We start from the raw sequence: 125,687 nt of genomic DNA on the forward strand, positions 1-125,687 counted from the left end.
TCGCCTCCCCTCGCCCCCTGCGGGCCCGCGGGCGGAGCCCCTCCCCCGTCTCCCCGGGGGCCGGGGCGGCGTCTCCCCGCGGGCCGTCGGTTCCGGACGGCGTCGCCCCCCGCTCGGGCCGGCGGGGTCGGACCCAGCTGGATCCCCGTTCGCCCGGGGGGGGGGGGGGGGGGACCGAGACCCGGGGCCGCACGTCCCCCGCCGGCGCCGCCCGTAGCCGGGGGGCTTCCCCGCCCGCGTGCCCGCCTCCGGTTGCGGCGGCCGTTAGAGCGCTCGCCACGTGCCGGGCGCCGTACCGAGCGCCGGGGTCGGGAGGAGCCCGTCGGGTGGGACGCGGTCCCCGTCCCCCGTTTTCCAGGCGAGGGCCCCGGGGAGGCCGCGCGGCCGGCCCGAGGCCACCCGGCGGACGGGCCGCGATCAGAACCCGGGACCTACCGACGCCCGGGCCCGGGGCCTCGCCCCCGTCGGCTCGCCCGCCCGCGCCCCCCCCCCCCCCGCCGCGAGGACGCACGGACCCGGAAACGCGAGGCGAGCACGTTACCGTGGAAGGACCAGCCCCGTCACGCCACGGCTTCTACCATCAACGTTTATTTCTGTTAAAGCAGATTATAAATCATCAGTACAAATATATATATATATATATATATATGCACGTATATATATATATGTATACGACTCGCATCCGACCGTAAGGCCGACGTTTAAAAGTGAAATGAGACGGGAGTCCCCGTCACCGGCTCCGGTCAGGCGGAGGGGGTTCGCTCGCGCGCCCGATCGGGGGATCGAGCGTGAGGAGCCGGGGGGGATCGCCCCCCCCGGCCCCGCCCGCCCCCTCCCGCCTCCCCGCCACCCCCCCCCCAGCGTCCCCGGAAAACAGAAAGGCAAAAGATAAAGACCTCGGTGACAAGGTGCTAGGAGGAGAGGCTCCCGGCCCTCGCGGCGGAAGACCCCCGCCCCGCTGGCCGTCGCGTTAAAGACAGCCGGGGAGCCGGAGCCGGGGAGCCGGCGGCCCGGACGGGGAGGGCGGAGAGAGAGAGGAGGAGAGACGCGCCGTCCACGGACCCCGGGCCCCCGGCGGTTCCGCGGAAAGGCCGTCGAGGCCCCGTCCTTTCGAACCGCCGTCCGGCCCGCCGACCCGGTCGCCGTCGCCGCCTGCTACTTCCGACGGATGCCCTGGGGGGCGGCTGGGGGGACCCCCCCCCCCGCCCCCCGCCCCGCCGACGCATCCGTCTCACGTACGGTCTCTTACGGCCGCACGAGCCCCTTGAACTTTGGCAAGATCACTTACAACTCAAACATCCGCTCGTTACGGAGGATGATTTAAAATAGTCTAAATGCATAAAAATAAAGATTTGGGCATTATTAATATATAATATATATATAATATACACGCACGCGTACACCCGTCCGGCCCTAGCCGTCCGCGGATCGTCGACGGAGAGGGACAGACGGACGCACGCCGTCCGTCGAAGCGGGAGGTCCGCCCCGTCTCCCCGTCCCCCACCCCCCGAGCTCGGCCCTCCTCCCGGCCGGCGTCGCGGGGGGCCGGCTCCCGTCGCCGCTCCCGTCCCCGGCCCCGTCCCCCCCCCCCCCCCCGGCCCCCCGCCCTCCCCGCCGCCCCCCGCCCGGCCCGGGTCCTCCTCAGAGTTCGATCTCGAACGTCTTCTGCAGGTCGCCGGAGAAAGGGTTGGTGGGCGAGGGGTTGGCGAGCTGCTTGGCCTGGCTCTCCAAGGCGGCCCACTGGGCCTCGAACGGATCGACGGGCGGGTCCCCGGGGGTCCGCGGCCACCGCCGCCCGCCGTCCGCCCCGTCGCGGGGGGCCGCCGGGCCGTTGGGCCGCCGGGCCGGGGCGAGGGGGGCCGGCCGCGGGGGGCCGGCCGGGCCGAGGACGTCGCCCGCCGCCGCGGCGGGGCCCCCCGGGGCCGGGCGGCCCGGCCCGTTGGCTGCCGGGGGGGGCCGGGCGGGGCCGAAGGCCGGCGGCGGCGGGCGGGCCCGCGCCGTCTTGGACACCTCCTCCAGCCAGCGGTCCGCTTCCGAGGGGGTCCGCCGGTGAGCCCACTGCGGGACGCCGCCGGGGGCCGCCGCCGGGGGCCCCCACTCCGGGCCTGGAGCAACGACAACGCCGCGGGGAGGACTCGCGGGATTCCCGAGGCGCCCGCCCCGCGCGGGACCCGAACCCCCCGCCCCCCCGGCGGGACGGAGGAGGGGACCGAGGCCCGGACCGGGGATCACGACCCGGCTCCCCCCCGACTCCCCGGCCGCGCCGCCTCGCCGCTCGCTTCCCCTCCCCTCCCCTCCCCTCCCTCGTCCCGGAGGCGGTCCGCGGCACACGGCGAGCGCTCCGTGAATGCCGGCCACACACACCCCCCCCCGCCCCCGCCGGCCTCTGCTGTGCTGACGATGGCATCTGTCGAGCGCCCGCCGCGGGCGAGGCGCCGTCCTAAGCGCCGGGGGGGGGGGGGGGGGATACGGGGCCGTCGGGCGGTCCCGCGTGGGGCTCGCGAGGTCGCCGGGGCCCGGAGGAGCCGGGCCGCCGGCCCCGAGTCGCCCGGCTGACGGGCGGCGGAGCCGGGATGGGGACCCGCGACCTCCGACCCCGGGCTCCCGCCACCGAGCCGCGCCGCTTCTCTGCGAAGCGGGGGAGGAAGGATCGGGCCGGGGGGGGGGGGGGGCCGAGGAGCGGAGGTCTCCGGCCGCCTCTCGGGTCCGGGTGCCTTCCGGGGGCGGCGGGGCCCGGCGGGCTGGGGCCCGGGCCCGGGAGGCGGGGGGTCCAGGCTTCTCTCCCCCGCTCCGTCCGCCGCTCGTCTGCCGCGCGGCCTCGGGCGGGTCACCCTTCCACCCGGGCGCTCGGTTCAGAGACGCGGCCTGGCCCAGCGGGCGACGGCGCCGACGGCGCCTGTCGGGCGCTTACTGCGCGACTGTGGGCAGGTCACTCCACTTCTCTGTGCCTCGGTGGCCTCGTCCGTAAAACGGGGATTGAACGGGGCGCCTCACGCGGGACCGCCCGACGACCCCCGCATCCCCCCCCGGCGCTTACAACGGTGCCCCGCACGGAGCGGGCGCTTAACGGATACCGACATCGTCGTCGTCGTCGTTATTACGCGCCAAACCCCGGGTGGAGCCCGGTCTCGGGAACCCGAGGGTCACGGGTCCCGATCCGTCGCCAGATCGTTATCCTCCCATCTTCGCTCTTATCGTTGGACGGTTCCGAGACCGTCTCCGTCATCACCGATCCCAGCTCGGGCGGCCGCCGGAGGCGGCGGGGCCCGGGGACCTCGCCTCTACGGCGGGGACGAGGGCCGCGGGCCCCACGTGGGACGGGGACCGCGCCCCGCCCGACTGGCTCGCGTCCGACCCCCGGCGCTTGGGACGGCGGCCGGCGCGGGGGCGCGGAGGCCGGGAGGCGTCGACGGGGACCCCCGGCCCTCCGGGCCGAGGGGGGGCGACCCACCTCGGAACGCGGCGGCGGACGGCGGGAGGCCCCCCGCTGGCAGGGCTTTGGTCATGGGGGCCGAGGCGAAGGGGTCTTCGGGCGGGAGGCTGAAGGCGCTGGTGATCTGGGAGCACAGCGAGCTGATGCTCTCCCCTTCCCCTTCCGCTTCCGGCACTGCGGGGGCGGAGAGACCCGGCCGTCGGGAACCGCCATCGGCCGCTCGCGCGCGGGGCGCCGACGGGGAGCCCGGACGGACGAGCGCCCGCCCGACATTTGGGGTTCTCCCCCCTTCGGGGTGTCCGTTGAGCGCTCGCTACGGGCCGGGGACCGTGCCGGGCGCGCCGGAGCCGATCTGGGCGGACACGGTCCGTGGCCCCCCCCGCCCCGCCGCGACCGTGGGGCGCGCGGTCTCGATCCCCCGTTCCACGGATGCGGTGACCGAGGCCCAGGGGAGCGGGGTGGGGCGGAGCCGGGATTAGAACCCGGGCCCGGGCTCCTTCCGCCGGGCCGCGCTGCTTCCCGACCGAAACCGATCCCCTCTTCCGGGAAGGGACCCCGGGGGGGCGGGGGGGGGGGGGCGGCCTCCGGATCCTCACCGTCCACCTCGACGACAGGGATCGATCGACCGATCGACCGCTGGTGTTTACGGAGCGCTCACTAGGCGCAAGGCGCAGAAGAAGAATGCCGACGACCCCGCCCCCCGCCGCCCCCCCGGGGCGTCTATCCGCCGCTCTCCAGGGGGTCGAGCTTGGATCCATTCAGTGGGTCGTATTTACTGAGCGCCAGGAACACAGAGAAGCAGCGGGGTCCGAGCAGCCAGGGCCCGGGAACCAGAAGGGCCCGGGTTCCGATCCCGCCTCCGCCGCCGGTCTCCCGGGCGACCCCGGGGGAGCCGCTCCACTTCTCCGGGCCTCGCCTCCCTCGTCTAGGAAACGGGGATCGGGACCGGGAGGCTCGCGCGGGGCGACCTGCTCGGCCTGTACCTCCCCCGGGGCTCAGAACGGCGCCTGGCACGCAGCGAGCGCCGAAGAGATACCGTTCGAAAGAAGAGGCACGGGTCCGTCCCGCTGGACGCGGAGCCCGGCTCCCGCGGGGCTCCCGGGCTCCGTCCCCGTTTTCCAGGGGAGGGAACTGAGGCCCGGAGAAGCCGAGTGACTCGGCCAAGGTCGCCCGGCGGACGTGGGGGGCGGATCCCCCGGCCCGGGCGACCAGTCCATCGACGGTGAGCGCCATCTGGGACGGGGACCGCGCCCGTCTCCGCCCCGGCGCGCGGCAAGCGCCGGACCAACTGCGGAACCGTTAGCGTCCTTATCATTTGCGCCAGGCAACGGAGCCTTCCCCCGGCCCGCGGCGAGTTCATTCATCCGATGGTATTCCGTGAGCACCTCCCGCGCGCGGAGCACTGGACCGAGCCCTTGGAAGAGTCCAACGGAACAACGGACAGACAGAGCCGTTCCCCGCCTCCGATACATCTGTCGGTTCCTCCGATCGGATTCCTCTGCCGGACCGGGTCCTACCTATCGTGCCCTCCCCGGCCCCGAGCTCCGGCGGTCGCTCCTCCGCGTCCGTCGGAGACCCTTCGATGGCATTTACCGAGCGCTTACCGCGCGCGGGGCACCGCGCCTCAAAGCGGTCCGTCCCCTCGCCCCCTCCCGCCTCGCCTCGCCCCTCTCCTGCGCCGACCCAGCCCGCGCGGCGCTTGCCCTACCGACGCCGCCCTGCTCACGGTGCCTCCGTCTCGTCCGTCCCGCCCCCCCGACCTCTCGCCCGGGACGCCCTCCCTCCTCAGATCCGACAGGTCGGCGCGGCGCGGGACGCATCCGGCCATCGGCGCGCCGGCCTCTCCCGAGCGCCCCGCGGACGCGACCCGGGCGCCGCGGAGGGCCGGAAAGCCGGGAGGGACCCGTTCCCGGGCGCGCTTACCGGCGTTCTTCGGGGGGAAGTCGGTCTTCCTCTGCATGGTGGACGGCAGCTCGTTGATGCGGAGGGACAGCTGGCGCTTGAAGGGGGACATCTTCTGGCTGAGGGCCGGGAAGCCGCGGAAGGAGCCCTGGCGGGCCAGCTGCTCGATGGGGGCGTGGCGCCGGGGGATGGCGTGCGGGTTGGGCGCCTCCCTCTCTCCGCCGGGCGACGTGGGCGAGGACGGGGCGGGGGCCGCGCCCCCCAGGGTCTTCGCCTCCGCCTCGGCTGCGGGGGGTGGGGGGGAGGGGGAGAGATCGGACACGGTCGGCCCGGGCCCCCCCCCCGCCCCCGGCGGTCCGTCGCCGCGTCCCGTCGCCGCGACGTCTGCTCGAATCCGCCCTCTCCTCTGCGCCCGCGTCCCCCCGAGCGCCCCTCCCCTCCCGCCCGGACGACCGCGTCGGCCTCCTCGCCGGCCTCCCGGCTCTCCCCGCTCCGGCCCGTGCCCTCACTCTGCCGCCCGGGTCGCTCCTCTGCAGAAACGCTCGGTCTCCGTCTCCCCACGCCACGCCTCGCCGTCGGCCCGGAGGCCGCCCGTCCCCTCGCCTCACGGTTCATCCCCCCCGTTTCACGGAGGAGGGACCCGAGGCCCAGAGGAGCCAAGTGACTCGCCCGGGGTCGCGCGGCCGCCGAGCGGCGGGGCCGGGATTCGGACCCCCGACCCCTGACTCCCGAGCCCGGGCCGCTTCTCGCCGCGCCGCTTCTAAGCACCCGGGCGTCCGCTCCGGCGGAATGGGCCGGCGGGCTCCCCGCCCGCCACGCCTCTACGGTCTAGAGGGGGATCCGTCGGCGCGCGGAGCACTGTGTCGAGCGCCCGGGAGGGTCCGACCCAGCAGATTCAGCGGAGCCATCTCCCGCCCCGTTAACGGGCTTCGGGTCGAGCGGAGGTGCCGCCCGAACCGCGGCATTTACGGGACGCCCCTCCGCGCTGTCCTAAGCGCCGGGGAGCGTCCGCTCACTCCGCCCGCGGCGGGCGCCCGGTAAGCACGGCCCAACGCGCCGACGGGTCCCCTCCCGCCGGAGCGGCTCCCCCCCCCCCCCGGTCCCCGGTCCCCGGCCCCCGCCGGGTCGAGAGTCCGGCGGCGGGCTTCGCGGAGCGCCTCCCGCGCGCCGGCCCCCGCCGGGTACCTCCGTGGTCGTCCCGGGCCCGGCGGAGGGCCTCCTCCCCGGCGCCCCGCTCCGTGGCCGTGCCGACGCGGAAGGAGCCCTCCCTGGTGAAGGTGGTCCGGCTGGCGTCGTAGGTGGCCGTCACCCCGCACTCCTTCTCCCGCTTCTGCTTCCGCTCCAGGCAGGCGGCGAAGGCACAGCCCACCGCGTGGCTCAGCCGCTCGCCCTGACGGGGAACACACGGCACGCCGGTCGCCTCCGGCCCGCCCCCGCCGCCGGGCCCGGGTCCCCGCGGCGCGCCGTCCCGGGAGCGGTCGGGGACGGGGCGGGGCGGGTGGGTCACCTCGCTTCCCCGGGCCTCGGTTCCCTCATCCGGAAAACGGGGGAGGATGGGCGTGAGCCCCCCCCCGGGAGGGGCGGGGACCGGATCCAACCGGCCGTCTACCCCGGCTCCCGGCAGGCGCTGACCGGTCGTAGCGGGGGCCCGGGAGTCGGGAGGAGCCGGGGGTTCTCATCCCGGCCCCGCCGCTCGGCGGCCGCCGCGTGACCCCGGGCGCGTCGCCTCGCCTCCCGGGGCCTCGCCGCCCTCGTCCGGGGAAACCGGGGGTCGGGCGAGGACGGCGGGCCGGGGACCGGGTCCGACCCGATCGACCCGCGTCCGGCGCGGGCCTCCGAACGGCGCCGGTACCCGCTCGGCGCTTACCGGGTGCCAGGCGCTGTTCTGAGGCCATCGGGTCGTCCCACGCGGGGCTCGCCCGTTTTAACGGACGAGGTCGCCGGGGCACGGAGGAGTCGAGCGACCTGCCCCAGGTCACGCGGCCGGCGGGGCCGGGATCGGGACCCGTGGCCTCCGACGCCCGGGCCCGTCCCGCCGCGCCGGCGGATTCCATCCGCCCGCCTCGAATCGGATCCCCGCGTTCGGCGCCTCGCCTGACGACGCGAGGGCTCCTCCCTGCGAATCCCTACACGGGGGCCGCCGGGAGCTCGCCGCGCACCGAAACGGACGGCCGTGACGCTACTCGGCAGGCGCTCCCCACGTGCCGGGACCGTTGCGAGCGCCGGGGCGGATCCGGGTTAACGAGGCGGGAGCCGGCCCCCGGCCCCCGCGGGGCTCACCGTCTTCGTCCCCGTCTCCCAGACGGGGGAACGAGGGTCCGGAGAGGGGAGGCGACCCGCCCCGGGTCACGGAGCGGACGGGGGCGCGGAGCCGGGACGAGAACCCGGCCCCCTCCCGACGGCCGGGCCCCGCCGCCGAGCCGCGCGACCTCCCCGAGGGAGACCCTAACTTCCGTCTCCCGACTAGATCGGGAGGGCGCCGAGGGCAGGGGTCACGCCCGCCGACTCCCTCGCGCTCGCCCGAGCGTTGGGCTCGGGCGCTCGGCGCCCGGCGGACGGCACCGACCGACCCGATTCTCCGTCACGTTCGCGCGATGAAAATTTCCCCGGCCCCGTTTTCGAAAAAGGCTACCCCGCTCGCATCTGCCCCAGGGGCGCGTCGGCGGGTTCACACCGGCTCGGCCGCTCGGCCCCAGGAGGACGTTAAATCCTTCGCGCGCCGCCGTTTGTCCTCGGTGGCGCTCCGGGGGGCTTCCCGTGCGCGGGGGACCGTGGCGGGCGCCCGGGGGGGGTCCGACACGAGACCCGGGCGGCCGACCGGATCCCGTCTCCGCCCCCGCCGACTTCCCCGACTTCCCCGACGGGCCGCCGAGCTTCGCGGATGTAAGGAGGTCGAAGGGCGGCAGATCCCACCCGGAACGGTTTGGGGACACGACCACGGGGAGGACGCCCCCCCCCCCCCCCGAGGTGCGTTCGGAGCCGAGGTTCAGGGGTCCCCGGAGAGTAAATTCTCCGAACGTGCCCACGTGCCGTGGGGCCGGAGGAGGGTGAAGAAAGGAGCGAAGGGGACGCGGCGGGCGGGGGGAGAGGAGGGAACGGGGGCCCGGTCGGGGAGAGGTTAGGCTCGGTCCGAGTTCCCCCTACCCCCGACGCTCGCGGCCTAAACTAGAGACAGATCCTTCTCCGTCACCTTTCCCCCGCAAATCTGGGATGCAGCGTGGCCCGGCGGAGCGAGCCCGGGACTCAGGAGGACCCGGGTTCGAATCCCGGCTCCGCCCCCCCCCCCCCCGTCCGTCCGTCCGCCGGGCGACCTCAGGCGGGCCGCTTCGCTTCTCCTTCGCCTGTACGGTGGCGGGGGGGGGCGGGGGGGGCGGGACGGGCCGGCCGGCCCCGGCGGGACCGCGTCCGGCCCCTCTCGTATCTTCCCCGGCCCTCGGTCGGCGCCTCCCGAGCACCGTGAGAGATTTTTTAAAATCTCCCGGAGGGGTTTTCGGAAGCGAACCCGGCGCCGGGGTGGAGTGACCCGCTCGAGGTCACCCCGGCAGGGGAGCGGCGGAGCCGGGATCGGGACGGGGTCGGAGGGCGGGGGACCCTCCCCCCCCCCCCCGCCCCCACTCACCGTGTCCTTGACGGCCATGAAGCAGTGACAGATCCAGCGGCGCGTGGTGCCGTCGCGGCAGATGTACGAGAAGGCCCTGTCGAAGTTCCGGTCTGGGGCGCAGAAAGAAACCTTCTCTATCGTCTGATCGACTATGAGGTCCTAGGAGGAGAAAGCCACGGGAGGCAGGGATCAGCGGACAGCCGCGGCCGCACCCGCGGACGTTCCGACCGCCCTCTAGACCGCGAGCTCGGTCGGCTGCATCTCGGGAGCATCTACCGGGTCCGGGGCTCTGCGCTAAGCGCTTGGGAGGGGACGACCCGATCCCCCTCGCCCCCTCCCACCTCGCCGCGCTACTCTCCGACTGTAAGCCGCGCGCGCCGGCCTTCTCACGTGCCTCCGTCTCGGTCGCCGCGCCGCCAACCCCCTCGCCCTGGTCCCGCCTGTGGCCCGGAAGGCCCCCCCCCCCCCCCCCACATCCGACGGACGACGACTCCCCGCCGCCGGGAGCCTTACCGGAGGCCCGTCCCCTCCCGGAGGCCTCCCCTTTCCTCTTCTCCCGCTCCCTTCCGCGTCGCTCCCTCTCTCTCATCCCCCCTCCCGGCCCCGCGCCGCTCCGATCCCTGTCCGTCGCGGATGTTTCTTTCTGCCGGCTCCGCCGAGTTCCGGTCTCCCAAGCGCACGGTCTGTCTGGTGCCCTGCGCGGAGTAGGCGCTCGCTAAATCCGGTCGACCGGCTGGACCGTCCTCCCCCGAGCCCTCGGTACGGGCTCCGTACGCAGAGGGTGCTGGCGAAACTGCCGCTGGCTGGTCGCGATGGGTCTCCGTTAAACATCTCGCAGCGACGCGTTACAGGGGAGATGGGTTGTCCGGTCGATGACGACGACGAGACCGATAACCGAGGCACCCGTCGAGCGCTCACTACGTGCCGAGCACCGGGGCGGGTTCGAGGTAACCAGTCCCCGTCCCACCTGGGGCTCCCGGCCCTCAACCGCCCGCCTCCGGCGGAGGGAACCGAGGCCCGGAGAAGCCGGGTGACCCGCCCCGAGCCACGCAGCGGCCGGGCGGCGGGGCCGGGATCGGACGCCGGGTCCTTCTGACGTCCCGGGCGCCGGGCTCCGCCCGCCGGGCCGCGCTGCTTCTTCCAGAAATTCCCACCCAGTGAGCGCTCAAGCAATACCACCGAACGAATGAAGCCCCCCCCCCCGCCGCCGCCGAAGCCCGCGCCCCTCTCGGCCCGTCCGCCACGGAAAGGGAGGCGCCGACTGCATCGTGGCCGACCCTTCCTGCCCCCCCCCCCCGCCTCCTCTAACTCGGCTTCCGCCGTCAACCTACCGAGTGCGCTCCCGGCGCCGCCTGCCCGTCGGCGCTATTTACGGAGCGCTCGCTGGGGGCTGGGGACGCCACGACGGGGCTGAGAGACACGTTCCCCGCCCACGCCGCCCGGAGGGGAGACGCCGACGGCGGCGGCGACCACGGCGGTACCTGTCGAGCGCTTACTCCGTGCAGGGCACCGTTCGAGGCGCCGGGGGAGATACGGGGTCGTCGGGCCGTCCCGCGCGAGGCTCAGTTAATCCCCATTTTCCGGATGGGGTCGCCGAGGCACCGAGGAGCGAGGTGACTCGCCCACGGTCACCCGGCTGACGGGCGGCAGAGCCGGGCTTCAAACCCCCGACTCCCAAGCCCGGGCTCTTGCCCGCTGAGCCGCGCCGCAAGCGTTTACTGGGCGCAGGGCACTGTGCCGAGCGGTCCGGACAGTCCAACACAGCACTGCGCGGACCCGTTCCCTGCCCACGAGCGGCCTGCGGTCCCGCGGGACCGTAGGCTCCTTGGGGGCGGCCGGGGCAACGGAGCGGGGAAACACGTCCACTGCCCGCCGTGAGCTCGGCGACCCGTCGACGGACGCTACGTACTGAGCGCCTACCGCGGGCACGGCACCTAAGGCGTCCCCTGCCCGCCGAGAGCTAACCCCGCAGAGGGGATCTGGCATCTCCGTTGGGGAATTAAGCGCAATTCGGGGGAAATCCCTCCGGGTTTCTACTCCGTGAACGCCCCCGGCTTCACGACGGGCCCGCTCGCCCGAGAGGGCGCTCGCCGCGGCCTCTACGGTCCCGAGCGCGCGGCGCGGCACGGGCTCGGGAGCGGGGCGCGGCGGCCGGAGCCCGGGCCTGGGAGGCGGGAGGTCACGGGCTCCAACCCCGGCCGCTTCACTTCTCCGGGCCTCGGTCGCCCCGTCTGGAAAACGGGGCCCGGGAGCTCCGCGTGGGGCAGGGACCGCGGACCGACCCGGCCCGCTTGCGTCCGGTGAGGTGCCGGGCGCGGAGTGAGCGCTTAAGCGGCACCACAGTTGCTATCGCTAATTACCGTGGGCCAGAGATTCTCATCCGGTTCTTCCCCCTCGCTCTCCCAGAAACAAATTAATAAGGGACCTGCTCCCACGTGCTCTCTCCGTGGCCGGATCGGTAGCCTATCAGTACGAACTCCTGTTAATATATCCACGATAACGTCAATCGAGATCATCACGGGTTCGAATCCCCGCTCTGCCGCCTGTCAGCCGTGTGACCGCGGGCGAGTCGCTTGACTTCCCCGTGCCTCGGCCACCTCGTCTGTAAAATGGGGATCGCCCGGGAGCCTCACGTGGGCCGACCCGCTGACCCCGCCGCGTCCCCCCCCCCCCCCCCGGCGCTCAGAACGGCGCTCGGCGCATAGCAAGCGCTTAACCGATACCGACGTCATTAGCGTTATTCTTCTCATCGCGGATTCCCGCCGACTGATGACGGGGTCGTCCGGTCTCGTCCCCGACCGGGTATCGAAGCACAAACGATCCGCCCCCCTTTCTTCTGCTGTGAAATCGTCGCGTTTTAGCCGCTGAGAATTTCGTTCTCCTTCTGGGATCCGTCCCGCGCTCCCCGGGTGTCAGAGACCGTTCCGAGCGCCGCGGTGAATACGGGTTGATTAGGTGGGACTCGGTCCCCCGTCCCACGCGGGGCTCCGAGTCTGAGGGGGAGGGAGAGCAGGTATCGAGTCCCCCGTTGTACGGCCGGGGAAGCTGAGGCCCCGAGAGGTGAGGTGACTGGCCCGAGGTCACCCAGCAGGCCGACGGCAGAGCCCGCGTCCTTCTGCCTCCCAGGCCCGGGCCCTTTCCGCCCGGCCCCGCCGCGTCTTTTAACCGCCTTCCTTCCCTTCGCTCTTCGGACCCCGTCCCCCTACACCGTCACGGGACGCGGTCGATTTCCGTCACCCTGGGTGCTGGGGACGGTTCCGGTCTTCAGCAGGTCTCACTTCCTGCTCGGGGCGGCTTCCTAACTGGTCCGCGGGCTCCAAAACCGTCTCTCGGACGCGTGTCCGAGTCGCTCGCCCCCCCCCCGGTACCCTCGACCTGCGGAGATCTGCTCTCCTCCGGCTCATCTCCTTATCTCCTTGGGCTTGTTGAGTTCCCCTCTGTATCCTCCTAGGATCCTCTCTCGATCGTGAGCTCCTCGCGGGCAGGGAGCGCGTCCACCCGCCCACCAGACTCAAGGAGACTCTGGCTTGGGAAAGGCCAGGACGGCAGAATTAGCCGACACGTCCCCCGCCCGCCACGGGCTCGGCCCAGGCGCTCCGCGCACGGTAAGCGCTCGATCGAGACCGCCGACTGCCGGGCCGTGGCCGCTCTTAACCTGGGTCTCTTCGCCTCTAAATCCTCCACTAGGGTTTAGGAGCGGTGTCTCGGCCCCGTGACGGAAGATTCTGCGTCGCCTTTTTCATTCGATTCCGCGAGGAGTCCCGAGAAACCCCCGCCCGACCCGGGCCCGGGAGTCTCGGCGACCCGGGGTCCGATCTCTGCCCCCGCCTCTCGTCCGTCGGCTGACCCGGGGCGGGCCATTTGGCCTTCTGCGCCGCCGTTCCCTCGTCTGGTAAATGGGGACGGAGGCGGGGAGCCCCACGTGGGCCGGGGGCCGGGGCCGGCCTGCTCGGCTTCCGTCCACCCCGGCGCTCGGCACGTGAGAAGCGTCGAGCGGCCGCCTCGAAAGGGGAGGCTTCGAAGAGGATCCGGAGGAGTCGCCGGCGGAAAGAGGCCGGGCGTGGGAGTCGGAGGTCACGGGTTCGAATCCCGGCTCGGCTGCGTGACCGCGGGCAGGTGGCTCCCCTTCTCTGGGCCCCGGCTCCCTCCTCCGTACGACGGGGATGAAGACCGCGAGCCCCCCGGGGGGCCAACCCCATGACCCCGCACCTCCCCCGGCGCTCAGCACAGCGCTCGGCGCTTGACGAATACCGACGTTATTCAGTTCTGAGGGGCAGCCCGCGACCGACCGGCCGGGGGCGGCCCCGCACCCCCCAGTTCTTCCCTCTAGAAATGCATTCGTTCGATCGCCTTCCTCGCGCGCCTACTAGGCGCAGGGCGCCGTGCTGAGCGCCTGGAACGGCCGACGGTCGGCTGACGGAGGCCGGACCTGGTGCGAGGAGCACGGAGAGCTCGGGACGTGCGCCCGGACCCACGACTGGCCGTTCCCCCGGCATCTTCGGTGGGGCGACCGCCGCGCCCTGGCGGCTTGCCCTCGAGGTCGCCTTTCGACGAGAGGCAGCACGGCCTCCGGGCCGGAGCCTGGGCCCGGGGAGACCGGAGGAGCCGGGTTCTAATCCCGCTTGCCCGCCGGGCCGGACCTCGGGCGAGTCCCTCCGCTCCCCCGGGGCCTCGGCTCCCTCGCCCGGAAAATGGGGATTCGGGCCGTGAGCCCCACGGGGGACGGGGCCCGGATCTCCCCCGACGCACAGCAGGCGCCCAACCCACGCCGTGAAACGAGGGGAGCGGCGTTCTTGTGGACGGCAGCCCGGCCGAAAGCGGCTGGAGCCCAGCCTCGGCTTGGAATTCCAGCCGGGCAGCTTGCAGCCCTGAAACGTCGCCCTCCACCCGAGGGACGATCTGGGTTCTAAGGCGCCGAGAACGGCCAAAGGCTCCCAGCTATTTCTTCCTTCTTTCAGGGGGACGGCAAAGCCTCGGTTCCGCCGAGGAGATCGGCCTCGTCGACAGACGCTTCCTGGCTTTCGGGCATTTTTTCTTTCCCCCCCCTCAAAGGGCGAGCCGCAAAGATCCGAACGCATTTTAGGCCCGAGGGGAGGGAACGTGACTTGTTTCTGGCCTCGGTACGACATCCCGGGTCGGGGAGTCCGAGGACCTGGGTTCCGATCCCGGGCGCCGCCACCTGCCGTCTCCCGAGCGCTCAGAGCGGCGCTCGGCACCCGGGGAGCCCTCGACAGATACGACCGAATGAACGACTCCGCTGCGTGACCTCGGACGGGCCGCTCGTCCGGGCACGATACCGACGCCGACGGCGGCGACGGCGTCCGTCAGGCACCCTCTACGTGTCAGGCGCCGCGCTAAGCGCCGGGGCAGTCGCGAGGTGCCCCGGCAAGTCTCCCGACCGCTCGGTCCCTCCGTCCCCTCGCCCGTAAAACGGGGAGAAAATACCCATTCGGGCCTGCCGTTTAGACCTCCTGGGGTCAGGGACCGGGCCCGGCCTACCCCGGTGCTTAGCGGAGCGCCCGGCCCGTAGTGAGCACCTAATTAGCACGTTCCACGACGGCGATCACGACCGCGTGCTTGCACCTCCGACCTCTGGCCATCCGCTAAGTTCCCGCGCCCCCACGGCACTCGTGGACGTGTCGGCAGATCACTTACTATAAACGATCTCTTCCTATCAGCCTCCCCCTCTCCGGACCCCCGGCTCATCGCGTACCCTCCCGAGCGCTCAGAACAGGGTGAGCGCTCCAGCCGAACCGTGGCCCGGTCCGACCGACGCTAGTCATCCGATCCGATCGCGGTGGGGGGGGGGGGGGTGGGGGGAGAAACCCCTCGGGCCACCCCCACAGCGCGGCCGAGCGGAAAGAGCCCGGGCTCGGGAGTCGGAGGTCGTGGGTTCTGATCCCCCTCGGCGGCCGCGTGACCTCGGGCGGGTCGCTTCGCTTCTCTGGGCCTCAGCCGTCGAGACCGCGAGCCCCACGTGGGGCAGCCCGAACACCCCGGGGGCCGCCCCGGCGCTTGGAACGGCGCCCGACAGATCCGTCGTCACCGCTGACCAGCCCGTCCGAACGCCGACCCGCCTGACCTTGGTCTTCTCGTCCACGACGCGGAGTCCATCTGCCGAGACCCACAGGACGGCTCTCACGGCCTTCTTTCCGGTCTTCGAAGAGGAGACAAGAGAGACACACAAAGGCGCGTCACGTCGGCGAAGGTTCCGCCGCCTCCCGGGGAAAAGACACCCCCCTCTGCCTTGCGAGGATCAGGACGCCGCGGGCCAGGTGCGGGAGGGGGGGACCCGGAGCCAGGTACTCGAACCGAACCGCGGGAGACGGTCGAGGGGAACCGAGCCGAGGATCCCGGAAACGCGACGCGCGGCGACGAGGCGGAGCTAAGGGGGAAGGGACGGGGAGGGGATCGCGACCGGGCGTTTTACGCGGCCTGAGAAGGCAGAGGATTCGGCCCCGCACCCTTCGCCCGGTTCCAGACACCCGGCGGGGAAACCGAGAGTCGGGGCCGCCCGGTTGAACGCGTAAGGAGTTACACCACGAGGAGCTCCCGGAGGGTCTCTAGCGGCGTGTCGGAGCCCGAGCCGGGGCTCCGCCCGATCCCCGGCCCCTAGACCTCCGCCCTTGACGCCCCGACGGGAGGTGGACCGATCAGAGCCACGGGCCTGGGGGTGGGGGGGGTGGGGAGGAGGACCCGGGTTCGAATCCCAGCTCCGCCGCTCGTCCTCTAGACTCTCGGCTCGAGGCGGGCGGGGATACCGTGCCCCTTTTTTTTTGCTCTACGGGACCCTCCCAAGCGCCTGGGGCAGTGCGCTGCACACGGTAAGCGCTCAATAAGTGGGACTGAATGTGCGACCTCGGGCAAGTCGCTTTACTTCCTCCAGGACTCGGGTCCCCCCTCTGTGAAGTGGGGATTCGTGACGCCGCCGGCGCCGGCATCCGTCAGGCACTCGCTGTGTGTCAGGCACCGTTCTAAGCGCTGGGGCGGATACGAGGCGATCGGGTTGGGCCCGGTCCCCGTCCCACGCGGGGCTGGCGGTCTTCGTCCCCGTCTTCCAGACGAGGGAACCGAGGCCCCGAGAGGGGAGGCGACCCGCCCGAGGAGCCGCGGTTAGAACCCGGGTCCCCCTGGTTCCCGGGCCCGAGCTCCACCCGCCTTCCCGTTCTGGGATCCTCTGCCGGTCGAGCCCGTTCGGGTGGCGCCGTGCGGATCGACCCCCCCCCGGAGCGTTCTCCGGCTCCCTCGCGACCCGGGATCGGGGAGGGAGAGGATTGACCGGAGAGGCGGCGGTTAAGAGTCCGAAGACGCCGGCGGGAGGGGAGCCGGAAGACACGGCCGGAGGTTTGGGCCAGACGGACCCCGAGAAAGAAGAACGGGGTCGAGGCCGGTACGTCAACCGTTCGTCCGGGGGCCTCTGGGGGCGACGGGAGGGGGGCCGGCTCGGGGAGGGGGTTCTCCCGTCACGACGGGAGGCTCGGGGTGGGCAGGAGATGTGCCCTGGGACGGCGTCCTCTCCCCGGCAGCTGGTACGGTGCTCCGCGCCTAGGAGCGCTCGCCGGGCGCCACCGACCCTCCGCTCCCTTCCGCCATCTCGGCCGGCGCTCACGCCGCGCCTCTCGCTCACGCCGCGGAGAGGCAACGCGGCCCGGCGGCTAGGGCACGGGCCGGGGAGTCGGAGGGTCGTGGGTCCCGACCCTCCGCTCTGCCGCCTGTCTGCCCCCGGGCAAGTCCCTGCGCTTCTCTGGGCCTCAGACACCCCACCTGGAAAATGGGGATGGAGAGCGTGAGCCCCACGCGGGGCGGGGACCGCGCCCAAACCTGGTCTGCTCTGTCTACCCCAGCGCCCGGTCCGGCGCCTGGCACCTAGGAAGCGCTTAGCAGATCCCCTCCGTCCGTTCATTCGTTCGCACTCGTCTCCTCCTGTCGAGCTCCACCTTCCTTTCCCACCCCCCCCGCCCCAGCTCACGCTCCGCCTTCAGAGCCGTCGGGGAAACGACGCCTCCGTCAGGGAGGCCTTCCCCAGTTTCTCGCCTCCCCGGATCTCCCAGGCGGGGGACGGGGTCATCGGAGCGGCACCGATCCGAGACCAGTTTCGACGGCGCCCGGAGGAGGCGGGCGGGGGCGCACCGCCTCGGCAACTCCACGGAGAGAAGTCCGCGGAGACGCACGGCGCGACGGCCCCGCGACAAGAGGATGCCGCGGTCCGGAGAGCCGCCGTGGGTCGGAAACGACGCGGCGGCGTTTCGAGGGATTACCGTCCGCGGAGCACCGTCCTAAGCGCCTGGGAAAGCACCACACTCCCGCTGATCCTGGAGGGCCGAGTGATTGATTTTTTTTTTTAACGGTATCTGTTAGGCGCTTACTCGGTGTCCGTGGAACGCCGGGGTAGATGGAGGTGGATGGGGCCGGACCCGGTCCCCGGCCCACGGGGGGGGGGGGGGGGGGGGCCTGGTGGCCAAAGTAGGAGGTAGAAGAGTGGAACGGGGAGACCGGCGGCAGAGCCAGTGATTTCTTTAAATCGGGAATTGGGACGCTGGTAATGATTACGGTACTCGTCGAGCGCTCACTAAGCGCTGGGGTTGACACGAGTCAATCCCGCCGGACACGCCGTGCCCCCGGGGGCTCGCGCTCAACCCCCGTTGTGCAGATGAGGCCACCGAGGCCCCGAGGGGTAAAGCGACCTGTCCAGGGTCGCACGGCAGACCCCGGGTGCCAGGTCCTTCTGACGGCCAGGTCCGGGCTCTCCCTACTGAGCCGGGCTGCTTCGCAATTCTCCCACTGAGAGGGAGGTGCCCACCTCACTCCGCCCCGGATCACGGGAGCGACGGCCCTTACCGCGCTCTCATTCTGGGCAGAGCTCCGTGCTGAGCCCAGAGTCGGCTGTGAAATGGCTACTCGGAGGGTCTCCCCCGACTAGCGAAGCGGGGAGGCAGCGTGGCCTGACGCCTAGAGCCCGGGCCCGGGCGTCGGGAGGGACCGGGGTTCTAATCCCGCCTCCGCCCCTCGTCCGCCGCGTCGCCTCGGGCGAGCGGCTTCGCTTCTCCGGGCCTCCGCTCCCCCGCCGGTCGTATTTATCGAGCGCCTGGCGCGCGCGGGGCCCCGCGCCGGGCGCTCGGAAAGTACGGTGAGGCGAGAGACGGTCCCCGCCCGCGATCGAGACCGCGGGTCCGACGTGGGACACGGACCGCGTCGCGCCCGACTGGCTCGGATCCACGCCGGGGCTCGGCGCAGAGACGCGGGAGGCGTTTAAGCGACACCATCCAAGGGAAAAGCGACGGGAGCATCGGAACTATCTTTAACTCGTTCCCTTCTCCGGGGGCCGACGTCGGTGACGCCCGCTCCGTTGACCCGCCGCGTTTTTGAAGCCGAGGCCGGCGCCCGGCGTTTCATTCGCGGGGGATTACGACGCAGGACGGGCAAAAGCCCGGAGACCGTTCACACGTCAGTCCCCCGGGACGGGCCCCCGCCTCACCCCTGACGGACTCGGACGAGACCGGCCGACCCCGCCGAGCCCGGGAACGTTCAGCTCAACGGTAAACTGTCAAACCTCTCGCGAGGAGGCGGGGGTGGGGAGGGGAGCGCGACACGCGGACCAGCGCACCGCCGGCTCCCGGTGGGCCCCGGATATCGGAACGGCTCGGGGGTCCTTAGGCTCTCTTCCCGGCCGGATGCGAGGGGCAGGGGGTAGACCGCCGGGCGCTCGCAGCTCTCCCATTTCGAGATTTTCCGAGTCCCCAAGAGACCCGAACGGCGAGCCCGCTGGGGACAGGGAATGCGTCTGTCTGGTGTCGCCTTCTACTCGCCCCGCCCCCAGTGAGCGCTCGATGCCGTACGATCGAACGCGTGGACAAAAATCACCTCCCTCCCAACCCTCCGCCTCCCCGCGAGGGAAAGCCCTCTCGGGCCTAGGGCGGATAACGGAGACCCGACGGCGCCATTCCCCCTTCTACCGGGGAACCGCGAATTCCGGTCTGAAGCCGCCGGGAGAGCGGCGGTGGGACACGCCGGACCTCAACTGCCGGAGTAGCGATTTCCCGGCGATGAGCATGTCGGAGCAACGGATCAAAGGACCTCGCTATCTTCAAGGGGTGGACGGAACAGTTCGGGAGAGCGGCGCGGCCCGGCGGCTAGAGCCCGGGCGGCCGGAGGACCTGGGTTCCGACCCCGGCTCCGCCGCTTGCCTGTTGGGTGACCCGGGGCAAATCGCTTCGCTTCCCGGGCCCCGGTTCCCTCGGCTGGAAGACGGGGACTGAGACCGTGGGCCTGTGTGGGACAGGGACCGCGCCCGACCTGATGAGCGGGCATGCGCCCCGGCGTCTAGTACGGGGCCCGTCCCATCGTAGGCGCTTAACGAATACCACCGCAGATAGTTCAGAGGAGCCCATTCCCTCAGGGTCCCGGGGATCGGGGCCCGGGTCCTGTTTGGTATATAGATCTCACCTCCTCCAGGAGGCCTTCCCAGACTGAGCCCCCCTTTCCCTCTGCTCCCCCCGCCCCTCTGCTCTTCCCCCTTCCCCTCAGCACTGTGCTCGTCTGTACCGCTTTCTTTCGTTAATGAGTCGTCTATCTCCTTGCTTCTATTTATCTTCAATGCGACGACGACACTAATAATAACGCTGGTGTTCGTTAAGCGCTTCCTACGCGCGGAGCACCGTTCTAAGCGCCGGGGTAGATAACAGGGTCGTCAGGTTGGCCCACGTGAGGCTCGCGGTCTCGATCCCCATTTTACAGACGAGGGAGCTGAGGGCCAGAGAAGTGAAGCGACTCGCCCAGCTGACAAGGGGCAGAGGCGGGATTCGAACTCATGACCTCCGAGACCCCCAAGCCCGGGCTCTGCCCGCCGAGCCACGCCGCTTCCCCTACGGCGCCTCGTTTCCGTTTCGCTCTGCCCTCCGCCTGCCCCGTTTAGACCGTGAGCCCGTCACCGGGCAGGGAGGGTCCCCGATCTGTTGCCGAGCCGTCCGTTCCGGGCGCTCAGTACGGCGCTCCGCACCCCGTGAGCGCTCGACAAATACCGCTGAAAGATTCCCGTTTCCCGTTTCCTAATCCAGCCTCCTCGCCACAGAAGGCGGCTGGGTGTGGGAAGCCAAAAACCGACGGACCCCTGCAGTCAGCATCCGTTTCCTCGTCTCTTCCGGGGCTGTTTCGACCTAACTGCCGAGAGTCGCCGGTGGCTCTCTTAGGAGGGAGTTCCAGTCGGACGAACTGCTCCGAGTCACGCCGTCGCAGATAAATTCCGGAGCCAAGACGGACGTGGGAAAAAACTTGCACGGGTACGAACCGGGGCATCCCCGCGGAATGTGGATGCCGTAGACTGAGGGCCGGTTGATGCGACGGATTCTCGAGCCGCTCGCTGAACGTTATCTTGAGCTGATGCTGCCAGAGCACTTCAACCCTTCGCTTCAACACTGACACCCGCGCTAGCGCGAGGCCACGAGAGGCAACGTGGCCCAGCGGCTAGAGCCCGGGCCCGGGACTCAGGAGGACCTGGGTCGTGATCCCGGCCGGGTGACCTCGGCTAAGTCATTTCGCTTCTCCGGGCCGCAGTTCCCTCATCTGTAAAATGGGGACTGGGACCGCGAGCCCCCGCGGGACGCGGACTGGGTCCGGCCCGATTAATCCGTATCCACCCCAGCGCTCGGTACTGTGCCTGGCGCACGGTGAGCGGCGAACGGACACCAGAGGAAAATACACCAGGAGCGACCGAACGGTACAGCTGGCTTTAAATTCCTTTAAATCCACTTACGTTTAAACTACCGTAGTGCAAAAATGGCTAACTAGGTGAAGGAATTTTAAAAACAGGGACCCGACTAGAATGTAACAACCGGTAAGGAGAAAAGAAACCCGATGTCATAATCACCAGAGCGCTTGAACCGTGCTGGGACGAGGTTCGAAATACGTCCGGGGATTTGTAATTACGAATCAAGTGACATCTTCGTCCCCCCCGGTATGCTTCGGCGTCTGAATCCCTGAGTTACGGTCTGACTACACTCAGTCGAGTCTTCGAAACATCCTCCCCCTAAAATAAGAACGAAAATCGATCGCCGCTGTCCGCTCCTTTTTTTTTTTTTTTACCCTCTCTGTTGAGCACTCACCAGGCACCGCGCTAAGCGCTGGGGTAGAGACAAGCTCATCGGGTCGGACTCGGTCCCCGTCCCGCGGGGGGCTCCCCGTCTCAATCTTACAGATAAGGAAACCGAGGCCCAGAGAGGTGAAGCGACTTGCCCGAGGTCACACGGCACTCGCCGGGCAACGCTCCTCCTCCCGCTCCTCCTTTCTGACCCACTGGAAAGAGCCCGGCCCCGCGAAGCGGGATACCGGTCCCGGCTCGGCCCGCCGCGTGACCCCGGGTAAGTCGCCTAACCCCTCCGAGTCTCGGAAGAACGAGGGGGAGAGAGACCGTGGGCACCGTGCGCGGCAGAGCTCACCGCTCCGCATCCGCCCCAGCGCGCGGCGCAGGGTAAGCGCTCAGCGGCCGGCCGAATTCATTAGGAGCGCGGTCACGTCCCCGGACACGGTCGTCGCCCCGGGGGGAATGCGCGTAGAGGGCACCGTGTTCGCGACGCGCGTTCTCATCAGAGTGATTAAACACGTTTTCTTCGGCAACGGCACGCCGATGACACGGAAGACATCGTCCGGGTCCCCGGACACCGGTCACGGAGGGACAGTCAAACCCAAACGGTTGAAAGGATCTCGAGAAACTGCCGTCGAATTCATCTCCCGGACCCATTTACTTTCCGGGACTCGACCGTTTCTCGCCCTCTCCCGCTGCCGAACACGCTCAACTCGACACGAGACCCGTCGTCCGGGTTCACCTCCCCTCGCCTATCTGGAATCCGACGCGGTCGCGGTTCTGCGGAGGGATTTCTTTTCAGCTGACCCCTGGGCCGGAGAATTCCCTTTTGACGCGGTGACCGTTTCCGGTTCTCTCACGAAAGGGGCGCGGGAGATTTTCCGCGCGGCCCAGGGACGGTTCCCCCCGACCTTCCCCGGACCCCTCGGCCGCCCCGCGCGTCCCCGCCCCCCCCCCCCCCCACTCCCGCCCGACTCGACTCCCGCCGTCCGTTCAACGGAGAGTCAAGTACCGGGCAGCCCAAACCACCGTGGATTTCTAGAACGCCCTGCGATGGGGGCGTCGTAACTCCTTATCAAGCAAGCACGAGGGTGGCGGGAAAACTTACTTTTCCAAAGAAGCCTTTGAAGAACTTCCTTTCCTGGAGAACGGGGGACAAGTCGGAGGCGCTATTACTGATCGTGGCTAGAAATGGCGCGGGGGGGGGGGGGGGAGGGGGGGAGGGGGTCGAACCAAACAAGCACACACAAAACCTGTGGGACCGGGGGTGAGGGAGGAGAAGGCAAAGAGGGGAGGGGGAGCGAGAGGCTTCGGGTTTTTTAAAAAGAGAGTTATCCGGTCAAGGGCGTGACGGGAAACAGGAGAGACCCCCACGGCAATGCCGAAGATATGGCGGTGAAGGAGAGTCCGGTCCCGGTGGCGGGGGGGGTGGGGGGGGGTGGGGGGGGGGTGGGGGGGGGGGGTCGATTCCATGCGGGGCGCTTTTGCCTCTCCCAATCTTGGCAGCAGAGAAACATTCGACCTCAAAACCTCAGCTTCAGGGTGGTCGAACGCCTCGTCCCGCGTGGCTACGGAAGACGTCCTCGGGACGTGATCCCATCTGCGGGGACCATCTGATCGGGCAGTCAAGCACCCCTAAGGTTCGAGTTTCAATTCGGAGCCGATCTGAAGTCTTAGCTTCCTTCATCTTTCTTTCGGGGGCCGGGGGTGGGGGGTGGGGGGGCGGTTCAAGAAATAAGCTACGGGAGGTTGTTTTTCTTTTAATTAAAGCCGCGGGGAGTTTAAGCCACGTCACGTCGGTTAAGGGACTGGGCCGAGGCCACGGTTCCGACAGACTAATTTAGGCATCCCGTTTCCAGGGCCGTACGCCTGTCACCCAGGCTCTTGGGCCTCCATCCGTCTGTCCTCCGAGGCGACTCTCCTCAACTACTAAAGCACAGACGTTCCCTCACCCAAACAGAAAACGAGCCATCTGCTTCCAGCCCGCCGTCCGCCTGGAAGCGGGGAGGACGGTCTGGGGTTGGGTTGGGTTTTTTAAACCGGAAGGAACCCGTGACAGTCGCCGACGCCCAGTTCTGGGAAGGGAGAGGCGAAGGGAAGTTTGTCTCGACCGGGAGGTGGCAATTTCCAAGAACGTTTTTAAACCGAATAGAGATAAGCCGCCCGCCGGTATACGTCCGCGACTCGCGAGGGGCTCGGCGAAACGGGGACATTTGGATTCAGTGAGACATCCTCTTCAGAGGACAAAGTGCGGTGATTTCACTTGGGTCGCTAATTCCAAAGTAGTCGGGTCAGACCAAGGTCGGGCCGGGCGCCAATCCGTATTCTTTTAGTTCCGGAGGCGCCGTCCCGAACCATCTTTGACCGCCGGCCTCCGGAGAGGTGGGGGGGGGGGGGGTTTCGGTCGCTTTTTTTGAAACTTGCGAAAACAGAAAGGGACAGCAGATATCCCAAAAGGATATTGCGAACTTGAGTCAGAAAGATGGCAGGGTCAATTTCGGGGCTGCGTGTCATGAGAGAGGGCTGATTCCCGCTGCCAAGTTCAGTGACCTTGGTCCCGTTAAACCGTGAGTAGCCGTCGGCCCTTAAAAGATGCAGCGAAGGCTAAGAGGTTCATCGGTGTCGGTTAATTTTTTTAGTCTGTGCTCCCCCTCGTCCCCAGAAGCCCCCCAGCCAAGCTTTTGTTAAGTGTGAGGGATATCTCCTCCTCTACTGAAGAGAGAGCCCAGGGTTTTAGTGGAAAAAAGGCGACATGCAAAATGGATTTTCAAAACCGGGTGAGTTAATAAGGTAGCGGGTGCTACTGATGCTTATTTTGTTTACGCAATTAAAGTTGCCTTTACCTGCTAAAACAAGAACATACATTAAACAAATGCATCGTGTAGGGGAACAAAAAAAAACAACAGCAAATTAGAAACTCGGCACCGCGATGGAGCTGATCTAAAACCGACACAGAGAGGGAGGGGCGGGTGGGAGAGAGGAGGAGGAGGAGGAGGAGGAGGGGAAAAATCCCTCTCCCGTCGAAGGCCTCCTGCGCCAGAGACGAGGCGCGCGGCGGCGCCCGGAATGAAACCGACTTAGGGTTTGCATCCGCCTCCTCCGCGCCGTCTGCCCGTGAGATCGATTTACAGAAATCCTCACGGGGGCAACCTGCCTCCGTCCGGGAACCCCGGAGCGAGGGCCCCGGGGGCGATACGGACGTGTTTCGACGGGATTTGACCGTGCCGGGACGGCGGGGAGCGTCGGAACCCGAAAGCCGACGCGTCGGGGCTTGGCCCGGAGTTCAGCCAAGTCGTTAATCGGGTCGGTGAGGGGCGGGCGTGGCTCAGCGGAGAGAGGACGGGCCTGGCGGTTCCAAGGAGCCGGGTTCTAATCCCGCCCCCGCCCCACGTCTGCCGCGTGACCTCTGGCAGGCCGCTTCACCTCTCCGGGCCTCGGTTCCCTCGGCCGCGAAACGGGGACCGGGAGCGCGAGCCCCCCCGGGGGAGAGGGACGGCGTCCGACCCGATCGCCTTCTGTCTACGCCAGCGCTCACAACAGCGCTTGGCACCCGGTGAGCGCTCACCGAGCGCCATTACTATTAGCACAGTGACGACGGTAAACACTCTCCTTTAGCTGGGGACCCGTTTAGCGCCATTTGACCCTGAAAAGCTTTTCCTCCTCTTCGACTCGGGCACAGAGTGCTAGCCACCTCCGACCTCGGGGGGACGGACGGACGGACGGACGGACTTCTACTAGTCGACCCTTGACACGTTTCCTCCCGGCCTCGGTTCTCCTGAAAATTCAAAAAGCATCAGAACCCCGAGAGGCGGCGTGGCCTGGTGGCCGGAGCCCGGGGCCGGGAGGCGGAAGGATCCGGGTTCTGATCCCGGCTCCCGGGTGACCGGGGCCGAGCCGCGACCTCTCCGGGCCTCGGTCGCCTCACCTGTAGAATGGGGGATCGAATCCCCCTCCCTCCGGCTCCTACGCGGGACAGGGACGGCGCCCAGCCCGATCATCTCGTCTCTACCGCGGAGCTCAGGACAGGGCTCGATACGCAGCGAGCGCGTGCTGCAAGCTCCCCGGGGGCGGGGAACGCGTCTGTCTCTCGCTACGGCGTCCAGTACGGAGCTCTGCACTCAGGAAGCGCCCGGTTAATGCGACTGAACCAGTGAACCGCAGAAGACCGGCTAAGTTTTAGCCGCTTTGACAGCAGGTATCGGAGCTTGTTATATTCAGACCATCCGGTGAGGCAGAGAAACGAGCTTTCCATTCTGGAATGAAAACGCCGCTCTGCTGCTTTACCTAACTGAACGAACTCCGCTAGGTGGTTTGTCCTCTCTGCCTCTACTCATCCGGAGGAGAAACCTCCTATTTACGCCACCTCTTCGGGCTTTACCGCCGAACACGACGCGAGTGCTTGCGGCTCCCTGCTCGCTTTCGCTTTTCTTTCAGAGAGGGCATCAAGCCGTTACCGATCTGCCTCCACGTCGTCATCGGTCGCGTTTTCGGAGCGCTTTAACTGCGTGCGGAGCGGCGTACTGGGCGCTTGGGACGAGTCCAGTGCAACACGGTTTATAATACCGTCGGTATCTGTTAAGCGCTTACTACGCGCAGAGCGCCGTTCTAAGCGCCGGCGTAGACACGGGGGAATCGGGTCGGCCCACGTGGGGCTCACGGTCCTCATCCCCGTTTTACGGATGAGGTCACTGAGGCCCAGAGAAGTGAAGCGACTCGCCCACAGGCACCCAGCTGACGCGGGGCCGCGCTGGGACTCGAACCCCTGACCCCGGGCTCCCAGGCCCGGGCTCTCTTTCCACTGAGCCACGCCGCGTCTCTCGGAGTTGGGAGACGTGCTTCCTGCCCTCGGCCGGCTTACGGTCAGTCGTATCTACCGCGCGCGTACGACGCGCGGAGCGCCGCCCTAGGCGCCTGGGAGAGTCCGATGCGTTAGAGTCGGTAGACCCGTTCCCTGCCCGCAACGAGCTCCTCTAAACTCTGTCCGCCGGCGGCTGGACGGGAGAAAAAACACGGAGGTTATTTCATCCCTTTCGCCGGCTGGAGAGAAGCCACGACGACGTCACGCGGGTCCCCGGTGGGCAGGGAGGGCGTCCGCCAAGCGCTTGGTACAGCGCTCTGCACGTAGTAAGCGCCCAATCAGTACGACCGAATGAAGGAGTGAACTCCCGCCCGCGGGCCGGACGTCCGATGAGGCACGGAGGGCGTTTGATCCATTTCGCTGGCTGAGTGTAAACTGTCGGCAAGTCACCAGGGCTAAATTGTGAAATAAATCCACTGCGGACAGAGCTGTCACCTCTTCCGCTCTCTCCCTCCCTCGCCAGACTCTAGGTTCCCTGTGGAAGGGGAACGTGTCTGCCACTCTGCTACACTGTGGTCTCCCAAGCGCTCACTACGGGATCTCACACGGGAAGCGCTCAATGAACAGGACCGGCCGCCTGGGGCCTCGGGCGCGCTCCGCGGGAATTCAGCCTTTGACCTGTCCGACTTGCTCCCGGGTGAGGGCTCGAGTCCGCCGCAAAGATGCCGTGGGGGGAAAGGTTCCGTTCGGTTTAAGGCGCTCTTTGGAACCAAACGAATTAACCTATCATTTTGGAAGCGGCCAGAGCCCGGGCTTGGGAGTCAGAGGACCTGGGTTCTGATGCCGGCTCCGCCACGCGTCCGCCGCGTGACCTCGGGCGAGCCGCTTCACTTCTCTGGGCCTCAGTTACCTCAACGGGAAAACGGGGATGGAGACGTGGGACAACCCGATGGCCTCGTAGCCACCCCAGCGCTCGGAACAGAACGGTATTCCGCTCCACCAACACCGGAGCGATAATCACGGTCACCGGGTAGATGGGCCGCAGAACAGAACCGCGACAGGGCACGGAGAACCGGCGCGGCCTAGCAGGAGGAGCCCGGGCCCGGGGGACCTGGGTTCTAATCACGGCTCCGTCACCAGTCCGCCGCGTGACCCTGGCCAAGTCACTTCATTTCGCCGGGCCTCGGCTCCCCCGTCGGCAGGACGGGGATTAAGACCGTGGGCTCCACGCGCCGGCCAGGGACTGTGCTCGACCCGTAAGGTTTATCCACTCCGGTCGCCGAATGCACACGGGCGCTTCCGAACCGGCCAGATTCCCGTGGATCTTCCCGCGCCGCTGGCCTCTCTAGGTGACCGACAGCCATATTTAATTGAGGCGAGGAGATGGAAAATCTGTAAGGCTCGGCTGCCCGGGCCAGAACGCGGACCGGGTCGGCCTTAAGAGGAACTACAGAAGCGGAGCCCCTAAAATTCTGAACGGTTACCTACGTTAGCGCCTGCTTGGCTTCTGGCTTCATTTCAGGGTACTCCGCTTCACGAAAGAAGGGAGTCGGTCGGGCCAGGACATTCCCGAGACCGTATTCCTTTTAACGGCCGTCTCACCCCCCTCTAGACGGTAAGCTCGCCGTGGGCGGGGAACGTGTCCGTTCGCTGCGGCACCGGACCCTCCCAGGCCCTCAGTGATGATGATGGTAATTCTCACGGTATCTGTTAAGCGCTTACTACGTGCCAGGCACCCTTCGAAGCGCTGGGGCGGACACAAGGCCATCGGGTTGGACCCGGTCCCCGTCCCCCGTGGGGCTCGCGGTGCTCATCTCCGTTTTACGGATGAGGGAGCCGAGGCCCGGAGGACTGAGGCGACTCGCTCCAGGTCGCCCGGCAGACAGGCGGCGGGGCCGGGACCGGAACCCGGGGCCTCCTGACTCCCGGGCCCGGGCCCCGTCCGCGGGGCCACGCCGCCTCCGCCGGGTACGGGGCCCCGCGCCCGGTAAGCGCTCCGTGAGTCTGACCCAACGCGCGGGGAACCACCGATGAGAGAGCAGATGCAGCGAGGCCCTGCCACGACGTGGTCCGTTCCCCTGGCCCTCTGGGCCTCGGTCTGCTCATCCGTCAAATGGGGATGGAGACCGTGAGCCCCACGCGGGACGGGGTCCGCGACCGACCTGACAACCTCGCGTTCGCCCCGGCGTTTAGTGCCGTGCCGGGCACCCAGTGAGCGCCTGACCGACGCCACAGAACAAAGAAGCCCCGCTCATAGGCGGGGTGAGGCGGGATCGCAGCGAGGTGCCACGCCTGAACCCCTCGCACTTTCGGGGAGGCCCCCGGCTCCCCACCGGTTTGGGGGAGAGTCGACAACGGGGAGTCCACGCGGATCTTTTTCTCCGTGGTATTTAAGCGACTCCTACGCACCGGGCTCTCTACTGAGCGCTGGGGTAGATACAGGCCCAACAGGCTGGACACGGTCCCTGTCCCACGTGAGGCCGAGGCCCAGAGAGGTGAAGCGACTCGCCTCGGGTCACCCGGCGGGGGGGGCCGGGGCCGGGATCAGAACCCAAGTCCTCCCGACCCCCGGGCCCGGGTTCTAACCGCTGGGTCGCCGCCGCGGGGAGGGAGTCCCCGGAACCGCAGATCGGGGAGCCGGAGAGACCCGGGGCCCCAGGTCGGACCCGTTCATCCATTCGATCGTATGGACTGAGCGCTTACCGTGTGCAGAGCGCCGAAACAAGCGCTCGGGAGAGGACAACGGAAGAACGAGCAGACGCGCTCCCCGCCCCCGTACTGTGGGATCCTCAACCGCGGAGAAGGGATTTCGGGGAACCCGTCGCCCCGTTTCCTAAATCGGCGGCCTCCCGACGACGGTTCGCCGCGATGCGGCGGAGAGCGACGCCCGGGTCATCCCGAGGCCACGGCCGAAGCGGAAAGCGGTCTGAATTACGAGCCCGGGTCCGGGAAGCGAGGTGGTTAGCAGCGCAAACGGGGGGAGCCCCGTGCCGGAAACCGAGCCGTCGAGCCGGGCGGGCGGCAGGGAGGCTACCGGGGGGGGGGGGGGGGCTCGGCCAAGGGGAGGGAAGCGGCAGACCGACGCGGCGGCAGGGAGAAAGGAGGTCTGGCCTCCCCCGAGACGGAGGTGGAGGAGACGGGCAGTGGCTCGACAGTCCGCACCTCAAGCCACGAGGACCGAAGGGCCACAACGTTTATCTAGACCCTCGGTCGATTCTCTACCTGGGATTTCCCTGAATGATATTCATTCTCTCCCTCTCTGTACTGTTTCTCTCCCTTGTCTCTCCCTCTCCACTCCCTCTCCTCTGTCTCTGTCTTCTCTCGCCTCTCCCTCTATGTCTTCTCTCTCTCATCGCTCTCCTGTCTCTCTCTCCTCTGTCTCTCGGCTGTCTTCTCTCTCTCCTCTCATTTTCTTCTCTCCCTCTCCTTTGTCTTCTTCTCCCCTGTCTCCTCCCTCTCCTCTCCCTCTCCCGTCTTCTCTCTGTTCTCTCATCTCTCTCTTCTCTTCCTCTCTGTCTTCTCTCTCCCGTGTCTCTCCTCCCCCCTCCGGTCTCTCCTCTGTCTTCTCTCTGTTCTCTCATCTCTCTCTTCTCTTCCTCTCCTTTGTCTTCTCTCCCTCCTCTCCCTCTCCTCTGTCTCTCCTGTCTTCTCTCTGTTCTCTCATCTCTCTCTTCTCTTCCTCTCTGTCTTCTCTCTCTCCTCCCCCTCTCCCGTCTCTCCTCTGTCTTCTCTCTGTTCTCTCACCTCTCTGTTCTCTTCCTCTCCTCTGTCTTCTCTCCCGTCTTCTTTCTTTCATCTCTCTCTCCTCACCCTCTCCTTGGTTTCTCCCGTCTTCTCTCTGTTCTCTCATCCCCGTCTCTCCCCCACCTCTCCTCTGTTCTCTCATCTCTCTCTCTCTTCTCTTCCTCTCCTTTGTCTTCTCTCTGTCCTGTCTCTCTCCTCCCCCTCTCCTTTCTCTCCTGTCTTCTCTGTTCTCTCATCTCTCTTTCTTCTCTCCCCCTCCTTTGTCTTCTCTCCCACCTCTCTCCCGTCTCCCTCTCCTTTGTCCCTCCTCTATCTTCTGTCTTCTCTCAATCTTTCATCTCTTCCTCTCCTTTGTCTTCTCTCTCGCCTGTCTTTCTCTCCTCCCCGTCTCCTTCCTCTCCTGTCTTCTCCGTTCTCTCATCTCTCTTCTCTTCCCCTCCTCTGGCTTCCCCCCCCCCCCCATGTCTTCTCTCTCATCTCCCTCCTGTCTCCCTCTCCTCCGTCTTCTCTCAATCTTTCATCTCTTCCTCTCCTTTGTCTTCTCTCCCATCTCTCTCTTCTCTCCCTCTCCTTTCTCTTCTCGCCCCTCTATCTTCTCTCTCTCCAGTCTCTCCGTCCTCTCTTCTCTCTCGCTTCTTTCTCTTCTCTCCCCTGTATCTTCTCTCTCTCTCCAGTCTCTCCGGCCTCTCTTCTCTCCCGCTTCTTTCTCTTCTCTCCCTCTCCCCCGTCTTTTCCCTCTCTCTCTCTCTCACATCTCTCTTATTTCTCCCCTCTCCCTCTCCACCGTCTCCCTCCCGCCCCCGCCCCCCCGCTCCCCCTCCCTCTCCAGCCTGGGATCCCCCATGCCTCACGGGAAAAATGAGCAACTGTGATTCCCCGGGAAAAAAGTCATCTTCCTTCTGACCCAGAGCTCTGTGCGAGAGGCGGAGGGGATGTCGGTGCTGACGAGGAACGTTTCGCCGAGAGGGCCGGAGCAAGGGATAGGTGGTGGGGGTAAACCCGGGGGGCGGCGTGGCTCAGTGGAAAGAGCCCGGGCTTGGGAGTCATGGGTTCCAATCCCGGCTCCGCCGCTTGTCGGCCGGGTGACTTTAGGCAAGTCGCTTCACTTCTCTGGGCCTCAGTTACCTCATCTGGAAAATGGGGATTAAGGCTGTGAGCCCCAGGAGGGACAACCTGATCACTTTCCCCCCGACCCCCGGCGCTTAGAACGGTGCTTTGCACATGGTAAGCGCCGAGTAAATGCCGCCGCCGCCATCATCATCATCATCAATAAACGCAAGCAGGCCAGGGAATGTTCAACTGCGACAAGACTTGGGCAGTTGTCGTGGACAGAGGCTGGGACTCACGTTTAACCCTCTCCTCTGCTCTTCCCTCGAAGCTCCCCCGGCCCTGCATTTTGTAAACCGACTAGAGAACGGCTTGGAGGAAAGAGCTGGGGGCTGGGAGGCAGAGGACCTGGGTTCTAATCCCGGCTCGCGAGTCACTTCACTTCTCCGTGCCTCAGGGACCTCATCTGTAAAATGGGGATTCAATCCCCGTCCTCCCTCCTCTACTCGGACCGCGAGCCCCACGCGGGACGGGGGCTGCGCCTGAACTGACGAACCGGCACCTACCCCAGCGCTTAGAACGGTGCCGGACGCACAGTGAGCCTTAACAGATCCCGCAGAACAAATAAATAACCGCCACAAGGGACTGGATCTGGGGGGGGTCGAAAGACACACGATTCAGGACACGATTCCTGTGGTTCTAAAAACAATTTCGTCTAAAGAAATCGTATTCAGAAATCCGAAACAGTCCGGGGCCGACGACCTTGGCCGTCACCTCTCCGCTTCCCATTCGCCGCGGGCACGGCAGGTGTCTCCGCCGTGCTTTCCTGATGCCCGCAGACGGCCAAACGTCGGATCGAGACCACGGCTGCGCTCTGACGCGCACGGGGCCTGCCCGATACGCCCGGTCTCGGGCTCCGGTGTCACGGCGAAATCGAACCAGAGCCCCAGTCCTGGCTCTGGGGCCGCGAGGTAGAAAGAAACGGCCGCGGCGTTCAAGGAAACGCTCTGAGAGAGTGTGGCTCCAAGAAACTGACGTACGCTAATACGACCAATCCTTCCGGATGGCACATTTCAAAATGGGGAGGGATTCTACGGCTGCCGGGGGCAGTAGCGATTACTAAAGCACAAATAAAACGCTGTGCCGATTCATTTGATGTCTTCCTCCCCCTTCAGACGAGAAGCTCCTCGGGGGCGGGGAACGTGGCGACGCCTGCTCTTACCGTGGACTCTCCCAAGCGCCTGACACAGCGCTCCGCACGCAGTAAACGCTCAAGTAAATACCACCGACGGACAGCACCGACCCGACGAGCGGGCGGAACTACGGATCGGCTCACGTCCGGCGGGCACCGTTAAGGTTAAAAAGTGAGATGAAATTTGCTTGGCCTTTACACCCCGGTTTTCTTTTTAAACAAGGTGTTGGGAGGGGAGTAGAAACTGGATTCAAACGGGGGGGGGAAAATACCCGAGAAGTTCCCGTCGTCCTTAGAGCTACTTCTAACTCCGGCTTGCCTGACCGGGAAGAGATTCTCACTGGGTGGGGCTCATTCCTGTTTCGATAAGCCTCGCTTTGGCAAGTCACTTCGCTTCTCTGCGCCTCGGCGACCTCGTCTGTAAAATGGGGATTAAGACGTGGGGCAGGGCCTGTGTCCACACCACTGATCCCGTGTCCAAACCACAGTGCCTGGCACCCAGCGAGTGCTGCGATACCGTAAAAAAGAGAGAGGATACACCGATTCGGAGGATTTTTCAGACAGACAGAGCCCGACCTCCGCAGCCCAGGGGTCGGAGCCCCGGGCCGGGCCTCGGAAGGACCCGGGTCCCGATTCCGGCTCCCCGGCTCGTCCGCTGGGTGACCTCGGCCGGGTCACTTCACTCCCTCCGTGCCTCAGGTCCCCCGTCTGCGAAACGGGCGTCAGGGCTGGGGGGGGGGGGGGGGCGCCACCCGGGACGGGGACCGCGCCCGACCCGATTCGCTGGCAGCCGCCCTAGCCCGACGCTACAGTGCCTCCCGCGGACTACCCGCTCCCAGATACCGCTGCTATTATTAGCGAGGAGCTCTGCCCGGCGTCTTTCAGCGACCCGAAAAGGTAACCGATGTGCTTGAATCTACGTGGCCCGGCTGGATCGGAACGAGTCGACCTGGGCCGCGGCATCTCGCGGGCAGTCCGCGGCCCGGCAGTCGGACAGAAGGAGACGATGATACCTACAGATTTCAGTCTCTTCACGGCCTCTTCGCATACGTGCATTCCCCGGGATTCATCAACCTCCACGTGGCCGAGGTACTGTGGAGAGAGGAAGAAGGGGTTGGAAAAGGGTTACTCTGGGAGGAGACGAAACCTTCCGGAGAGCGACGTCTTGGGGGCGACGATACCCGTCAGGCGCCGGCGGCGTGTCGGGCCCCGCGCCGAGCACCGGGGGTAGGGTCTGGCGGAGGCCGACGCAAGAACGGAAGAGCCACGTCCCCTGCCCACCGCGAGCTCACCCCAGAGCACTCTTAACCGAAGCGCCGGGCCGTTTCCCCCAGAGCCTCCCCCGCTGGGCGGGCAGGAGGCCCCGTCGGGTCCAGCTGTTCCCGAAAGGCTCAATTCGCCGATCCCGCCGAGACCCCCGGCGAGCACCGTAGCTGCTAATTAAAAGGATCGCCTGGCGGTGCCCCTCTGCTAAAAAGGAAGATTAAACGCGGAGCAGGTGGGCCGGCTGCTTTCTATTTACCCCCTTTCCGTCTCAGTGCGGTTTTAGAGGACAGGGATTCTTCTGGAGCCCGGGTAAAAGGTCGGCGGTGGAGAGGATTTCTTTCCGTTATTATTAGCGTCACTACTGACGATATTTAGTAGTGCTAACGATAAACTACTGAGGTATTCGTTAAGCCTTACTAAGCGCAGGGGTAGCCGCAAGGGAACCGGTTTGGACCCAGCTCCCGCCCCACCGGGGGCTCCCACGCTTCATCCCCATTTTCCGGAGGGGGGGGGACCGAGGCACAGACCAGTGACTTGCCTAAGGTCACGGGGCAGACAGGTGGCGGAGCCGGGGTTAGAACCCGAGTCCTTCCGACTCCCGGGGCCTGGGCTCTTGCCACTAAGGCGTGTCATCAGGCACCTATTATCTTCCCTCAGAGACGGCATGAACTCAAGGAAGGAAAAAAAAAAATAAACAAATGACTCAAGCGACTCTTCTTGAGAACAGGACAATGAACGCAACTCAGCATTTCCTAACCAGTCGGTACAGAATGCGAAAGCACAACCGGAAACGGGGGGGGGGGGGGGGAGGAGGGAAAAAAGACTTTAATTCATACAGCGCGCTCGGATTTTTTTTTTTTTTTTTGGGGGGGGGGGGGGGTAAAGCCAAGCGCGTCGATATCCATCTGAGGTGGAGCCCAGATTGGGCCGACCGTACAGATGGGGAAGCCAGAATGGAAGGAAATCACTCAAATAGTTACATCATAAATCAGAGGAGGAACTAGGACGAGAGCCAAGAGTTTCCGACCCAAGGCGGCGTACTCTCTCCGACTCGACGATACTCCTTCCAGGCAATGTGAGGTTTGAAAACCCTGACCCCGAAACGATTCACCTATCTTTTATTCTCCCCCTTCCGCCTCTCCCCTCCTCCCCCTCCTCCTCCTCCCGCACGGCCGCTGCAAAGATTGGGGGGGGGGGGGGGGGCGCGCACCCGTCCGCTTGGGCGGTAATTTCAGGAGAAATATCTGGGGAGACAAAAAGAGGAAGAAAACAACCTGTCGAGGAACCGGCCTAACGCATCGACGGGGGGAACCGGCTACATTTTTCCGGAGGGGAACTGAAAACGCACAGCGACGGCAAAATCCGCCTCCCTAAACGTCCGGAAGGTTCTCGTCTCGCTGGTTTGACGGGTTCCTTTCGAAAGAAAGGTTAACAACCACCTCTGGGGCGGCGTGGCCTCACGTAGAGAGGCCGGGCCTGAGAGTCGGAGGACCTGGGTTCGAATCCCAGCTCCGCCGCCTGTCCGCGGGGTGACCTTGGGCAAGGCCCTCCGCTTCCCGGGGCCTCGATTACCTCACCCGTCGAGACGAAGGCCGCGCGGGGCAGGGGCTGTGTCCGGCCCGACGAGCGTGTAAATAACGCCGGTATTTGCGAAGCGCTTACTATGTGCCGAGCACCGTTCTAAGCGCCGGGGGAGATACGGGGTCATCGGGTCGTCCCACGTGAGGCTCGCGGTTGATCCCCGTTTTGCAGACGAGGGAACTGAGGCACACGGAAGTGAAGCGACTCGCCCACGGTCACACAGCCGACGAGTGGCAGAGCCGGCAGTCGAACTCATGCCCTCTGACTCCGAAGCCCAGGCTCTTTTCCCACCGAGCCACGGGCGTCAACTACGCCAGGGTTCAGTACGGTGCCTGGCGACATAGTAGATGTTTGGCGAGTACCGGTAAAAATAAAACAAACAAACAGAAAAATCCTCAGCGTTTCTCGGAGGAGAAAAACGTTCGGAGGCAGGAGGGAATGATGGAGCTATCCGTCCAGTTTGCAAATCCCTGGCCTTCATCCCAGAAAGAAGAAAAAAAAAAGACCGGGTAGTAACAATTCAAGTCGAGAGCGCCCGCCTGACATTCAAGGAAGCGGAGGAGGAAAATCAACCTTCCCGACGGCGAGTCAGCGAAAGAAGGAGAAATCCAGGCTCGAGCGAAACGGAACTGGAGTAGCCGGGCGGGAACGCCGCGGAGCCAAAGGCTCGGCTTTTCAAACTGTCCTGGAGAACCTAGCACGTTCCCGGGCCGACGCCCCGGCGATGGGCGAGCCGCGCACCTCGGCGCTGGGGTCGAAAGCGCACCGTGCAGGGGGCGGAGGGAGAACCGACGCACGCTTTTCTCAGCCGGCGAACACCGCTGCCTTTTTCGACGGATCGTCAGGAGGCAGGAGATCAAATATCACAGGATCACAACGGAGGGGCGACGACCGAACTCCTCGGCGACCGCTGTTTCCCCTCCTACGCCGCCTCGCCGCTGTAGCCATCGCGGTTCCGGCAATCTCCTTTCTTGCGCTCAACGATCTGTAACCGTTCTCTTGTTTCTCTCCAATGAAATCCCAAGGTGAGTCCCTGATTCTCGGACTGCGCTCCGACTTCCGGAGCAAAGGGAGAGAGCGGCTCCGTCGGAGGTCGTACAGACCGCGGCACAAGGGCAGAGCAAGTCTGAACGTTCGCTTCTCCTCACGACGTCCGGTCGGGAGGCCGGTTTGGGGGGGTTTTGTTTTTCAGTTATTGTATCGTTCCGGGGGGCGGTTTCTTAAGGGCTCGCTACGTGTCAGGCACCGTAACCAAGCGCCGGGGTACAGACGAGCTAATCGGGTTGGACGAAGCCCGTGTCCCACGTGGGGCCCTCGGTCTCCGTCTCCACGTTCCAGACGAGGGAACCGAGGCCCGGGCGACAAACGGAATTTTATTCAACTCTGCCAGCCCTCTCCGGGGTGGGGGGCCTGAAAGAAGTCCCTCCGAAGGCCGTGAAAATCCTTTAGCTTAACCCAACCCCACGGTCTTCGCGATCTCACCGGGGGGGGGGGGGGGGGTTTCGCCAGGACGGACCGAGCACCTCGCCCGAAATGTTCCTCTAAAGGAACATCACCATCGCGGCTCCCTAAAGCGGAAGCTCGCCTGTGGGCACCCGGCAGACGCTCACGTAAACAGTCATCCATTCCATCGCATTTCTTGAACGCTGTGCGCGGCGCACTGTACTAAGCGCTTGGAAGAAGACGACGATATCACATAAACAACGGTGGTACTGGTTAAGCGCTTACTACGTGCCCGGCACCGTGTTGAGCGCCGGGAGAGACAACCCCCGCCCACCACGGGCTCACGGTCTAGGGTAGACGGAGACAGACGACGCGAGGAAATAAAATCACCGACAGGGACGGGAGCGCCGTGGGGCCGGGAAGGAGGGGAAGAGGTAACGCGTTTCAAAATACGGAGGCATTCTAGGGTTAGTAGCGATAGCGATCATTTATCACGGCTGCGATGAATTTACTTGAATGTCTTTCTCCCCCCGCTTTAAGCTCCCTGCGGGCGGGGAACGTGTCACCCGATCCTCCCCGGCGCCCAGTACGGCGCCCCGCGCAGAGTTTACGCTCAAGCAACACCGCTGTTCGATATTACCGACTTGACGAGCTGGCGGAACTACAGGTCGACTCAAGTCCGGCGGGCAACGCCGAGGTCGTCTTTTCCCATTACTGCCAGCCCGCCGCGGGCAGGGAACGTGTCCGTCCCACCGGTGCGTTTTACTCTCCCCAAGCGTTTACCGCGGTGCCCTGCACACGGGAGGTGCTCGCTAAATACGACTCAATGAACGAATGACCGCAGGGCGCGCAACAGACCCTCTCGGTCTCCGAAGCGAGGGGGACGCGGCACGGTATTGTTGTCGTCGTCATTATTATTATTATTACGGTTGCGATCAAGTGGGGAACGGGGACTGGAGCCAGACGTCGGCGACGGTAAAACATGAAAGCACAAGGCAAATCCTCCCCGTCGGTCGGCCGCACCTGGGCACCGTACCGGCCGTCCGGGAACGGACGACACGACGGAGTTGGTAGACGCGTTCCCCGCCCGCAACGGTGTGTGCCGAGCGCTTCCTGAGGGCGAAACCCCTGTACCGGGCGCCTGGGAGAGGACGGGAGAGCGACAGAACAGAGATATGCCCCGTCTGACGGTCCGGAGGGGGAGACGGGTGCTCCGACAGATCAGCGATGGGGGGAACGACCGAGTACGAGATGCCCGGAAGGGCCGTCGGGCCGGGCGGGCGGTCCATTTCACGTACCCCGAGGGGTTCGGGCTGAGCCGCCGTAGTAGGCGTTTCCGAGGAGCGCGGCCGAGCGGATCGAGGCCCGGGGGTCGGGGGGGGGCCCGGGTTCTCGTCCCGGCTCCGCCGCCTGTCCGCCGTGTGACCTCGGCCCAGTCGCTTCACCGCTCGGGGCCCCGGTCCCCCGGCCCGGAGAACGGGGATGGAGATCGGGAGCCCCCCCCCCCCCCGTGGGCCGGGGGCCGTGGCCGCCCCGTTTACCCGCCATCTACCCCAGCGCTCAGAACAGCGCCCGGCCCGTAGGAAGCGCCTCGCGAGCGCCGTAGAAATACAAAGAGGGGAAGCGAAGGAGGTTTCAGTCGGGGGAGGCCTCCGAACCCATCAGGCTTTGAAGGCATCGCGGTGGGACGTTAAGCGTTCCGGCCCCACGGCAGGGGTTCGGATGAACGGCGATTCCGGGGAAGCCGTAGCGACGGGACCGGCCGGAGGCGCCGGGAGGTCTAAAAGGCGGGTTGAACGAGAGAGATGAGGGAGGGGCAACGCCGAGGTCAGGGGCCGGTGGGGCGGGGAGGACGGCGGCGGCGGCGCCTACGCCGAAGGGAAAGTCGGAGGGAGGCAGGGTTCGGGAGGGGAGACGAGGGGCGGGTGGCGTCTGGGACACGTTGGGTCTGAGGCGTCGGCAGGGTGTCCCAGTACAGACGTCCCGAAGGCGGGAGGGGACGGAAGGGGGAGGCGGATTTCCGGGCGGCGGCTGAACGGCAGAACAGCGATGACCGCGGGCGGCATCTGCCAAGCGCTCGGCACGTGCCGAGCGCCGGGGCAGACGCGGGACAATCAGGTCCAAGTAGGAGGCGGAACGGGTATCGGGTTCCCATTTCGCGGCCGAGGGAACCGAGGCCCAGAGAAGCGAAGTGACCGGCCCGAGGTCGCGCGGCGGACCGGGGGCGGGATCGGAACCCGGGTCCACGGACTCCCGGGCCCGCGTCTCCGTCGTTACCGAGCCGCTTTCCCAACGATCCGTTCGACCGCGTCTCTTGAGCGCTTACCGCGGGCGGAGCGCTGCGCTGAGCGCTTGGGAGAGGGCGGGTCGGCAACGGAGACGATTCGAGCTCGGGTTCTTTCCACGGCGCGCCGAAGGAGGCAGACCTCGAGAACGGGACGGACGAGAGAGAGGGAGAACTCGCTCCGGCAGGGCCGTCTATCCGCCGAGCGGGCCTGGGCGACGCCGGGCGGTTCATCCAACCGGATTTATTCCTCCCCGATTTTTAAAATGAAAGTCACGAAGCCAAGCGAGATAAGCGCGTTGCGGGGGGGGGGGGGGGGGGGGGGGCCGGGAGAGAGAAATAAAAATCACGTTCTTCCTCTTCCAGACGCTACCTCACTGCGAATCCGCGGGCGGCTCACGTCTCGGCGGCTGAAACGTTCGACATCGTGGGCTTCTTTCGACTGTTTCGCCTTTTGTGACGCCCCTCCGGGGCAGAAGGATTTTTTATTCAGAAAAATGCGCTTTCACGAGAACCGGCCCCGTGGAGGGCCTCTCAGGAAAGCGGTATCGCGTCCTCCCCTGGCCGGCGACGGCGCTCGGGAAAGCTCCGACTCGTCGCCTCCCTCGGGGGCCAGAACGCGTTCTCCACCCGCACCTCTAGAACCAGGTTCCGTCCGGATGGAGCGGAGGCCGGACCCGTCGGGGTCGCCGCTTGGCTCCGGCGCCCGGCCGACTCCGGGACCGCCAGGTTGGCGACCTCCCGCCTGCGCCCTGCCCGTTCGTCGTTCTGCACTCCACCCCTTCCTCCGTTCGTTCCCTCGTGTTTGCCGGGCGCCTCCCGCGTGCAGGGCGCCGTACCGGGCGCTCGGAAAGTCCCATCCGGCGACAGAGAGAGACGATCCCCACGCGGCGACGGGCGCGCGGCAGACGAGAGGCCGGGCCGGGATCGGAACCCAGGTCCTCCGCCTCCCCAGCCCGGGCGCCACCCACCGAGCGTGGGCTGCTGGCGCTTACTGCCGGAGGAAGGGCGCCCCTCGCCGCCCCGTCCTATTCATCATCCACGGCGCTCGACGCCGGCTTTGTCCGTCCCTCCCGGCGGCCCCCGGGGGCGAGGGCACGGGGCTGCGGGAGCCCGAGGACGTGGGTTCCAATCCCGCCGCCGCTACCCGGTAATAATAACCGTTAAGCCCTCGCTACGGGCCGAGCCCCGTCCGAAGCGCGGGACGCCGTCCCCGTCCCCCAGGTCGATGGGCGGGGCTCGCCTCTCCCTGTCGCCAAACTGTACGTTCCGAGCGACCGGCACAGTGCTCCGCACACGGTAAGCGCTCAGTAGATGCCGTTGAATGAATGGGACGCCCAGCCTTGACCCGCATTTTACGGACGGAGGGACCGAGGCCCACAGAAGGGGAGCGGCCTGCTCGAGGTCGCTTAGCACACGAGGGGCGGAGCCGGGATCGGAGCCCACGTCCCCTAACTCCACCGGGCCCCGGCCGCTTCTCAATACAAATAGACACGCGTAAATCCACTCACGTGGATCTTTCGGCGCATACGTCCCGGGGGGGGGGGGACGGGGACGGGGACGGGCGCCGAGGAGAGGGTGCGAATCGCGAGGGAAGGGGACGCCGAAGGAAGTGGGAATGAGGGCTTAGACGGGGGGACGTAAACTCCGTTGCACTGGACTCTCCCCGAAGCGCTCGGCGCAGGGTTCCGCACGCACCCAGGGCCCAATAAACACCCCTGACGTACTGAGCGGAAGGCCTCTCGGAGGAGGGGCGCTCTTAAAGCACCTCCGGGGGGGGGGGGGGGGAGCGACGGTCCGTCGGATACGGGGCGGTAAGCGGCGCGGCTCGGTGGCGAGAGCCCGGGCCTGGGGGTCGGAGGTCAGGGGTTCGGGTCCCGGCCCCGCCGCCTGCCCGCCGCGTGACCGCGGGCGGGTCGCTGAGGTCCCCTCGTCTGTAAAATGGGGGCGAAGACTGTGAGCCTCACGAGGGGCGACGGCTCCCCGGCGCTTACAACGGTGCCCCGCGCACAGTGAAGCGCTTACCGGATACCGCCGTCGTTATCACTCTAGGCCAGAGGCGGGACGTCGGCGGCCGCGACGGAGGTACGGCGAGGGGGGCGGGCGTCGGGGGGACGGGGCGCGCGGGCTGGGTCGGGGGAGGCGAGGTCGGAGGGGGCGAGGGGGCGGACGGCTTCAAAGGCGACGCGCGAGGACCTCCGGACGCCCGACATCCCCCCCCCGCCCCGCGCCCCGCCCCGCAAACCCGTACGAACGTATCTTTAAATTAGTTATTATAGAGGACCTTCATTCACACTGCTCTCTGTCTCCCCCTGCTCATCACGGGCGGGGCCCACGTCTGCAAATCTCTCTTGCACTAAACCCTCCCCAAGCCCTTAGGAGAGTGTTCTGCCCGGAGTGAGCGCTCAATAAACACCAGCCAGCGACTGACCGCACCCTCTGAAGTCTCCCAGACGACACGGCAGCCCTCCCGGATCGGCCGCCTGCTCCTCCTCCCTCGCCGCGTCACCTGCCTTGTCCGCTCCCCGGATGCGGAGATCCGACGGCCAGGGTGGCCCGGCGGAAAGGGCCCGGGCCCGGGAGCGGGCGCGTTTGCCGGGTGGCCCCGGTCGAGTCGCGTCGCCGGGCCTCGGTTCCCTCATCCGTAAAACGGGGACGGGGGACCGTCGGCCCCACGTGGGGCAGAGACCGCGTCCAACCCGATTAGCTTGCGTCCGCCCCGGCGCTTGGAACGGTGCCCGGCGGGTCACGGGTGCTCGACGAGCGCGACGACGATAATCGTCCCCATCGCGACGGCGACGCTTCGGACGATCTCTTCGGCCCCGGCGCTTCGCCGGCTCCGAGACGTCTCGGGGGTTCCCGGAACGGCTTTCTCCCGAGCGGGCTTCTAGAACGCGGCTGCGATCGGAGCTCCCGTGGGAGGGATTCGAAGGCTCGTTCTCTCTCGGGCGCTCGGCACGGCGCCCTGCACGGGGTCGGCGCTCGACGGATACCGCCGACCGCCGGATCTCGACGCCGGGCTCGTCGGTTTCCCGGACGACGGGGGTGGGGCGGACATCCCGGGCCGATCCCGGGCGGCGCCGGGCGGGAAGCCATCTCGGAAGGAGGAAGGCCTTCTCTGCCGGAGCGCTCCGCTCCGGTCGACCCGCGCCGGAGAAGGCCGCGTCTTGGGAGGTTCCAACCTCCCGGAGAGAACGATCCGGCCTCGGATTCGCCGCTGAGATCCTCTCCCGGTTCCCCTCCGTTCTCTCCGGCCGCTCGTCCTCCACCTGCTCCGCGGGCCCCTCCTCCGCCTCCCGCCCCCCCCCCCCCGACTCGACTCAATTCCGGGTCCCCTTCCGTGTCCGCGCCCGCTCCCTTGGAGAACTCATTCGCTCCCACGGCTTCCGCCGCCGCCGCTAATAACCGGGGCATCTGTCGAAGGGCTTGGGGGATGGGGTAGCCGCGAGGGAATCGGGTCGGACCCAGTCCCCGTCCCACCGAGAAGCTAAGAGACCCGTCGCCCGGGCGGCGGGGTCGGGTCCTCCCGACGCCCGGGCCCCGGGATCCGCCCGCCGGGCGACCCCCTCCCGCTCCTCTCCCCGGGTTAGTTTACTCGAGAGATCGGTTCGGATCGGGTTCGTCGCACCTGCCTTAGGACGGGAGAGGTAAAAGGCAGGAGACGGAACCGGGTCACTCCGCTAAGTTCTCCGTTTCCGAAACTGCGCTCCGGGGGGGGGGGGGGGGCCTTCGCCGGCAAGGTCCGTTTTCGGATCGACCGACAGGGTTTTACGGTCCTTCGGCTCTGAGAAATGGAACAACGCTGACTTCTTTCGGTCCCCAAAAGGAAAGAAAATGACGGCGCCCCTTCGCAAGTCCCCCTTCCGAAGAGCTCCACCGTACGCTGTGACGCGGGGCGGCCGCAGCCTCGCTTCTCTGCCCCGGGACCTCGGGCGGGTCGCGCTTCGCCCCCCTGGGCCTCCGTGACCTCATCTGGGAGACGAACGGGGACGGAGGCCGGGAGCCCCACGCGGGACAGGGACCGTGTCCACCAACCTGATTTGCCTGTACCCGCCCCGGCGCTCGGTACAGTGCCTGGCACGGAGTACGCGCCTAACGGAGGACACCGACGTCATTATTACTATTTCAACCGACTTCTCTTCTGAGGGCGGATGAGACTTCGGTTCTGTTGCACGGAGAGCTTCCGCTGAGGCGACGTGTTTCATTCTCAAGGGGAAGCGTCTCGTTCGCATTTGGGAATGAAACGCAGAGACAGGTCATCGAACGGGCCTCCGACCGGAGGAGGCGTCAAGAGAAAAATCCCTCACCGAGACGGAACGCTCTGGGGAGAAGATGAATTCTGGACACGTGAAAACGTTTAGAAGCACGCGATCCCGCGCCAAGTCCTCCCCGGGGCGGGGGGGCTCCCGACAGATCTTCTCCGAAGCCCGCGTTGAGTTTTTCGCCGAAAGACACGACCGCCATAACCGGCCGGACACCTTGAGCCGTTAGGTCTTTCTGCGCGCCAGCGGTGACGCGCTTAACCGCGTGCCGGGCGCTGCGCTGAGCGCCGGGGTGGGTGGAAAGGCCGATCGGGGCGGGCGCGGCCCCCGCCCCACCCGGGGCTCACGATTCAATAACAACGACGATAATAATGACGACGTCGGTATCCGTTAAGCGCCCGCTGTTCTTCCTGCGCCGAGCGCTGGGGTAGATACGGGGTCAGCGGGTTGTCCCACGTGAGGCTCCCACTCTCTCGAGCGCTCAGCGCTCTGCACACGGCAAGTACCGGCGAACCCACGAGCGAGCCCCGCTGCGTCCTCCCGAACGCTCCGCTCCCAGCAGGGGCTCGATCGACCCCAGTGATCGATCGGAACGCGACCGGCGGAAGGGCAGTTCGGCCAGCCGAGTGCCAGGGAGATCGCCGACGACAGGGACGGCTGTACCGTCCCCTCCTCTGCAGGCGGGGGGGGCAGGTAGGAGCGAGCGGGGGATTAACCTTCACCCCAGCGGCGTCGCCGAGGGTCGGGAGACGACTCGAAGGCGTCAGACGGGACAGACGCTTTCGGGTGGGCCGCGCTGAGGGGAGACCGCGGGGGGGGGGGGGGGGGCGGGGGGAGAAGGCGACGCGGGCGCGGTCCCGCCGGAAGGTCCTCCCCGAAAGGCGGGTCTCGGGGCGCGGGCCGCCGCGGTCGGGCCACGGCGTCCGACCCGGGGTCGGCCCTCAGGCGGACGCCGGCAAGCGGAACCCAAACCCACCGCCGCGAGGCCGCCCCGGGAACCACGGGCCGGAGTTGCCCCTCCCCTCCCGGGGCCGCTCCGTGAAGGAGATCTCGCCGCTCCGAGGCCGCGGGGGTTCGGATCCCCTCGTTCACGCACCTCCCCCGCGGCCGGGGGGAGCGGGGGTGGAGGCGGCGCTCACCTTCACGGGGAAGCTGCATTTCCCAGTTCGGACCCCCTCTTCGTCCGTCTGCCACTGGTGGGGGCGGCTGGCCTCGGGGACGTGCACGTCTTTCTTCCTCCGGAAGCTCTGCCGTAACTTGTTCATCTTAGCTCGCTCCGCCTGGCCGGGGAAGAAGAGACAGGCGGTTCCTGGCACCGGTCGAGAGGCGGCGGGGGCCGAGCGGCAGGAGAACCCCGGGGTCTGGGAGTCGGGAGGACGCGCGTCGGCCCGTCGGCCGGCTGGCTCCCCTCCCTAGACCGGAAGCTCCCCGGGGGCGGGGGGAGGTGTCCGCTGTCCTCTCCCGAGCGCTCGGCACGGTAAGCGCTCCCGAAACGCGAGCGACCGAACACCCGAAGGGTCGCGCCGCTCCTCGGGGATCTCCGTTCCCACCTCCGGAAAACGGGGATCGAGGCCGCCGGCCCCGGACCGGGTCCGACCCGATCAGCTCGGATCCACCCCGGCGCCCGGGCCCGCGGCGAGCCCTCGACCGAGACCGCTCCGGGCCAACGGGAGGATTAAAACCCGCGAGAGAACGAGAGCCTTCCGGCTCGTTTCCGCCGGGCGGCGGACGGGGGGGGGGGGGGGGGCGCGCGCGCGCTTCTCGGCGTGATTCGAACAGTACGGGGGGGCAACGCGAGCTGTCCCGTGAAATCTACACCGGGGCTCATTTTCGCTCGCTCCACCTGGAAGGAGAACAAGAGCTGCGTGTCCCTCGCTCGAATCCACCCCCGGCAGGAGGTCGCCGGCTTTCGGCTCGCTTCGCCCGGTCGGCGTCGGTCCCATCTACCGTGCGCGGAGCGCCGTCCGGAGCGCTGGGGAGGGGACGGGAGAACGCTCCCGGTCTCGCGGGGGAGACGGACGTCGAGAGGACTGGATCGTAGGTACGTAGGGAGGCGCGGCGGGGAAAGCCGGGGCGACGCAGAAGGGGGTGGGAGGAGAGAGGGCTTAGTCGGGGAAGGCCTCTCGGAGGAGGCGGGCCCCCGACGAGGCGCGGAAGCGGGGGAGAGTCGCTGGCGGGGGGGGGGGGCGGGGGGGGAGCGGGCGACGGGACGGAGGCCCGGGGAGGAGGTGGCCATTCGAGGAGCCGGGCGCGCGGGTCGGAGGAGGAGGAGGGCGGCGAGGTCGGGGGGCGGGGGGCCGGCCGCCGTACTGCGCTCTCCCAGCGCTCAGCACGGCGCTCCGCGCCCGGGACGCGCCCGGTAGACGCCACTCACTGACCCAGAGCTTTAAACGCCCCTGAATTCAGAGACGTCGGGCCTCTCGGTTCACCGCTAGGCGACGCGGAGCGCCGGACGGAGGATGGAGGGAGTTCCCGTTTTTACGACGTCGGCTACCTGAGCATCCCCCGGGGACGGTCGGCGCGCTGCACGGCGTGAAGCAGCCGGGCACGGTGGGTAGGGCGCGGGCCCGGGAGTCAGGCGGTCGGGGGTTCCGGTCCCGCCCCAGCCACCTGTCCGCCGGGTGACCTGGGGCACGTCACTCTCCTTCCCCGGGCCCCAGCAACCTCATCCGGACAACGGGGATCGAGGCGGCGGGCCCCGGGTGGGGCGGGGACGGCCCGGTACGGCGCCCGGCGCGTAGTGAGCGCCCAACGGGCGCGCCGGCGATCACTACCGTTAGCCGAGGGAGATCGAGAAGAGGTACGCCGTCCCCCCCGATCCCGGCGGGCCGCGGGGACGACGGAACGTCACCGCAACAGACCCCTTTCCCGTCGGCCGTCGCTGCGCCGAGCCGACCTCCTCCCCCTCCGCGGAGGCCCGGCGGGTGACGGCTCCGGGCTCGCGTCGGTCCCTCCTTCCGTTCGGAGGGCGACGGGGCCCGCGCAGAGGGCGTTGCCCTACTGTCTTGGAGGAGACGCGGCGACGCGACCGAGCCTCGAAAAGGAAGGAAGACCCCGACTGGCGGGACGTGACGAGACACTCGGGCACGACGGGGGAGGACGACGGGCAGGCTCGCCCCGTCCCCGGGGCGGGGACCGAAAACCGGCCGGCGACTCTTCCGTCGAGTGACGGGACCCCGCAGAGTCCCCCGAGCCTACCCGACGCCCCCAGAGAAACCCGTCCCCGACGGCCGATTCCGCGAAACCGGGTTTCTTCCGACCGTCGCCGCGGGCGCCGCCGCACGGACTCGCCCCGACCCTCTCTTTCCGCCCCCTCGCCGGATCCTCGTCTGCCTCCCCTCTCTCTTCTCGTTTCCCAGTGATTTCCGGGGGCGGGGCGGACCTCGGGGCCGGAAGGAGCAAGCGAGAGGTCAGGCTGGCCCGGCGACACGGAAGGCTACGGCTCGCGCGCTCCGCACCGGGCTCTTTCTCACGGTCTCCGGTCACCGCTTCTCCGGTACCGGGCGCCGGGGCGGAGGCGAGGTTGGCCGCAATCCGCATCCCCCGTGGGGCTCACCGTCCTCGTCCCCATCTTACGGACGAGGTGGCGGAGGCGCGGAAGTAGAGTGACCGGCCCGAGGTCGCCGCGGCCAAGCGGTGGAGCTGAGATGCCTCCCCTCCCCTCGTCCTCCGGCTTTCCCCTCTATCCATCCGCTCCTCCCTCTGCCAACTTCCCTTCTCGCCCTCCCGCTCTTCTCTCCGCCAGTCAAGTGCTCCGCGGATACGATTCAGCTCCCCTCCCGCCCTCCGAGCTCTCCTCCACACCCTCCCCTTCTCCTCCCCTCCGGCTCCCTCCGGACCGTCGGCCGCGTCGCGGGCCGGAGACGTGGCGCGCGGTCACGGAGCAGCACTCTCCCGGGTGCTCATCGCAGCGCTCTGCCTACGGCGAGCGCTCGACAAATCCGTCGGAGACGCCTCACCGTGGGGGTCGAGGGTCATCCTTCACCTCGCCCCCTCCTACCTCACCTCCCTTCCCTCCTCCTCCGGCCCAGCCCGCACGCCCCGCCGCCGCCTCTCAACCCCTCGCCGGGTCCCGTCCCCGCCGGGCCCGCGTCCCACCTCTGGCCAGGAACGCCCCTCCCTCCTCCCGGACACCAGACCAACTCCCTTCCCCCCTTCCAGGCCCTTCCGAGGGCTCGCCTCCTCCAGGAGGCCCTCCCGGACCGAGCCCCCCTTCTCCTCCCCTCCCCGTCGCCCCGACGCCCTCCCTCCGCTCTTCCCCCGTCCCCGCCCCACGGCGCTTGCGTACACCCGCGCAGATCGCGACGTCGATTTATTCATGTCGACGCCCGTTTACTCGTTTCGATCTCCGTCTCCCCCTCCTCTCGTCGCCCCGCTTCGCTGCCGAAGCGGGCTTTCCGAGCGCCGAGAGCGGTGGTCCGCACGCAGCGAGCGCTCGATTAGATGCGACCGACCGAAGGCATAAATGCGACCCATCGCCCGCCCGTCCTCCCGCTCTTCCAATTTCCCCTCCCGTCCTCCCTCTCCTCTCTCCTTCGGTTTCCTCTTCCATCCTCCCCCTCTTCCTTCACTCCGTAGGAAGCGCTTAGCAAACACCACTCTTATCAGCGTTATCGTCGCTATTAGATAGAAGTAGAGGCCTACCCAGAAGTGACCTCGGGGGAGGCCCACCGTTAGTACGGAGGAGGAGTGTAACGAGTAGACCGTAGGCTCGCGGAGGCCAGGGACGGAAGCGAACCCTCGTCCAGAGAAGCGGCGCGGTCCAGCGGAGAGAGCCCGGGCTTGGGTTCGAATGCCGGCTCCGCCACCTGGCGGCCGTGTGACTGTGGGCAAGTCACTTCACCTCTCTGGGCCCCGGCGACCCCATCTGACAGACGGGGATCAACCGTGAGGCTCACGGGGGACCACCCGATCGCCCCGCATCTCCCCCGGCGCTTAGAACGGCGCTCCGCGCCTAGGAAGCGCCTGACGAACAGCAACGCCGTCATTCTTATCCGAAGGTAGGGCCAGAATCCGATCCGCGCCCCGTGTCCCGGGACGCACCCGTTCCCAGACTCCCACGTCGGAGGTGACGTGCCTCTGACCAAACACCCCGCGGGTCCCGCGGGGCGGATCGCCCGTCTGATTCCGGCTCCGCCACCTGTCCGCTGCGCGACCTTGGGCCGGCCGCTTGGCTTCCCCGGGCCTCAGCGGCCTCGCCCGGAAAACGGGGACCGGGACCGGGAGCCCCGCGTCCTCACCCCGACGCTGCCGACCGCTTGCTGGGGGACCTCGGGCAGGTCACTTCTCCGTGCCTCCGTTCCCCCACCTGGAAGATCAGGTTCAGGACCGTGAGCCCCGTGGGGACGGGGACTGCGTCCGACCCGCTTAGCTGGGATCTGCCCCCGTCCCTAGTTCCGTGCGAGGCGAAAGCCACCACGCGAGCCCCCCGCCGTGAGCCGAGTCCTCCCGGCCCGGCTTACGCGGCCCAGCGTGACTGACCGCGGAACACGCCACGCTGCTCTCCGCGCCGTTCCCGCTTTCATCCCCCACTTCAAACGGCGCAAGGAGCCGGAGTCGGGAAGAGCCGGGTTCTAATGCCGGCTCCGTCCCGCGTCCGCCGTGTGACCTCGGGCGAGTCGCTTCACCGCTCCGGGCCTCGGTCCCGTCATCTGGAAGACGGGGGTCAAGACCGCGGCGCGGGACGGGGACTGGGTCCAACCCGCTTCGCCTGGATCTATCCCGGCGCCCGGCCCGGCGCCTGGCACTCGGCGGGCGCTCCACAAGTGCCATTTGAAAATACGAAACAGAGGCTTCGCCGGAGGCTGACGGAGGTGATTCCGCGCATCTCCCCGAGACCGTAAACCCGTGCACGAGGGACCCGGACTGGGAATGAGAGGCGGCGCGGCTCGGTGGGAAGGGCTCGGGCTCGGGAGTCAGAGGTCATGGGTTCTGATCCCGGCTCTGCCGCTTGTCGGCCGCGTCGCCTTGGGCAAGCCACTTCACTGGGCCTCGGTCACCTCTTCTGTGAAACGGGGGTGAAGGCTGCGAGCCCTAAGTGGGACGGGCTCGACGGCCTCGCGACTCCCCCAGCGCTCAGAACGGCGCTTGGCGCGTAGTGAGCGCTTAACGCATACCAACGTTATTGCCGCCATTATTAAAGAAGAGGGAACTTCCCGAGAAAAGAGGCCGTGAAAACGTCGAACGGATTAGCCAAGGGAGGTCGTGGGGATTTTAGAAAAGAGGCCAGATCATCCTGCAGGGAGGGGGAACTGCATACGCCCCTGACTCAAGGCGGAGGACAAGAGGGAAAACTTTCTAGGGAAAACGAACCCAGGTCTCCTCCTCTCTTGCGGAGAGTGCGCGTCTCCTGATGTCCGACTGCGGCCCGGCCCGCGCGCTTCGCTCCTCTCGCGCCAGCCTTCTCCCCCTCCCTCCGTGCCGGCTCTCCCGCCGCCGCCCCTGGCCCGCGACCCCCTCCCTCCTCAGCTCCGACAATTACTTCGGGCCCGTCTCCTGACTCAGCCCCCCTCTCCTCTTCTCCCTTCCGCGTCGCCCGGGCTCGCTCCCTTCCTTCATCCCCCCCGCCCTCGGCGGCCCCGGCGCCGCTTCCGTCCAGATCCGTCATTTCTCCCTCTCGTGTCCGTCTCCCCCTCTAGACCGTGAACTCGTGGGGGGCGGGGAATGCGTCCGTTTACCGCTAGGACGTGCTCGCCCGAGCGCCTGGCGCCGCGCTCCGCACACAGTAAAGCGCTCAGTGAAGACGACCGGCCGACACCCGGGGGGGGGGGGGGGTTCGGGAAGAGCTGGGGGAAAGGAAGGTCTTTTTCCCTTGGCTGTGAATCCCCCCCCCCCCCCCTTCGTTCATCCCTTCACCCCCTCGCTCGGCCTGGAGGTTTCTGGGGTCGATAAAGGAAAGTGGAAAGGGGAGATGGGATTATTTCCACCCCGGCCCTTCTCCGATAAAAACGGCAAAAATACCGAGGGCGACAGGGAAGCGGTGGGGTCCGGCGGATAGGGCCCCGGGGGGGGACCCGGGTTCTGATCCCACCCGTCCGGCCGGGGGCCTCGGGCAAGTCGCTTCGCCTCTCGGGGCCTCAGGTGAGCCCGCCTGCAAAATGGGGACTCGGAGGCCGAGCCCCGCGCGGGACGGGGACGGCGGCCCCGACGGTCCCGTCTCCACCCTGGCACGTAGCAGGGAACGGGACTGTGACCCCCCGGGTGGGATACGGACCGCGTCCGACCCGAGCGCTCCGACTGGCGTTCTGCGCACGGTGAGCGCCCAACAGATCCGAGCGAACGGCCGGACCCGATCGGCCCGCCCGGCGCCCGCTTAAATACCGTGAGAGGGACCCGAAAACACAGCTATCTCCTCCGCGCGTATCGTGAACATCTCGAGCGGCTGCGGCGCGCGGAGCCCCGTACGGAGCGGCGGGGCTCAGTGGAGAGAGCCCGGGCTCGGGAGTCCGAGGTCACCGGCCCCCGGCCCCGCCGGCCGCGCGACCGCGGGCGAGTCGCTTCGCTTCTCTGGGCCTCGTCTGGAAAACGGGGATTAACCGTGAGCCTCGCGGGGGACGGCCCGATGGCCCCGCATCTCCCCCAGCGCTCGGAACGGTGCCCCGTGGTAGGCGCTTAACGGGCACCGACGTCGTCGTCACCATTACGAAGCGCTCGGGAGGGGACAACGCGACGGTCAACAGACACGTTCCCCGCCCGCGAGGAGCTTCATAATAACGCCGGTATCTGCTCGGCGCCTAGCGGGCGCAGGGCGCCGTCCTAGGCGCCGGGGGAGACGCGGGCTCACCGGGCCGGCCCCCGTGAGGCTCACGGTTCGTCCCCGTTTTCCAGACGAGGTGACTGAGGCACAGAGAAGCCAAGCGACTCGCCCACGGTCACGCGGCCGACGGGTGGCGGGGCCGGGAGTCGAACCCACGACCTCTGACTCCCCAGCCCGGGCTCCTTCCGCCGAGCCACGCTAAGTCCTCCCTACGTCGAGGCGGGGCACCGCCACGAGGCACCGGGGGAGTTGGGAAGACCAAAGCGGCACGTTCCGACCCCGGGGGGGGGGGGGGGGGCCGCCGCTTACCTCCTAACGGGGGACAGCAACCCGACAAGTACAGGGGGAGAAAGACGCGCCGAGCGGTACCCGCGCTCGCGGGAGAAGAGCTGCAGGTGTCACCTGCTTCCCCTCTTAGTTATTCAAAAACATCGCGGGGCCAGAATAGATCCGCTTCCGTAGAGCCCGGCCAGCCGGGGGCTCGGCGCTCTCACGGCCTCCCCCCTCTTGGGCGGCGCGGCCTTCGTACCCGATTCTCAAACCCACCCGCCGGCGCCCGGGTCCCCCGCGGGACGGCTCGGCGGCCGGGGCCCGGGGCGCAAGGACCCGGGTTCCAATCGCCCGTCTGCCGCGGGACCCCGCCTCCCCGGGCCCCGGGGACCTCATCCGTAAAGCGGGGGATCGAGGCCGGGAGCCCCCCGTGGGACGCCCTCATCGGCCCCGCCCTACCCCGGCGCCCGGCCCGGCGCCGGGCGCTCAGCGTGACCTTGGGCGAGTCACTCAACAGGGATAACGTCGCTATTCGTCAAGCGCTCACTGCGTGCGGGGCACCGTGCTGAGCGCTGGGGCGATACGGGGTGACGGGGTCGCCCCGCGCGAGGCTCGCCGGCTCAATCCCCGTTTTACGGATGAGGCACAGGGGAGGGAAGTGACGGCCGGGCGGGGATTCGAACCCATGACCTCTGACTCCAAGGCCCGGGCTCCTCCCGCCGAGCCGCGCGCCGCTTAACTTCCCCGGGCCTCGGTTACCTCGTCCGTAAAGGGGGGGGATTCAACGACGTGAGCCCCACGTGGGACGACCCGATTCCCCTGCGTCTACCCCAGCGCTCAGGACGGCGCCAACGTCGTTGTCATTTATTGAGCGCTCACACTGTGCAGAGCACCGGGATCCGTGACCTCTGGGCACCCGACGGCCGCCCGGCCCCCGTGCACGTATCCGCAAATCACACGTTATGAACGACTTCATTCTTGGTACCGCCGGCCCCTCCCGTCTAGCCCGGAAGCTCGCGACGGGCAGGGACCGCGACTGCTGACTCGGCGGCGCCGTCCTCTCCCGAGCACTCAGGACGGCGCCCCGCACCCAGTAAGCGCTCGATCGACAGCACCGATCGCTCCGTCGGCGGCCGCTCGGCCCATCGGGGGAAGTCGTCGGCCGGATCTCCGTCTGCTAACGGTCTCGGGAAAGGAACCCGTCGAGGGCCCGCCTCCTCCGAGAGGCCTTCCCGGACCGGGCCCCGCTCTCCCTCATCTCCCGCTCCCTTCGGCGTCGCCCCGACCCGCTCCCTTTGCTCTTCCCCCTCCTCCCGGCCCCGCCGCCGCTCACGTGCACGCCGGCCGTGTCGTCTGTGACTCCGGGCTCCCTGTGGGCGGGGCCCGCGGCCGCTCACTGTCCCAAGCGCTCGGTCCAGCGCTCCGCACGCGGTGGGCGCCCGATAAATACGGTCCAACGGATTTGCTGAGATCCAGCCCGGCGCCTTTCATTCGCTAAGTGCTTCACAAATCCCCCAGCTGTTGTTATAATTATAATTTCCCGTTTTACAGATGAGGGAACGGAGGCCCAGAGAACTGAAGTGCCCGGCCCAGGCCGAGGGGCCGGGCGGGCGTTAGAACCCGGGTCCTCGGCTCCCGGCGTCCAACCCGATCCCCGGCGTTTGGCGCGGTCGCCGGCACGTAGTGAGCGCTCACCAGATACGGTCGTCGTCATCGGTCGAAAGAAGCGGTGGATGCGATCCCCGCCCCGAAGGACCTTCCAACTTCCCGGGGGTGACGGGAAATCCAAACCGAGGAAAACGGTTGAGGAGTTGAGGGTAAGAGGCCAAGGGGGGCACGGACGGAGCCCGGCCCTGGGAGTCGGAAGGTCACGGGTCCCAACCCCGGCTCCGCCACTTGCCTGCCGCGTGACCCCGGGCGAGTCGCCTCGCTGCTCTGGGCCTCGGTTCCCTCTTCCGTCAGACGGGGCTCGCGACCGTGAGCCCCGGGCGGGAGGACAGGGACCGCGTCCAACCCCATCTGCCCGTCTCCACCCCGGCCGCCAGTACGGTGCCCGGCACGCTGTAGGCGCTTAACAGATCCCACAGTTCTTCCCACGATGTCGACGGCAGACGCGGGGGTCAGGGTGCAGCGGCAGATTCTGCCCGGGAGAGGCAAGGGGCGTCACCCGGGGCGGGGCGGAGGAGAGTCGACGGGCGGGTGGGATCCGGCCGACGGCGAGGGGTTTCCGTTTGTCGGAAAAGTCGAGGGGGTGGGGCACGTGAGATATTTTCGGTGCTCGTCCCTTCGTTCGGTCGTATCTACTGAGCGCCTGCTGCGCGCAGAGCGCTTGGGAGAGGACGACCTAACAGCAGACGGACCCGCCCGCGGCCCAGCTGACGGCCTAGAGGGTTTAACCGACGAGGGAGGGACGGAAGAGGCGGGGAGACGGCCGGTGAGTCCGGGCCCGTGATCCGGCTGGAAAAGCCACGGGGACGGGTGTGGCGAGGGCGGCCGGGGAGGGAAGGGCCCTCTCCGGGGAATACCGGACGGGAAGAGCCGACGGGACGTGGGCGATGAATAAGGCGGGGGGGCGTCGGCTATCAAACCGCGGCGGGGAACCTGTTGGACAGAGGGGGTGCCTTTCACCCTCTCGTGCCGCGCTGACGATGCTTCTGGCACCAAAAAAACCCCCAAAAGACAAGTCCCGGGTCCCCGGGGAAGCTTAATTAGAAAGAACGCCCACCCCTGCCCAGATCCAAATAACATCCGCGGTGTTGGGTGAGCGCTTATTTTGTGCCGGGCACGGTAGGCAGACGCCGGGATACGGGCAAATCGGTTCAGACGCCGTCCCCCGCGGGGCTCACGGTCTTCGGCCCCGTTCGACAGACGAGGGAACTGAGGCCCCGGGGCGGTGAAGTGACTTCCCCAAGGCCGACCGGCAGACAGGCGGCGGGCAAACGGGACGTGACGGAAGCCCGCCGTGGGCGTGGAAGGAGTCTGTTATACCGTTACACTGTAACGATCGTGACAGCGACGGTGCCCGTTGGGCGCTCGCTACGTGCCGGGCGCCGTTCCGAGCGCCGGGGCAGATACGAGGTAATCGGGTCGTCCCGCGTGGGGCCCACGGTCTTCACCCCCATTTTCCAGATGAAGTGACGTGCCCCGGGGGTCACCCGGCAGACGGGTGGATTGGATTCGGACCCAGGCTCCCTCCACTAGGCCTTGCTGCCTCTCCACTGGGAGCGCTTAGTGCAGCTCTCCGCGCGCAGCGGGCGCCCAGAAGATCCGACTGATCGACCGAGGGCGCACTGAGGCAGCCGGGCGCGAAGAAAAGGCCGAGACAAACCCAAAGCCCTCGAGGAGGGGACCGTCCCGACGAGCCGGCCCGGGGCCTTTCGGAGCCATCTCGAGGCAGCTGTTCAAAGCTGCGCGGATGAACTCCGATCGCTTCCTGTATGAGCTTTCGGACCGGGGAAGAAAGAAAGCGCAGTCAAACGCGTCTGCGTCACGCGCGGGGAAGCAGCGCGGCCCAGCGGATAGAGGACGGGCCCGGGGATGCCAGGGGCGCTGCCTGGCCGCTGGGCGACCGTAACGATCGTGCTGGTATCCGTTAAGCGCCGACTCTGCGCGGGGCGCCGTCCTAAGCGCTGGGGGAGAGACAGGGTCAACGGGTTGTCCCACGGGAGGCTCACAGCACATCCCCATTTTCCGGATGAGGTCGCTGAGGCCCGGAGAGGTGACTCGCCCCGGGTCACACTGCCGACGGGCGGCGCAGCCGGGATTCGAACCCGTGATCGCCGACTCCCCAGCCCGGGCTCTTTCCGCTGAGCCACGCTGCCGGTGGCTTCACCCCTCTGCGCCTCGGTTCCCTCATCTGGAAAACGGGGATTCGGACTGTGAGTCCCATGCGGGACGGGGGACTGCGTCCGACCCGACGAGCCTGTGGCTCCCCCGGGGCTCAGAACGGTGTCTGGCACCTAGTCAGCACTCAACAGATCGCAGTAAAAAAAAAAAAAGCCCAACCCTGCTCTACTTTCATTCATTCGTACTGATTGAGCGCTTGCTGAGTGCAGAGCACTGTACGAAGCGCTTGAGAGAGCACAGTACGGCAGTAAACGGGCGCTCCTTGAGAGGAATCCCTCAGAAGAGAACACCGTCACCTCGGAATCCGTTACGGCCACGGTTCTGCTGTGTCGGCCCGGTGCCTCGTCTCGAACGGTGCCCGGCGCCTAGTTAAGAGAACTTAAGAAATACGGTGAAAAAAGAAGAAAAAAATCTGCATCACTTGAGAGGGACTCCTCGGAACGGAACACCACCCCCTCAGAGTCGGTGAGAACCTCGGTTCCGCTACGTCGCCCCGGTCCCCGATCGCCCTGTATCTAGTCCGGCGTTTCCAACGGGGCCCGGCACCCAGTGGGAACCTGACCGATACCGTAAAAGAAACAGGAAGAAATCTGCATCACTTGAGAGGACCTCCTCGGAACGGAACCCCACCCCCTCAGAGTCGCTGAGAACCTCGGTTCCGCTACGTCGCCTCGGTCCCCGATCGCCCTGTATCTATCCCGGCGCTTAGAACGGGGCCCGGCGGGTGGTGAAGAACTTAAGTGCCATTAAAAAAATAACTGCTCTACTTGAGGCGAGTCCCTCGGAAGAAAACGTCACCACCTCCGAGTCTAGAACTGCCTCAGTTCTGCTCCGGTCGCCCCAGACCCTAATTATCTCGTTATCTATCCCAGCCCCTAGAATAGTGCCCGGCACATAGCTGGCACTTAACACATACCGTAAAAACCGAAAAAAATCTGCTCTACTTGAAAGGAATTCCTCGCAGTAGAACGCTTCCGCCTCAGACTCTACGGCAGCCTGCCCTACTTGAGAGGAATTCCTCAGGAAAGAACGCTGGAATCTGGGTGGGCCTCGGTTTCGCCACGTCGCCCCGGTGCCCGGTCACCCTGCATCTATCCCGGCGCTTAGAACGGCGCCCGGCACGTGGCGAGCGCTTGACAGATGCCATTCTAAAAAAAAAAAAAAAATCCGGTCGGCTTGACCGGAGGCCAAGTTCCCTCACCTGGAAAATTGGGGATTCGGACCGTGAGTCTCGTGGGGGACGGTTGGACTGTGTCCAGCCCGATGAGAACAGTGTCTGGCACATAGTTAGCACTTGACAGATACCGTAAAAAAGTCCGCTCTCCTTTCAGCCATTCATTCGGTGGCATTTACTGAGCCACCTGCTGTGCTAAGGGCTCGGGAATTCTGAGGAATTCCTCGGAAGACGATTCTGTGATGGCCTCGATTCTGCTACGTCCCCCAAGGGCCTGAGTTTCTTTTATCTATCCCAGCGTTGAGAACGGTGTTTGACACACAGTAAGCGCTCGGCAAACACCGTAGGAAAAAAATCCCTTCCGCTTGAGAGGAATCCCTCAGGATAGAACACTACCACGCCAGAAGCTGGGAGGGCCCGCTCTACTTGAGAGAAATTCCTCCAAAAAGAAAACATTTACCACCCCAGAATCTGGGACGGCCTCAGTTCCGCCACGCCGTCCCGGTGCCCGATTCGCTTCTACCCCGGAGTTTAGCGCAGTGGCCGGCACATAGTAAGCGCTTAACCGATACCGTAAAATGACAACAGAATCTTCTCTGTCTCAGAGGAGTTCCCTCGGAAGAACTCCACCTCAGAATCTGGGGCGGCCTCGGTTCCGCCACGTCGCCCCGGGGCGTGATGAGCGTCCACCCCGGAGCTCAGGACAGTGCCCGGCACATAATGAGCGCTTCACCGACACCGTAAAATGACAAGAGAATCTCCTCTTCTTGAGGGGAACTTCCTCGCAAGAACTCCACCTCGGAATCTGGCGGCCCCAGTTCTGCTCCGCCGCCCCGGGGCGTGCCTAGCTTCCACCCCGGTGCTTAGGACAGCGTCCGGCACATAATACGCGCTTGACGGATACCACGAGATGGAAGAAAACAACCCCAAAACCCTGCCGTACCCGAGAGGAGCTCCTCAGGATAGAACCCTGCCACCTCAGAGTCGACCGTAACAGATTCCGTTCCGCTCCGTGGCCTCGGTGCGGCTGACCGTTTTACCTCATGGCCCGAAGGCCTCATCATCTGGCTTGATTTCTCGTCTGCTCCCTCGGGGCCTTCCATCGCCCTCCCGCCGTGGCGGTGGGGCCCTTCCTTCGGGCGGCCCGTCTAGACTCGGCCGTCTGGACCTCGGACGGACGTGGAAACTTCACTTCGAAAGCGACTCTCGTCTGCTTGAAACATCTCGGGGGGGGCCCTTCCGAGCCCAAACCAGAGCACCTCTACAGATATATAAAAGCCAGCCTCCCCGACGTCTCCCTTTTAGCGCCCGCGCTCCGAAAGCATTCGGCAACTTGGCCCCTCGCCACACGTCCGGACCGTACAGTTAGCCAGTTGTGCTTCCACTTCAACCGCACGCATCCTTCGGGGCTCTCCACCTTCTGCTTATAAGAATCACGCACACGGAGAACGGCAGGGACCGTCAGAAAAAGGACGATTCCAACGGACGAGCCCTGTCTTGAAACCACTCAAAGTGACAGCGAGGCTGCTGTCTTGACTAACGGGGAACGTCCGGCTGAAGTGCCAAACCCAGGAGTTTCTTCTTAGGATCTATTACAGCCAGAGTGGGAAGAGAAGAAGCTACGGGAATTTGGAGGGGCAGTGTGTAATGAAAGGATGTTTGTTTGGAGGAAGGAAGGAAGGAAGGAAGGAAGGAAGGAAGGAAGGAAGGAAGGAAGGAAGGAAGGAAGGAAGGAAGGAAGGAAGGAAGGAAGGAAGGAAGGAAGGAAGGAAGGAAGGAAGGAAGGAAGGAAGGAAGGAAGGAAGGAAGGAAGGAAGGAAGGAAGGAAGGAAGGAAGGAAGGAAGGAAGGAAGGAAGGAAAGCAGCGAGGAAGACAGATGCTCCTGGGAGGAAAAAACCAGGAACGGAAATGTTCAAAATAAGCCCCAGGGGCTTAAGGTTTGGGGCAAGATGAGGTTTTCTGATTCTAATGACGAATGAAACGAGAAACGAGGAGGCCGGGCTTTTTTTTTCCCCCCCCTCTTTTTAGGCTTAATGCCTCCTCTAGCAAACAGGCACCATTCCTGAATAAAGCACAAATTACACATTTAAGAATTCGCTCCTGATGAGCATCTACTGAAGAATCATTCACGGCGCGCGGTTCGTAAAATGAGCGGACGACGACGACCCCGATGGCCAAATCGGGCCGAATCTTCCCTTTTCACTCGGCCCGGCCGGTTCAGTTAACCGGTAAGTTCGGAAAGGAGTCAATATTGCAAAGAGAAAGAGTATAATGACTACTACTAGAACCTGGGAGAAAACTTACACCTGGAAGAGGAAAGGCCGGCCCCAACCTCCAAAGAAACAAAAAGGGAAAAGAAAGGGAGAAAAAAAGCCTTCTCCTTTTCTATGCTAGTGTCTATGTGTGTGTGTACGTATATATATATATATATATATATATATATATATACATACACGTATAGGGGGGCTCACGGTCTTAAGCGTTTAGAACAGTGCTTGGCACACAGTGAGCGCTTAACAAATAACGGTTATTATCATCAATCCCCATTTTCTAGATGAGGCAACTGAGACGGGCCCAGAGAAGTGAAGCGACGGGCCCCAAGTCACACAGCGGCCACGTGGCGAAGCCGGGAATAGACCCCAGCTCCTTCTAACTGCCAGGCCCGGGCTCTTTCCACAAGGCCGCCCTGCTCCCCCCGGTCTGTCCCGCCTCGGTTGACGGTCCCCAGAAGGAATGGGATCCGGTGTACGGGCGAAGTGAAAGCGGAGATCAAGAGGATTTCAGGAAGCTCGGCTGCAAACTGCTCTTCTTCTCCTTTCTCCTTTCGATGGTCTTTATTGAGCACCCACTGCTAAGTGCATAGTTGATATTTATTTGATCTGCAATTTATTTCCATCAGTGTCTGCCTCCCGCCTCTAGACTGCAAGCTCGTGGTGGGCAGGGAACGGGTCTGCCGACTGTTCCGTCGTCCTCTCCCAAACGTTGAGCACGGTGCTCCGCGTGCAGTAAGCGCTCAATAAATACCACTGACTGACTGAACGAGGGTACCGTCGGGAACGATGCCAGATGACACCGACCGGGATTGATTCTGCTGATATCCACTCGCCCCGTCGGGAGAGACTTACTCTACGTAGGAACAAGCAAGCCCTTTAGCTTTTCTGGAGAGTCAGTAATAACGATGATAAGGAGGATGGCATCCGTTGGGCGCTGACGGTTGTGCCAAGCACCGTTCGAAGCCCTGTCCCATGTGGGGCTCACCGTCTTAATCCCCATTTTCCAGATGCGGTAACCGAGGCCCAGAGAAGGGAAGCGACACAGCTGACGAGGGGCGGAGCCGGGATTAGAACCCACGACCTCTGACTCCCAAGCCCGGGCTCTGGCCGCCGAGCCGCGAGTTGATGACGTCACGACAGACAGACCCCAGCCAAATCCGCGAGTTATCTGGTGACGAGCTCCGCGGAGGCAAAGGTCTCCGACCGAGCTACCGCCCGCAAGGAACCCGAGAAGGGAGAAGTGCCGGATCTCCCGTTTCCTTAGACCCCGCTGAAACAGGCGTAAGTCGGGGAGGGGAGTTAACTTGGAAGATCAGTGATGAAACCCGAATCACACTCCCTTTGCAATGCGCGTTGCCTGAAAAGCGGGGTTTACCTGTAGTTAAGGCTTCCAGGCAGCGGGAACCGACAGTTAGAAACCAATCAAGCAAACTTTCAGACGTAAAAAAAAATAAATAAATAAATAAAATAATAATAATCCCTATTATTCCACTAAGGGGTCAGTGGTAACGGAGTCGAGATGAACCCAAGTTGTTTTCCGGACACGTAACCCAGAGCTTCGATCACGCCCGCACCCGGGTATTTACTGAGCGCCGTACTACGTGCAGAGCACCGTACTGGGCACTTGGGAGAGTACGGTTCGACGGAACCGCCAGGTGCGAGCCAAAAGACTCTGGGAAACTTACATACCGCTCTAGATGATAATCTCTCGGTCAACATTCTTGGTGTTAATTAATCCCCTCGAGGACAGAGTCGAAGGTATGTCCTGCGGCAACGCTGACGATTACGATGAGACGTACATTACGCTGAAATACCCCCTTTACGCGGGACCCGACCGACGATAACTACTATCGTGGCATTTATTAAGCGCCCGCTAGGTGCCGGGCACCGTCCCGAGCCCCGGGGTGGGTACGCGCAGATGGGGTGGGGTCCGGTCCCGGTCCCACGGGGGGCTCCCGGTCTCCATCCCCGGTTTACAGAGGTGGTCACTGAGACCCCCGAGAAGCGAGGCGACTTGCCCGGGGCCGCAGAGCCAGACCCGGGATTAGAACAACGGGTTGGGAAAGGAACCGGGGGGAGGATGTTCACCACACGATTCCCGGTCTCGGAGAGAAGCCCATCAAAATACCGAAGCCCGGCACGTCGGGGGATTGGAAAAATGGGGCGAGGGGATTTCTGTGCCACTCGTCAGCTGTGCGACCGCGGGCGAGACACTTCACTTCTCGGTGCCTCCGTTCCCCCATTTGTAAAAATGGGGATTCAAACTGTGAGCCTCACGTGGGACAACCCGAGGACCCTGTATCTACCCCAGCTCTTAGAACAGTGCTCTGCACACAGTAAGCGCTTAACAGACACCAACGTCACTATTACTATTGTTATTATTATCCTTTAACACAGCGTACTGACCGCTTTCGCGGCTAAAAAGCAACTCCACGGAGCCGGGCCTTCCACAGAGTCGGGCCCGCTGGCCACAGCCTCTTAACGGTGGCGCCCGTTCAGCGCCCGCCACGCCGCCGAGCGGCTTTCTCAGCTCTGGGGTAGACGCGGGCGCGGCAGGCCGGACGCGGTCTCCACCCCCGTTTGACAGACGAGGGAACCGAGGCCCAGAGAAGCGAAGCGATTTGCCCGAGCCAAGTGGCGGAGCCGGCATTAGAAGCCAGGCCCTTCTGACTCCCGGGGGCCGGGCTCTGCCCATCAGGCCAGGCTGTTTCCCAAAGAAGTTACCACAGGCATCTCGAGTCCAACGCCTTAAACCCTGATGATGACGATAACGTCGGCATCCGTTAAGCGCTTCCCACGTGCAGAGCGCCGTTCTAAGCGCCGGGGGAGGTAGAGGATAATCGGGTCGTCCCGCGGGAGGCTCACAGTTGATCCCCATTTGCCGGAGGAGGTCACCGAGGCACCGGGAAGCCAAGTGGCTCGCCCACGGCCCCACGGCGGCCACACGATCGGGATCCTGCATTCGCCGTGGCCCTCTCTTTTTTCCTTCTTCCCTAATTCCGCTCGGGGAAACAGACGGCCGGACTGTTAGGTTGGCGCAGCACGGCCAGAGATGGGGTTGGCGAGCTACGGGCGTCGGCCCGATCTAACCACGCCGCGGTTTACGCGCCCTGTGTGAGGAAGCCACTCGAAACCGAACAATCCCGGTGCAGAGCCCGCGGCTCGGATGACTGACACCTTCAGAAGCGACGAAACCGCCACAGACGAAATCGAAGCAGTGAGCGCTATTTACCGAGCCCTGACCGGGCGCGGAGCGCTGCGCGGACCGCCGCGGAGAACGGAGGCAAGCAGCCCAGAGAACGCGAGGAGCGGCGCGGCGGAAAGAGCCCGGGCTTGGGAGTCGGAGGTCGGGGGTTCGAATCGCGGCTCCGCCACTCGGCAGCTGGGGGACCGCGGGCGAGTCGCTTCTCTGGGCCTCGGGGGCCTCATCTGGAAAGTGGGGATGAAGACTGTGCGCCTCACGTGTATCTTCCCCCCCCCCCCGCCCCCGCAGTCACCCGACGATCTATCGCTGATAATAATAAAGCCAGCACTCTGATAACGGGAAGAAGAAGAAGAAGAAGAAGAAGAAGAAGAAGAAGAAGAAGAAGAAGAAGAAGAAGAAGGATGATTATTGGGACGTTGGCTAAGAACTCACTACGTGCCAGGCACCGTTCCAGGCGCCGCAGCAGGCAGAGAGAAGCTAATCAGGCCGGACCCACTCCCTGTCCCGTGCGGGGCTCGCGGTCTTCGTCCCCATTTTCCAGAGGAGGTCACTGAGGCCCAGAGAGGGTGAGGCCACTCGCCCAAGGTCACGCAGCACAGACGGGATCAGAACCCACGACCTTCGGACCCCCGGGCCTCCGCTCCACCCGCTGTGCCGTGCCGCTTCCCGTACCGCTCGCTGACCCTCAATCAATGGTACGTCCTGAGCGCTGACGGCGTGCAGAGCACTGCCCTGATGATAACGTTGGCATCCGTTAAGCGCTCACTACGTGCAGAGCACCGTTCTAAGCGCCGGGGTAGACACGGGGTCATCAGGTTGTCCCACGGGAGGCCCACGGTCTTCACCCCCATTTGACAGACGAGGGAACCGAGGCACCGAGGAGCCAAGTGACTCGCCCACGGTCACCCGGCTGACGGGCGGCGGAGCCGGGAGTCGAGCCCGTGACCTCCGCCTCCCGGGCCCGGCCTCTTTCGTTTGGGAGAGTACGGCAGAGCACCGGTGCGAGACCCGGTCCAATACGGGACTCCGACCGCTGAAGAGCTGGATCGGATACCGGAGCGGGGAGAAAAATGGTAAACTGGCCATCGGCGTGGCCCGGTGGCTCCAGCTCCCGGGGGTCAGGAGGTCACGGGGTTCTAATCCCGGCTCCGCCACTGGCCGGCCGTGAGACGCCGAACCGGTCTCTTCACTTCTCTGGGCTTCGGGTCCCCCCCATCTGTAAAATGGGGGGTTAAGATGCGGGGAGCCCCTCGGGGGACAGGGACCGTGACCAACCCGAGCGGCCCACGTCCTGCCTCTGGCCCTCCCCTCGTATCCGACCCGCCGTCGCCCTCCCCCCCGTTCGAAGCCTTACGGGGGAGGCCTTCCCCGCCCAAACCCTCCTCTCCCCTTCCGCGTCGCCCTGACTCGCTCCCTCTATTCATCCCCCGTCCCGGCCCCGCACCGCTCACGCCCACAGCTCCCGTTTACTGATTTCTATCCCCGCCCCGTCTCCCCCCTCCGGACCGTAAGCTCGCCGTGGGCGGGGAGCGTGTCCGGCTACTGCTTCGGATTCCTCTCCCGAGCGTTCGGCAGGGTGCCCGGCGCCCGGGGAGCGCTCGGTGGATACGACTGACCGGCTGACTGAAGGGGCCCGGGAAAGAGGGGGCGCTTGACCGACGCCGCGGCGGCCGTCATTATTCCCGGAGGCGGGAGGCGGGTAAAGCGAGAGGGCCGCGTGGATCCCGGGAGCGGCGTGGAGCCCGAAGAGTCTGCCCACGTCGGCCCTCGGACCCTGCGCGGCCTCCTGGCCGGCGGACCTTCAGCGCGCGTTACCGTCCACGTACCCGCTGTGCCGTTTGTAGCCCCGAGTCTCGAGATGAGCAGATTCCTAAAACCCGAACACCCTGAGAACGAGCTCCTTCTTTAGGAGAGGAGTTTCACGATGTCTGGACAAGCACACGGGACACCCTGGGGGGGGCGGGGGGGGGGGGGGGGTCTTCAAGCGTCTAATCCGAGCACGGACACGGGAGCCGGAAGGAGCTGGGTTCTAATCCCGGGCTCTGCCCCTTTGTCTGCCTTGTGGGGCCTTAACAAGGGTAATCCTAACATTATATTTACACGACTGTTGTTGACGCTATCATCACCATTACTATTATTACGGTTTAAGCACTTACTACGTGCCAGGCACTTTACCCAACGCCGGGGGGAGGTCGGACACAGTCCCCGTCCCACACGGGCTCCCTGTCTCAATCGCCATTTTCCAGAAGAGGCAACTCGGGCCCAGAGAGGCGATGCGACCTGCCCGAGGTCACGCGGCGGCCGAGCGGCCGGGCCGGGATGGGAACCCGGGACCTTCTGACTCCCGGGCCCGGGCAAGTCACTTCACTTGTCCGGGCCTCCCCTCCCTGGCCTGTAAAATGGGGATGAAGAGGGTGAGGGGCCCCATGGGGGCCAACCTGATTAGCTTCTACCCACCGCAGCGCTTAGCAGAGTGCCCGGCCCAGAGTAAGCCCTTAACAAATACCGTGGGAGAAGAAACGGCAACAGGACCGAAAAACCCGGCGATCGAAGCCGGCTCGAGAGACCTTGGTGGCGGGCTACACCCGAAAGGGAGCTCTTATCTGAGAGCATCCTGTTTTGGTGAGTCAGAGAACCCAAGGATTATCTGTGAAGTAAAACCCCACACGCGGGGTAGAGTTTCTTGCTCGCTTCGGTAAACGGAAACATTTCGGAGGAGCGGAGCGGTCAAGAAGCGCGACGTCGGAGCGCAAGAAATACCGCTCTGGGCCGGACCGACCCGTTTCCCGGTCGTTCCGTTCCTAACGGCGGAGCTCAAGAGGAGCCCGGCGGGGCAGGAGAGGACGTACCACTTCGGGTCTTCGTCTTCTCCTGTCTTCACGGTACGTGTTAGGCGCTTACTACGCGTCAGGCGCTGCTCTAAGCGGATCGGGTGGGACCCGGGCCCTGGCCCGCGTGGGGCCGGAGGAGGAGGAGGAGGAGGGTCTTACGGGGATAAATTCGTTCATTCACTCCGTCGTCCTACCGAGCGCTTACCGGGTGCAGCGCCCCGCGCTGAGTGCTGGGAAAGCGCAATTGGGCAAGAAGGGGAGACACAGACGGCTCAGGGTCTAGAAGGTGGGGGAGACGGACCTCAGAACAAGGCAAGGGGTACCGACGGCATCGATATAAACAGAATTATAGATACGTTCGCATCAAAACGGGTCATCGGGCGTGAACAGAAAGAGAATGACAGATGCGTACCTCTCTACGCAAGCGTACACACGTGATAACCAGGGTGTTTATTAAATAGTTGACTACGTGCCAGGCACTTGCACTCGGCACTGGGGTGGATTCGAGCACACGGGGTTGGCCACGGTCCCCGTCCCACACGGGGTTCCCGGTCTTCGTCCCCCTTTACAAGATGAGCTAACTCTGGCTCGGAGGAGTGAAGGGACTCACCCGAGGTCGCGGGGCAGAGAGGCGGCGGAGCTGGGATTAGAACCCGGGTCCTTCCGACAGCCGGGCCCGGGGTCCGGCCACCGAGACGATGTGGGGAGAGCTCGGTGGAACGAAGCCATACCTTTCCATCTGGAAAATCCGCCCGGGATCCGGGGTCACATCGTGAACGCTTAACAGATCCCCTTTTAAGAAAGAACAAATCGCACCAGCTTGTTCAGCGGAAGGGGTTTTGAAAAAAAACCAACGCCCGGACGTCCGAAGAAGCTCCCGACCGACACCAGACCGCGAGGAAAACTAGAACTCGAGTCTGAAAGGACAAGGCTTAAAAAGCTGCGCTGAAATTTCCAGATATCAACGCGTTCGTTCCTCCGATCGTGTTCACTGAGCGCTCACGGTGCGCAGGGCGCCGTCCCAGGCGCTAGGAGGGTTCGATTCGGCAAGGGAGAGAGAGACGAGCGGGTGGGGTCCGGGTGAATGTCAAATTGCCGTTCACCAAAATGTTGTTCCAAGCGAATTTCATTCGTTCACTCATTCAGCAGTACTGACCGAGCGCTTCCTACGCGCAGAGCACTGTGCTAAGCGCTCGGAACGGACAGATGGCTAACAGAATAAACAATAAGGAGTCGGAGAGACCGTCGGTCCGGTCCCACTCGCGTTCTCGGACCGCTGCGGCCTAGCCTGGGAGACGGAGCCGGGCCCGGGAGCCGGGAGGCCCCGGGTTCTGATCCCGGCTCCGCCGCCCGTCTGCCGTGAGGCCTCGGGCAAGTCGCTTCCCTCCTCTGGGCCTCAGTCACCTCATCCGCCAGGTGGGGGTTAGGACGCCGCCGCCCACCGGGTTGGACGTACGTCAGCGCTCGCCACGGTGCCCGGCACATCGTAAACGCTTAACAGATCCCCTTTAAAAAAAAACAAATCGCGTCAGCCTGTTCGGCAGAAGCGGTTCAAGCGAGGCCTCAGTGGGGACAAACCTAGTTTGGCCAGGCGAGACGGCGTCCGGGACGGACCGGCTTCGCCAACGCCCGAAACCCGGAACTATTTTCTGAAACGTCACCTCGCCCTGCGTCCCACCCTCTCTTTACGGCCCGCTTCATCTACGGGGTTTCCGGCGAGAGGCCGCCCCGGAGGCCGGACGACGGCTTTAAAACCCCACGGTCCATACGGTTCGGTTTCTTCCGCGGCGGGGCAATACGTCTGCGGTGCCGTGAGAGGAAACTCCGTGCGGGGAAATTTTGAAACCGTCACGGTCGTCGTCATCACGGAACTTATCAGGCGGTCACGATGCGCCCCGCGCCGTTCGAAGCGCCGGGGTAGATACGGGTTCGTCGGGTTGGGCGCGGTCCCCTCCCCCCGCGGACCTCCCGCTCTTCGTCCCCATTTTAGGGAACGCGGGGGGGGTGGGGGGGGTGGGGGGGCCAGAGAAGGGGAGTGGCTTGCTCGAGGTCACCCAGCAGACACGTGGCGGCGGCGGGATTGGAACCCGGGTCCTCCCGACTCCCGGGCCCGCGCTCTATCCGCCGGGCCAGGCCGCTCCCCTCGACGCCGACACTCTCAAAGCCCCCACGGCGACCAGGTGCGAGGAAGAGACGCGCGGACCCAACCCGCTGGCGGAGAGAGCAAACTGGCTCGTCGAGGGAGACGTACGTCGAGCTGCTCTCGGTGACCTCTGCTCCACCCGTATCCCTTCCCGGGGTCTCCAGACGGGAAGGTCCCCTTTCTGGGGCGGGTAGGGAGGGGCGCCGGGAGGAGAAACAAAACGAGATGCCCGGAAAAGACGCCCGAAAAGGGTCGAAGAGCCGCCGGCTCGGATCGGCAACTCACAGCTCCCGTCCGCCCCCCGGCCCCCGGCCCCCGACCGAAGGCAGACGGAAGGCAGCGAGGGACGGGAGAACGCAGGGAAGTCTCCCGTTCCGCCCTCTTCCCCAACGGAAACTCGAGTTTCCAGGGCCGGGGGCTTGGGCCACCCGCCCCGAAAGACAGGGCGGGGTGACAAAGTCAACGGGCCGGGGACCGCCCTCCTCTCGAGCTCGGGTCCCGTTCCGTCCGGGGGCGTCCGGATCGAGACTCCCGAGGCCCCTCCGGCCGCCGGGGGGTCGCGCGGGGCGGGGGCTGGCGGCCGGGGCGGCCGAATCCGCTTGGGTTCGGGCCGGGGTCGCCCCCCCCCCCCCCCCCGACCTCCCCGCCCGCCCGGCGTCCGCGCACCACGCCGGGCCCGGCGGTCGGGGTCCGAGGGCGGTCCGCGAGGAGCGAAACAGCTTCGCGTTCTCCTCCTCCCCCGGGACCTCGGCTGGCTCCCGCTCCTTCCGCAGATGCCGAGACGGGCGAGAAAGAAAACGGCACCGATTCGCTCAAGGGGGCGGAAACGGGGAGAGTCAGGGACGAGGAGCGTGGCCCGGTGGATGGGGCAGGGGCCCGGGAGCCAGAGGGATCTGGGTCCTAATGTCGACTCCGCTGTGTGACCTCGGGCAAGTCACTCGACAAAAAGCAGCCTCATTCCGTACGGCGGGATGCAACAGGTGGCAAAAATGAACGGGATGGCCGGATAAACGTAGAAGTGATAAATACATCAATAAAAAAAATGCACATACAGACCCGGGTTTTGAGAAGCGATTAGAGCAGCTAAGTATAAAAAGATGGGTTTCTGGGGTGGTCTCTCTTTTTTAACGGGGTGGCTGTTTAGCGCCTACTAGGTGCCGGGCACCGTCCTAAGCGCCGGGGTGGATACGGGCTCGTCGGGGTGGGCCCGGTCCACGTCCCACGTGGGGCTCCCAGTCCTCCTCTCCGGGATCCCGTTGCGGGCGGGGAACGTATCTGCTAATCCCGTTGTACTGTACGCTCCCGAGTGCTTAGTACAGTGCTCCGCGCACGGCAGCCGCTCGGCGAATGCAACCGACCGGCCGATGAGAGGGGGCGAGGCCCGGAGAGGCGAAGGGACTCGCCGAGGGCCGCGCGGCGGCCGAGCGGCGGAGCCGGGATTAGAAGCCGGGACCTTCCGACTCCCGGGCCCGGGCCCTGAGCCCACTAGGCAGGGCCAGGAAGCGGAGGCGGGACGTGACCCCGGGCTTCCCGAGATCGGGAGCCGCGTCCGAGACGCGCGATCACCCTCCCCACGTTAACTAAAACCGATCGACGGCTCAGAGAACGCCGCCTACCCTTCCCGAGAACGGTCGAGCCACCGCTTCTCAAGGGCGATCTCTTCCCCCCGCACAGTCCCCCTTCGATCGGAGAAAGTTTCGCCGCCAGAAGGGGAGACCCGGGGTCCTTCCGGTCTAGGGAATAAACTTTTCGGAGCCCGTCCGGAGAGAAAAATGCCCGCGGGCCCGGGGTGAAGCCCAAAGCCGGAGGGTTGGTATATTTGGCGTCTCCGAGCCTCGGGTCCCCCGTCCGTAGAACGGGGGTGACGACTACGAGTCCCACGCGGGACAGGGGCCGTGTCCAACCCGACGGGCCTGGTCCTACCCCATTGGTACGGTGCCCGGTCCACAGTGAGCACTTAAATACCGTTAAAAAAACCCACAGTCTCATCCATCCACCTGCCCTAACGAAACCACACGACGGGGCCGTGCCCGACTCGAACGAAAACAAGAAAACCCCCCTTGGGACATCAAGCGAAAGAGGTCCGTCCACCCCGTCGTCCGTCTCTGGGACAGATCCGTCACGGCAGGACCTCACGACCCCGGACAGATCATCGCCGAGCGGGAGACGGCAAATCACGAACTCCGCTCCGCGTGAACGGAGGCCTATTTTTAACTTTTCAACACGGGGTTCCTTCTGCCTCTCCGAGCCGTACGCTCACGGTACCCGTCGAGCGCTCACGCTGCGCCGGGCGCCGCTCTGGGGGCCGGGGTCGGCAGAGGACGGCCGGGTCGGACCCCGTCCCCGTCCCACTTCGGGCTCACGGTCTGAGCGAAGGGAGACGGACCGAATCCCCGTTTTACCGAGAAAGTAACCGAGGCCCGAGGTCACGGGGCCGACGGGTGGCGGAGCCGGAGCCAGAACCCGGGTCCCTCCGGCTCCCGGGCCGGGGCTCCGTCGGCCAGCCCGCGCGCGCCGCTCCTCGCCGAAGACGGTCGCCCCCCGCCCCGAATCTCAAGGCTTTTACGAGCCCTTGCCGGACGCCGTCCGGGAACTTCCCGGCCCGCCAGGGGGAGTTAATCCACACCCCCGGCGGCCGGCCGGACGGCCTCCGATCCCGTTCCGCCAGCGCGGCCCCGCCGACCTGCTCGGCGGTCCGGACGCCCACCCGGGGGAAGAGACGGCGAGACCCCCGCCCCTCGTCGGCCGGAGACCCGGGCCTTTCCCCCGGGCGGTTCTTCGGCGAGCCCGTCACGGCCCACGTGGAAGAAGCTGCCTCGCATCCTCGCCGTCGGCCCCGGGGCCCCCCGCCACCCGGTCCCCTCCCACCTCACCTCGCTTCTCTCCCGCTCACTCCGGGCTTCGAGGCTTCTCCATCCCCTCGGCCCCTCTCGCCGCTCCTCCCTTCTCCCTTTCCACCGCCGTCGACCCCCGGCCCGCGTCCTCCCGCCGTCCCGGGACGCCCTCCCTCCCCGCCTCCGCCAAGCCGACTCTCTTCCCCTCTTCAAAGCCCACCTCCACCGAGAGGCCTTCCCAGACTGAGCCTGCCCTTTTCCCTCTGCTCCCCCTCCGCCCCTCCGCCCCCCCGCCCCCTTCCCCCTTCCCCTCGGCTGAGCCCCGTTTCCCCTCTGCCCCTCCCCTCGGCACGGTGCTCATTTCTACCCGGGGCTCGGCGGAAAGAGCCCGGGCTTGGGAGTCAGCGGTCACGGGTCCGACCCCCGGCTCCGCCACGTGTCAGCCGCGCGACCGCGGGCCAGTCGCTTCACTTCCCTGGGCCTCGGCGACCTCACCCGTAAGATGGGGAGGAACCGCGAGCCTCGCGGGGGACGACCCGATGACCCCGGATCTCCCCCGGCGCTTAGAACGGCGCCCTGCACGTAGTAGGCGCTTAACAGACGCCGACATCACTTAATATTTACTACCCTGTTGGTTTTGTTCACGAGGCGCTCCGTCCCTTGATTCCATTGAGCGTGACGATGTTACTCCGCCGCCCGTCTCCCCCCGATCGGACCGTGAGCCCGTCAACGGGCGGGGACCGTCTCTATCTGTTGCCCAGCCGTCCATTCCAAGCGCTCAGTACAGCGCTCTGCGCATAGCGAGCGCTCGACGAATACGACCGGGCGAACGAAGGACCCGGCCCGCACGCGTCGCTCCCCTTAACGCCGACCTCCTCGCCGCGCCGCCCCCGCATCCCGCCTCCGGCCCCCAACGCCCTTCCTCCTCCTCAGATCCGACAGCGACGCCCCGCCCCCCCCCCCCCCCGCGCTTGACAATGATAATAATAATAATAATAATAATAATAACGTTGGCATCTGTTGAGCGCTTACTATGCGCAGAGCACCGTTCTAATCGGGTCGTCCCACGTGAGGCTCACGATCGATCCCCGTTTTACAGACGAGGGAACTGAGGCCCGGAGAAGCGACGTGACCCGCCCGCAGTCGCGTGGCAGAGCCGGGGTCCGAACCCACGACCGCCGCCTGCCGGGCCCGGCCTCTTTCCGCCGAGCCACGCCGCGTCTCAAAGCCCTATCGCGGGTACGCCTCCTCCGGGAGGCCTCCCCCGACTCGGCCCCCCCCCCCCTTCGCCCACTCCCTTCTGCGTCACCCCGACCCGCTCCCTTCGTAAGGACGATGTCGACGGCATTCGTCGGCGCGGGCTAACGCAACTCCCCGCCCGCGACGAGCTCACGGTCTGGGGGGGGGGGACGGACACTGGCAGAAATGAATAAACGACGGGTCTGGACGTCAGCGGCGCGGGGCGGGGGGGGGGGGGGATGAATAAAAGGGGCAGGTCGGGGTGACGCCGAAAGGGGTGGGGGGGGGGGGAGGCCTCCGGGAGGAGACGGGCCTCCGGCGAGGCCTCGGAGGTGGGGACGGAAACGATCCGTTGGCTGTCGTCGAGGGGGAGGGAGTCCCAGGGGCCCGGTACCAGCGTGCCGAATATAACGGAGGAGGTAAATACCTTCCCTGCCCACCGTGTATCGTTAGGACGGGTATACAGAGGAAGAAGAGAGCTCAACCCCACCCTCGAGATCCGTGTCGTAACACGTTGCCTGACCGGGCCGTTAGGAAATACAAGCGGAGGATGTGGAAGACCGAGGACACCCTGACTTCTCTTCGAACCGCCGGGTCATCCCCAAACCGGCTCCGACTTTCCTCTAGACTGTAAGCTCGTCGCGGGCGGGGAACGTGTCCGTCCACTGTTATCGTTATCATCATCATTATGGCGCTTGAGCGCTGACTACGCGCAGGGCGCTGCCCTAAATCCTGGGGTAGGTCCAGGCTGATCGGACCGGCCCGCGCGGGGCTCGCATTTTTTTAAATCCCCATGTTTCCGGATGAGGTCACTGAGGCCCAGAGAAGTGACGTGGCTTGCCCGAGGTCACAACGGCGGACAGGCGGCGGAGTCGGGACGGGAAGCCACCGCCTCCGACTCCCGAGCCCCTCCCGCCGCGCCGGGCCGCTGCCGTTCCGCTGTCCTCCCCCGACCGCTCGGTACGGTGCCCCGCACGGACCAAGCGCTCGAGGGATCCGACCGGCCGAGCGTCTTGAGGTGACCCCTCGGGCGTCCATCGGGGAGAACGCTCCTCCGTCCGCTCCGCCTCCCCTCCCGGGCGACCCCCGCCTCGATCCCCGAGGTCCGCCCTCCCCCTGCCCGATAACAGTTACGGTACCCGCCGAACGCCTACCACGCGCCAAGCGCCGTACCGGGCGCCGAGCCGAGAGTGCGAGAAGTGATTCGCCCGGGGGTCGCACGGCGGACAGGGGAATCGGAACCCGGGTCCTTCCGACTCCCGGGCCCGGGACCTACCCCGCCGGGCCGCGCCGCCTCACCTCCTGCCGCCGGATGCCCCCGTCGCGGGTCAGGGTCCCCCGGGTGGGGAGCGGCGGGGGTTCGTCTGGCGCCCGGGGGCGGAAACGCGGGGAGCCCCGAAGCAGCGGAGGACCCGGCGGCTCGGCAGGCTTCCTCAGACCCCGCAGACTTCCGGGTGTGGCCGCCCGATCCCCTCGCCTTCCTTTCTTTCTCTGATATTTCCTCAGCGCTCACTCCGCGGCGGACGCCGTCCCGAGCGCCGGGGGGGGGGTGGGGTGGGGAGGGGGAACCCGCACGCTTTAACTCCGCCCTCTCCTCTGCCCGACGAAACCTGCCTCTCCATCCTTAGTGACGCCCTCGCCGGTTGAGGCCAGAGAAGCAGCGTGGCTCGGGGGGCCCGGGCTCCGGGGTCCGAGGTCGTGGGTCCGAACCCCGGCCCCGCCGCCCGTCGGCCGCGTGACCGCGGGCGAGTCGCCTCACTTCTCGGCGCCTCGGTTCCCTCATCTGCAAAACGGGGGCCGAGACTGTGAGCCCGGCGTGGGACGACCCGCTTCCCCTTGCGTCCACCCCAGCGCTCAGAACGGCGCCCCGCGCGTAGTGAGCGCTCAGCGAATACCGACGTCGTCGTCCCTATCATGATCGTTCCGGACGCTCAACTCCCCCCTCGGGCCCCCCCCCGACTCTCCCGCCTCCCCCGTCCCTTGACCCCAGCGCGCCGGCCACCTGCTCGGTCGGCAAAACGGACGCCGTCGGGCACCGTCTCCCGAAACCTCCCCGACCCCGCTCCGGCAGCTCCCCTCTCCCGCGACCTCTTCTACTCTCCCCTCTTTCCCGGCACCATCTCCGGAGGAGATCTCCCGCCCCCCCCCGGGCATCCGACCCCATCCCTTCTCACCTCCCCTGAACGCCCGGCCCCTCCCCTCCCCCCTCTCCGACCGGGCGCCGTCAACCGTCGGCTCTCCGACGGCTCCTTCCCCGCGGTTTCTAAACGTGCCCACGTCTCCTCCGCCCTCAAAAGACCCTCCCTCGACGCCCCGGCTCCCTCCGGTCGCCTCCCCGTCTCCCGCCTGCCGTCCCTCTCCCAACTCCCCGAGCCGGCCGGCCGCACCCGCCGGCTCGGATTCCCCTCCTCCGACTCCGTCCCCGACCCCCTCCGTCCCCCCGGCTCCACGGGAACCGCCCCCTCGGAGGCCGCCGCCGACCTCCTCCTCGCCGAACCCGGCGGCCCGACGCTCCTCGGCCTCCCGGCCGCCCCCGCCACCCGCGGCCGCCCCCTCCTCCCGGAAACGTCATCCGTCCTCGGCTTCCGCGGCTCCGTCCTCCCCCGGTCCTCCTCCCGTCCCTCCGGCCGCCGGTTCCCCGTCTCCGCGGGCTCCCCCTCCGCCTCCCGCCCCCGTCCCTCGAGGTCCGGTTCTGGGTCCCCGTCTTTTCTCCACCTACGGCCGCTCCCCTGGAAGCGTCATTCGCTCGCGCAGCTCCCTCCTAGATCACCGCACCGGCCTCCTGCCCGATCCGCCGACCCGTCTCTCCCCTCCAGCCCCCGGCCCCCTCCTCCCTCCCCTCCAGCCCGGCCCGCGCGCCCCGCTCCTCCGCTCCGCACGTAGTAAGCGCTCGATGAATACTACGGAATGAGTGAACGAATACCCGTAACCTTATTTATTACTGTAACGCCTCTTTACCGGTTCCGACGCGTATATATCCGTGATTCGATTTATCTACGTTGATGCTGTCGATGCCCGTTGACTCGTTTCGATGTCCGTCTCCCCCCCTTCTAGACCGTGAGCCCGCGGAGGTTCCGACCCCGACCCCGGCACCGGTCCGCCGGGCCACCGCGGGCGGGTGCCTCGACGTCTCGGTGCCCCAGTCGCCTCACCTCTGAAAGGGGGATCAAACTCCCCTCCCTCCGACGCGGCGACCCCGGCGCTCGGCCCGGCGCCCGGCAGGTAGTAAGCGCTCAAGCGCCATCCGAGGAACAAACCGCTCCGCTCTTCCGGGCCTCGGCCCCCTCGTCCGCAAAACGGGGATTAAGACCAGGAGCCCCGGGGCGGGACGTGGACCGCGTCCGGGCCGATCGTCCCGTACCGCACCCCGGCGCTCAGTGCGGCGCCCGGGACAGGGTAAGAGCTGAAAACACGAGCTCCGGAGGCCCGAGGCGGTGCTCGCGCGGTGAGCGCTCGATAAATACCATCGGACGGACGGATGGGAGACGGCGGGAGAGACGTCACGGGGAGGAGAGGGATCCGGGGAGGGCACCCCGGCACCCGTTCGCTCGATCGTCTTTCTTGAGCGCCTACTCTGCGCACGGCACCGGACCGAGAGCGCTCAGGTCCGAGGGAGGCGGCGGGAAAGGGGGACGGAAGAAAGGACGGGGAGAAGGGGCGGGAGGGGAGAGGGGGAGACGCCAACCCGCCGGGAGCGGCCCGTCGAGCCGCGGCGGGCCTTCCGGTTACGGGTCGCTTTCCATCATCTCATGGCAATACGCACACTGGAGGAAGTGTAGGGAAATGAGATGGCGTATGCGAGATTTGCCTAGGCTGGCGAGTTCCGAAAAACGGAAAAAAAAAAAAAAAAAAAGGGCCTCCGCCTCGGAGGAGCCTCCGGTTCTGCAATTCTGAGGCGTCTGCGTGCCCGGAAGTGAAAGGAGGAGAGAGAGAGAGAGAGAGAGAGGACAGGTGCTCCCGGACGAGCGATTAACGCTTTTCACCACACGAGAAGTTCCCGCCGGGCAAGAGAAACACCCCGGACTCAGAGCTCAGGCTTTTTTGTTTTCTGTTGTGTTTCGTGGGTTTTTTTTTTTTTTTTAACGGTATCTGTTAAGAGCCTAACGGGCGCCGGGCACCGTACTAGGCCCCGGGTCAGATCCAGTGGGACGCAGTCCCCGTCCCACGTGGGGCTCCCGGTCTCGGCCCCGCCTCCCTCCCTCCCTCCCTCCCGCGGAGAACCGGGCCCGCGGCCTGTCCGTCCGGTCCCTCGAGAATCCCGCGCCCCGGTTCCGGAGCCAGCTGGGAAACGGCGATGACCGAGGCGTCTCTCAGGCGCTCGCTAGGCGCCGGGCTCCGCGCCAGGCGCCGGGGTGGACGCGAGCAGACCGGGTTGGACGCGGGCCTTGCCCCACGTGGGGCTCGCGGTCTTACTCCCCATTCTCCAGAGCAGGCAACTGAGGCCCAGAGAAGGGAGGGCGATTCGCTCCGCGTCACAGAGCGGACGGGGCGGGGGGGGGGGGGGGGGGCCTGAGGCGGGATCGGAACTCAAGCTCCTTCGGACCCCCGGGCCCGGCCCAGGCCGGCGGGCCCGGAGGGATCTCCGACCGCCTCCCTCCGCGCGCCGCGGCCCGCGGCCGACGGACTCTCCCCGGCTCGCGAGCCTCACCGAGGGCCCGTCTCCCCCGAGGGGCCCTCCCCGACCCCGAGCCCCCCCCCCCCCCGTCTCCTCCCGCCCCGCTCTGCGCCGCCCGGGCTCGCTCCCTCTATTCATCCCCCCTCCCTGGCCCACACCGCTGCCGTCCGGATCTCTCACTAGTTTTATTTCTATTGACGTCCTCCTCCCCCCTCTGGGCCCTAAACTCGCCGTGGGCCGGGAATCTATCCGTTCGGCGTTCTACCGTACTCCCCTAAGAGTTCGGTACAGCGCTGTGCACGCAGTCGGCGCTCGACAGATGCCGCCGAATGAACGCGCGGACCTCCCCACAACCGGCTTTTCTATTCCTTGCCCTACGCCCCCTCTCCTCCGACCCCCACCTTTCCCCTCGCCCCACTTCCCGACACGACGGCATCTGCCGGGCGCTTACTATGGCGCCGAGGCCCCGTACCGAGCGCCGGGGCGGGGAGGGGCGAACCGGGTCGGACGCGGTCCCCGTCCCCCCGGGGGGCTCGCGCTCTCGATCCCCGTTCTCCAGATGAGGGAACCGAGGCCCAGAGAAGGGAGGCGCCTCGCCCGAGGTGTCGCACGGGGCGGACGGGTGGCGGAGCCGGGACCCGGACCCGCGACCTTCCGGCTCCCCGGTCCGGGCTCCGTCCGCTCCACCGGGCCGCTCGCCGTCCCTCCGAGACCCACCCCGGCTGTCATTCGAGACCCGGTCCCTTTCCGGTCCGCCGAGACAACGGCTCCGGTACTCGGCCAGTGCCCGACGCCGTAACCCGCCGACGGCTTCTACTGGGCGCTCGCCCGCGCGCACGACGTCGTAGCGATCGCCGGGGCCCCTAGACGACGATCGGGTCCGACGTGCGGCTCGCGGCGGCGGGCGGGGGACTGACCGCCCGTTGAGCAGGCGAGGGCCCGGGCCCGGGGAGAGAGAAGCGACGCGTCCGAGGTCACGCGGCGGGCGAGCGGCGGAGCCCGGATCGGGGTCCTCCCACTCCCGGGCCGGGGCTCCCTCCTCCGGGCCGAACCGCTTCCCTTCGCTGCTCCCGATTCCACCCTCGGCTCGCATCCCGCCCCCCGCCCCATCCCGGCTGCTTGGGGCTCCTTGCCTAAAATCCCACGGCAACTCCTCTTCCCCTCGTCTCCCACATCCAAGCTACAGAGAGCCCGGTCCCAAACACAGCCCTACTCTGTCGTCGCCCCCCCCCCCCCCCCCGATGTGATTTAACGTCCGTCCGCCCCCTCCCCGGACCGCGGGCCGGTCGCGGACGGGGGACGCGCGCTCGGGACGGCGCCCGAAAGCCCACCGATGGGCTTCCAGACCGGCCGGGAGCCGCCGCCGAGGGGACCGTCGGGTTCGCCACGGTAAAACGGACGCTAAATAAACGACGCCACGACCAGCGCCGCTGCGCGGCGCTCTGCGCATCGTGAGCGCTCAATCAGTACTACGGAACGGACGGAGTGTCTTGTTCTCGTGAGCGGACCCGTCCCCGACCGTCCTTCCGTGGGTCACGGCGACTGTCCCCGAACCGAGACAAAAGACGTTTCGCTCGGATCGGGCGCGCCCATCGGGTGCCCGGTCAAGCGTTCCGCAGAGAATGGGGCTTTAAGAGCTCGCTACGCGTCAAACGCTGTTCTAAGCGCTGGGGGTAGGTACCTCTCTGGGCCTCGGTTCCCTCATCTGTAAATGGGGATCAAGACCGTGAGCCCCACCGGGACAACCCGCTGGCCTCCCATCTCCCCCCGGTCTGAGCGGGGGAGACCGGGGAATCGAACCCCCACTTTACAGTTGAGGAAAACGAGGCGCGGAGAAGTCGAGCGACTCGCTCCCGGTCACGCGGCCGGCGATCGGCAGAGCCGGGACCGCAGCCCGGGTCCGCCCGATTCCCCCGGGCCCGGGCTCCCTCGACCCGCCGCCTTCCTCTCGACGCATTCAGGGTTTTCGATGATCGGGAACTGAGTTGGAGCTCGGACTCCTTCACGGACATAAGAACAACAACGATCACAACGTCGGCGTCCGTTAAGCGCTCGCCGGGTGCAAAGCGCCGTTCTAAGCGGCGGGGTCGACGCGGGGGGATCGGGTCGTCCCCCGTGGGGCTTCGCGGTCTTCGTCCCCATTTGACAGATGGGGGTCCCCGGGGCCCCGAGACGCGAAGTGACTCGGCCCGGGTCACGCGGCCGACGAGCGGCCGAGCGGGGATTCCAACCCGTGACCCCTGACTCCCAAGCCCGGGCTCCTTCCACTGAGCCACGCCGACACCTCGGGTCACCCTGGCGGCGTCTCGTGAGGTGGCCCCCGACCGGCCCGTCGGCGGTGTTTGCTGAGCGCTTACCGGGCGCCGGGGGGGGGGGGGGGGGGGGGCCGTACTGAGCGCTCGGGAGGTCGCGGGATACAGGAGCGGGGAGGAGGAGATGCCCTCCTCCTCCCGACAAACGGGAGGGTTCGCTCGATCGCCCGGCGAAGAAAACGTCGGCTTAGCGGACGGAGCCCGGGCCCGGGAGTCGGGAGGGCCCGGGTTCTAGTCTGGTCCGCCGGCCGGGTGACCTCGGGCGAGTCGCTTCGCTGCTCCCGCGCCTCGGTTCCCTCATCCGCGAGACGGGGGGCTAGGGCGCGAGCCCCACGGGGGGGGGGGACGGGGACGGGGACCGCGTCCGACCCGTATCCACGCCGGAGCTCGGCGGGGGCTTAACGGGCACCGCGGTTATCCCGATCGTTACTCGGCCAGACGCCGCCCGTCAAGCACCCAACTCCCGACGCCCGATTTCCGTCGCCGGCTAAGGGGAAATGAACCCGAGCAGAAGCAGCGCGTCCGCCGCCCGCCCGCCACGTGAACCTCGGGCGAGTCGCTTCGCCTCCCCGGACCCCAGTCGCCCACCTGTAAAACGGGGACCGAGACGGGGGGCTCGGTACGGCCGCGCCGTCGACAGGACCGAACGACGGGGAGCGCGCCGCACGGGTGGCCGAGATCCACGTTCGCCTCCGCCCCTCCCCCGGGACGACGGCACGGGAAAGCACGGGGACCGAGTTCCCACGGTGCGTGAAGCGGCCGCCGAGGGGCCTTCCCGGACTCAACCCTCCTCCTCTCCCCCCACTCCCTTCGGCGCCGCCCCGCCCCCGCTCCTTCGTTCATCCCCCTCCCGACCCCACTCGCACACCATCTTCCTATTTCCGTCTGTTAACGTCCGCCTCCCCTCCGGGCCCCGGCGGCCGTACGCTCCCGAGAGGCGGGTACGAGCGCTCCGCCACGCCGTGGGCGCTCGATGAGCGCCGCCGGCCGCCTGAGAGCGCGCGGGCACCGGGGGCCGGGGGGACCCGAGTTCCGATGCCGGCCCCGCCGACCGCCGGCCGCGTGACCTCGGGCAAGTGGCCTCGCCGGTCCGGGCCGCGGTCCCCTCACCCGGGAAACGGGGGGTTCGGCCCCCGTCCTCCCTCCCGCTTAGAGCGGGAGCGCCGGGTGGGGCGGGGACCGGGTCCGATTCGATGAACTCCGAGCCGCCCCGGGGCCCGGAGCGGCGTCGGATACGTAGCAGGCGCCCGACGGATACCGTGAGAAGGCCCCGGATCCTTCGGGATGCCCACGGTCGAAGTGCCGGGGGGCACGGAGAGGAGCCGGCAATCGGACGTCGGGGTTGGGGAAAGCGTCGGGCGGGACGGGGCGCGGGGCACGGGGAGATGCGAGACCACCTGAAGTGGCACCCGGTCGGCGCCGGAACCCCACGGGTTTTCGGATCGCTGTTATCTGCAGATGAACGGACGAACCGTCATCTACGCGAAAAGACTAATACGGGCGGCGGAACCTCACCGCTCTTCAGTGAATCGACCGTTTAATGATAACGGGGGTGTTCGTTAAGCGCTTACCCTGCGCAGGGCACCGTTCTGAGCGCCGGGGGGGGCGGGGGGGGGGGATCCGGGGTCACCGGGCCGTCCCACGTGAGGCTCGCGGCCGACCCCCGTTTTACGGACGCGGGGACCGAGGCACGGAGAAGCGGAGCGACTCGCCCACGGTCACACGGCCCACGGGTGGCGGAGCCGGGAGTCGGACCCACGGCCTCCGACTCCGAAGCCCGGGCTCCTTGCACCGGGCCACGCTGCCCCCCCTTATTTACCGAGCGCTTCCTGGGCGCAGGGCACTTTGCTGAGCGGTTGGGAGGGGACACCGCGACAAGACACAAAAGATACATTCCCCGCCCACGGCGAGCTTGGGCAGGGAGAAAGGAGAAACATTAAGGACGGGTGCCAAACGTCGCGGGGCCGGGGGCCGGGGGGAAGGGGGTAAAGGAGGGGAGCGAGTCGGGGCGACGCCGAAGGGAGAGGGAGAAGAGGAAACGTGGGTCTCGTCGGGGAAGGCGGGCTTCGAAGCGGGGGGAGAGGCACCGTCCGTCGGCCCCGAGGAGGGACGGGCGAGCGGTCGGCGGCGAGGAAGAAGAGACGGAGGTACGGCGAGAGGGTCGGCACGAGGGGAGCGGAGCGCGCGGGCCGGGTCGGAGCGGGAGAACAGCGAGGTGAGGCGGGCGGGCGGGGGGGGGGGGCGGCGGGGCGACCGCTTCAGAAGCCGACGGCGAGGGACTCTCACCCTCTCAGACGCGGAGGCGGACGGGCACCCGCTGGACGCTCTCGAGGAGCGGGGAGGGAAAAAGGATCCGGGCGGGAGCGGCGAGGAGGAACGGGAGCGGGGCGAGACGGGAGGCGGGGAGGTCAGCGAGGAGGAGGCGGGAGAGGAGGAGCGACCGGGTGAGGTCGGGAGCGGTTCGGACGGGGAGGAGAGCGCGCGTCCCGGCGACGGGACTCTAAAAGGGGGCCCAAGTGCCCGGGCGTTTTCTCCTCTCCGCCCTTCCCCTCCGCGCCTCCCCCGGCTGCCTTCCGGCTCTTCATCGTCGTCCCGCCCTCTCCCGAGCGCCGGGCGGAGCGCCCCGCGCACAGTGAGCCCTCGGCGGACGCGACGGGCCGTCAGCCGGTCGGCGGGCGGGGACCGTCCCTCTCCGGCGCCCACCTGTCCGTTCCGAGCGCTCAGTACAGCGCGCTGCGCGTAGTGAGCGCTCGGGAAACACCACCGAACGCTTGAATGGGAAAACGTGCGGGCCCCCGACTCTGGAAGCCACGCTGTCCGAGGGGCGCTCGAAGAGAAGACGCGCTTCTGGCCGACCTCGAAAACGAAACCCAAGGACCCTCCGCGCCTCCCAACCGCACCGCCGCGCGAAGCCCTCGGCGCGGTGCTCTGCCCGCGGCGGGCCCTCCCTGAACGCCCTCCCCGCGGGCGAGGGACGCGTCTGCCAACTCCGCCGCGCCGGCCTCCCCCGGGCGCTCGGTACAGCGGTCCGGAAGCGCTCGCTCGATCCCGCCCATCGACGACGGGGGGATCCCTGGCCATCGCAGATCACCGCCGGCCGACCCGGATCGTCCCCGGCCCACACGGGGACCGCCACGGCCGATCGGCCGACAGGCCGACGATCTCGATCGGGCTCGCGGGCCGCGCGGAGCACGCGACTCGGCTCTCGGCGGAGCACGCCGGCGCTCCCCTCTCGGGACGGCGCCCGGGGGAGCTTCCCGTCGCCCGGCGGTCCGGGCGACGGGAGGGAGGGCGGAGCGGCGGCCGGACGGAAGTCCCCCGAGTCGAGGGCGGAGGCTCGAGCCGACCGCGCGGGAGGAGGCGGCGGTCGACCGCTTCCGCGTCTGGGCCGGGAAGACTCTCCGGATCCGCTCCCGGGACGGCGGCGGACGGAGGCGGGGGGCCCCGGGGGACGGGGGGGACGGGGGGACGGGGGGACGGGACGACGGGGCGACGGGACGACGGGACGCGTCCGCGGAGCCGCTACGGGGCGGAGCCGACTCGACCAAGTCGGGAGACGACACGTCCGCCCTCCGGGTGCTCACGCCCCAGCGAGGGGCAGAGGCACCCACCAAAAATAAACGGCGGGGAGGGGACGGGAGGAGAGTTGGATTATCCGCTCCCGTCCGTCCCCCCCCTCGGACCCGGAAGCCCGCCACGGGCCGGCGACGCGTCGGCTGCTTCTGCTGCGCCCTCCCCTCCCGGGCGCTCCGTCCGGCGCTGCGCCCCTGGGAAGCGCCCGCTCAGCGCCACCGACCGATTGGCCGTAAACGCCCCCGGGGGCGACCGGGTCGAGGAGCCGAGTCTTCAGGCGACGCGGAAGCGCCGCCGGGCGGTGACGGGGGAGGATCGGGGAGGAAGCGGGAGGGGAAACGGCCTTGCGTCCGACACCCGTCTCACCGGGATCTCCCCCCGGTCACGGCGGGCTGAACCGGAGTCGGACTTAAAGCCGGTCGGGGCGAAAGAGGCGGGGGCCCGTCCCTCGCCTACGGTTGCGGGCCTCTGCGGCTGTGAAGAAAACAAGGTCCGAAGAATTTCCTCCCAACCGGGGAAGCGAGGACTCCATTTCTAAGCATTTTTTCATCAGGGCATTTATCACCACTAACCGCAGCGGTATTCGGCGGGCGCCCGCTGCACGCCGGGCACCGCCCCGAGCACCGGGGCGGATCCGAGCGAACCGGGTCGGACACGGTCCCCGTCCCACGGCCGGGGGGGGGGGGGGGCGGGGGGGGCTCACGGTCCCGATCCCCCCCTTCCCGGATGAGGGAACCGGGGCCCGGGGAAGCCAAGCGACCCGCCCGGGGTCGCGCGGCGGAGCCGGAACCGGGACCCGAGCGGGACCTCCCGACCCCCGGGCCCGTTCCCCTGTCCGCTCCGCCAGGCCGCTTCTCGCGTCGACCCGTACGGCCGGCGCCGTCCTAAGCACCGGGGAAGGTGCGACTCGGTTGGGTCGGACGCCATCCCCGTTGCGCGGTCGAAGCGGGCGGGGCGGCGGGCCTCCCCGTTTCGCAGCTGAGGAAACCGAGGCCCCGCGACGCGAGGCGACCTGCCCGAGGTCACGCCGCCAGCCGCCGGCGGAGCCGGGAGGAGACGCCGGGTCCTTCCGACTCCCACCGGGCCACGCCGCACGCGACGGCTTCCCGTCGGGCGGCCGACCCGCTAGGAATCCCTTCCCTACCGCGTCGACTCCTCTCAATTCAGACCCGTCTCTCCAGGTCACGCCGAGAAGCCAAATGCCTCTGCCTCTCCCTTGGCCTTAAGAGCTCAAATGCAGACCTTCCAAGTCCGGAGCGGGCCCCCCGGTCTCCGCAACTCTCTTTCCCAAGGATTTACACCTCACGGCTCGGTCGAAGAAGAGGGCGACCGCTTACCACGGGCGCTCGGGTTTGGATCCGCCACCCGAGTCATTTACGCGGAAGTCTTCTTTTCTCACACCGGCGCCCCTCCCCGCCTCGGGACCGTGAGCTCGTTCCGGGCAGGGATCGTCTCTCTCTCTCTCTCTCTCTCTCGCCGCGCTGTACTTTCCCAAGCGCTCGGCAAATAGGACAGAAGGAACGGAGGGCCCGTCACGCCGCTCGGACGCTATCTCCCCGGACGGGCACCGAGCTCGCGGAGCCGGAACAGCAGCTCTGCGTCTGGACGGGGTGAGGGGGGAGACGACGGGGGAGAGAAAAGGGTCGGAACGCAGAGGAAATTCGGAAGCACGGCGGTCGGTCGCCCCGTCGGGGCCTTCGCTCGCTCGGTCCTGCTGCCCGAGCGCTCGCTGGGCGCGGGGCGCTGCACCGAGCCCTCGGGAGAGGACGACGGAGCGGAAACGAGCCCGCCCACCACGAGCTTACAGGCCAGGGCGCCAACCAGAGTAAACGCTCCAGGCCGTCGGCTCGCCCGCGGGCGGGGAACGCGCCTCGCCGACCCTGTCGGGACCGAGTCCCCCGAGCGCCCAGCGCGGCGGCCCTGCGCGCGGTAAGCAATCGATACCGTCGACCGACCGATCGGCCGGCGACGACGGAAGGAAGAGAGCGTCCGGGCAGGGGTGGGCGCGGGCCTACGTGAGAGACGTACAGAGACGGGGAGACGGAGAGAGACCGAAATACGACTTCGGGGACACAGGCCGGTGACGGTCTTCGGGGCCGCCCGCAAGAGCGGCGGAAAAGCGAAAACCACAGCGGGGCCGACGATCGGGAGCCGATTAAAAACCAGGCGAAGCCAGTCGGGCGATCCCGCTCCTCGCCCGCCCTCGCAGACGGCGGCTCCCGACCTGTTAGGAGTCGGGTGCGGACATCCGAGCGCCTGTCCGAACCCCCGGGAGCCGCGGGGGTCTCGCGCCGACCCCCGCCGACCTTCTCCCTCCTACGGCAGATTTCACACGGGGCGGGCGGCGGCTCGGACCGAGACGGGGCGGCTCTGTGACGGGACGCTCGCGTCGGAGTGGCGAAGGGGACCTCGACTAACGCTTCATCCAGAGAACGGGAGCGGGCGCCCTCAGAGCCGCACCGTTCGACGAAAGGCTTACGGGCGGCAGAGTGCTTCGAGCATCCTCGGCGTCCCCGCGTCCGAGACGGCGCGCCAGAGTCGGCAGACGCCTTCCCGCTTCCGCTTCGTTCACCGGCTCGGCAGTATTCCGTGAGCGCGTCCCGTGCGCGGAGCAGCGACGGACGGGCACTGCTGCCCACCGCGAGGCCTCTTCTATTTCCGCCTACCCCTCCGAAGGGAAGAGACCCACCGGGAACTCGGGAAAATAGCCGGCAGGTAGGGCAGGGTAGGCCGAGGCTCCTCCCACGGGCCAAACGAGGCCCTTTTGAGATCTCTAAGAGACGTCCCCCTCGCAGATTGCCGGCCAGGATTCCAAGTCCACGGTCGGACTCCCGGAACGCCGTCGTCTTCGACGCGAGTGACGAAAGGGAGGAGCACGTCGACGCTGACGCGTCTAGGGCACGCGCTCCCACGGACCCCACGGGACCGTAGCAAAGACGACCCAGAGCGCTCCACGTTCACCCCGCCGCCGGCCTCTCGGCCCTTCGCTACCCACGGCGGACGACGGCTCCCCGTCCCAAGCCTCATCTCCTCCGAGAGGCCTTCCCTGACTCGGCCCCCCCCTCTCCCCTCCCCCCCCGGGTCGCCCCGACTCGCTCCCTTCATTCACCCCCCCCTCCCCAGCCCCACGCCGCTCACGTCCAGATCCGTCATCTCTCTCTTCCGGTCCCCGTCCGTCTCCCCCCCTAGACCGTAAGCTCCCTTCCTTCCGTCCCAATACTCTTCCGAGCGCTCGGAACGGCGCTTCGCACACGGCGAGCGATCGATACGTGCGACCCGACGGACGGATATCTCTCGGGGACTTCTATCGACGCCCGGCTCCCCCGTCGACCGCGAGGCGGGGAGAGAGCCGCTCGCTCAGCGGGCTCTGCGCGCAGCGAGCGCTCGGCACCCGGCGCGAAACGTCGGTTCCTCTTCTCTGACCTCTGCGACTCGGTCGCCCACGGGACGTTCGAAAGGAGTCGCCCCGGGGAATCCGAGGCCCCGTTTCCGGCGGTTACTGATTCGAGGCGACTCTCCCGACCAGTCCGGGGTTGGGACCGTAAAACCAACGCCCTCCTCTCCGTCGAGAAGCCACCCGCACCTTCCTTCCGGCCTCGAAATTTCCTCGGAGGGCAAAGCCAGAGGAGGGAGGGACCCGGGGCGGGGGGGGGGGGGGAATACTTATTTCAACATCTCCGGTCGGGAAGTCACGCTAAGCGCGGTCCTCCCGAGCACCACCTAGATCGTGCCTCGCGGGCAACGGTCCCTCGCCGGTCACGATAACGACGGCGTCGGTACCCGTTAGGCGCTCGCTACGGGCACAGCGCCGTTCCCGGCGCCGGGGGAGATCCAGGGGGATCGGGCCGTCCCGCGCGAGGCTCACAGTTAATCCCCATTTTACGGACGAGGGAACCGAGGTACCGAGGGGTGAGGTGGCTTGCCCACAGTCACGCGGCGGAGAAGGATCACCACTTCGGTATCCGTTAAGCGCTTTAATATGTGCCGAGCGCCGTTTCCGAGCGCTGGGGGATCAGACTGAAGGCTCACGGTCTTCATCCCCGTCTTACGGGCGCGGTAAACGGAGGCCCGGAGGAGTGAAGCGACTCGCCCACGGTCACACGGCTGCCAGGTGGCGGGGCCGGATTGGGACCCACGTCCTCCGGCTCCCGGACCCGGCCTCCTTCCGCCGAGCCACGCCGAATCGTCCTCTCCCAAGCGCTCCGCGCGGTGCCCCGCACACGGTAAGCGCTCGCTAAGTACGACTGAATGAACGAGCCAACGAGCGACCGTGAACCGCCGTGAAAGTCGTGAATTCCGGTCCCTTTTTATCAGTTTTCTTAACGGCACCGGTCGACGGGGCCCTTACCACCTGCCAGGCGCCGTACCAGACGCTGAGCTCGATGGCAGATCATCAGGTCGGGCACGCGGTCTGGAGCGCGGGGCCGGGGACCGGGAGTCCGGAGGGTCACGGGTTCCGATTCGGCCCCCGCCGCCCGTCCGCCGGGCGACCTCGGGCAGGTCCCCTCCCTCCTCCGGGCCTCCGTTCCCGCGTCCGGAAGACGGGGATCGAGACCGGGAGCCCCCACGGGGGACGGGGACCGGGTCCGACCCGATCGACCCGTATCTACCCCGGCACCTAACAGATACCGTGAAAAAACGGAAAAACCGCACCCACCGAGAGCTTTCGGTCAGTACCGTAAACAACGGAAACCGAACTTTCCGCGGCTTCTAGATATCATCGAGGATCCGAACCGCTCTTCTAAAGCTCGAAAGAACCGCCCGGAGGGCGGAACTGAATTGAAACCAAGGCCCCCGCCTTCCCTCTGCTCCTCCTCCCCTCCCCACTGCCCCCCTCCGCCCTTCCCCCTTCCCCTCCCCACGGCACTCGTGCGCATCTGTGCGGATTGGTTATTAATCCATTTCTTCTGTTAACGACGCGCCCACATCCGTGATCCCGTTTATCTGGCCGCTGTCGACGCCGGACTCCCCGTTCCGTTCCGTTCGGTTCCGCCGTCCGTCTCCCCCGCCGGGCAGGGATCGGCCCTCCCCGTTGCCGAGCTGTCCGTCGCGAGCCCCCGGTACGGCGCTCTGCGCGTAGGGAGCGCTCAGCGAGCCGGGGGTTACCAGGAGGTGACCTGACTCTTCCCTCCCCGGGCTCGGGACCGATCCGGCGGTTGGATCGGCGGTGTACGCCGCGCGCTGACTACGTGCGGAGCTCTGTACCGAGCGGTCGGGAGGGTACCATTCAAGAGAATCGGCGGACGGACACGTTCCCCGCCCGTCAGGGGTCTGGAGGGAGGGAGAGGACGGAAGGAACCCAGAGGGCAGGTTATTCACCCGGTCGCACCCGTGGGGGGAGTGCTGGGAGACCGCCGTCCGGGTCGGCACGCGCCGTGGGGAGAGAGCCGTCGATCGTCCCGCCGCACCCGCCCTCCGGCTGCCGCCCCATCTCCCCCGTCCCTTTCCCGCCGCCGCCGGGCGCCCCGCACACCCCCCCCCCCCCCTTCCTCTATCACCACACGCTTCCCATTCGGCCCTCGCCTGCTCCACCTCCCCGGGGCCGCGATCCCCCCTTCTCTAACTCCCTCCCTCGGCTCTCTCCCGCCGCGGTCGGCCCGCCGGGTGGCCCGGGGCGAGTCGCTTCCCTTCTCCGGGCCCCGGTTGCCTCGGCCGGAAAACGGGGGGCTCGGGGACGGCGCCCGACCCGATCAGCCTGGCTCTCCCCCGGTGCTCGGGACGGTCGCTTAAGCGGTACCGTCGTCGTCGTCGCCGACTCTCGCGCCTCGGACCCGTCGCTCGCGCCACCTCCTTGGCCCGTGCGATCCGCTACCCGAATCGGCTCCCTCCCGTCACGTCCCCCTCCGCCTTCGAGGCCCTTCCAGAGAGTCGCTCCCTCCGCGGGGCGTCCCCGGATTCACCTCGCCGCCGTCTCTTCGCTCCCGCCGACGCCCGTCCCCCCCTCCGGACCGAAAGCTCGAGGCGGGCAGGGGACGTCCCTACCGACTCTGTTCCCCGGTCCTCTCCCAAGCGCTTAAGACGGCGCTCTGCGCACGGTAAACGCCACGAGGCGACCGAGGCGCCGGGAGGCCGAGCGACTCGCCCAGGGTCACGCGGCGGAGCCGGCCCCCGAACCCACGACCTTCTGATTCCCGGGCCCGTTACGCCACGTACGTCCGGCTCCCGACGAGAGGCCCCCCCCCCCCCCCCCCGGCCCCGGCGGGCTCCGCGCCCACGACACCGCGTAACTCCACGGGCTTCTCCCGTGAACGTCACGGCTCGTTAAAACGGTTCCTTGAAATTTAAAAGGTCGGGGTCCAGATCCCGCGCCCCGGGCCGGTTGGGGCCGGGGCGGAGATACTACGGGGGGCCGGGGGGTGGGGGGAGGCCGGGAAAACGGGAGAGAGCGACGAGGGCCGGGGGTGAAGCGTTGAAAGTTCACCCTTCGCGAGAGGCGGGTTCGAACCTGCAGGAGACTGACTCGCACTCTCTCCCAGATTTGCCAGAATCCACAATCGCCCTCTCGAGGTTCTATTTTTATTTGAACGCGTCTCGACCGGTTCTTACGTTCCAGTCAGATGACGGCCCGCCTTCTCCCTTCTGCCATTTCCTGAAAGAGCTCCGATTCGGAAGCGTCTACGACCGACCCGGGGCTTTTCGTTTCGGTTTTTTCTTCTTAAGACGTAGAGATGACGCGATCGGAGGTGGCCCGAGCGTCGAAGGAGGTCTACCCCCAAAAGAACGAGAGCTGGACATCTCCGCTTCCGAACCCCTGCCTGTCTCCCCCAGGGAATCACGGGTTTGGACGGCATCCGGAAGGCGCGGGGCACCGCGGATGACGTCCCCTGAAAGAAAAGCCACCCCGAGACGCCAGGGGCTACCGGGGCCGGGACCGGCTTTCAAATCCGACTCTCCTTACCCGGATCAAGGCGGCCACTTCTCGGACTATCGCGGCTTCCCGCTCCCTAGATCACCTCCGCTGAAACGTCGAGCCTCGACTCGCATCTCTTCCCGTACGGACCTCTCCGGTACCGGATCCCGAAGATCCTGCAACGGGAGAGAAATGAGAAGGTCGCGCCGTTCCGTTTCCGCTCCGCGCTCTCCCCTCTGGGGCCCAGGCCCAGTCGCCGGCAGGGAAGGTGACGACCGCCTCCGTCGCGGGGTCCTCTCCCAAGCCGTCGGTCCAGTGCTCCGCGCGCGGTTGGGCGCTCGATAAACGGCGGCGAAGGAGCGACCGACCCAGCGGCCCCGCGACCGGGCGAGGAGCGGCGGCGTGGCCTCGCGGGGAGGGGGGCCCCGGGCGAGTCACTGCGCTACTCGGGGTCTCCGTTCCCTCGCCTACAAAATGGGGATTCGCCGCTTATCTCGTCTTCTCACGGCGCCAGGCGTTCTCGCTCATTCGGTCGACCTGAGTGGGCGCTTACCGGGCGCAGGGCGCCGTGCCGAGCGCTTGGGAGAGGACGGCAGTAAACGGACGCCGTTCTGAGCACCGGGGCAGAGGCGGGTGAAACCCAGAGTCGTTTCCTTTGAAGTAAATCACACGATCCGAAGACCCGTACCTCGACGCGCCGGGCGGGAGGCTCTCCGCGAGCGGGAAACGTGTCTGTGGGCCCCGTCGGGCCGGAGGAGGAGCGCGGCCCGGTGGCTAGGGCCCGGGCCCGGGGGTCGGGCGGTCGCGAACTCCACCCCCGGCAGCGTCTCGCCCACGGTTCGGCCCTCGCCGAGCAGGACCGAACTGAATCGGAGGCGCCGGGCGCCGTACCGAGCGGACTCGGTCCCCGGCCCGCGTCGCGGGGGGTGGCTCACGCTCTCCATCCCCATCGCACGGATGAGGCGACCGAGGCCCGGAGAGGTGAGGTGACTCGACCGGGGTCACCCAGCAGGCAGAGGAGAGGATCTGCGGGGCGGGACCTTCCGAGCCCAGGGGGCCGGCGGGACGTCCGGGGCGGGGACGTCCCGGGAGCGGGAGGAAACGGGAGACTGCGGGAGGGGCGGCTCCTTCCCCGGTTAGCGGCGATTCGCGGGGGCGGGGGGCGGGGGGGGGGGCCGTGCGGCGAAGCCGACCGCTCTTCTCCCGAGAGCCTCCTCGTCCGTTCTCTACGGCTGCCTTATTAACCCCGCCGGCCCAGCGGGTCGCGGGAGGTGTCACCGAGCTCAACCCCGGTAACGGCGGCGATCGTGACAAGGACGGGATTGGAGCACTTACTAAGCGCTGGGGTGGGCCCGGGATGATCAGGTCAGGGCTTGTTAGCGTAACGCGACGCTCCCGTCGCTGTTCTTTCTCTCAACGGTATCTGTGACGCGCCGTACCGATGACGTGAAGCTACGACAGGACGGTGCTCTGCACACAGTGAGAGCCCGATAAATACTCCTGAATGAACTCCTTTTTCTTTTTCGGGACGCGGTGTTCGTTAAGCGCTTACCACGTGCCAGGCACCGTCACCGGGCAGACGCGAGCTGAATTTACTCGACTTCTAGCCTGCGGAGCCCCGGGCGGGGCGGGACCCGAATCCGGCCCGATTAGCTTCCACCCGCCCGAGCGCTCGGGCCGGCGTCTGACACGCGGTACGGGCAAAGGAAATGCCACTGAACGACCGTCGCTTAAGAAGGATCCGGCTGAGGGTCTGGCTCCTCTGTACCGGCCGGGACCGCAGAAGGGGGAAATTTCTCCGAAGGGATGCCACGCGCTTCGACCGAGAAACGGAAATCGCGCCGAGGGTAGACGCCGCCGCGGGTAGGCAGAGAAGCAAATTTGGGGGCAGAGGGTCGGTTCGGCGGAGCGGCACGGGGTACGCGTCGGCCGCGTGGCTCCGGGCGAGTCGCCCCGCTTCTCGGTGCCCCGGCTGCCTCATCCGCAAAACGGGGATTAAGACCGCGGGCCCCACGCGGGACGACCCGATCGCCTCGCCTGCCCCGGCTCGGCGCTCGGCACCCAGTGAGGGTTTAACGAACGCCGTCGTGCTTACGACCGAAAACGTGAAAAGACCAGGACGGTCCCGTTAGTTCCGGTACCTGTCAGGGGCGGATTAAGGGCTGGGGTAGAGAGGGGCTAATCAGGCAGAACACGGTCCCTTGCCCCACCGGGGGCTGGCGGTCCCAATCCCCGTCTTACAGGCGGGGTGACCGAGGCCCGGAGACGTCCGGCGGCGGACGGGCGGCAGAGCTGGGATCGGAACCCGGGTCCTTCTGACCCGAGGGGGGATCCCGGGCCGCGCCGTCGGGGGCGGACGTCCCCGTCGGTGCGTACTCGGGACGGAAAACGAAAAGGGAGGAAATCAAAGCTCTCCACGGCGCTTTCTCCAGGTTAACGTTTATCCAGGGCGCGCGGGCCGACCTCCTCTGCCCTCTCCTGGCTTCCAGAGCACCGCCTGCGGCCGGCAAACGTTAACCGCTCCTCTTACGGCCCGCCCCGCCGACGGGGAGACGAGGAAAAGCGACGTCGTGCCCGACCGGACGAGGATTCGGCCGAGCCGAGTCCTCCGTCCGGATCGCCGTGTCCGGGGCCCGGCCGTGACCGGGGCCTTCTTTTGGAGGTTTTAGTTCGACGGCTACCGGGGAGAACCCCCCCCCCCCCCCCCCCCGCCGAGAACCGAGTTTCCGGCTCGGATCTGGGTCCATTTCCTCCCCCCTCTTGCTTCTCTTTCACGACATCTGCCCCGCGTTTCCCACGGGGCGGGCGCCGGGCGCCGGCAAATCGGGCCGGTCGCGGTCCGCGTCCCACGCGAGCCGCCCGCCAGCCTCGATCCCCGCTTCCCAGGGGACGACGGCCGAGGCGCGGAGGAAGGGGAGTGACTCGTCCGAGGTCGCCCGGACCCGGGTCCGCCGCCTCCCAGGCCCCCGGTCGACCCGCCGGGTCTCAGGGACGCCGCCTCGAACGCGGTTCCGCTTTCCCTTTCCCGTTCACACCCTGCCTCGTCACCTCGTCCTCCGGGCCCCGTGAGAAGGGCGGGACCTAGGAGAGGGTCCATCGAGGCGATCGGCAGACGCGTTCCCCAGCCCTCGGCGGGTCCGGAGGGGCCGGCACCGTACCCGACGCCGGGCCGCGTGAACGTCGACCAGGTCGGACGCGGTCCCTGACCCACGCGGGGCTCGCGGTCCCGATCCCCATTCGACGGAACGAGGGAACCCGGGGAGCGGCGAAGAGACCGGTCCGGGGTCACCCGGCGGACGCGGGGCCGGGACTGGAACCCGGGACACCTCCCCGCTCGGCCGCCTCCCCCGAGGGTCGCTCCCGTCCTCCCCCGCCACCATCCCGCGGGCCTCTGAGAAGGGGACGTCGCTGAAAGGCGATATCCCGCTGCCCCGGAGCGCCAAAGGAGAATTCTAATTCCCCTCCGCGTCGCTCGAGAAACCGCAGCTACAAGCCCGATAATAACAGTAACGATAACGTCGGTATCCGTTAGGCGCTTACTAGGTGCCGAGCGCCGTCCTAAGCGCTGGGGGGGGGGGGGGGGACGACGACGCACGGGGTCATCGGGTCGTCCCACGCGAGGCTCACGGTTAATCCCCATTTTACAGATGGGGGAACTGAGACCCAGAGGAAGGGAAGCGACTCGCCCGCGCTCACCCGGCAGGCAGGTGGCAGAGCCGGGGGTCGAACCCACGACCTCTGACTCCGAAGCCCGGGCCCCTTCCACCGAGCAATCGCGATAACGGCGACGGTGTCCGTTGAGCGCTTACTCCGTGCCGAGCGGCTGGCTCCGATCCCGGGTCCGGTGCCCGCCCGCCGCCCTTGGCGAGCGCCATCGGACCGGAAGGCGCGAACGGGGAGCCGGGTTCTAATTCCCCTCCCTGGGCCCCGCAGGCCTCGCTGGGGACGAAGACCGGGAGCCCCGCGCGGGACGACCCGATCGCCCCGTGTCCCCTCCGGCGCCCTGCACCGAGCGAGCGCTTAACGGATGCCGTCGTCTTCGTCGTCGTCGTCGTCGCGTCGGGCGCTCGACAAATGCCGGTGACCGACCGACCCACAGCGCAGCAACGGCGACTGAGTCGACGTGACCCGGGCTGGTGGAGACCGGATCGGAGGCAGCTCCCCGAAGGCAGGGGGGGACCCGGCACGGCGCCCCGCACACGGTAAGCGCTCCGCAGATAGGGCTGCCCGGCCAAGGGGGTCTCTGGCCGAGCCGCGATCCGGGAAGGGGCCTGGAGAGAGCCCGGGGACCCGGGTTCCGATCCCGCCCCGGACTCCCTTCGACCTCCAACGGAGGATCCTCTCCTCCCGTCCCGGCGGATCGCCTCCCCCCCCGGCTCTGTCCGTCTCGTCCGAAACGCCCGGCTTCTCCGGCCCGTCCGCGGGCGCGAGGCGGTCCGACGGCCCGGCGGCGAGGGCCGGGGGGGGGGGGGCCGGGGTGGTGGGTTCTGATCCCGCCTCCGCCACCTGTCAGCCGGGTGACCCGCGGGCGAGCCACTCGGCTTCTCCGCGCCTCGGCGACCTCACCCGCAGAATGGGGATCGAGACGGGGGGGGGCCCCCACCGGGGACGACCCGATCCCTCCGTTTCCGTCCCAGCGCTCGGAACGGCGCTCGGCGCACGGGAAGCGCTCAACCAACGCCGCCGCGGTCACCGTTGTCATCCTCTATGTCCCGGGGGGGGCCTCTCGGCCCTCCCCTCTCGCCGTTACCGTCGGGTGGGCCCCGCCCATCCTCCGGCAGGCTTTCGTCTTCAAGTGGCGTCCGGTAAGCGCTTCCCGCGCGCCGGGCACCGTACTGAGCGCCGGCACGGAGACGAGCCAACCGGGTGCGGCCCACGTGGGGCTCGCGGCCTCCGTCCCCGTGGGACGGACGAGGCGACTGAGGCCCGGAGGGGTGACCGTGACCCGCCCGGGGGTCACGCGGCCGACTCCCGGGCCCCGCGCTCTAACCGCTGATAATAACGATAATGATAACGTTGGTATCTGAGCGCCCGCTACGCGCAGAGCACCGTCCTAAGCGCCGGGGGAGATACGGGGGGGATCGGGTCGTCCCACGTGAGGCTCGCGGTTAATCCCCATCTTACAGACGAGGTCGCCGAGGCACAGCGAAGTGAAGCGACTTGCCCGCGGTCACTGTCCCTAGGCCACGCTGCTTCCGACTGGCCGAAGAACCCACTCACGACCGGGCCGCTCTTTTCCCTCTCGGTATTCGGTGGGCGCTGCCGAGCGGAGGAGCCGGGATCGGAACCCAGGCCCTCCGGACTCCCGGGCCGGGGCTCTAGCCGGGAGGCCGGGCTGCTTTCCCAACTGCTCCGCCAACCTGCTTTCGGCTCTCCCCCCTTCCCCGTCGGACCCGGCTCGCTTCTCGGGTCTTTCCGTTCCCCGTGGGTTGTCCTTTCTTTTTCTTTTTTTTTTTTTAAACGGATTCCCCGGCTCCCTCCGGTGCCCTCTTTCATTTCCCCGGCCTGGCGGGCGCGGTTTCCCTCTCGCTCCCACCCGTGGAATCTTGTTCCGCCCGGAAGGTACTTCCGGGACGTCGACAGAACCCCTACCGAGAGCGATAACGGCGGGACCGGTCAGGCGCTCGCTCTGTGCCGAGCGCCGGGGGACCACGCTAATACCAAGGGGAGAGACAAAAATAACCGTCCCATCCGTACGCGCTCGCGCCTCCGGACCGGAGGCTCGTTAGAGACGGGGAACGGGCCCGCCAGCTCTGTCGGATCGCGCTCTCCCGAGCGCCCAGTACAGCGCTCTGCGCACAGCGGGTGCTCCGACGGCCCTGAACGCCGGGGGAGGCGCCGCCCCAGTGGCTCGCGTCCGCCCCGGCGCTCGGCACAGCGCCCGGCGCGTAGTGAACGCTTACCAGGTGCCACGGCGACCGTCGGTACCCCGAGGGAGCCGGGCCCCAGCGGATAGGAGGGAGGACGGGCGTCGACTCCCCGTTGGGCAGATGAGGAAACCGAGGCCCAGAGAAGCGAAGGGACTCGCCCGAGGTCCCCCCCCGGCCGACCGGGGGCGGAGCCGCGGTCGGGACCCGGGCTCCCCTCGCGAGGCCAGGGCAGTACCGCGCGCGGGGCGCCGCACCCAACGCCTCGGAGGCTTCGCCGGAACCGAGTCGGCAGACGCCCTCCCCGGCCCGGGCCGAGCTCGCCGCCTCCGTGCGACGCTTCCGCCCCGCGCCACCGGAACCGGACGGATCGAGGCTATTTGCCGAGCGCCTTTCCCGCGCGCAGCGCTCGGGAGAGTCCGGATCCGACGGAATCGGCGGACGCTCCCCGCTCCCGGCGGCGCGTGACGGCCGGCGGGGCGGCTCGCCGCTCGCGGTCCGGACCGAGTCTTACCAATCAAACCCCCGACTCCGTCCCGCCGTCCTCCCCCGGCGCTGCGCACGGAGGGCGCTCCGTGAATAGCGCCGGCTGACCGATCCAACGGAGGTAATCCCCTCCGAGGCTACGCGGCGACTAGAGGGAAGGAAAAATCCCTTTCCCGAAGCCTTTCCAAGGCTAGGGAGCGACCTCCCGGAAAGAAAAATCCCTTTCCCGAAGGCTTTCCGAGGCGCCGCTGCACAGAAAGAAAGATCCCTTTCTCCGGGCGTTTACGTGCGGGTCCTCATCTCTCCTTCCCTTCTCCCTCGCTCTCTCCCCAGCCCGGTCCGAAACCCGACCGGACCTTGCCCGTCACGCACGGGAAACAGAGACTTAACCCTCGGACGCGTTTCCTTTTTCGCTCCTCTATCTGAATCCGGACAACAATAGAACCCAAAAAAAGACGGGCGTCCTTTCCCAGAAAGAAAGACAAATCTCCTTCCTCTTTCCTGTTCCCGCCCCGCCGACCCAGCCCTTCCGATCGCCGCGAACGCACGGACGGTAGGCGCCTCGGCGCTGAGCCCCGGGGTGGACGACGGGGTCGCCGCCCGCGGGGCCCGTTTTACAGAGGAGGCCGCCGAGGCCCAGAGAAGTGAAGCGACTTGCCCGGGGCCACGCGGCGGAGAAGCGAGCCCGTCGTCGGGCGGGCATCGACTCCGTCCGTGGCCGGACTGTCCGTTCCAGGCGCCTCTCTCCAGAAAAAGGAAAACACCTGGGAGTCCCCGTCCGGGGGGCAGACGCCGATTAGGCGCCGTCCCACGCCGAGTTTAGGGTTTAGAGGGGGAGACGGACGTGACCGGAAACGAACCGGCAGCGGACGTGCCCCTGAGCGCTACCTCGGCCGCGCCGCCCAGCAGCTGCATGGGGAAGCAGCGTGGCTCAGTGGAAAGAGCACGGCCTTTGGAGTCCGGGCTCGTGAGTTCGAATCCCGGCTCTGCCACTCGTCGGCCGTGTGACCGTGGGCGAGTCGCTTCACTTCTCCGCGCCTCGGTTCCCTCATCTGGAAAATGGGGATTAAGACCGGGAGCCCCACGTGGGACCACCCGATTCCCCTACGTCTACCCCGGCGCTTCGAACGGTGCTCGGCACGCAGCGAGCGCTTAACAACTACCAACGTTATTATTATTATTATTGTTATTACTCCCCGAAAGAAGGGAGAGGGAATCAGATGACCGGGCCGCCTCTGGAATGCTCAGGGAGCCGATTTTTCCGAGAAACCTCTCGTTGCTTCTCCATTTAAAGCTCCCCAGAGTCGAGCGGAGGCACTCCCCGGGATGTCGCCAGAAGCAGATGGGACCTGCCTCCGAAGGGGATCCCACTTCCCAAGCGCGAAGCTATCCGAGAGACGGCGGCGGTCCGACCGAAAGGAGCGCAGCGCGGCCCAGCGGGCAGCGCCCGGGCCCGGGCGGCCGGAGGACCCGGGTCCTAATGCCGGCTCTGCCCCTCGCCCGCCGGGCGACCCCGGGCGGGTCGCGTCCCCTCTCCGGGCCTCGGTCGGCTCGCCGGCGAGAGGGCCGTCCGGACCCCGAGCCCCACGACCCGACCGGCTTCCGCCCACCCCGGCGCTCGGCCCGGCACGTAGCGCGCGCTTCGGGGCCGTCGAGAGGGGAGCTTCTCGGGACGAGAAGAGTGGGCGGGGAGAAGTAAAAGCGAGGTAGGGAAATGAGCGACGTTGCGGCCTTTCTCCTCCTCCCGGGTCACCGAGAGGTCACGTCCCGGCCCCGATCTCCGGGAAAGCGATCTATTTTTGAGAAGCCCGCGGCGTCTCCGTTCCGCTTCGGCGGGACCAAGGACGCGCTCGCGACGCGCCAGGCCCCCGGAAAGGCGCGGGAGCCCGGAAGGCGGTCACGAGCGGGGAAGGCGTCCGCCCCGCTCTGCCGCGCCGGCCTCCGCCCGAGCGCTTGACACGGTGCTCCGCGCACGGGGGAGGGCTCGCTCGACACCGCCGACTGACTGGCTGAGATGAACGCGCTCAGAACGGGGAAGCGGCGTGGCCCGTCCGGATGGAGCCCGGGCCCGGGAACGAGAGAACCCCGAGTTCTGATCCCGGCCCGGTCACGTCGCTCCTCCGCGCCCCGGCGTCCCCGACCGTGACTCGACACCTCTTCCTCCTCCCGTCTCGACCGCGAGTTGCACGCGGGCCAGGGACCGCATCCGGTTCGCTCGCGTCTACCCCGCCCACGGTCAGTGCTCGACCGACTGACGGAGAGGGAGGAGACGGATGAGGAAACCGGCGAAAAGGGAACCGAACGAGAACGGCAACGATAACGTCGGTATCTGTTAAGCGCTTCCTCCGTGCAGAGCACCGTTCTAAGCGCCGGGGGAGATACGGGGTCATCAGGGCGTCCCACGTGACGCTCACGGTCTTTACCCCCGTTTTATCAACAATGACAACGCCGGTATCTGTTAAGCGCTTACTACGGGCCGGGGCAGATCCGGCGTCATCGGGTCGTCCCACGTGAGGCTCACCGTTAATCCCCATTTTCCAGAGGGGGTGACTGAGGCGCAGAGAAGTGAAGTGACTCGCCCGCCGTCACCCCGGCTGACGAGCGGCGGGGCGGGATCCGAACCCATGACCTCCGACTCCCAAGCCCGGGCTCTTGCCACTGAGCCGCGCTGCTTCTCTAATAGCGACGTCGGGGTTTGTTAAGCGCTTACTCTGTGCGGAGCACCGTTCCGGGCGCCGGGGCAGACACCGGGGAATCGGGTTGTCCCCCGTGGGGCTCGCGGTCTTGATCCCCGTTCTCCGGACGAGGTGACCGGGGCACGGAGAAGTGACGCGACGTGCCCGCAGTCACGCAGCCGGCGGGTGGCGGAGCCGGGATCCGGACCCGCGGCCTCGGGCCCCCGAGCCCGGGCTCCCTCCGCTGAGCCACCCCGCACAGACGAGGGAACCGAGGCCCAGGGAAGGGAAGCGACCCGCCCGCAGTCACACAGCCGACGGGTGGCGGGGCGGGGATTCGAACCCACGACTCCTGCCTCCCGGGCCCGGGCCCTTTCCACTGAGAGCCGCGCTGCCTCTCTAAGCGACCTGCCCGGGGCCTGTGGGAAGACAGGCATGGTTAGGCGACTTCCCCAGAGTCGCGCGGCAGGAGTCGCGGGCATCGCAACCCGGGTCTCCCCACCCCCGGCCCCGGGCTCTCTCCCCTAGGCCGGGCCGCTCCCCTCCTCTGAATTCTGAACCGACGACCGTCCGTTCACTCATTCGGTCGTAGTCAGCGAGCGCTTACCGTGGGCGGCGAGCGCCCGATGAAGGAGGAAGGCCCTCGGAGGGCTCCCCGTCCCGTCCCCGCCGGCGGCGCGACTTCCGCCCACCTCTTCTGCTCTTCCGACAGAACCTCCACGCTCCGTCGCCGTCGATCCAGAACCCGGGATCGCGAACGCTCCCCCCCCCCCCCCGCCACTGCCGGAGAAGGGATATTTTTCACGCTCGCGGTGCGTCGGGCCCCGTCCCGGGCGCTTGGGAGAGGACGTGCGGCCGCCCTCCGCCCTCGACGAGCTCCCGGTCTGGAAATTTCGGCCCCCCCCCCCCCCCCCGTGGATCCCAGGGCTTCGGTTACCTGGAAGCGGCTGAAATCTACAGAGGGGGCCGGGGTTTCGACGGGGCGGGGGGGGGGGGGCGGAAGGAGGGAGCGGCTCGGAGCCCTTCACAGAGAAACCCGCCGGAGCCGACCGGGAAGTCGAAAAGGGAAGGACCGGGAAATCCGGCCCGCGTTGGGCTCGCGCGGGCCTCGGCGGCGAAGCGGGGCGACGCTGTTAAAATAAAAATGATAACGACAACAAAGAACTTTTACCGCTCGTTCTTCCGCGATCCGGCTTCGGCGGAGGGAAGGCCGAATTAAAATACTCTGAGGAAGAGCCGAGTCAACCGCGGTTACCGGTAATCGGAGGGTCACTTCCTCCGGACCGTGAGCTCGTCGTGGGCGGGGGACGCGTCCGGGAAGGCGGCTGCCCCGTCCTCTCCCGAGCGCCCAGCGCGGCGTCCCGCACCCGGCAGGCGGTCGGGGGACGCGACGGATCGCGGCGTTTAGACCGGTGAGGATTTTACTCTCCCTCCCGCCCGACGTCCCCCGGGCAGATCCATCCTCGGGACGGTCCGGACACGCTAAGGCGCGCGCCACGCGATGGGTTCTGACCCCGGCTCCGCCGCTCGCCTGCTGCGAGTCCCGGGGCGAGTCATTTCACCTCCCTGGGCCTCGGTTCCCTCACCCGTGAAAGTGAGGATCATCCACTCGTTCGTATTTACGAAGCGGCGTGCTAAGCGCCTAGGCAAGTGCCGCGATAAAGGAGCGGCGTGGCTCGGTGGAAAGAGCCCGGGCTGGGGAGTGGCAGGTCGCGGGCTCGAATCCCGGCTCCGCCGCCTGTCGGCGGCGAGGCTCCTCCGTGCCTCGGTGACCTCGTCTGCTAAAATGGGGATGGAGACCGTGGGCCCCCCCGTGGGACAACCCGATGCCCTCGTATCCACCCGGCGCCTCGAAAGGTGCTTGGCGCGTAGGGAGCGCTTACCGAATCGCCCGAACCGTCAGTGAAGGGCGACGATCCTTCCGACAACCGCGAGGCCCACGCGGGGCACGGACCGCGTCCGACCCGAGGAGGCACTGGGACACCATTTTAAAAAACGCAGAAACTCTCCTCCGGGCCCGGACGGATTTAACCCGCCACCGGGGGAGAACTGTTCTTAAAAGACGCGGAGCCCGGAAAAGTCCAAGTTAAAATGCTTTGGGGGAGAAGCTGAGTCAACATCAACTGCCGGTAATTAGAGGTTCACTTTTAGCCCGCGGCTTGACATGACACAACCTCTTTCCCAGAAGGTCGCGGAACGAGAGAGTTAGGTTTTCGGCTAAGGCCCCGGCTCCCCCCCCCGTTTCTGAACGCCTCCCCGGAGGTCTAGCTGGAAGAATTGAAAATTACGGTCCCGCGCGCCCCGCGCTCTTCGGCGCGCCGGGGCAGATACGGGTCGATCGGGCCGGACCCGATCCCCGTCCCCCCGGGGGGCTCCCGCTTTGCGTCCCCCTCTTCCAGATGGGGGAACCGAGGCCCGGAGAGGTGAAGCGCCTCGCCCGAGGTCACGCAGCAGCCGGGCGGCAGAGCCGGTTCGCAGGCGGCCTGTGGCGAGAAGCGGGTTCTCACTGGCTTCCTCCTAAGAGGAGGAAACGTGGTATCTCTTAAGCGCTTACCACGTGCCAGGCACCGTACCGGGCGCCGGGGCGGACGCGAGCCGACCGGGTCGGACACGGTCCCTCCACGGCTCCCGGGCTTAATGCCCATTTTACGGACGAGGGAACCGAGGCCCGGAGAGGCAGAGTGACCCGCCCGAGGTCACCCGGCGGACAGGGGGCGGAGCCGGGATCGGAGCCCGGGTCCCTCCGACTCCCAGCCCCGAGATCTACCCGCCAGACCGCCGAGAGCCCAGGCTGGGGAGTCGGGGGTCACGGGTTCGCCTGGCAGCCGCGTGACTTCGGGCGAGTCCCTTCACCTCTCCGTGCCTCAGTTCCCTCATCCGTAAAATGGGGATTAAAACCGTGAGCCCCACGTGGGACGACCTGATCACCCCGTATCCCCCCGGCGCTTAGTACGGTGCCTTGCACAGAGTAAGCGCTTAACCAATACCACCACCGTTACCGTCGCCGCCGCGATTTACTCCCATCCGGGTCCGTCTCCCCCTCTGGAGCGGAAGCTCGTCGTGGGCGGGGAACGCGTCCGCCGGCTCCGTCGTACTGGACGCTCCCGGGGGCTCGGCACGGTGCCCTGCACGCAGCAGGCACTCGCTCGAGACCGCCGAATGAATGCCCGGACGGCGTAGCTGCCCCCGGTGCTCGGCACAGGGCCGGGCCCGTCGCGAGAGCTTCAAAATTACCATAAGGGTGGGAAGCAGGGTGGTCTAGCGGAGAGAGCACCGGCCTGGAAATCAGAAGGACCCGGGTTCCAATCCCGGCTCCGCCACCCGTCCCCCGTGCGGCCTCTGGCCATCGGCTTCGCTTCGAAGCAGCGTGGCCCAGCGGAAAGAGCCCGGGCTTTGGAGTCGGGGGTCAGGGGTTCGAATCCCGGCCCCGCCACCCGTCGGCCGGGTGACCGTGGGCGAGTCGCTTCACTTCTCGGCGCCTCGGTTACCTCGGCCGTAAAATGGGGATTAGCCGTGAGCCTCACGTGGGACGACCCCGTGACCCCGGATCCACCCCGGCGCTTAGGACGGTGCTCGGCACACAGTGGGCGCTTACCGGACACCAACACCGTCATTATCGTTCTCTGTGCCTCGGTGACCTCATCTGTAAAACGGGGGTGAAGACCGGGCGCCCCACGGGGCAGAGGGACTGGGTCCGACCCGATCGCGTTCCAACGCACGGTAAGCGCCTAACACGTGCCGTCGTCACTGTTATTCCCTTTCTTGGGATACTACTCCCCAAGCCCCCGGGGTAGAAGAGGACACAGCAGGCGGTCGGTAAATAAGAGCGACACCCCTCCCGCGGCTCCTAGCCGCCCGACCCCGTTAGACCTCCCGGACCCGCCAACCTGCTGAATTGCGACTCGAAACAGAACGGCGTAAAAGGATTTCCCGCCCGCTGAGGTCATTCCTCCCAGCCGGGAGGACGACGGGGCTTTCTGGGTCAGCTATCGGCGGGATTCACCGTCCCTCCCTCCCGCGAGATCGCAGAACTCCTCGGGGGCCGGGGTCGCGTCTGCTCCTTCTTCTCCACTCTCTCAAGCGCTCGGCACGGTGCCCCGCACGCAGCCGGCGTTCAGTGAGTACCGCCGACTGACCACTCCCTTACGACGCCCGGACCGGGCGCCGGCAAGAGACTGGCCATTTTCGCGACAAACGATAAGAATTGAAGCCCGAAAAATCACCGGGGAAGGAAAATACGACCTGCAAACGTCCCGACGGTGACGGCGATAAAAGACGGCGCGGCGAAACCGTGTTAATCTCGGGGATTTCCACCGTTTGGCCCTTCTCCTCTCCGATCCCCGGGGAGGAAGAAAAATCTACCCGAGTTTGGTCGCTCCTCCGCTGAAGGCACGAGACGAATGTCAAGGCCAGAAGCGGCGTCGGGCTGGATGTGCTGACGCGCACGGAGGCTGAGGGGGAGAACAACTGGAAGGGCAAAAAATAAATCTGCAGGACGCACGGTTTTCTGCTTCTCCGTCTCGGGACGTGTAAATTCAGAGGCCAAAGCTCGGCAGAAACCCGTGGAACTAAGCTCACCGTCTAAAACCCGCAGGTTTCTGAACCCACCGAAGCCAACGTACGGCACCTCGACAACAGTGGCCCGTTAAATCAACATTTTCCACGCGCTTTTCTATCACAGCCAGAGGATCCCGCGGAAGGGCGGTCGTTCGGCTGGCGGGGGGGGGGGGGTGGGGGGTTTTGAGCAGGGGCTTGTTTTTTCATTTGTTTTAATAATAATAATAACGTTGGTATTTGTTAAGCGCTTACTATGTGCCGAGCACCGTTCTAAGCGCTGGGATAGACAGAGGGGAATCAGCTTGTCCCACGTGGGGCTCACAGTCTTAATCCCCATTTTACAGATGAGGGAACTGAGGCACAGAGAAGTTAAGTGACTTGCCCACAGTCACACAGCTGACAAGTGGCAGAGCTGGGATTCGAACTCATGAGCCCTGACTCCAAAGCCCATGCTCTTTCCACTGAGCCACGCTGCTTCTCGCCAATTGTTTTGCCAATTCCACCATCGGGTTACGTATTAACGGCGCTCCCCGGAAAATTCATCAAGCCGTCCAAGTGGCTCACGGCTAAGTCCCTCAACGGAATTAGGGACGGGCGATACATCTTTCGAACGGAGGCCGCTGACGAGAAAGGCGATCAAAACGCGTACTGTGGGGAGATATTTTTCTACAGCCAACTGACAGAGAAATGGAAAACTCTCGGGTGGAAAAAAATCATTTCGAGGAGCACGATACACGCATTTACAGATGAAAATTATATTACACAGAGTCCCCCCCCCCCCCAAAGCTTTACTGAAGGCCCACCTCCTCCAAGAGGCCTTCCTGTCCTCTCCTCCCGCTCCCTTCTGCGTCGCCCCCGACTCGCTCCTTTCATTCGCCCTCGCGCGGCCCCGCGGCACTTCCGTCCACATCCACGATTTATATGAATGTCTGTCTCCCGCTCGAGACCGTAGGCCGGCTGTGGGCAGGGAACACGCCTACCCACCGTAACGCTCTCCCAGGCGCTCAGTACAGCGCTCTGCGCACAGCAAGTGCTGGCTAAATACGGTCAGGTGTCTAAAAGAACCACAGTTCTGATGGAAGGCAACCGCTCGTGTTAAATCTGGGGTCGGGCTTTTGGCGCCTTTCTCCTTTTAGACTACAAGCCACCTAGGAAACGCGCGATGGGAAAAAAGGACGCAAATCGCCTTTCCGTGGGGGGGGAGGAGATGTCTTCCGGGTCGACGTGTGTAAAGACTATAAATTCGGGGGTCTCCCACGTAAGGCGTCCGAACGTGAGGGGGGCGAAAGAAAGGAAGTCTGAACTGGAGACGACCCGCCCGCAAATATTCTCCATTCAGTCGTATTTACTGAGCAAGCCCTGGGCGCAGAGCGCCGTACTAAGCGCTGGGGAGAGCACACCAGAACAATAGACAGACACGTTCCCTGCCCGCGACGAGCTTACGTGGCTCGGTGGAAAGAGCCCGGGCTTGGGAGTCTGAGGTCATGGGTTCGAATCCTGGCTCTGCCGCTTGGCAGCCGCGTGACTGTGGGCGAGTCACTTCACTTCTCTGGTCCTCGGTGACCTCATCTGCAAGACGGGGATTAACCGCGAGCCTCGCGGGGGACGACCCGATGACCCCGCCTCTCCCCCGGCGCTTAGAACAGTGCTCCGCACAGAGCGAGCGCTTAAATACCACCATTATCACAGCGGGAGGCGGACGGAAAGGCTACGGAAGGTCCGCGAAGAAGAAGAATCTTTTCGGTCGATGTGCGTGAACACTCTAAATCTGGTGGTCTCCCTGCATAAGGGGTACTGGGCGAAAAACAGGAAGCCCGAATTTGAGACAACCCGGCCGGAAATATTCCTCAGAAAGGATCCTGAAGAGGCGGCCGCAGCGGAAAGACGAAAGAGGCTACGGAGTTGATGCGTGCAGAGGCTTTAAATCTGGCGGTCTCCCAAATGAGGCGGACTAAGGGGGAAGGATGGGGAAAGGAGACGTCTGAATCCGAGACAGCCGGCCCGAAAACCTTCTTCCCCGAGGATGCCGAAGGACCGTCCGCAGAGAGGCCGCCCGGCAGCTCGCCGGGCATTTCATAAAACATTAATGAGCGGGTCACGTAAATCCCACCGACGAAAGGACGGAAAGGGCGCCGCGGAGGCAGGGCGATCGCAGGCGAGAAGATTTTTTTCCGACCGGCCGACGGTCTCCCGCTGCCCCGCGCCGAGGTGAACCCACCGACGCGCAACGAGCGCCTTCCAAAGTTTCGGGTTCTGGCCGGGAGCGCCGACCGGCCGCTCCACCGTCTGCACCCCGTTCTGTCGGTTCCCGGGGGGCCGGGTCGGGGGAAGAGAAGATGGCGGGTGCCGCGGCTCGGTTAACCATTTCCCAGTCCTTCGGAGCGGAACCGCGTCCAGGCCCTCGGGTCGAAAAAGAACCGTCCTGCTGCCGGCCGCCACGGCCTCTCCTGAAAAGCCGAACCTACACCTCTCAAATCGCACTGGAGAGAGTAAGATGACCTCACGGGGCACGGAAACGCCACGCACGGCCCGCTCGGAGACCCCGGCGCCGTAGTTTTCCGGCCAGCGGCCCCCGTCTGGGCTCAGAATTCTTTTCCGCGGCACGTTTGGCGGGGCCGGGGCGGGGAACGGGCGCCCGAGGGATTGTCCACCGGGAAGCACGGTGCCCTCGTGCCGGCGGAGAGCGGGGAGCCGGCCCCGTCCGCGGGGGACGGACGCCTTCGCGGCGGGAAACGCCGAGCGACGAACCCCAGACGCCCCTCCCGGAGCCCCTCGGTCCGTCGGCGGCTGCCTGACCCCCGTCGGCGGCGGCGGTACTTGCTGAGCGTCCGGAGGGCACCGTACTAGGCGCTCGGGAGAGGCCGGGGCGGCGGGAGGCCGACACCCTCCCCGCCCCCAGCGAGTCTCGAAAAGGGGAGACGGACGCTACGGGTTGCTGGAGCCGAGCGACCCCGCCATCTCCGACTCCCCCGGGGCGCTTAGTACGGCGCGCGATACGATTAATTGATCCTCTAGGGGTGTCCTCTCCGGGCCTCAGGGCTCTCCCCTGAAGCGCGTTTCACTCCGACGCTTTTTCCCGTTCGAAAAAGCTTTGGCCATCAGTCAGTCGGTCGTATTTACTGAGCGCTTACTGCGCGCAGAGCACCGTACTGGGCGCTCCGGAGCGGGACGTATGACAATAAACAGACGCGTTCCCTCTACGGTACCGTAAGCCCCCGTGGGCAGGGATCGTATCCGCCAACCCTGGGCTACTGAACCCTCCCAAGCGCTCAGTACGGTGCCCTGCGCTCAGATAGATACCGCGGAAAGATCGGTGCCCTCTGCACCGAGAGATGCACAATTGTTTGATTCTCTCTTCCTACCCTGGCTTCTTCCCCCCGCTTGTCTGAGCGACGCGTCCGTCCCGGAGGACACCCCCTCGTCTACCAACTGTGTTGCGCTGCCCTCTCCCAAGCGCTTAGCACAGTGCTCTGCACGCAGGAAGCACTCGGTGAACACACGTGACCGACCGACCGATTTTCAAGGTCCTCCAAGACCAGGCCGACGCTTTATTTCCCGGGCCTGGGAAATTAGCCCCTCCAGATGCAGCGTGGCCTCAGCGGGCTGAGCCCGGCCTGGGAGTGGCGGGGAGGACCTGGGTTCTAATCCCGGCCCCGCCACTTGCCTGCCGTGTCGCCTCGGGCGAGTCACTTCTCCGGGCTTCGTTTCCCTCGTCTCTAAAATGGGGATTGAGACTGCGAGCCGCACGTGGGACCCGGACTGCGTCCCACCCGATCGGCCTGTACCCACCCCGGTGCTTAAGACGGTGCCTGTCGCTGGACAGATACCGACGTTATCATTAATGAATAACAATTTTAAAAAGAGAAAAAAAGAGGGCAGGCGTCACGTCTTCTGCTTTCCTAGAGGCTCCCAATCGCCTAGCGTAGTGCTCGGCATACCACGGACGCTCGGCCGACGCCGACGAGGAGAAGCGGCGTGGCTTAGGGGAAGGAGCCCAGGCTCGGGAGTCGGAGGTCGTGGGTTCGAATCCCGGCTCCGCCGCCTGTCCGACTTTGGGCGGGTCACTTGGCCGCTCTGTGGCTCAGTTCCCTCATCTGTCAAATGGGGAGGAAGCCCGCGGCCCCACGTGGGACAACCTGCCGGCCCTGTGGCTACCCCAGCGCTTAAATCGGTGCTTGGCGCAGAGGATGCGCTTAACGGATTCCATCGGTGTTATTACGAGGAGGGGGCGGAGGGGCGGCTCCGATCCCGGTCCTCCGCAGCGAAGCCCTCCGACGCTCCGGCCGCCCCTCGGCCCCCCTCTTACCTGCTTCGACGAGGGATTCTCTCTCCGCGCCTCCCCGATCTCGGATCCGGCCGACCCCTCTCACGTCTCCCGCTGCCGGCCCTGCCCACAAACCCGCCTCGCGCACGGCCCCGGGGCCGCTCCCTCCCTCGAGCGACGGCATCGCTCGACGGGACCGACCCCGTGCGGGCCGCCGGACCGGGCGCCGGGGAGGGGCCGGTCCGGCGGAGCGGGGAGACACGTCCCCTGCCCGCGACGAGCTTACGGCCAGTCGATCGCTGCAGGGCACTGTGCCAAGCCATCGGGGGACCACGCTACAACAGGGTTGGCAGACCCGTCCCCCTGCCCACGCGGCGCTGATCGATCGGTGCTATTTAATGAGCACTTTCGGTGTGCACAACGCCGTACTGAGCGCTCGGGAGGGCCCAGCAGAGTTGGGAAAAAATGTCCCCGACTCACAAGGAGCTTACAGACGATCGATCGCTGCGCGCCTCCTGTGTGCCGGGCAGTGTACTGAGCGCTCGGGAAAGTACAGCGGAGCTGGTAAAAAATGTCCCCCGCTCACAAGGAGCTTACAGACGATCAATCGGAGCTATTCACTGAGCGCTTCCTGCGTGCGGAGCACCGTACCGAGCGCCCGGGAGAGTACGGCGGAGTGGTCGACGCCTCCCCTGCCCTCGGTGGTATTTACCGAGCACTTTCTGCGTGCCGAGCACTGCGCCAAGCGGTCGGGGGAGTCCAATCCATGCCCCCCCCGGCCCCCTCCGGATCCCCCAGGCCTGGGAGGGATGGGAGGTCTCTGTGTCTAGGGGTGGGGGGGGGTCTCCCCCATCTTTCGGGGTAAGGGGGGGTCTCTCCCTGTCTCTCTGGGTGGGGGGGGTCTCTCCCCGTGTCTCAGGGTGGGGGGGTCTCTCCCCATCTTTCAGGGAAAGGGGGGTCTCTCCCCATCTCTCCCAGGTGAGGGGTCTCTGTATCTCAAGGTGGGGGGGGTCTCTCCCCGTCTCTCGGGCTGAGGGGGGTCTCTCCTGTCTCTCGGGGTAAGAGGGGTCTCTCCCTCTCTCGGAGAGGTCTCTCCCTGTCTCTCAGGTGGAGGGGTCTCTCCTCAGCTCTCAGGGTGGGGGGTCTCTCCCTGTGTCTCGGGCTGAGGGGGCCCCTGTCTCTCAGATGAGAGGTGTCTCTCCTCATCTCTCCCAGGTGGGGGTCTCCGTATCTCAGGGTGGGGGGGGTCTCTCCCTGTCTCTCAGGGGGGAGGAGGCTCTCTGTCTCTCGGGGTAAGAGGAGTCTCTCCCTGTCTCTTGGGTAAGAGGGGTCCCTCCCCAACCCTTAGGCTGAGGGGGGGGTCTCTCCTCATCTCTCCCAGGTGAGGGGGTCTCTGTATCTCAAAGTGGGGGGGGGGGGTCTCTCCCTGTGTCTCAGGGTGGGGGTCTCTCCCTGTCTCTCGGGGCGAGGGGGGTCTCTCTCTCCCCGTCTCTTAGGTGACAGGAGGGTCTCTGTCTCTCAAGTGAGAGGGGTCTCTCCCCATCTCTCAGGCTGAGGGAGGTCTCTCCCTATCTCTGAAGCTGAGAGGGATCTCTCCCTGTGTCTCTCAAAAGAGAGGGGTCTCTCCCTGTCTCTCAGACTGAGGGGGAGTCTCTGTCTCTCAGGTGAGGGGGTCTCTCCCTGTGTCTCTCGGGCTGAGGAGTCTCTCCCTATGTCTCTCAGGATAAAGGAGGTCTCTGTCTCTCTAGGTGAGAGGGGTCTCTCCCCCGTGTCTCTCAGCCTGAGGGGGTCTCTGTCTCAGACTGAGGGGGAGTCTCCGTCTCTCAGGTGAGGGGGGGTCTCTCCCCGTGTCTCTCAGACTGAGGGGGAGTCTCTGTCTCTCAGGAGAGAGGGGTCTCTCCCCATGTCTCTCAGGCTGAGGGGGGTCTCTGTCTCTCAGGAGAGAGCAGTCTCTCCCCCCGTGTCTCTCAGGAGAGGGGGTCACTCCCTGTCTCTCAGGCTGAGGGAGGTCTCTGACTCTCAGGTGAGAGAGGTCTCTCCCCCGTGTCTCTCAGACTGAGGGGGGTCTCTGTCTCTCAGGAGAGAGGAGTCTCTCCCTGTGTCTCTCAGGTGAGAGGGTCTCTCCCCCTGTGTCTCTCAGACTGAGGGAGGTCTCTGTCTCTCAGGTGAGAGGGTCTCTCCCCCTGTGTCTCTCAGACTGAGGGAGGTCTCTGTCTCTCAGGAGAGAGCGGTCTCTCCCCCCGTGTCTCTCAGGAGAGAGGGGTCTCTCCCCGTGTCTCTCAGACTGAGGGGTCTCTGTCTCTCAGGAGGGGGGGGTCTCTCCCCCCGTGTCTCTCAGGAGAGAGGAGTCCCTCCCCCCGTGTCTCTCAGACTGAGGGGTCTCTGTCTCTCGGGAGAGAGGGGTCTCTCCCCATGTCTCTCGGGCTGAGGGAGGTCTCTGTCTCAGGTGAGAGGTCTCTCCCCCCGTGTCTCTCAGGAGAGAGGGGTCTCTGTCTCTCAGGTAAGAGGTCTCTCCCCGTGTCTCTCGGGAGAGAGGAGTCTCTGTCTCTCAGGAGAGAGTGATCTCTCCCCGTGCCTCTCGGGTGAAAGGTCTCTCCCCCGTGTCTCTCGGGCTGAGGGGTCTCTGTCTCTCAGGAGAGAGGTGTCTCCCCCCGTGTCTCCCAGACTGAGGGGTCTCTGTCTCTCAGGAAGGAGGAGTCTCACCCCCCGTGTCTCTCAGACTGAGGGATCTCTGACTCTCAGGAGAGAGGTCTCCCCCCCGTGTCTCTCGGGCTGAGGGAGGTCTCTGTCTCTCAGGGGAGAGGTCTCTCCCCCGTGTCTCTCGGACCGAGGGGTCTCTCCCCGTGTCTCTCGGACCGAGGGGAGGTCTCTGTCTCTCAGGGGAGAGGTGTCTCCCCGTGTCTCTCGGACTGAGGCGTCTCTGTCTCTCAGGAGGGAGGAGTCTCTCCCCCCGTGTCTCTCGGGCTGAGGGAGGTCTCTGTCTCTCAGGAGAGAGGTCTCTCCCCCCCGTGTCTCTCAGGAGAGAGGAGTCTCTGTCTCTCAGGTGAGAGGTCTCTCCCCCCCCGTGTCTCTCAGGAGAGAGGGGGTCTCTCCCCGTGTCTCTCGGGTGAGAGGAGTCTCTGTCTCTCAGGTGAGAGGTCTCTCCCCCCGTGTCTCTCGGGTGAGAGGAGTCTCTGTCTCTCAGGTGAGAGGTCTCTCCCCCCGTGTCTCTCGGGAGAGAGGAGTCTCTGTCTCTCAGGTGAGAGGTCTCTCCCCCCCGTGTCTCTCAGGAGAGGGGGGGTCTCTCCCCGTGTCTCTCAGGTGAGAGGAGCCTCTGTCTCTCAGGTGAGAGGTCTCTCCCCCCCGTGTCTCTCAGGAGAGAGGGGGTCTCTCCCCGTGTCTCTCGGGCTGAGGGAGGTCTCTGTCTCTCAGGAGAGAGGCGTCTCCCCCCCGTGTCTCTCAGGAGAGAGGTCTCCCCCCGTGTCTCTCGGGAGAGGAGTCTCTGTCTCTCAGGTGAGAGGTCTCTCCCCCCGTGTCTCTCAGGAGAGAGGGGTCTCCCCCCGTGTCTCTCAGGTGAGAGGAGCCTCTGTCTCTCAGGTGAGAGGTCTCTCCCCCCGTGTCTCTCAGGAGAGAGGGGGTCTCTCCCCCGTGTCTCTCGGGCTGAGGGAGGTCTCTGTCCCTCAGGAGGGAGGCGTCTCTCCCCCCGTGTCTCTCAGGACAGAGGTCTCTCCCCCGTGTCTCTCCGAGGAGAGCCGTCTCTGGGGGCGCCTCCCCGTCCCCCCGTGTGCGGGGGCGTGTGGGGGGCGGGGGGGTCTCCCCCTCGGTGTCCGGGCGCCCTCCCCCCTCCGCGACCGCCGCCGGCGCCCACCTGCCGCCGCCGCCGCCGCCGCCGCCGCCTCGGCCTCCTCCTCGTCGGCCGCTCCCTCCGCCGCCTCGACCGCCGCCGCCTCCCCCATGACAACAGGCCCGCCCCCCGCCGCCGCCCATTGGCCGCCGCCGCCGCCCCCGCGCGCTCCCATTGGCCCGCCGCCACGCCCGTCCCCGCCGCCCGGGCCCCGCCCCCCGCGCCGAGCGCCCTCGGCCCCGCCCCGCCCCCTCATTGGCTCCCGGCCGCCCGGGCCCGGCCGCCCATAGGCCGCCCGCGCTGCCCGTCACCGCGGAGCCCCGCCCCCCGCCACGCTCGGTTGCGCCGCAGAGGGGGAGGGGCGGTGGTTGCACGGGGCGGGGGCGAGACGCTCCGACTCTTTGTGTCTTCCAGAGGGAGCGCCCTTCCTGCTGCGTGTGGTTTTTTTTTTTTTATAATTCAAAATGGTATCCGTTAAGCGTCGACTCTGTGCCCGGCGCTCATGCATTCAGTCGCAGCGCGGCTCCGTGGCAAGAGCTTGGGAGTCGCGGGTCGCGGGTTCGAATCCCGGCTCCGCCACCTTGTCAGCTGGGGGACGGGCCGCCTCACGTCCCTGGGCCTCAGCGAGCTCATCTGGAAAATGGGGATAGTGACGTCGGCGTCCGTTAAGCGCCTACCACGCGCCGGGGGAGAGCCGGGGGCGTCGGGTCGGGCCCACGGTTAATCCCCATTTGACAGATGAGGTCGCTGAGGCCCAGGGAAGCGAAGTGACCGGCCCACAGTCACACCGCTGACGCGGGGCAGGGCCGGGATTCGAACCCATGACCTCTGACTCCCGAGCCCGGGCTCCTGCCACTAACCGTGAAGAGGTGAGCGGAGCGCGCGGGGTGGGGCGAGGTGGAGAAGCAGCCTGGCTTGGCGAACGGAACCCAGGCCCGGGGGTCAGGGGGTCACGGGTTCCGATCCCGCCTCCGCCTCCTGTCCGCTGGCCGCCCCTGGGCTGCGGCCCTCTGGACCGGGAGCCCGGTGCGGGCAGGGGGACGGGTCTGCCTGTCGTCGTCCCGGCCTCTCCCAAGCGCCCGGTGTTTTGCCCACAGTGAGCGCTCGCTAAGTGCCACCCGCGTGAGGAGACGACGGGCCCCCGCGGGCCTCGGTTCCCTCATCTGTTGGACGGGGGATGGAGACCGTGAGCCCCAGGTGGGACGGGGGACCGCGTCCAGGCCGACTTGCCGGTATCCGCCCCGGCGTTTAATACGGTGCCCGGCACACGGCAGGCGCGCAACCCGGCTCGGTCCCGACGCGGGGCCGGCGGTCTGAGTCGGGGGACGGACGGACGCCGCGTCCCCGTTTCACAGTTGAGGAGAGCGAGGCCCAGCGAAGGGAGGGGACCTGCCCGGGGTCGCACGGCGAACGGCTGGCAGGGCGGGGATTAGAACCCGGGTCCCCCTGACCCCCGCCGGGCCCCCGCTGTTTCCGCTAGGCCGGGCCGCCTCCTCCCGTCTCTCTTCATCGCCTCGGCGTCCCCACGACGTCCGCGAGGAGCCGCGCGGCCCGTCGGATGGACGGGGCCCGGGCCCGGGAGGCGGCGGGCCCCGGGTTCTAAACCCGGCTCCGCCACTTACGGCCGGGAGCCCCGAGAGGGACGGGGACCGGTGTCCAACCTGAGTAGGTTGCATCCGCCCCGGCGCTCGGCGGAGACGGTGAAAAAGAGAAATGGGGTCTTTGGTTGAACGCCTCCAACCGCGGCCGGCACTGTCCTGAGCGCTGGGGCGGAGCCGACCAAATCGGCTCTCACGTGGGACTCACGGTCCGAGTAGGAGGGAAAGGGGGTGACCGAACCCCGACTGAGTCCCTCTGGGCTGCGAGCTCCTCACCGGCCGGGACCGCGTCTGCTAATTCTGCTGCGCTGCCCTCTCCCGAGCGCCTGGGACGGTACTCCGCACGTGGCGAGCGCTTGAACAACGCCGTGAGGGCGGGGGACGGAGGTAGAGAGAGACCCGAAATGACTCGCCCAGGGGCGGAGCCGGGATTAGAACCCGGGGCCCTCGACTCCCAGGCCTGCGCGGGGCCGACGCGTCCCAGAAACCCAATAATGGGGGCGTTTAGGTCCGTTAAATGAACTGGAGTCACTCATCCGATGGGGCTTATCGAGCGCCTGCCGTGCGCTAAGCGCCGTCCTAAGCGCTTACCTTCCCAGACTGACGGTCCCGGGGCCACGGCCATCGTCTAAGAGGAGCCACGGCAGCGCCGGCTAAAATCCCTTCATTCTTTCATTCGGCCGTATCCGCTGCGCGCTCGCGCTGCGCGAAGCACCGTGCCGACCTTCCCACACCGGTGCATCTCCAAAGGAGAGGCTTGGCCTCCGTCGCCTGGCACAGTCGTCTCCGATGGCTCAGTACGGTTCCGTTGCCGGACTGTCCCGGCCGGGGGCATCGGCACGGTGCTCCGCGCGCAGCGAGCGCTCGAGAAATACGACCGAACGAACCAGTGACGGACGCCTCCCGCGCCTTGGTTGATCCCTCCGAGACCCGGGTCCGTTAACTGCCCGTTCGAACGTCGCCGACCTACGGAGAGCCGGTTGCCTTTCCTCAGCAATAACCACCAGGGCCCGAGGTGCGCTCTCTTCTTGCCGCCCCGGCGAGGCGGAGCACGGCCATAAGCAATTTCAAAATCCGGGGAGCGACGCCGGATCCTTGATGACGAGCGTGTCCCCACGAGACCCGCTCCCCGCGCGGCGCTTCTCGGGCAGCTCGACTCGGACTGTGGCCGATGGCGATGCCCTGTGACGTCGATTTTATTCTTTTCCCCCCTAAATGTAATGATGACGTTGGTTAAGCGCTTAGTAGGCGCAGAGCACCGTTCCAAGCGCCGGGGGAGACACAGGGGAATCGGGAGGCGTCCCCCGGGAGGCTCGCAGTTAATCCCCATTTTACAGATGAGGTCGCTGAGGCACCGAGAAGTGGAGTGACTCGCCCACGGTCCCCCAGCTGCCGAGTGGCAGAGCGGGGACTCGAACCCATGACCTCTGGCTCCCAAGCCCGGGCTCCTTCCACTGAGCCACCTCCCGGAGTCTAAACGAATGCCTTCGAGTGAACCGGAGCGCCTCTCTTGCGCGGGTCCAAAACTCAGACGCCAACAGTGGCATTTTCGACGCCGATCGGCCGGAGTCTGTTGGGGGTTTTGGTTTTTTTTTCCCAACACCCTGGGACGTCTACACAACTTCTCTATAAACTTCTGTCCTACTGGCATTCTATTCTTCATCCTTAGCTTCTGTTAGTCATTTCTTCTGCGTTTTCCCCCGGGTTTTCTTCTCTCCGTGAAGAGAGGCTCAAAGGGCTACGTTCTTCCGGGCCCGATTCACGTTTCACTCAGGTTGCCTTTCCTCCCCACCCGCTGGCCTCCCCTCCCTCCGTTATACAGACTCAATCACACTCGCACACCTCGACGCGAAGCGGCCCCGGGCCTCAGGGAAAGACGATATCCGCCGGGCGGACCCCCCCACCCCCGGCCCGGCAAAATCTCGGTGGGAGGATTTCCGAATGCCGGGACGCTTTTCGGTGCGATGCGGAGAATCTCTCTGCCTAACGGGGACCCTGCCGGCTGTGTGACCTTGGGTGCGTCACTTCCCTTCTCTGGGCCTCGGTCGCCTCATCTGGAAAACGGGGACTGAGACCGTGAGCCCCCGGCGGGACAACCTGATAACCTCGCATCCACCCCAGAACGCTTAGAACGGTGCTTGGCGCATAGTAAAGGCCTAACGAATACCACCGTCGTCGTTATCATCATCATGACTAAACCCGACGGACGGTGACCCTCCCCTGGCTTCAAAGCCATTCATCGGAGGCCCATCTCCTTCCCTGACTGAGCCCCCCCCTTTCCCCCTCTCCCGCTCCCTTCCGCGTCGCCCCGACTCGCTCCCTTTATTCGTCGCCCCGTCCCAGGCCCACGCCGTCATTTATTTTTACTCGGGTCCCGTCACCCCCTCTGGACTGTTTTATCGTTCCGTCGTCCTCTCCCCAGCAGCGCTCTGCGCACGGTAGGCACTCGACTGGGACTGAATAAATCACAACTGCGGTATCTGTCGCTGCTTCCTAGGGGCCAAGCGCTGTACCGAACACTGGGGTGGATTCGAGCAAAACGAGTCGGACACAGTCCCCGTCCCACGGGGGGGGGCTCACAATCTCAATCCCCCTTTCCCAGGGGAGGTGACTGAGGCCCAGAGAAGGGACTTGGCCAAGCCATGTGGCGAAGCCAGGATCAGAACCCAGGACCTTCTGTCTCCCAGGCCCGGGCTCTCCCCACTACGTGTTTCGGAGACAACAGGAGACCACCGTGCTGGGAAAGCATTCTCTGAATGTCACCCTCAGAGGGGGGCGGCTTTCTTACCCGCCTCCTTCCCGTGGCTACCTTGGAGGTCACCTTATAGCTTAATTCCTCTCTCCTCTTTCGTTTTATTAAGGTGCCTCTCCGCCCCCACCCCTCCCCTTGAAGAGCAAGAAGGCCGGAGTCTCGGTGTCTGCGGTTCGGTATTCGGTCACCCGGTGGTGATGGGCCGGCTGACGATATCGGTCCAACTCCGAGGCAGGAGGGCCTGGTTTGGCTCCAGCAGAAGCCCTCTGGTAGATCCCGGCGAAGTGGAAGAGATGGGGCTCGCTGGGATGGAGGTGATGAAACTCCTCTACTCCTCTGGGCCTCGGCTGTCTAGGCGACGGGGATCGAGGCCGCGAGCCCCACGTGGGACGGGGGCTGCGTCCAACCCGCTCCGCTCGGATCTACCCCAGCCTGGCGGACGGTAGAGCACTCGAGAAATACTGTTTGAAAGAGATAATGAAATGGGTCACGTCTGCCCGGAAGCGGCGATGGAGTTGGCACGAGAGGCAGCTCGGCCTCGTGGCCGGGGGCCGGGCTTGGGACTCGGTGGTCCCGGGGGCCGATCCCGGATCCGCCGCCTCCCCGCTGTGTGACCCCGGGCAGCTCGCTTGACTTCTCCGACCCTCGGTTCTGCGAAATGGGGATCCGGTCCCTGCCCTCCCTCCTCCTCCTCGGACCGCGAGCCCCACGCGGGACCTGATTATCTCGTCTCTGCCCCGGTGCCCAGCACGATCTCGGCACGTACACGGCGCTTACCGAATACCCCCGCCACCCCGATTATCGACAGAGGGACAGAGAGGGGGGATTTTCATTCATTCATTCAATAGTATTTATTGAGCGCTTACTACGTGCAGAGCACCGTACTAAGCGCTTGGGATGAACAAGTCGGCAACGGATAGAGACGGTCCCTGCCGTTTGACGGGCTCACGGTCCGATCGGGGGAGACGGACGGACGAGAACGATGGCACTAAACAGCGTCGAGGGGAAGAACGTCTCGTAAAAACCGATGGCGACTGAATAGAATCGAGGCGATGTACAATTCATTAACGAAATAAGTAGGGTAACGAAAATATATACGGTCGAGCGGACGAGCACGGCGCCGTGGGGATGGGAAGGGAGAGGTGGAGGAGCGGAGGGAAAAGGGGAGAATGAGGCTTTAGCTGCGGAGAGAGAAAGGGGGGACGGCAGAGGGAGTAGAGGGGGAAGAGGAGCTCGGTCCGGGGAGGCCTCTCGGAGGAGGTGATATTTAAGTAAGGTTTCGAAGAGGGAGAGAGAATCGGTTCGGCGGAGGCGAGGAGGGAGGGCGTCCCGGGACCGCGGGAGGACGCGACCCGGGGGTCGACGGCGGGACGGGCGAGACCGGGGGACGGCGAGGAGGCGGGCGGCGGAGGAGCGGAGCGTGCGGGGCGGGCGGTGGAGAGAGAGAAGGGAGGAGAGGTGGGAAGGGGCGAGGGGACGGAGAGCCTCGGAGCCTAGGGCGAGGAGCCTTCGTTGGGAGCGGAGGTCGACGGGCAGCCGCCGGAGGTGTTTGGGAAGGGGAGTGAGGCGCCCAGATGGTTTCCGCGGGAAGATGAGCCGGGCGGCGGAGCGGAGGATAGAGCGGAGCGGGGCGAGAGGGGAGGAAGGGAGGTCGGAGAGGAGGCCGACACGGTGGTCCGGCCGGGATCTGACGAGAGCCCGGAGCGGTGGGGTAGCCGTCCGGGTGGAGAGGCGAGGGCGGATCTCGGCGATGTCGTAGAGGTGAAACCGGCAGGTCTCGGTGACGGATAGGACGCGTGGGGTGAACGAGAGGGACGAGTCGAGGACGACACCGAGACCGCGGGCCCGAGAGACGGGAAGGACGGTCGTGCCGTCGACGGCGATAGAGAGGTCCGGGAGAGGACCGGGTTCGGGAGGGAAGATGAGGAGCTCGGTCTCGCTCACGTCGAGTTTTAGGTGGCGGGCCGACATCCGGGCGGAGACGTCCCGGAGGCGGGAGGGGAGGCGAGCCCGAAGGGAGGGGGAGGGGACGGGGGCGGAGATGTGGATCTGCGTGTCGTCTGCGTAGAGATGGTAGTCGAAGCCGTGAGGGCGGATGAGTTCACCGCGGGAGTGAGTGTAAACGGCCGAGAACCGACCCTCCGAGGAACTCCGACGGTTAAAGGACGGGAGGGGGAGGAGGCTCCGGCGAAGGAGACCGAGAACGACCGGCCAGAGAGGCGAGAGGAGAACCGGGAGAGGACGGAGTCCGTGAAGCCGAGGTGAGATAAGGTACGGAGGAGGAGGGGACGGTCGACGGCGTCGAAGGCAGCAGAGAGGTCGAGGGGGATCGGAATGGAGTAGGAGCCGTCGGATCTGGCAAGAAGGAGGTCACGGGTGACCTTAGAGAGAGCGGTCTCGGTAGAGCGGAGGGGACGGAAGCCAGATCGGAGGGGGTCCGGGAGAGAACGGGAGTGAAGGAATTCTAGGCATCGATCGTAGACGACCCGTTCTAGGATTTTGGAAAGGAAGGGTAGTAGGGAGATAGGACGATAACCGGAGGGGGAAGTGGGGTCGAGAGCGGGTTTTTTTAGGATGGGGGAGACGTGGGCGTGTTTGAAGGCAGAGGGGAAGGAGCCCTTGGAGATCGAGCGGTTAAAGATAGAAGTTAAGGAAGGGAGGAGGGCAGGGGCGACGGTTTTAAGAAGGTGAGAGGGAATGGGGTCCGAGGCGCAGGCGGAGGGGGTGGCGCTTGCGAGGAGGGAGGAGATTATCTCCTCTGAGGATACTGCGGGGAAGGATGGGAAAGTACGGCCATCCCCTCCCTAAGGCCCGCTGGGTGAGCTCGGGCAGGTCACCCGACTCCTCCGGGCCTCGGTCCCCTCGCCCGCAGCTTAGGAATCCGATCCCCGCCCTCCCTCCTCCTTCGACCGGGAGCCCCGCGCGGGACCCGGTTACCTCACACCTACCCCCGCGCCCAGTACGGCGCTCGACACCTAGGAAGCGCTCGACGGATCCCGCGACGGAGGGAGAGACCCGGGGGGGCTCTGAGAAGCAGCGGGGCTCAGCGGAAAGAGCCCGGGCTTGGGAGTCCGAGGTCATGAGTTCGAATCCCGGCGCGGCCACTTGTCAGCTGTGTGACTGTGGGCGAGTCACTTCACTTCTCTGTGCCTCAGTTACCTCATCTGTAAAATGGGGACTAACTGTGAGCCTCGCGTGGGACAACCCGATTCCCCCGTACCTACCCCAGCGCTTAGAACAGTGCTCGGCACACAGTAAGCGCTTAACGAATACCGACGTCACTATCATCATCATCATCATCATCATCATTTCAGCCATCCCCTCCCCGCGGCCCGCCGTGTGACCCCGGACAAGTCATCTGACCTCCGTGTCTCGGTCCCCTCGTCTGGGGAAATGGGGATTAAGGGACGGGGACGGTGACCGACCCGATCAGCTCGCGTCTCCCCCGGCGCTTAGTACGGTGCCTGGCACAGGGTGAGCGCTTAGCGAACGCCATCACGAAGAAACCGAGAGGCCCGTAGGAACGGCGCCCGGACACCCGCCCGGCAACGAGGGAAGCGGGAATTCCCTCGCTCCATTCCTGCGGTCGGTACTGCCCGCGCGCTCCCTGGGGGCCGAGCGCCGCGCCAAGCCCCGGGGGGGGGGGGAAGGTGCGGCTCGGCAGCCGAGGGGGACGATCCCCGCCCACGGCGAGCTCGCTCGGAGTCCAGGGGGACGAGGCCGTAGGCGGGGGTGACAAAGTCCGGCAGCCGGGCAGATAAGAGGGAACCGAGTCCGAGCGCGGCGGGCCGGACCGGGAGAGGAAGGGAGGGAGCGGGGGCGGCCAGCGCCGACCGACCCGGCCTCGGGAATCCCGTGCTGCGTTTCCGGCCGGTGGCCTTTCCGCTCGCCAGCTGGCCGCCTCAGAGGAGCGGGGGAGCCGGGGGCTCGGCGGGGCGGGGCGCGAGGGACCCCCGAGGCGCCGCGGCCCGGTAGTCCCACGGTCCTGGGTTCTGATCCCGGCCCCGCCACCTGCCCGCTCCGAGAACCGCGGCCGCTCCGCCTCTCCGGGCCTCGGTCACCTCTCACCTTGTAAAATTCACCCGTTCGATCGGACTGACCGAGCGGCCGCCGCCTGCCGGGCGCCGTCCCGAGCGCTTGGAAAGCCCAATCGGGCGACCGGTAGAGACGAGCCCCGCCCAACCACGGGCTCACGGTCAGAGGTCCCGGGTTCGAATCCCGGCTCCGCCACTTGGCAGCTGTGTGACCGCGGGCGAGTCCCTGAACTTCTCCGGGCCTCGGTTACCTCCCCCGTAGAATGGGGATTCACCGCGAGCCTCCCGTGGGACGGCCCGATGACCCTGCATCTCCCCCGGCGCTTGGGGCGGTGCTCTGCGCGGAGCAGGCGCTCCGCAAATACCAACGTCACTATTATCATTAGAAGGGGGAGACGGGCAAACGGGCAGCGACGGCATCGATATGAATAAACGGGGCCGGGGGCCGTGTCCAGCCCGACGCGCCCGTACCCACCCCAGCGCTCGGCACGGCGGCCGGCACGTGGCGGCCGCTTAAGCGATGCCATCGGCAGACCGACGGACCGACGGATAATACCCGGCCACGCTCTCCTCCCTCCTCCGCAGAGAATCAGAAGGATCGATCGGGGGGGGGGACGGACGGGACGGGACGACACTTCGAGGCCTCGGGTGTGAGCGTGCGAGCGAGCACAGTGATTCTCACCGCCACGATTCTCGGTTGCTAAGCGTTTCCCCGGAGGAGCGGCGCGGCTCAGTGGAGAGAGGCCGGGCTCGGGGGTCAGGGGCGGTGGGCTCTAATCCCGGCTCCGCCGCCTGTCAGCCGGGTGACTTCGGGCAGGTCACCTCGCTCCCCTCATCCGTGAAAGGGGGGCGGAGACCGTGAGCCCCACGTTGGGACGACCGCCTCACCTTGTGCTCGGCACCTGGCTAGCGCTTAACGGATACCATCATCGTCATTATCGTTATCGTTATTTCGCAGACGAGGGCGACGCTTTACCAGCCCGGGCCTCCAGAAAGCCGCGGGTTTTTAATCCCGGCCGAAACCTCCGATTCCCTTCCAGGGTGCGGTCGCCACCGGATCCGCTCTACGACCGTTCCCCCGTTACTCCGGGAGGGGACAGAGGTCGACGTGCGGCCCGCGATCCGACGGCCCCGGAAGGATCACTGGCGGATCTTTATTGCCGCCGGGGAAGCCGCAGCAGCCGCCGAGGCCCACGGGCACTCCGCCGGTACTCATCGAGCGCCGCCTGCGTGCGGGGCACCTGGGGGAGTCCGATCCGACGGTCAGGGGACGCGTTCAGAGGCGTGACCCCCCCTTAGCCGACCGCGAGGCATACGGGGAGCGAGGATATTTTAGAGCTGGGGAGTCCAAGGCTCAAAACGGGAGCGACCAGATAAGGGTCGGGGTAGGGAGACAGGCGGTCCGGGGGTAGGATTTTCAGACCGTGAGCCCGCTGTCGGGCGGGGACGGTCTCGATCTGCGGCCGAACTGTACGTTCCCAGCGCTCGGTACAGCGCTCCGTAAACACGACTCAATGGGTGATTCTCCGGGAGCGGTGCCGGGATCGAGTCCCGCGCGGGCCCGGGGTCCGAACGGAGACCGCGAGCCCCCCGTGGGACAGGGACCGCGTCCGACCCGATCCCCTTGTATCTCCCCGGGGCGGAGAGCGGCGCTCATCACAGAGTAGGCGCTTAACACGGACCACGGTTCTCCTTACTGTGAGAAAATCTCTGCCCGGCAGCCAACAGGGCGCAGCCCCTCGCCTCCGGAGAGGTCAGGCGGGCATCCGCCGAGAGCCGGAAACGGCGGGACGCGGAGCGGCGGCGCGGCCTAGTGGCTAGAGCCGGGGCCGGGCGGTCGGGAGGACCTGGGTTCCGATCCCGGCGCCGCGCCTCGGGCACGTCGCTCCGCTTCTCGGTTCCCTCACCTGTACAACGGGGACGGAGACGGCGGGCCCCCCGGTTGGCTTGGCCCACGCCGGCGCCCGGCACAGAGGAAGCGCTTAACGAGTACCAGTGAGAAAAGCAACAGAGAGCCGAGCCGGCCGCCGAGACGGAGTCGCTTCAGCTTCTCTGGGCCTCGGGTTCCCTCATCCGTGAAATGGGGCTGAAGACCGTGAGTGGGACGGGGACCGCGTGCGACCCGATTAGCTCGGATCTGGGCCGGCGCGGAGCGCTCAGCGCTCAGTCCGGCGCTCGGCGCGTGGCGAGCGCCCGAACAGATGCCGACATTATCATTTCCGTCCCAACGCCCGGCGCGTCAGAAGGGCTTGACGGACGCCGTCACAGGAGCGGAGACCCGAACTGGCCACCGAGACCGAGTCTGCTGTGTGACCCCGGGCGGGTCACTTCACCTCTCTGGGCCTCAGATCCCCCGTCTGTCAAACGGGGGTGAGGACCGGCGGGCCCGGGACGGGACCCCGTGTCCAACCCGATTAGCTTCCATCTACCCCCGCCCCCGGTAGGGCGCCTAGTGAGCGCTTACCAAATACCGCGGCGATAATGATCACACTCATCGTATCTTTGCGAGAAAACATGCCGAACTCATCGTTTCTACCTCGAACTGCGGTCGGCGAGCGGCCTGACCCGCCAGGGACGATCAGGGGTACCTAGGAAGGGGAATTAGGACGAAACCTCCCGGGTGTCTGTCCGCCGCTGACGGGCAGCGGCGCGGCCTAGGGGCCAGAGCCCGGGCCTGGGAGTCAGGGGGTCCTGGGTTCCGATCCCGGGCCCGCCATTCGTCCGCTGGGGGACCGCGGGCGAGTCGCTTCACTCCTCCGGGCCTCCGTCCCCTCACCTGTAAAAGGGGGATTGAGCCCGCGAGGCCCACGGGGGACGGGGACCGCGTCCAACCCAACCTGCTGGGGTCCACCCCCGGCGCTCGGTACAGCGCCCGGCACGGAGCAAGGGCTTAACGGATGCCGCGGTAATGACAGTAATCTATTATGTTATCATTAAGGAGGATATCAAGCCGATTAAGAGCCAGGCTTGTGGACAGACCCTCCATCTGGTGGCCAAATGTCAAACCGCAGACCCCTGGAGGAAAAATCTCCGTCCCCATCCATTCCGTCGTATTTACCGAGCGAGCGCTGACGACGTGCAGAGCGCCGTGCTAAGCGCTGGGAATGGACGATTCGGCAACGGACAGAGACCGCCCCCGCCCATCGACGGGCTCGCTACATCTACACTCCACGTTCGAGCGCGTTCGTCGAACGCTCACCGCGCGCGGAGCGCCGTACCGAGCGCCGGGGAGAGTCCGCAACGGAGCAGACACGTTCCCCGCCCCCAGTGAGCTTGCAGGGCGGAGGGCGGGTGGACGGAGGGAGCGGGTCAGGGCGACGCAGGAAGGGAAACGCTCCGGGCAGCGGAGCAAAGCACGGACCGGAGCGGGGAGAGGCCGGAGGCCGGGAGGTCGGCGAGGAGGCCGAGGCCGTCAGCCGGGCGGGAGAGGACGAGCGAGCGTTCTACCGGGCCGGCGGGGTGGACGGGGAGGGTTTTAGCGGCGCGGGGAAGGTGGGGCCGACGGGATTCGGGGACGGGGTCGAACGTGGGCGTCGAACGAGAGACAGGAGTCGAGGAGGACGCCGAGGTCCCGGGCTCGTGAGACGGCAAGGACGGCGGTGCCGTCCGCGGCGCCGGGGAGGGCGGGGGGAGGGCGGGGTTCGGGCGGAGAGACGGAAAGACGGACGTGTTAAGCCCGCGGCGACGGGAGGACGTCCGAGCAGAGCCGTCCCGAAGGCGGGAGGCGACGCGAGACCGCAGAGAGGGAGAGAGATCGGGAGACGGAGATTTGGGAAGCGTCCGCGCGGAGGGGGTGGTCGAAGCCACGGGAGCGGACGGGTTCTCCGAGGGGGCGGGCGTAGATAGAAGGGGACCCGCAACCGAACCTCGAGGGCCCCCCCCCCCCCCCCCCGCCCCACCACGTTCAGGGGGCGGCAGGCGGAGGAGGCGCCCGCGAAAGGGCCCGAGAAGGAGCGGCCGCAGAGATCGGAGGAGAACCGGGAGGGGACGGAGGCGGCGAAGCCGAGGCGGGATGACGTTCCCGGGAGAAGGGGGCGGCCCGCGGCGTCCAAGGCAGCCGAGAGGTCGAGGAGGATGGGGATGGAGTCGAGGCCACGGGACGTGGCAAGGAGGAGATGACCTCTGAGAAGGCGGCGGTCTCCGTGGGGCCGAGGGGACGGGAGCCGGATCGGAGGGGGTCAGGGCGAGAGGCGGAGCAGAGGAATCGGAGACGGCGGGCGTGGACAACGCTCTCGAGGAGTCCGGAGAGGAACGGGGAGGACGGAGATAACCGGAGGGTCGAGGGAGGGTTTTCGGAGGATGGCGGAGTCACGGCCACGTCCCCAAGCAGTGGGGAAGAAGCCGCTGGACGGTGACCGGTCCAAGATGGCCGCCGGGGAGGGAGGAAGGGAGGGGGCCGAGAGTGTCGACGAGGGGCGAGGGGACGGGGTGGGCCGCGCAGGTGGAGGGGGTGGATTCCGGGAGGAGGCGGGAGAAGACTTTGGCCCTCTTCCGTTCTCCGTTTACACTCACTCCCTCGGTGAACTCATCCGCCCTCACGGCTTCGACTACCATCTCTACGCAGACGACACGCAGATCCACATCTCCGCCCCCGTCCCCTCCCCCTCCCGTCGGGCTCGCCTCCCCTCCCGCCTCCGGGACGTCTCCGCCCGGATGTCGGCCCGCCACCTAAAACTCGACGTGAGCGAGACCGAGCTCCTCATCTTCCCTCCCGAACCCGGTCCTCTCCCGGACCTCTCTATCGCCGTGGACGGCACGACCGTCCTTCCCGTCCCGCGGGCCCGCGATCTCGGTGTCGTCCTCGACTCGTCCCTCTCGTTCACCCCACGCGTCCTATCCGTCACCGAGACCTGCCGGTTTCACCTCTACGACATCGCCGAGATCCGCCCCCTCCTCTCCACCCGGACGGCTACCTTACCATTACGGGCTCTCGTTATATCCCGGCCGGACTACCGTGTCGGCCTTCTCTCCGACCTCCCTTCCTCCTCTCTCGCCCCGCTCCGGTCTATCCTCCGCTCCGCCGCCCGGCTCATCTTCCCGCGGAAACGATCTGGGCGTGTCACTCCCCTTCTTAAACGACTCCGGTGGTTGCCTGTCGACCTCCGCTCCAAACAAAAACTCCTCACTCTAGGCTCCGAGGCTCTCCGTCACCTCGCCCCTTCCTACCTCTCCTCCCTTCTCTCTCTCCACCGCCCACCCCGCACGCTCCTCTCCTCCGCCGCCCGCCTCCTCGCCGTCCCCCGGTCTCGCCCGTCCCGCCGTCGACCCCCGGGTCGCGTCCCCCCGCGGTCCCGGGACGCCCTCCCTCCTCGCCTCCGCCGAACCGATTCTCTTCCCCTCTTCGAAACCCTACTTAAAACTCACCTCTTCCGAGAGGCCTTCCCGGACCGAGCTCCCCTTCTCCCTCTACTCCCTCTGCCGTCCCCCCTTTACCTCTCCGCAGCTAAAGCCTCATTCTCCCCTTTTCCCTCCGCTCCTCCACCTCTCCCTTCCCATCCCCACGGCGCCGTGCTCGTCCGCTCGACCGTATATATTTTCGTTACCCTACTTGTTTCGTTAATGAATTGTACATCGCCTCGATTCTATTCAGTCGCCATCGGTTTTTACGAGACGTTCTTCCCCTCGACGCTGTTTAGTGCCATCGTTCTCGTCCGTCTCCCCCGATCGGACCGTGAGCCCGTCAAACGGCAGGGACCGTCTCTATCCGTTGCCGACTTGTTCATCCCAAGCGCTTAGTACGGTGCTCTGCACGTAGTAAACGCTCAATAAATACTATTGAATGAATGAATGAATGAATCTCCTCCGGAGATCCCGCCGGGACGGACGGGAGAGTCGAAGAGGGGGCCGGAGGGGGGGGGGGGACCGAGGAGGGGCGGGGGCGATCTGAGGGAGATCACGCCCGAGAGTCGCAGTGTCCTTAGGGGAGTAGGCGGCCGGCTCGCCGGGGGCGAGAGACGAGGGAGGGAGGGGGACACGGGGCCCGAGGAGGGAGTCGGACGCCCGGGACAGCTGACGGGGGCGGGCCGGGCGCCGCACCGAGCGCCGGGGCGGATCCAAGCCAATCGGGGCGGGCGCGGTCCCCGTCCCACGGCCCCCCGTCCCCGTATGACAGATGAGGGAACTGAGGCGGAGAGAGGGACGTGACTTGCCCGAGGTCACACAGAGGAGAGGCGGCGGGGCTGGGATCGGAACCCGGGCCCCTCCGACTCCCGGGCCCGAGCTCGAGCCGCCAGAGCGGGTGACTTCTCGCGCTCGAAGCTGCGCGGCTCGGCGGAGGGAGCCCGGGCCTGGGAGGCGGGGGGGCGGGGGATCCGATCCCGGCCCCGCCGCGTGTCGGCTGGGGGACCTCGGGAGAGTCGCCTCACTTCTCCGGGCCCCGGTGGCCTCACCTGTAGAAAGGGGATGAAGACCGCGAGCCCCCCGCGGGACAGCCCGATCGCCTCCTATCTCCCCCGGCGCTCAGAACGGCGCTTTGCCCAGGGTGAGGCTCGACGGACGTCATCGCTGTCATCATCATCACGCGCCTCCTCGAGCGATTCCGCACGCTTCGCCACGTAGCCCGGGAGCGGAACCGCTTCTGCCGCGATTTCGATGATTTTCGAGGATTCGTACTCTAGAGAACTCCGGAGGGCCGGCCGGCTTAAGAACTGGCTGCTCGGTCCCCTCATCTAGGACCCACCCGCGTCCCCCGGGGAAGCAGCGCGGCCCGGCGCAGAGAGCCCGGGGCCCCGGGAGCCCGATCCCGGGAATGCGGCGGGCCGGGGTTCCAATCCCGGCTCCACCCGCCGCCTCATCCCCTCATCCGATCGTATCCACCGAGGGCTTGCGGCGCGCAGAGCCCCGTGCCGGGCGCCGGGGAAAGGACAGGACGGCGATAACCGGCGACGGTTCCCGCCCCCGGCGAGCCCGCGGGCTAGAGCGGGGGAGACGGACGTCAACGCGAACAGACCAAAACGACAGATGGGTTCGGGCGCGGCGCGGGGCTGGGAGGCGGGGGAGGAGCAGAGGGAGCGAGCCCGGGCGACGCGGAAGGGAGCGGGAGATGAGGCAAAGCGGGGCTCGGGCAGGGAAGGCCCCTCGGAGGAGACGGGCCCTCAGGAAGGCTTCGAGGAGGGGGCCGGTCACCGTCGACGCTCGCTGGCTGCGTGACGCCGTGGGCCGCGGGCTTCACCTGTCCGGGACCCAGTCGCCTCCTCTGTAAAACGGGGAGCGAGGCCGCGTCCGACCGGATCAGCTCGTCTCCACCCCGGCGCTCGGTACGGTGCCCGGCGCGGAGGAGGCTCTCTGACCTCCTCTGCCATTCTCTTAACTCCCGTTCTCTCCCGGACCCCCTCCGATCTGGCTTCCGTCCCCTCCGCTCTACCGAGACCGCTCTCTCTAAGGTCACCCGTGACCTCCTTCTTGCCAGATCCGACGGCTCCTACTCCATTCCGATCCCCCTCGACCTCTCTGCTGCCTTCGACGCCGTCGACCGTCCCCTCCTCCTCCGTACCTTATCTCACCTCGGCTTCACGGACTCCGTCCTCTCCCGGTTCTCCTCTCGCCTCTCTGGCCGGTCGTTCTCGGTCTCCTTCGCCGGAGCCTCCTCCCCCTCCCGTCCTTTAGCCGTCGGAGTTCCTCGGAGGGTCGGTTCTCGGCCGTTTACACTCACTCCCGCGGTGAACTCATCCGCCCTCACGGCTTCGACTACCATCTCTACGCAGACGACACGCAGATCCACATCTCCGCCCCCGTCCCCTCCCCCTCCCTTCGGGCTCGCCTCCCCTCCCGCCTCCGGGACGTCTCCGCCCGGATGTCGGCCCGCCACCTAAAACTCGACGTGAGCGAGACCGAGCTCCTCATCTTCCCTCCCGAACCCGGTCCGCTCCCGGACCTCTCTATCGCCGTGGACGGCACGACCGTCCTTCCCGTCCCGCGGGCCCGCGGTCTCGGTGTCGTCCTCGACTCGTCCCTCTCGTTCACCCCACGCGTCCTATCCGTCACCGAGACCTGCCGGTTTCACCTCTACGACATCGCCGAGATCCGCCCTCTCCTCTCCACCCGGACGGCTACCTACCATTACGGGCTCTCGTTATATCCC

General features: G+C 66.7%; 1 protein-coding gene across 1 annotated transcript; it reads right to left on the reverse strand.

Moving 5' to 3' along the window:
* Positions 1-1,641: 1,641 nt before the first annotated feature.
* Positions 1,642-109,273, reverse strand: NUMB (NUMB endocytic adaptor protein). The gene is made up of 12 exons (XM_039911308.1): positions 109,248-109,273; positions 87,600-87,727; positions 43,769-43,909; positions 32,811-32,885; positions 22,121-22,153; positions 15,019-15,093; positions 8,955-9,095; positions 6,521-6,725; positions 5,357-5,620; positions 3,452-3,607; positions 1,964-2,105; positions 1,642-1,723 (listed from the first exon to the last, which is right to left on the reverse strand). The coding sequence occupies exons 3-12, from the start codon at positions 43,892-43,894 to the stop codon at positions 1,642-1,644; spliced, it is 1,299 nt and encodes a 432-aa protein (XP_039767242.1). The 5' UTR covers positions 43,895-43,909; positions 87,600-87,727; positions 109,248-109,273.
* Between the last annotated feature and the right edge of the window lie 16,414 nt (positions 109,274-125,687).

This window comes from Ornithorhynchus anatinus, chromosome 1 (genome assembly GCF_004115215.2).
Source record: "Ornithorhynchus anatinus isolate Pmale09 chromosome 1, mOrnAna1.pri.v4, whole genome shotgun sequence".
NCBI classification, from domain to species: domain Eukaryota; kingdom Metazoa; phylum Chordata; class Mammalia; order Monotremata; family Ornithorhynchidae; genus Ornithorhynchus; species Ornithorhynchus anatinus.

Bases quoted from the DNA above. Each gene is read 5' to 3' on its own strand.
- NUMB (XM_039911308.1), bottom strand. From the start codon at position 43,894: ATGAACAAGTTACGGCAGAGCTTCCGGAGGAAGAAAGACGTGCACGTC. The intron at 32,886-43,768 runs GTGAGCGCCGCC...CTCTCTCCACAG, and splicing joins AATGCAGCTTCCCCGTGAAG to TACCTCGGCCACGTGGAGGT. The intron at 6,726-8,954 runs GTGAGTGGGGGC...GTTCCCCGTCAG, and splicing joins TCATGGCCGTCAAGGACACG to GGCGAGCGGCTGAGCCACGC.